General features: G+C 38.2%; 4 protein-coding genes across 7 annotated transcripts; all 4 read right to left on the bottom strand.

The window, feature by feature from the left end:
* Positions 1-12,162: 12,162 nt before the first annotated feature.
* ptx.S (pentraxin S homeolog) lies at positions 12,163-50,576 on the bottom strand. Of its 4 annotated transcripts, none has more exons than XM_041591230.1 (24): positions 50,414-50,576; positions 50,159-50,200; positions 47,004-47,292; positions 45,998-46,152; positions 45,857-45,904; positions 43,277-43,562; positions 42,995-43,149; positions 40,457-40,486; positions 39,764-39,787; positions 38,279-38,329; positions 38,016-38,045; positions 35,742-36,027; positions 34,064-34,221; positions 31,542-31,586; positions 31,302-31,343; positions 28,995-29,274; positions 27,806-27,960; positions 26,773-26,820; positions 23,746-24,031; positions 21,375-21,523; positions 19,882-19,914; positions 18,900-18,935; positions 16,168-16,203; positions 12,163-13,193 (listed from the first exon to the last, which is right to left on the bottom strand). In XM_041591230.1, exons 1-24 carry the CDS (start codon positions 50,568-50,570, stop codon positions 12,595-12,597), a joined length of 3,420 nt encoding a protein of 1,139 aa, XP_041447164.1. In that variant the 5' UTR covers positions 50,571-50,576; the 3' UTR covers positions 12,163-12,594.
* Positions 50,577-56,229: 5,653 nt separating this feature from the next.
* wbp11.S (WW domain binding protein 11 S homeolog) lies at positions 56,230-69,934 on the bottom strand (the record flags this gene model as incomplete). Its single annotated transcript, NM_001091041.1, is given in 11 exon segments — positions 56,230-56,966; positions 57,969-58,142; positions 58,332-58,628; positions 59,147-59,251; positions 59,585-59,770; positions 60,421-60,617; positions 61,782-61,915; positions 62,785-62,981; positions 65,517-65,610; positions 67,104-67,135; positions 69,820-69,934. Coding segments are annotated over 11 exon segments (1,908 nt in total). The 3' UTR covers positions 56,230-56,538.
* Positions 69,935-77,701: 7,767 nt separating this feature from the next.
* Positions 77,702-82,642, bottom strand: bglap2.S (bone gamma-carboxyglutamate (gla) protein (osteocalcin) 2 S homeolog). The gene is made up of 4 exons (XM_018261331.2): positions 82,559-82,642; positions 81,024-81,065; positions 78,945-79,017; positions 77,702-77,831 (listed from the first exon to the last, which is right to left on the bottom strand). Exons 1-4 carry the CDS (start codon positions 82,617-82,619, stop codon positions 77,702-77,704), a joined length of 306 nt encoding a protein of 101 aa, XP_018116820.1. The 5' UTR covers positions 82,620-82,642.
* A 1,794-nt stretch (positions 82,643-84,436) lies between these two features.
* mgp.S (matrix Gla protein S homeolog) lies at positions 84,437-92,826 on the bottom strand. Its single transcript, XM_018259940.2, has 5 exons — positions 92,739-92,826; positions 88,796-88,917; positions 87,924-87,959; positions 86,049-86,121; positions 84,437-84,840 (listed from the first exon to the last, which is right to left on the bottom strand). The coding sequence occupies exons 2-5, from the start codon at positions 88,854-88,856 to the stop codon at positions 84,696-84,698; spliced, it is 315 nt and encodes a 104-aa protein (XP_018115429.1). The 5' UTR covers positions 88,857-88,917; positions 92,739-92,826; the 3' UTR covers positions 84,437-84,695.
* Positions 92,827-110,138: the final 17,312 nt, after the last annotated feature.

Raw genomic sequence — 110,138 nt, forward strand, 5'->3', positions numbered from 1 at the left:
CCCATAGGGATTTTCATTAAAGCAAAACTATACCCCCCAAACAATGTAGGTCTCTAGAAAAATATATTGCATTAAACAGCTCATATGTAAAACCCTGCTTCATGTAAGTAAACCATTTTTATAAGAAAATACTTTTTTAGTAGTATGTGCCATTGGGTAATCATAAATAGAAAATTGGCATTTTAAAAAATAAGGGCCGCCCCCTTGGATCGTATTATTCACGGTGCACACAAACAAACCAAACAAAGTATACTTTTTAGGTCACATGACCCTTCGTTATATTAATGAAGCAGATAAAAGCCCTGGAGTTGATTTGAGGGGGGGGGGTGCTTATATGTGGAAGATTTTACTGTGAACAGACAACATGCGGTCAAAGGTGCTCTCCATGCAGGTGAAACAAGCCATCCTTAAGCTGCAAAAACAGAAAAAACCCATGCGAGAAATTGCTACAATATTAGGAGTGGCAAAGTCTACAGTTCGGTACATCCTGAGAAAGAAAGAAAGCACTCGTGAACTCAGCAACGCAAAAAGACCTAGATGTCCACGGAAGTAAAGGAATTTGATGAGCTGAATCTAGACAGCTTAGTTTTGCAAACAACAGAAGGCAGAAGAGGGAATTGCACAACTTCAGGAATCCAGATCTCATCATTCTGTATCTAGTAGACACTCCACAAGATTCTCCAAATCCCTACAATCGGGATCTTCCATTTTACGTCACCAGCTTATTCAGGCACACACAGACGCTGGTCACTGAAGTCCAGACAGCCTTTGTGCAAAGGAAAGCAGAAATGGAAGCAGAAGCCGCATGCAAAAAAGCAGAAATGGAAGCCTTGGAAAAGCAGTGTGAACATGCCATAGCAAGGTTGAATGTCTTCAACAAGAGGCTAGTGAGAGTAAAAGGAATCATAGCATTCCAACCGACAGAAAGGGTTAACTTGAATGCATTACCAACTATGTTCTAAATGAAAGCAGAAGACATTCAGTTGTATCTAATGCAAGAGCCCCCTTAGATGTTTCTCCAAAACTTCAGCTCCCAGTCAACATGGTTGCGTTGCTAGACCAAGGTCTGTACACTGCAGGTTCTGGTCCTAGAGACAGTTTTAACTACTTTTGCTCTAGTTCATCAAGCCACAGCATCACAGAAAGCTATGAGCACTTGTATGGAAATACCAGACAATCTCCCCTACTATGGGGATAATCACTTACCACAAATCTTCCACGCTCTCAACCAGCGTCAAAGTTGAATACTTTTGCACTAGCCTTTGTTTCCAACTCTGTTCACCTGAAGCCATAAATCCAAGGTCTGGAAATGCGGACTTGTCACAGTTTGCTAAATAAATGCTTCGCAAACAAATTACTAAGACAGGCCTCACTAAATTTGATGTCAAACCTGAAATTTACAGAGGCTGTAAGTCCACCTTTAAGACCACAATTAGTGGACTAGACATCACAGCTTCAGAAAAATTTGATTTGCTTATCAGGTGGCTAGGTCCCCAATCCACTGAACGTATCGAGACTCAAAGCAGTACATATGGACAATCCTGCTGCAGGACTTAATGCTGCTTTGAACAGACTTGAGCGTAGCTTGCCCTGAAGCAATTGAGGATGCTTTGTTCAGAAGGTTGCAAAGCTTCCCAAAGGTATCTGGCAAAGACAACCTAAGATTTCAAGAGCTCAGCGATCTTCTTTTGGAGCTCCAACTCTCCAAGGCTGATGTCCATCTCCCTGGCCTTAGTTACCTCAACACGCACGTGGAGTCAACTCTATAGTTTCCAAGCTGCCATACAGTATCCAGGAAAGGTGGGCATTGCTTGGGTCAAAGTACAAGGAAGAGAATCAAGTTGCATTTCCTCCCTTTTACCACTTCGGTGAGTTCATCAGAAGAATTGCAGACATTAGGAATGACCCAAGATTCTCATAAAGTGAATTCATCCCTCTTGGTCCAAATGTTCCAAGATCCACAAGTCTATGGCCTACACTCAGACAACGCAGAAATCCAGTGCAACAAAATTGAGAATCCAAATCGTCAATGCCCTTTACATAACAAGCCACATCCGTTCAGGAAAAAAAACCCTGAAAGAGCGCAAGGAACTTTTAAGGAAATTTGGGGAAATTTTGCCTCCACAGAACACCTTGCCAAAGATTAAGGCGACTATTAAGTGCATAGAATGCAACAGTGATGATCATGTACAAGCACTTCACAGTTCCTCCGTGTTGTCAGATAACTCTCCTGTGGCAAAGCAAGACGGGGAGAGCACAGATCAGACAGCACCTCCCACCTCAGTATCCTCTACGTGTACTAAACTCTGTGGAGACGGACTGCTTGACAAGTCTTGTTCAAAAATATGATTGGTTTGAGTATACCCCAATGGACAACCTGAAAGGGCTGTGAGAGTGTATACTCCAGTGTATACATCCTAGATGATCAGAGTAACGGTCTCTTGCAAGATCAACGTTATTTGACCTGTTTAACATAAAGCGAAATGCCCTTCCCTACACCCTGGGCACCTGTGCTGGCACTATGGAAGTTTCAGTAAGATAAGATAAGTGGTCTTGTAGTAGCTCCTCTGAATGACGGTATAGAAATACCATTGCCCACTCTCATTGAGTGCAACCAGATTCCAACTGACAGAGAAGAGATCCCTACTCTTGCAGCTGCCTCTCACACCCTCACTTGAAAGTTATAGCTGATCAGATACCTGATAGAATAAAATACAGAGCTGTAAAAGCAGTGTCTCTGGGTTGTAAGTCCTACAGTTTTTTTATGGCCACACAGTGTGCTCGAGAGTTCCACAGCCTTCTTTCTATGACACTGTTTTAATATGTTCTGACCCTAGAACATGTGGCATGACCGATAATTGGCCCACTACATTTTAGAGTTTTTGTAAATTGAATAGGGACATATAATAACAGATGTCCCACACCCCCCTTCAGCACTCGCAACACTGGGGACCTGAGCATTTTCAATCTCGAGGTCGCTGCACACCAGATAGAATTTTTTGAGAAAATGCATAAAATAGTAATTTTTTGGACACACTCATGCATCAGCTTTTTAAAATTGTGCACGAAAGATGGAAACCTAATGGAAACTATAGAAATGCCAACCCTGGTGCATCTCCCCCAGCACTGTCCCAGTCCCTGGAAGATTATAAAGATTTAATAAACATGTATGCAATACACAGTATAGAGATAAAAGGCAAGGAAATATTGGGTAGGAGAAAGAGGGCTGTAAGATGTAGCTAGAAAGTGGTAAATTGGGCTGGTGGGATCCATCCCTCAATAGAAAGCATGAATGGGAATATGGGATGGAAAAAGATATAAGGAGGATATAAAAGGAGGAGAAAGAGAGAACATTTTATCATATTTTATTAGTTTTATTACGAGTGCTGCTTTGTAGCAACTAAAATTGTTCCTTTCCCATAGCCCTTGAAAAACGAATGCTGACCATTTAAGGCCAGTTACCCATGCTCAGCTCTGAAACCAAATGAGTGGATCCTTTAGCCAAACGTGTGAATGGGGAATAAGTATACAGTAAATCACTAAAACTATATCGGGAATGATCACAAAGCTTCTAGCATAAAAAATGGGTCGGTCAGTACAAGGGCAGATTTCAGAGCTTTCTTCACCAGAATAATCCTTTCATTCTGATCAGTCTATTTGCCCCAGGCATTTTAATTCAATCTGGTATAAAACTCTCAGGCTGGCAGAACAGTTTGACCCCTTACACTCCAATTGTTCTTATATTGTTTTTATATTATAGGCTTTTTATTCCCAGGAAATCTATTCATAGCAATATTTGTATTGTGTGGGTAAGTATACGTGATCTGTTGGCCATCTACTTAGGACTTTTGCCCATGTATCAACGTAACAGCAATTGAGAAACCACAAACTTGACATCTTAAAAGAAATATACAGTACAATTGGAATTTACTTTGCTATGTTGATGCAACAGACACTAATTAATCATTGCTTTGAGGTTTGGCAACAAACACGTTCCTGCCATGTGTTCTGGGATGTGTGAAATTAACTTACTAGTGATAAAAAGAAGATGAACCGGCACTGCGGACTCCATGCAAGCGGGACAAGCCCTGTGTGTTTATTCAAAGTAACGTTTCCAAAATGTTACTTTGAATAAACACGCAGGGCTTGTCCCGCTTGCATGGAGTCCGCAGTGCCGGTTCATCTTCTTTTTATCAGTAATAATTGAGGGTGCCGATCCCTGAGACTGTGCACCGGACCAACTTGAGTTTGAGAGACCAGGGTGTGCTGGTGGGATTTTGTGTTTTAAATTAGCCCTTACACCTTGTAATGTGTTCTGCAGTTATTACAGATGAATCGGGCACTACATTTGTCCTGTTCTAGGAGGTATTTCGTACATGCGTTTATCCTGTCATGAAATTGGCCCTGGGATACATAAGGAATCTGTGCCCATGCCTACTGCCTTTACTGCAGAACTGGAATGTTTCATAGAATGACACACACATACTGTACCTACATAATATCAAACTCAGCACAAGTTTTTCTTCTGCCTCAGGCTGCGATTCGCATAGCAGGTGACTGGGGCGGTCCTGTTATGGTGATCCCACCCTGCCTGCTCCACCCATGCCAAGAATGAGGTTTAAATAGATTGTGAGTGAGTGCAGGCAATGACCTGTGACTAGAGAACAGAATGAAGATTGCTGCCTGTCTTTTTGCAGCCCTTCTGGTGAAGCTGACATGTTCCCAGGAATCAACAAACACAACAGTCACCCAAGGAGGTAAGAGGCACAGGCATCTGTGTAGGACGGAAGGCTCTTGAACTGTTTAATTGTGCTAAGTTGGCATATACTGTACATTAGAAGAGGCTGAGTGGGTTTGGTACATGGGGGGCTGGTTACACAGATTGAAATAAAGCCTCGTGAGCCATAATATCAGGAAGCAATAAGAATATGTCCAGCTTCTAGAAGGTTCAGGAGGTGTAGAACACTATATTTTCCCTTTGTGGCTGGTAATGATTTAAAAGGAAAACAAGAAGAACAAGAAACACTTTCAAAATCCTGTTTTATTCCATGTGCCTTTCACTCTTGTAGATATTTCTCTGGTAGTTTCTTAAGAGGTTCTAGGGAACTTGAGAGCATTGACTCACCCAACAGTATCTTCCAGACTCTCACAAAGGCTTCTTTGTAAGGAAATCTGGTTCTGTCTATACAATACAATTGCTGCTGACTAAATATTACCCTATAGAGTGCATAGTCTGAAGAACGAAAATTCCTTTTTTACTATATTATACAAACGGGACTTGTACTCTCTGTCACTTTTATGTAAGGAAATATAAAGTATAACCCTCACGGCTCTTAGTATCCAGAAACCTGGAGCTAAAAACACATCTTGTAACATTACTTATTTTATTTCTAATTCTGTGCTCCTTCTGATATTCAGACTGCCAAGCAGATACTAAATCACTTTCCTTAGGGCTAAACTCTACAAACTCTTCTGTCGGATCGGCAGGTGATCGTATCCTACAAGTCGGATATAGTTTCATGGTCCGAAATATAATGGGACTGAAACACAAATCTGATGTGGAATCTACAGTATATGGACACAACTGTCAGATGCAAATGCAGCATGTTGTGTCATCATCTGACAATATAAAATCTGATGGTGTCCCATCAACTTTTTTTTCCATTGAAATACATTGAATATCAGATGTAGATGCATAAATAAAGTATAGCATCTAACTTCATCTGATCTGACTTTACATTCTAGCTATAGGGCGTGGGCATTATAAGTAGCACTTACATTATACTTAAATATACTTTGATTTAGCCTTAAGAGTGCTTCCACAACCCCCCATGAATTTTATAGGGCGTGGGTCCCCAACCTTTATTTACCCGTGAGCCACAATCAAATTTACAAAGAGCCGAGGAGCAACACAAGCAAAAATATAATTCCTAGGGGTGCCAAATAAGGGCTGTGATTGGCTATTTTGTTGCAACATTCAAGGGGTTGGTGAGCAACATGTTACTCTCGAGCCACTGGTTGGGGAACACTGCAATAGGGGGATTAAATTTTGTAGAATCCTACAATTCTTGTGCTGTTGGTGTTGCATGGAGTCGCATGGCAAGATCAGATAAAATCTGAGCCACAAAATCTCTTATGAAGTTTAGCCCTTATACAGAACAGGACTCATCTAGGATAATTTCACCCCTTTTAGAGGAAGGTTTTTAAAAAAAATGCTACAAGATCATGTTATGATCTCTCATTCCCTACAGCAGTGATCCCCAACCAGTGGCTCATGAGCAACATGTTGCTTTCTGCCCCCTTGGATGTTGCTCAGAGTGACCTCAAAGCAGGTGATCATTTTTGAATTCCAGGATTGGAGGCAAGTTTTGTTGCATAAAAACTGTGTGTTCTGCCAACCAGAGCCTCCTGTAGGCTGCCAGTCCACATTGGGGCTACCAAATAGCCAATCACAGCCCTTATTTGGCACCACCCAGGAACTTGTTTCATGCTTGTGTTGCTCTCCAACTCTTTTTACATCTGAATGTTGCTCACGGGTGAAAAAGGTCGGGGACCCCTGCCTTAAGCAGACAATTACTTTCACTTTCCATTCAGCACTTCCTAGATGTCACTGCTCTCCCCAATATTTCCCAATTCTCTTAACCATTTAATTGTGTAGTCAGGACATGGGGATGGACATCAGGTCCCCCATTCTGGTGCACAAACAAGATTCTGAGATGATACAAGGCTTGTCTTAATAACACTGTCCACAAAATGGCTCCTGCCTGCTTGTTATAATTATGAATTCCCAGACTGAAGGAAGCAAGATTCAAATAATTTATATAGTGTAATTAAAGTTCATTTTGCTTGACTAATGTGATAAAATAGGATTTTGAATAATTTTTTTGGGTGATGTGTCCCCTTTAAGGTAACACTTTCAGCTACACTGAACTTGATGCTTTACAACACTAATATAAATAAACATAATTAAAGGAACAGTTCAGTGTAAAAATAAAAACTGGGTAAATAGATGTCTGTGCAAAATAAATACATGTTTCTAATATAAAAAATGTTTCTGATATATTTAGTACGCCAAAAATGTAATGTATAAAGGCTGGAGTGATTGGATGTGTAACATAATAACCAGAACACTACTTCCTGCTTTGCAGCTCTCAAGCTCTGAGTTAATAAGTGACTATAAGGGGGGCCACTTGGGACATAACTGTTCAGCAAGTTTGCAATTGATCCTCAGCATTCAGCTCAAAAGCAACAGATATGACCCATGTGCCCCCCCCCCTTAAGTCAGTGATTGGTTACTGTCTGGTAATCAGTGGAAACCAAGAGAGCTGAAAAGCAGGAAGTAGTGTTCTGGCCATTATGTTACACATCCAGTCACTCCAGCCTTTATACATTACATTTTTGCCTAACTAACTATATTGAAAACGTTTTTTATTTTGCACAACCTATATATTTACCCAGTTTTTATTTTTACACTGAACTATTCCTTTAAGAGCTGAATTGTCATATATGCAGGTAAAATCAAAATAATTCTTTAGCTCTATCTGATGATTCAGCACTAACAATGTCTGGGATCATTCAGAGATGTCTGATCAAAATTTTCAGTCCTGCCTTATCAACAAGACTACCAATATCCAAGGCTTTATCCTAATATCGGTTGCCTTGTCTCCTACCAGACACGCACCGGTTATCGCGCTTGTGAACTCCGATGCCATGAATCTGCACGAGGGGTAGGTAAAAAGTTAGGGGCATTTGCCTGGGGTAGCAGCTAGGCTTGGGGGGAGGAGGGTTTTTTTTTAATAAGGGGTTTACTTCTCCTATAAGGCACTGGGAGTTATAACTCATCCCCTTTATTATTTATGCCATATTTATAGTGCCAAACATACTTTGAAGCAATGTACAGTAGATAGGGGTATACATCAAACACACAGTTCAAATTCACTGTTCCCTCTAAGATAAATTGGGAGAAGAGCGCACATAATAAATTGTGGTGTGCACAAAAAAATTTGTGTGAAAATACATAATTTTAAAGAGCGCACACAATTCTAAAAAGTATGTACAAAATTAACTCACGCAGGCAAGAAGAAATTAGAGGGGACATTGCTCAAATCAAATGCAATAAGTGAACGTGGTAAAGCGCAGCCTCTTCTATAGAGTTACAAGGTCTCTGGGGCCTCATGTTGCCTGTGACCTACAGACATATACTCAATGCCATAACAACATACAATACAGCACAAGCTCCTGTACTAGACTAGTGGTTAAACCCCTTCTGAAATGACTTATAACCAGTTAACATGAACATGACCCCAACTCTTCTCATTCACCATAACAACAGTGAATCCCCCCCGGCCAGAATAGTAGTATGATCCTTTATTTACATATCTCCCATACATCTCAGCAGCACCCATTTGTCTCTCACCCCCGGCAGATCTCCTCAGCCCGCTGGTGGCTGAACTCCGGCTTCTGCAGAAGGTTATTGAGAGCGTGTACCGTGCGGTGCGCATCTAGCGTCACGGGGTTGACGGTAAAAGGGGCGGTGCGTATCGGCTTGAGTGACAGAATATGTAGTCATAGCTTGTAGACAAGTGTGGTAGAGGAAGGAAAGTAGCAATAACAATACATTTCTCTTTAGGGCTAGTCCACAAAAGGAGATTCGGGGAGATTTTGTCGCCTGTCGACTAATATCCTCGTCTTTTGAGCGACTATCTCCCCAAACTGCCTAAGTGTTTTTCCCCATAGGCTACAATAAAAAGTCACCTGCGCTAATGCACACGCGGCGATACGTTTTCAATAGTCACCCAAAGTTGCCTGAGGCAAAATACGAGGTGAATAGTCGCCAGGCGACAAAATCTCCCCGAATCTCTACGTGTGGACTAGCCCTTAGTTGTGGGGGACAAAGGACCAGTGGAGTAAAGGGCCCCTCCCACCAGGACACTGCAGTGATGTCAGAGTTGTAGCCCCTCCCTCTAGCCTTTTACCCCCTTGTATAGCCAGCAGTGCCAGGTTTCCAGCCTAATTGGGCTACTAATTTAAAGCACAACTAACTGAGGTATGGATTTAGTCTACTTTTTGGGCCTGGTTTGTACTTTGGAAACCAGACAAAGTTTTGTCTTGCCTTATTGTGCCAAACGTGTGTCTCCCAATGCATGCTGGGTAATGTAGTTTTTGTTTAACAATTTGCCAACTGCCAAGTTTATTGTAAGACTACAGTACCCAGCATGCAATGGGACTCTCAGGTGTTACCAGATTTTAGGCTCTGTTCTGTACCAAAAGCATTCTCGCATTTTCCGGTGACTTTCCTCAATTTCAGACAATTTTGGGGCAAAAATCTGCTGGCCACCAAAATGTCTAGAGGTTGACATTTTTTACCAATATTTATTGAAATTGTATATGAATTAGAGCCTTATGAGGCCCCTATACCACCTGTCTCTAGTTACGCCCCTGGTGACAGGCAAATCTGCCTGACTTTTTTTTCACTGCACATGTGCTATTTTTGGGCTACTTTTGAAGTGCCTCTTGGCTAGTTTTGGGCTGGTTTTGTAGCTGACTTTGGCTAGTTTTGAAAATTAGACCTGGAAACCCTGAACAGTATTTAGTTTTTTGAGTGTCCTCATCAGACAAGCTTAGTACTGGTCTCTAGAGAGGCCCGGCACAAAGACTACATTGTCACCCTTCTGAGCATAACAAGATGTGGTTTGGGGGTTGGCGAGTTTTCTCCTAATATATCTTGTTTTGTACATAAAGGGGATATTCACTTTTTTGCCTGGAATATATAAATTTCCACATTCAGCCAGGCCTGGATTTGTGGAGAGGCCACAAAGGCCCAGGCCTAGGGCAGCTGCAGGCCTGGATTGAGAATCAAAATAGGCCCTGGACTTTCAGTTACACAGAGGCCCAAACAGCTCCCCGCCAGCCCAATAAATAGTGATTGTCAATGGCAACTTACAGCAGCCCCTCTGGCATTTGCCAGAACCCACAGATTGCCAGTCCCGGCTTGGGCAGCAGGATTTTAGGGGGCGGCATGCTGTCCAACCACACCCACATTGGTTCAGAAACACTGGAGAGGCACAGGAGATATGATAGGTTTTTACATTTCCTGTGAGCCAATCCCCATTGCTCCCTTTGACAAAGCTCGCTGAGCGAGCGAAACGCCCGTCAGGCGCTTGATTTCTTTTAGCTCAATTAGGCAGGGTTTCCTCTCTCAGGCGATACTGATGAAATGCGGGGTTAACTTGCGGTTGGTTGGGCTGGCACGGGGTAGCAAGCACGGCATAACCGGCCTTTAGGGAGACATCACGGAACGCCTCCCTTTTAGGCACATTGGTCAGTGCAGCTGCACTTTCGTTTCTCCCAATTTTGAAGTAATTCAGCAAACCCGAATGCAGGCTCCTGGGGCTGGAGATGGTTTATTATGCTGGTCTGCACGGGCTACTCCGTTTTTTGGATAGGGCTGAAGTTGGTCCCGGTGAGGGTATTTTTCATGCAGTTTGCTAATACCTTTTAGGTTAACCCTTTAGTTCCGGGCTGAAGTGCGATACTGAGCCCATATTACCCTATGTCCTAATTGTAATTGTAAACTTCACTATTACTCTGGACGTAAATTTTTATAATGCTTGTTATGTTTTGCTTTGGTTTTGTTCAAGGGAATCATTGAACATTGAATGGGGTGGTGCAGTTTTAAATGTCAACTTTTCTTTAGAAACTTTACTTTACATTAATTTATTTGACCTTGCACACCATTGGGCGTTTCTCTATGGTGGAAGGTGCTCCCAATTCAACTTATTCGCATCATTTCCCCATTGCTCCGGTCCTGATGATGATGAAAATCTGTACAAATAAAGGGGAAGGGACACGGGCGATGAACGGCAGCGGGCCTAGGGGTGCCCTCTATGTAAATCTGGCCCTGCATTCAGCAAAAACAGCAGTATATAGAGAACCGGTAATGGTCTAATTCTGCCAATTAAATATTACATTCTCTAGAAAACTTACTTGGGCTCATAAAGACAGGTTTCATAACAAATACATTGACTCAATCTATGAAGGCAAATAGTTCTTGTACTGAAAAGTCCAAACAATTTTGAAAAACCTATTGACAGGGACAGGGTTGGGGTATCAATAATGTATATGTGAACTAGGGGTGTGCATCACACAAACTATCAACCTATATATGCATTTGTTAAAGTATAAGGCTGATCTCTCATGGCTGTAATAAATTTCAGACTTAATCCAATAGAAGAGATGAATACTGTACAAGGGGCCATAACTATCTATTGTTCTGTTCCTTCAGGCCACCAGCCCAAACAATTGAAACAGGAAGTGAAACAGAATCGAAGCAGGAAGTAAAGTTATGACTCTGCTCCTCCATGCACTGGCGACACTGGCCAATACATTTTTTTTTAAACTGATCAGCAAAACAACAATATGCATGGAACTTACAGTAGTTATTGGTTGGGATCACCTATCCAACATACATGTACTGAGAATTCATTTTTTACAAAATAGCAAAAAACATTCCTACTCATTTAAAATGTATACATTATGGGACCTGGGGTTTTCCAGGCAATGGATCATTATGTAATTTGGATCTTCATACCTTAAGTCTACTAGAAAATCATGTAAACATTAAATAAACCCAATAGGCTGGTTTTGCTTACAATAAGGATTAATTATATCTTAGTTTGGATCAAGTATAAGCTACTGTTTTATTATTGCAGAGAAAAAGGAAATAATTTTGAACATTTTGGATTATTTGGATAAAATACAGTCCATGGGATACGACCATTCCGTAATTCGGAGCTTTCTAGATAAGGGGTTTACAGATAACGGATCTAATACCTGTAGAAAATAGTGTACCGAACTATGGCATTATTTTTCCATTCCGAGATGGATCAACCAAATGTTTTTTGATGATTCATTTATAGATATTTCTGTTTCGTCTCAAAATGATGTTTGGAGAAACTGAATCCAGTTGGAATTTAATGGTTTGTAAACAGCCCTAAATAAGTAATTGATTAATCAGATTTATGAGTGAAAGTAGTATCAGATGTTTAATTGAATGGGAATGGGTTTGGGGTGAAGATGACAAATTAATTAGGTTACAATGGGCTATATCAAACTGGTCACATTTCAGGTTTGGTTTTTAACAAAATCAGAACATATGAGAGCGAAATCACTGTATTATCTTTATTTTTTAATACATTGTAGTTTGACATTTAACTTTCATTTTTACAATCAGAATGGATATGTTATAAAGTAAAATCAGTTTAAACAGAGTCCAGAATCCTAAACCATTTTCAAGCACAGGATCTGACCAGACAACTGACCATGTTCTCTATTTTCCTAAATTAGATACAAGCATCTTTTTAACTTTAACTAATATATCCCAAGATGCAGCGTGATAACATATCAACCACAATATAAAGCTATATATGGCCACTCAAAGCCGTACAAGAGTACCATGGATTTTATTTTAATTGTCAGCTCTACAGAATAGATGCAGAGTAAGCTTCTGGACTGTGATAGTTTGACTGTTAGTTACTAATCAAGAACTGCACAGAGAAAGAGCCCATTGTGTTACTAACTTGAGCTGATTTCATTTTAGACTTCTGCAACATTTCCTATCATTGAGTAAGATAATGAACTCCAATCAAAAATATTGCCATTTCCAATTTCTCTACCCTTGAACAAAGATTTGAGAGACCTCAGGGGCAGGACTTTGTTCCACATCTTAAGATCTTTGATTTGTCCCACAAAGCTTTGGGTCTTATCAAAATCTCCCCCATAAGAATCTTGATCTTGACCCAACAAGACGATTCCACCTGAACGCACAGTGTTCTTTTGGTGATACACTTTTGTAGCTGATCGTCTGCCATTCAACCAGAATTCTGTGCGACCGTACTTAGACTCCCAAGTCAAACAGAGATGGTTCCATTCACTTTTAAATTTCATTCGCGGGAATATAATGCCATCTCCACTCATGTATAGGCCTATTCTACCATCACGCTCAATCCAAAGGTTTAGCTCATCGTAAAACATTGTACGGTATGAAAATAAAATGGTTTCTCGATTTTCAGGGACATTCAAGAGCACCTTCATGCAGAGTGTAAAGGCTTTGAGGCTCATTGCTTTTTCAGGTAATAGCTTTACATGGTTGATGTCACTTTCTTTTGGGAACATGAAAGATTTGTTTGTTAAATCTAAAAAAAAGAAAAAAGATAGTAAATGTGTGCCTTGTTAATATAGAGTATGATTGCACACAAATGTGTTCAAAGGAGAAGGAAAGGCTTGCAGCACTTTGGGGTGCCAAATGTTAGGCACCCCCAAGTGATTGTAGTTACTTACCTGAAACCACGGGGCGTTGCTCCTATCAGCAGAAAACTGCACTGCACCATGGAGTGATCTTCTTCCGTCTTATTCCTTCTTCGTGCGGCTGCGCATGCGCAGTAGAACGAAAATCCGAACTTTAACTAAAAAGTCGGCTATTTCGTTCAACTGTGCATGTGTTTGCCCCGGGAAATTTGAAGACAGAAGTGGATCTCTCTGTGGTGCTCACTGGAATAACCCCGAGTCAGTGCAGTTCTCTGCTGATAGGAGCACCGCCCCGGGATTTCAGGTAAGTAACTACAATGACCTGGGGGTGCCTAACATTTGGCATCCCCAAGTGCTGCAAGCCTTTCCTTCTCCTTTAAGCAATGCAGTGCAATACTATATCATACTAATTCATTGCATCAACTGTGCTTTGTTTTGGCAATGGGAACAAAAGTGTCTGACCCTAACCCGCCCTCACCCAACCCAACCCGCTGTTCTGCTATTTCATATAAACTCCCGCACAACCCACTCATCTCTCATGTCACCAGATGGGACTTGGCAGGTGATAGTATTTAAATGAATGACAGCAAATAACAGGAGGCATAATGAAACTGCTCTAATATCCCAGGCAGGGAAAAAAATTCACCAACCCAAAGGAATACCCTATCCACCCATCTCTCACAGGGACAGGGTGGGGCAGGTGTAAGTATATAGATGAGCAACTGCAAATGGCCAAAGGAGGAGTGGTGGCATTCTGACATGATCGAATGGGCCATGAGTGTTTTAGATCAAGTATAGGATCTGTTCTTATCAGGAGGGGTGTAAAAATATCTTTTGGTGGAATGGAGAAACACTTGATCCTCTGGCCAGGGGCCTAAGCTTGGTGGAAGCCGAGGTGTAGTGCCCCCTATGGAGGGTGCCCAACTCACAATGGTGAAACGTCACTATGCACTTGCTCTTTGCTCCGACCTTTTGGCCAGTGATAAAATGTTTATATTCGGCTGCAGGCTGGAGCCTTGCAGCAACTTTTAGCACTTATTTTATAGCACTTACCTTTTATAGCACTTTTTTTATTTGTTTTTTATATATATTTGGCAATTCTGTACACTGCACGGGTGCAGCTGACCCTTTCGGGCTCTGCCCAAGGCTTTTGGTACATTGGGGGGAAGCTTTGGTGGAACCCGGGGGAAAGGAACTCTCCCTAGCTGTGAGGAGAAGAAGAGTCTGAAGACCCTTGCCCCCTGACTATGCCTTTTGGCTTGGGGGTTGGGGATGATGGGGCTCATCCTAGCCTTGGAGAAGGTGAGCCCAAGGACTCGTGATGCTCTAAGCTCCTTTTGGCCTGGGGCTGATGAGTATGGAGCCCATGCTTTTAGGTAGGACTCAGGGCAACCTTCACTTTAGCCCTGTGTACTTAAGGGTGATGAAAGCACGACCTCTGCTTTAAAAAAAAATTAGTGTTTTGCTGGCCCAAAATCGCTCAAACAATGAGTTTCATGCTGGCACACACAACACTACAGCAGTTTTCAACAAGCTGCATACTAGGTTTTATTTATCAAAAATCAAGTTGCAGCAGAGTATTTTCTGAAACCTAAGATGATCACCATTTATTTCCTTAGTTTATTAAAACACTCAAGTTTTTCAGCCTCATTGAAAATAAATGATTGGACCAATGTGATTCTTGTTTTTCAGAGAAAAACTGAACTGCAAATATTTTGTCACGGCAACCTTGTAAAAAAAAAAAGTATTATGTATTGTTGTATTTTTATAACGCAATCCTGGTTTTTCCTTACACACTATTGTCAAGCACTATCATGACAATTTAGCTTTTTTTGATGCATTGGTAAAATGGCACCCTCTCAGTTTAGTGAGTTTGTTGTCTACCAGACTCATTCCAAACAATACAGAGGAATGTTTTTTTAAAGACCAAAGTCAGTTTTTGAGGGTCAGTAGAATAGTTTTTAATGATCTCGTATAAATAAAGGATAGTGGAAATGTTTGATACATTTATAAGTGTATGATCACAATGCCTTGTTGGGTAAACAAGATCCTCTTTTGTAATATTATCTAATACGCATTCCAACAAAGGCAGCTCCATTGGCATTGGTAGGTCTTACAAAAAAGTATGTTGATTTGTTTACAGAAAAAAACCCTGATACAATACCGTATATACACTGGGTGAAGAATACTCATGGTTCAGAACCAAGAGGACAATCGGGGTTATTTATCAAAATCCGCTTTTTTTAAATAAAAAAAGTCAGACCAAACTAGAATCCATTATGTGACCTTATTTGTTAAGATTGGATCAAGGACAACAAACTCAATAAAATCTAGTGAAAATCCGAATCGTACAATGTTTTTTGGTTTTGTTTTAGAGTTTTTTCTGAATTGTACGATCTTTTCTGGGGTTTTTCGGATTCAGACTTTTTCTATCCACGGGGAATAATAAATCTAAAAAAATGCTTGACAAAGAAGCGGGAGCCTCGAAACGTTGCAGCAATTTTTTCATATAAAGGACTTTTTTTACTTGCAATTGGAAGTCTGGACTTTTTTGTTTTGATTAAAAAAAAAAGTGGAGTTTTTTCCACTAAACATTTGCATTTTATACTATAAAATCGAATTTTTCATGTTTTTGGCATTCGGACTTTAATAAATTACCCCCTCAGTGTCTCCATACTTGAACACAAAAGACCAACCAATAATTATGCTTTGGAGAAAGCTACATAAACCCTTTAAAAAGCACTTAAGCCTCAGAATAGTTATTAATAACATTATTTTGGTTGTTAAAATTTGAGTAGCAGTGCTTTTGGTTTATCCAAAACACACAAGATATTCAATCAGACATGTTCTTTTCCTACTTACCCACATTCATACCAGAAGCAATTGGTAGTTCCACATCTGAAACCAAAATATGGCATTAGCTGATACAATACTGGCTTAGTAATAGATTTACAGTATATCAGGTATACATATGCTCTCAGTCCACTCACAAACGGAGGTGGACTGGGGTCTGGTGGGGAAAAATCAGGTATGGGACTTATGCAGAATGCTCGGGACCTGGGGCTTTCCGGATAATGGGTCTTTCTATAATTTAGAACTTCATACCTTAAGTCTACTAGAAAATCATATAAACATTAAGTAAACCCAATAGGCTGGTTTTGCTTCAAATAAGGATTAATTATATCTTAGCTGGGATCAAGTACAAAGTACTGTTTTATTATTACAGAGAAAAAGGAAATCGTTTTTAAAAATTTGTATTATTTGATTATAATGGAGTCTATGGGAGACGGCCTTTCCGTAATACGGAACTTTCTGGATAACGGGATTCCGGATAACGGATCCTATAACTGTACAAAAATGCCTTGGAGGTACAGCCCTGCTTCTCCATCATGTACCCAGATTTTTACTTCTAGGTAAAATACAGACTATGCAAAATCGATGTTACTGTGGATGAAATCTGGCTTCAGCAAGAAAGCCTTGGGTTATAAATATATATATATGTAGCTCCCACCCTTCCCAGCTACAGTCAGGTGATCCCACTGGTGTCTAATAAAAGGGCAGCCAAGTTTGGGAGTTTTACTTTGAAAGCAGCAAGTAAGTTGCAGGTAAAACTTAGTCCCTTTTGTAAAATGTATAATTAAGCAATTGAATTCTTAATGAATCAGAGGAAAATTGAGTGTAGGACTGGCCAGATATGGGATGACTTTGACGTAGTTGGCCAGTTTAAATATATTGCAATATATGGACAAACAATCCCTGTTTTGTTTTGTTTAAAGGGTAAGGCATTTTTCAGTAGCAGTATGCACAAAATGTCTCTGTCTTAAATATATTCATAATGGGTTGAGTGCAGAGGACTCTTGTATTTGTCTATATATATATATATATATATATATATATATATATATATATATATATATATATATATATATATATATATATATATATATATATATATATATATATATATATATAAGGTAAGGTGCACAATGGGATTAAAATGGGTCAACGTTTCGGTCTGTTCCTGAGACCTTCATCAAGACCATTGCGCATATATATATATATATATATATATATATATATATATATATATATATATATATATATATATATAATATACTCACAATTGAACTGGGAGGTTATTTAAGAAAAATTTTGAATGGCTAATATTCGTTCGAATAGCTCCGACCCCAAAATTCTAATCGTATTCGAAGCATATTTCTCCAAAAAAAACAAAAAAACCTTGAATGTCAGGATTGCTGCTGTTGACTTGTACATGAACTCAGCAGGTTTTAGGTGGCAAATATTTGAGTGGCAAATATTTGAATTAGGAGTGTTTCCATGGTTGAGTTGTGATAAATCTCACATTCAAATTTACATTTGAATACGGGAATTAAAATTTTAATCTGTGAATTTTGACACCAAAAAAAAAAAAAATTTGAAAATTCTAATTTAGTACTCTACCCCTTACTAAATCTGCCCATTAGTGAATTATAGTTTTTTCTCGCCATTCTTGTATAAATGATATAATAAAACATATTACCGTTGCCATTCAATTATATTAATATTGAGTATAACCCTTTTTTTTATATATTTTACCATTTTAAATGCTGCCACGATTATAGTATTGCATTAGTTAATACAGTACCGGCTTAATAAAAAGACATGTATATGCATACAAATACATATTAGTAGATTTGAAAGGGATGGGAGAGGCACCCATGTGCCTCTCCCCTCATTAATTCATTACTTGTCAAAGTCAGCTGGTAAGGAGTCAAGAGATCACTGCTATTCTTATCTGTTCTATTTATACCCTGATGAATGTCCACTGCAGCACTTCTCTGTGAAGGCTATCAGAGCCACAGGAAATACATCACCAGTGATAGGAATGACCTCATCACTTGCAGGAAGTCATCACTGCTTACCCAGGAGAGGTACCTATGGACAGCAAAGTACACTTTTCCTAGGGAAGCAGTAAAATCCACCTACATTAACTAGACATTAAAGAGTCTATTTATTAAAGGTGGAATTTCTCTGATAGAGTTTTTTTAGTGAAAAAAAACTTGAATTTTTAGAGGAAACCCCCCCCCACCACAGCAGCAAAAAAATAGAATCTGCAAAAACTCCAGCTAAAACCTGTCAAATTCATGTAAAAATCAATGGCAGAGGTCTCTTTAACCATTTAAAGATGTTTTCGGCTTACAATTTTTGGGTGTTTTTGGGGTAGACAATTCGAACATCAAATAACAAAAGTTGCACAATTCGAGTTGTTGGACGACTTTGTGACAATTTTTTGTTGCACCGCTTTTATTCGAGAATAATTATTGGTAAATTAAAGAGATTGCGTTAGTGAGATCGGGCAATTTTTTTTTAATAAAGTGAGAAAATGTTGAGTTATTGTAAAAAAAAAACCCCCCTCAATTCTGTGTAAAGATGACTGATAAAATTTACAATGCCAAGGTAGTATATATAAGATATGTAGAATATGTAAAACATTATCGAATGTGTAGCATGAATTACTTTTCTCTAACTGCTCAAGATCACATTTTTATTCTGTATAAAATCATATTTATAATGCATGTGAATTGCTGTCTTACCAGACTCTGGAGAAGCTGGTGCTTCTGTTCCATCTACTGCAAACAACAAAAGGGAAGTATATTTTAGTTTCGCAAAACCTGATTGGCTTAGGCAAACATCACATTGAGCGGCAGGGCTAGCACAAAAGACCCTGGTCATTGAGTAAGAAAAAGAGTATTACGACCATAGAATTTGAAGGCCAATTTAAAGTGAACAAAACGATCATGACAACCAGTTGGATCAATTGGCAACAGATGAGGCAATGCAATAGAACAGGCCTAGGGTGCCCCCGGAAGAGCCATTAAAATTACGGTATGTTTGGCATGGACAGTCAGATGTGTCCTTCATACGGAACTGTAACATGTAGTTACTTACAGTAATTGATTAAACCTTACGTTTGATGAAATATTGGAATTTATTTTTGCATCCATCAGAACTGATTGGATGATAAAACGTATTACATTTCCCAATGTATGATATCAATATAGAGTATAAACATTTCTTATATATTACAATTTTAAATGATGCTACAAGTATCCCAATTTGGTAATATCTTAAGGGCTATAACCCTATGTTGTCGAAGCAGCTGTTCTTCAAGCACTTCACAAATTTTGCCCCTTGTTCAAGTTTATCATGGAACAATTTGAAAAAGTTGCATAATCCAAAATCAAATAGAAAAAGTTGCACAATTGGAATTGTCGCATGATTTTGTCACGACTTTTTGTTGCACCGATTTTCTTTTAAGAATAATTATTGATAAATTAATGGGATCCAGGTTTGGGAGTTTGGCAAATGTATTATTTTTTTAATTAAGTGAGAAAAAGTCGAGTTTTAGTAAATAACCCCCTCAATTCTGTATAAAGACAACTCATAAAATATACAATTCCAAGATAGTATATAAGATTTTTAGAATATGTAAAACATTGTCAAATGTGTAGCATGAGATCACATTTGTATTCTGTATAAAATCACATTTGAAATGCATTTGAATTGCTGTCTTACCAGACTCTGAAGAATCCGATGCTTCCGTTCCATCTACTGAAAACAACAAAGGGGAAGTATATTTCAGTTTTGCAAATCTGATTGGCTCTGGCAAACATCACACTGAGCGGCAGGGCTAGCAAAAAAGGCCCTGGTCATTGAGTAAGAAAATGAGTAATACGACCATAGAATTTGAAGGCCAATTTAAAGTGAACAAAAGGATCATGCCAACTAGTTGGGTCTATGACAGTCAATCGGCCAAAGTTGAGGCAATAGCATTCCAAATATTCATTTGTTTAATGCAATAGAACAGGCCTAGGTGCCCTCAGAAGAGCCATTAACATTATGTTTGGTGCAGACAGTCAGATTAAAAATGTATTCTTCATACGGTACTGTGACATGTACTTACTTAATTGATCTGTACTTTATGTTTGATGAATTATTGGATTTTTTTTTGCATTAATCAGAATGGATTGGATGATAAATAAAATGTATTACATTTCCCAATGTATGATGTCAATATCGAGTATAAACATTTCTTATATCTTAAAATGAATATGGCACTCTAGGCCTGTTCTATTGCATTAAACAAATATTTTATATGATGGTTAGGGATTGGCGAATTTGACCCATTTAGTTTCGCCAAAAATTAGCTGCTGGCGAAATGTCGCCGACACCCATTATGGGCGTCAAAAAAATGTTGTTGCGAGGCAAAAAATATTTTTGACGCGCGTCTTTTTTTTTGACGCACGCCATACAAGGTTATGGGCGTCATTTATGCGGCAAAACAAGGCGAAAAAGTTTGCTCATCCCTAATAATGGCCTTATTGCACCAGCCTAAAGTTTCAGCTTGCCATTAGCAGCAATGATCCAGGACTTCAAACTTGTCACAGGGTGTCACCATCTTGGAAAGTGTCTGTGACACTCACATGCTCAGTGGGCTCTGAGCAGCTGTTGAGAAGCTAAGCTTAGGGGTCGTCACAAATTATCAAGCAGAAAATGAGGTTGGTCTGTAATATAAGCTGATGCTACAGGGCTGATTATTAAATTCTTATGCTAATTGCACTGATTTATGTGCTGTCATGTGGTGTTAATTACCAATCAGCCTTACATTTCTATTCTGTATATTGTGAGTGGGTCCCTAAGCTCAGTAAGTGACAGCAGCACAGAGCATGTGCAGTGAATCAGCAGAAAAGAAGATGGGGAGCTACTGGGGCATCTATGGAGACAGATCTTTACTGCTAAAGGGTTGTGGTTGCCTTGGGCAGGTACAGAAGCACGAAACATAATGTACAACATTTCTAGCTACTTCTGTAGTTAAGCTTTAGTTCTCCTTTAAGGGCTATAACTATGTTGTAGAAGCAACTGTTCCTCAAGCAGTTTTGCCCCTGGTTGATATAAACTGACTGGCAAAATACAGACAAAAGAAAAAGGAAATATAGAACTGGGAAACAAAGCAGATGTTTACTTGTTCAGGTATGTCCAGCATTACTTTCTCTTATTCAATACTGTACCTTCGAGTGGATCAGCAAAAACCTGAACTTCACACAGTGTTAGGTACTCGATTCTGTCTGGTATTGTTACAGTGACATATCGGCCCTCAAGCTCTTTGCAGTTAAAGGATAACGTCTCCTCATAATTCATCTTGAATACAACGCCACACCTGAAAACACAGATTATAGGAGTGAAACAGGAAGGTAGGTATTACTATGATGAGAAAAGGGGAAGGAGGAGTCAACAGCTGCCCTCAAGAATGTGCAAAGTTGAAAGGGTTAATTAACATGCCATCAGTAGAAATAGTAACATAGTAAGTCAGGTTGAAAAAGACACACAACCATCAAGTTCAACCTTTTAACTCAATTTTAACCTGCCTAACTGCCAGTTGATCCAGAGGAAGGCAAAAAAAACCCATCTGAAGCCTCTCCGATTTGCCTCAGAGGTGGAAAAAATTCCTTCCTGACTCCAAAATGGCAATTGGACCAGTCCCTGGATCAACTTGTACTATGAGCTATCTCCCATAACCCTGTATTCCCTCACTTGTTAAACACCATCCAACCCCTTCTTAAAGCTATCTAATTTATCAGCCTGTACCACTGATTCAGGGAGAGAATTCCACATCTTTACAACTCTCACTGTAAAAAAACCCTTAGGTGAAACTCTTTTCTTCTAATCAGAATGGGTGATCTTGTGTCAGCTGGAAAGACCTACTGGTAAATAAATCATTAGAGAGATTATTATATGATCCCTTTATATATTTACACATAGTTATCATATCACTCCTTAAGCGCCTCTTCTCCAGCGTGAACATCCCCAATTTGGCCAGTCTTTCCTCATAGCTAAGATTTCCAATTCCTTTTACCAGCTTAGTTGCCCTTCTCTGCACCCTCTCTAATCAGGGGCGTAAATATAGAGGAAGCAGACCCTGCGGCTGCAGGGGGGCCCAGGAGGTATAGGGGCCCCACGAGGCCATAATTCATATACAATTTCAATAAATATTGGAGAAACAAGTCAACCTCTAAACAGGGGGCCTGAAAAATAATTTGCTGTGGGGCCCAGTAATATCTAGTAACGCCACTGTCTCTAATACAATAATGTCCTGTTTGAGTGATGGAGACCAAAACTGTACGGCATATTCTAGATGGGGCCTTACCAGTGCTCTATAAAGTGGAAGAATGACCCCCTCATGCCTTGAATCAATGCCCCTTTTAATACAGCTCAAGACCTTATTTGCCCTTGATGCTGCTGACTGGCATTGCTGGCTACAGCCAAGTTTATCATCTACAAGGACTCCAAGGTCCTTTTCCATAATGGATTTGCCTAGTGCAGTCCCATTAAGGGTATAAGTGGATATTTTTACATCCCAGGTGCATGACTTTACATTTATCAACATTGAATCTCATGTGCCACTTAGCTGCCCAGATTGCCAGTTTGTCAAGATCATGTTGCAAGGATGCCACATCCTGGATGGAATTAATTGGGCTGGATAGTTTTGTGTCATCTGCAAACACTGATACATTACTTACAACACCCTCCCCTAAGTCATTAATAAACAAGTTAAATAAAAGTGGACCCAATATTGAGCCCTGAGGGACCTCACTAAGAACCTTACTTCAGGTATTCAGTCACAGGTACCTGACGAGATTCAGGACTCTAATGGAAGAAGCCCATGTTACCTCTGAGTGAGCACCATGGAGCAATCTTCTTTTTCCACCTCTTCATTCTTCAATGGCCCTGGACTAAAGTTCAGCTTTTAACTGTAATTTGTGTGCGCACCCAATGTTTAGAAGGAAGACGCAAGAACGCAATTGCTCTACAGTGCTAGCTCAGAAGTACCCAGGGCCTGTGCAGTTTTCTGCTAAAAGGAACACCGTTATAGTTATTATTTTCAGGATCCTTCACCGGATTTTGGTAAAAATGCCTACTAGATTTCTTCCTCCTATCCCCAAAGTGTGCGCAGTTATAGTTATTATTATCAGGATCCTTCACCAGATTTTGGTAAAAATGCCTACTTACAAGTAGGCATCTTTACCAAAATCCGGTGAAGGATCCTGAAAATAATAAATATAACTGAGCACACTTTGGGGATAGGAGGAAGAAGTCACTTTTAAAGGGGAACCTACACCACCAAATACTTACCTTTTTTCCTTCTTCAGCACAAGGGTGTTACAAGAATAACCAGAAATACTACACCATATTTTGTTTCTGTTTTTGCTTTCTCCGTTTGCTTTAGGCACTGTTCCATAAGAAAATATTGATATTTTTTAGTAGCAATATTTTTTCTTCTTTTTCGTTACAATATTATGAGATACTTGTACAGCATTGTATAATATACTATATATATATATATATATATATATATATATATATATATATATATATATATACCTGGTACTGTTAAGTCCCCCTTCTTTTTTAGAATTCCCAATGCGGATTTCAGCCCCATTGATTCTTTCCCGGCAGCAGTCTCCTCGGTTGGTGATGGCCACGGAATGTACACGCATTTTGGATTTCATGTCTAGTTGCCACCAAGGATGCATCTGTTTCTCAGTGTGGCAGCAGTCTCCTTCCATGTAGTTGCTTGCTAGAGATCCATCAATAACGCGTTTGGCTTGTTCCTTTTGGCCGTAATAGCTTGACTGATAAGGAATACCTTGGGGAGCTACATTCTTTGCTGAAAAATCAATGGTGTATATTTTAGTTAACTTCTTTTGCTAACATGTGGAGGCTTATTTATGAGAACTCGCATTTTAGTGGTTTAGAGGTTACAACTAAACTCACAAACCACAAATGTCATTACATTTATTTAAAGATTCAAGTACAAATCAAAAAAAGCACTGATCGATGAACGATGAAAACCTCTACAAATTTGAGTTTTTCAGACAATTCATAAAAATGTAGGGACCCATAGGAACATGGCCCCTATGTCTTCATTCCCTACTAGTACCTCATTTTCTTGTTGCTGGGTTACCCATTCTACTTATTTTGCATACCCAGTTCATTGGCTCTTAGGTTGATGACCATATCCTGCCTCACTGTAACATAGTGTTTGGCAGGGGGAGGTCCTTCCTCTTTGGCCTGCAGCAGTTGATTAGGGTGGATGTTCCATTGAGCCTGGAGTCAACAAGGCCCCAGAAGTGTTAGGACCTAAAGGGACAACCCCTTTAGAGAAGTTGGGAAACAGGGACCCCACAAACGATGTTAGTAAGCACAGGATAGAAACTGTTATAGCACTCTCTAGGAAGAGCGAGACAGATTAGTTAGCAACACCAGTTTTGCGCTCCAACCAGGAAGATAGAAGGGAGTATCTCTCCCTCAGGCTCTGCCTCTAGTGAAGGGACTGCAGTACTGACAAGGGAATCAGGTTATTGTTCTATCTCAAATCCACGTCTGTTGTAGGGGATCGGGACTACATAAGGTACTGAAACCCTGGAGGGTTTACTTTCAACTCCCCCTGCTATTCCTTCATTGGTGCCATTCTGTGCTGCATATACTACCAGGGCAGCCATCAGGGGGGGACAGGGGGGAGAGTTGTAGGGGCCCCGAGGATAAGGGGGCTCGGTCACTCCACACTTACTTGATTATCCGGGCCCCCATCTTTCTGAGAGCTGCTGACTTCGGGAAGGCATGGACATTTAAGGGGCCCTGGCCACCAATTTTCTTATAATGTGGGGGGGGCCTGGCCACCATTTTTTTTCTCATGTGGGGTCCTAGCCACCAATATTTATTAATGGGGGGCCCTGACCACCAATATCTTTTTATTTTTTATTAACATGTGGGAACCCTAGCCACCAATATTTTTTTTTGTTTTTTTTACTGTGTGGTGGGGAGGGAGGACCTATAGGTGGGGCTTGCGGTGGGCACAGCCCAGGGGGCCCAGGAAATTTTGTCGTACTGGGCCCTGTGATTTCTGATGTCGGTCCTGTATACTACCCCTGTGATGATACCTGCTCTTTATGCTGCTACCTCTTTGCTGTAAGTATTACCATCCCTGCTGTTGAATAAGCTACTTGTTAGTATAGAGAGAGAGAGAGGTGTACAACACCCTCACATACTCTTTCCACTTAGCGAAAACCCATCCTGTGGAAAGAGGGTCCAGTGTAGCCCATGCTCTACCCCTCTAGTTGGTATTTGCCTTTTTAAGCCATATTAGGTTTACAAAAATATGAAAACCTCTAAAAGTCTGCATTGATGTAAAACTGACTGTGGAACTAGCACAACCCCAGGCTTGTGTGTTTTTTTAGGGATGCAGCGAATCCAGGATTCGGTTCGGGATTCAGCAGGGATTCAGCAAGGATTCAGCCTTTTTCAGCTGGATTCGGATTCGACCGAATCCTTCTGCCCGGCCGAACGAATCCTAATTTGCATATGCAAATTAGGGGCGGGGAGGGAAAGTGCGTGACTTTTTGTCACAAAACAAGGAAGTAAAAAATGTTTTCCCCTTCCCACCCCTAATTTGCATATTCAAATTCGGATTCGGTATTTGGGCGAATCTCTCGCGAAGGATTCAGGGGTTCAAAATAGTGGATTTGGTGCATCCCAAGTTTTTTTAAACCTAAAGAGTGCTAGCTAATGGTCCCATGCTTATGATCAGAATCACTAGGCAGTGCCCAACATCCTGGCATCCCCTAATGATATTGGTTTTTATTTCCTTTCATATATATTAGAAGGATATTTTGATACCTGTGGTGTAAGGTTAGGGGTTTGGGGTTGAAGAGAGACTTGTAGTCGCCTTTTGCCAAAAGAAATTGGTATCAATATTAAAGAGCCATTATAGAATGGCCCATTCTAATCACCATTTCAGTTGGTCTTCATGATTTATTTTCTATATTTTTTTAATTATTTGTTTTATTCTTTTCAGCTTTCAAATGGGAACCGACCCCATCTAAAAACAAATGCTAAGTAAAGCTCCAAATTGTATTGTTATTGCTACTTGTTATTACTCATCTTTCTATTCAAATCCCTATCCTATTTATATTCCAGTCCCTTATTCAAATCAATGCATGATTGATGAAACTGCAAACCGGAGAGCTCCTGAGTAAAAAGCGAAATAACTTTAGTTGTATAAACACATTTGCTTTACAGCGCTGCACAATATGTTGGCGCTCTATAAATGCATGTTAATAATTATAATAATAACTCAAAAGCCACAAATAATGAAAAATTGACAAACAATTGAAAATTGTGTCAGAATACCACTCTCTACATCATACTAAAAGTTAGCTCAAAGGTGAACAACCCCTTTAAGTCTGATACAGATCCAAGGTCATAACATTCCAAGATAGTCTAAGATCTAATGTAGATAGTTATATTGAAGATATCAAACTAAATATATGTCTGTGTAGTTTCTTACCACAATTCAAATACCTACAGGGTGGTTAAGTATGATAATATAATAATACTTAGACACCTTACCTCCATGATTCTCTTTTTGTTGCTCAAAATCACCATTCCTCTCGCCATCTAAGAATAAGAATTGATAAAGTTATGCATTCAGGCACAGAACTACTACTGGTGCAGCAGGGGCAAAAACAATTATATATATAATTTTAATTAATTCTATATATATAATTTTAATTAATTATATATATATATATATATATATATATATATATATATATATATATATATATATATATATATATATATATATATATATATGTATAAATATATTAAATTAATTAATTTAAATTATATATATTAAAATTTATGTATATATATATATATATACTGTATATAATTAATTTAATTTAAATTATATATATATATATATATATAGGTATATAGGTATATATTAATGTAAACATAAAAAAACCCAATAGGCTGGTTTTGCTTCCAATAAGGATCAAGTACAAGGTACTGTTTTATTATTACAGAGAAAAGGAAAATTATTTAAAAAAATTTGGATTATTTGAATAAAATGGAGTCTATGGGAGACGGCCATTCCATAATTTGGAGCTTACTGAATAACAGGTTTCCAGATAACGGGTCCCGTTATATATTCCTTGGGGATTTTTAGAAGCATATTTATTAATGGGTGAACGTTAGAATTCACCATTTGATAAATCCACTTCTAAAAATCCCATAGGAATCAATAGAAAGTGGATGATGTTTTCTGTTGTGAGCTCTAATTTCACATTTTGAAGTCTGCCCCTAAATCTACTAAAAAATCATTTGAACATTAATTAAATCCAATAGGGTTGTTTTGCCTCCAGTAAGTAATATGTTAGTTGGGATCAAGTACAACGTACTGTTTTATTTTTACTTTTGAATCCATATTAGTGGCAAAATTATCTTATTAGGGTTTTTTATGTTTAAATGTTTTTAATAACCTTAAGCAATGGTGATCCCAATTATGAAAAAAAAATCCCTTATCCAGAAAACACCAGGTTCCAACAATTTCAAATAATAGATCCCATGCATGTAATGAAAAGTTTGGCCTACTTACTTGGTGTTTCCACTGTTAAGCCAAAGACCTGTACTTCACAAAGAGTAAGAGACTTTTCATTGCCTAGTAGAACAATGGTTACATAACGTCCTTCCATTCCATTGCACTCAAAAGAAAATGTTTCTCCAGGACCAATTTTGGATACAGTTCCACACCTGCACAAAGAAAAATCACAGATATAGGATTATTATCAGTGATAATAACTAATGCTATCTTTGTTCAAAACACAGTGAACACTTTTGTGCTTCTCATTTTTTAGTTACATTTTTACACGTAAACACATTTTTAATAAATGAACCATTTTTTAAGAAAACAAGGCTTCAAATTGATATTGACATGCTCTTTTCAATTAAAAATAATACTAATTCCCACCAAGGCAACATTTTTATTGTTACTTTTTGTTATCATTCTATTGCCACCCTCTCATATTTATATTCCACTCTCATGCATATTTTTTTAAAATGCATTTCTTGAAGTACTCTTTTTACTGATTTAGTTGCCCTTATGGTATCCATGCCATATTGTACTAAATGCATTTATCTGAACTTAACTCATTAAAATGATAGGATGATTTGTATTTATTTGTGTTACACATGTGATTTTGATTCTGTGTAAATACAACTGATAACTAGCGTGAAGCAGCCGTTGCAAATACTATATAGATAGAATATATTTCCTTTCCTGAAATCTTTAAACCATACCTCCCAACTGTCCCATTTTTAGAGGGACAGTCCCTCTTTTGACAGCTCAACCTGCAGTCCCTTATTTGTAAGGAAAGTTCCAGAAAATGAAACAAATTTTCTAACTTAATTGGCTTTTGGTAGAAAGCCCAGAACAGCCACAGGCCCATAGCTGATTATAAGATACTTTTGTAACAATTTTTTTTTAACAATTTTGTAACAATTTCAAGATAAGAAAATAAGTAATTGTAACAATATAAGATAACAGGTCCCTTGGGAAAAGTTAGACTCACAGCTTAAAGGGCAATTCACCTTCATTAGCAAAACTATAATAACTGAAAAAAAACCCCACAGAAATATGTTCAAACTTTCAGAACCTGCCAATTTTTTTTAAAATTAACATGGTAAAAATTCACTGCGATATGCACGCCAACTTATTGTCCCTCTTTTCATTTCCAAAATGTTGGTAAGTATGTTTAAACTAATACCTAGCAAAATGTAATGCTTACACAGGGTTCTTCTTCCAGCTGAAGGCTGAATCTCCTAAGTGAATCTCTGCTCCATCAAGCCCTTCACTGCAGCAGTCTCCTCTGTTTGTCACCGCAATTGAGAAGACCTTATGGATTGATGTTAAGTCAACTGTCCACCAGGGATCAGTTTCCACTGTTGTTTGAGCACATTGTTTATCTGGATTCTGATTCTGTAGCTTGCCATCTACAGCATTCTTTGCATTAGCTTCACCAGCTGTGCTGGACTGATATGCAGCCCCATGCAGAGCTACATTAGATGCTAAAAAGCAAAATATGTTGTTATGAATAGCAGCCTTTTTGTCAAGAAAATTTGTTAAGAAAATGTATTTTTGAATTTAAAAAAACATTTATAGATTACAATTTTTAGCAGATAGAGTGGCCTCAGAGTGTAAGAGTAAAATAAATGACAAAAATGGACCTGTGACAACCAAACCAGTTTGTAAATGCAATTTAAGGGGGTTATTTATTAAAGTCTGAATGCTAAAAACATTAAAAAAAAAAAAAAAGGGTTTTTTGTTTTTTTTTCTACAATAAAATCGGAATTTTTTTCCACCATCTCAGACCTGCAGAGGTTGTAAATATGTCAATACGAGAGGTCCCTATTCTATTTGGACGTTTCTGTGTTCTTGTGCTGGAATTACCCCGAAATCTGACTATTTCAGGCTTTTCAGGTAAAAATCTGAAAAATTTGGGCTTTTAGAGAATAAGCCAAAAAAATTGTACGATTCGGGAAAAACATCCGAAAAAATTATATTTTTTGGGATTTTCACTAGATTTCATCGAGTTTTCCCCCGATCCGATTAAATCGTGCTTTTTAAATAATAGTAATAATAAATAAATAAGGCCAAATCGAAGATTCTTGTTTGGTCGTACTTTTTTATTTAAAAAAATCGGAAAAATTCGAATTTTGATAAATAACTCTTTTAATGTCAAGTTGGGCACAGAGAGGACTAATAAAATAATGCTACAGAGAAAAAAAGAAGGAAATCAGTAGATCCGAGGCTTTCCGAGGGCAAGGGTAAATGTAAAATTATTTTTGAGCAACTGGGACATAACATTAAAAATTGTAAAAATGATTGCAGAAATGGGCAAATGTAAAAAAATCTAATTGATAGGAAAATTTGGTCAATTCCATGAAAGTGCTATTTAACAGTTGCTATCCTTGGAATCGAACCCTCGGGTCCCTAAAAGATTGACTTTGCTGAGGTATCAGATCCCACTATAGGCTGTAGTAGATTCTATTAATGTCAATATATTTCTTTGAATGCTGAGCCTTTCTACTAGTTAAAGAGGAAGTAAAGTCTAAAATAGAATAAGGTTAGAAATACTGTATTTTGTATACTAAACATAAACATGAACTTACTGCACCACAAGCCTAATCAAACAAATGATTTATGCTTTCAAAGTTGGCCACAGGGGGTCACCATCTTGTAACTTTGTTAAACATTTTTGCAAGACCAAGACTGTGCACATGCTCAGTGTGGTCTGGGCTGCTTAGGGATCGTCAGAAATGATCAAAACAGCACAAGTCAAATAATATCTGCCAGAAGCCAATAAAGCAAAACTGATTAATAATCAGAATATACAGACTGCACTGGGTCCTGTGTTGTCATATAATCTAATGTGGGTTTTATAGTTTTTGTATTGTTTAATACAAACTTTCTCCAACTCTGCAGAACCAGTGGCAGCAAAATAATCCTCCAAATAGAATCCCAGTTTATCTGTTTAAATCTGGCTCCATGATCTTTGTCCCTGCAGCTGGAGTTGGAAACAGTAAAGGCAAAAATAAAATCCAATACACAGTCGCCGACTGCTCTACAGGGAAAAACAAAGCTGCTTGAGTTCTGCATGGCTGGGAAGTAAAGCGGGGGCTCCCCCTGCTGTTCATATATATGATTGTTTCCCTGCAGAGCCGTTAGGGACCGTCTGACAATTCCTATCCACAGAAGTAAATGAAGGAAGACTTTCACTGCATACAGTCAGGTTTCTTATGAAAATGGCACACATTTTTTTAAATTAAAGTATATTGGAAATAGGTTTCTTTTTCATTAAATAAAGTAAAAATGGGATTTAATTTTTTTGCCTTTACATGCCCTTTAAATAAACCATTTTCAGGTGTTTCCCATGCAGTATATCAGCTATATCTCATTCAGTTAATGAGCATGTGTGGTGTGTAAAATCAATTTTTTTTATTGGAAATGTCTCCTTAGTAGAAAGTTGTCAGGGACAGATGTTGGTATAACCCTTTTGTCTTTCAGACACGTTTCAGTTTCACGTTATACTTACCGGCATCAGAGTGCTTTAAAATATTTCTGAGTTCAGTGGCAGCTGTGTAAAAAAGAAAAATCACACCGAATGTATTTATAATAGTTAAATACTAATGCAATATATTTCAGTCTTAGTCTATGCTTTCTTGGATTTTGAGCTTTTGTGAGTAGGGCCCTATGTAAACCATCTATCTAATGGAATAATAGTCCAATAATATATGATGAAATTAATGGAAACTGTGGTCACTAAAGTCCTTACCTTGCTGTTCTTCAATTTCCTCCGAATCAGGAGAACTGGGATTATCTGAAAGGCATATGAAAGTATGTGACAAACAATATTTTTAGAAAGTTCTAGCCATTCAATGGTGGGGAATAGGAAATTCCTTTATTAGCATATTTAGCAGTATTGGTATTTGATGTTTATATACCTTTTGTGACCTTAAGGCATCAAAATCCCTTCTGATGTAGAGATAGTGTGGCCCTTATTGCTTACAAAGCACTTGAGGAAAGTGTTTCCTTGCAGTCTGTGTCTTGCACCCTGCACTTTAAGTACCACTCATCCCTTTACTCTATAGCAGGAGGAAAGCACAGGGCTCAGTTAATAGTGCTACTCCAGCAGAATTCTGCACTGAAATCCATTTCTCAAAAGAGCAAACAGATTTTTTTATATTCAATTTTGAAATCTGACATGGGGCTAGACATTTTGTCAATTTCCCAGCTGCCCCTGGTCATGTGACTTGTGCCTGCACTTTAGGAGAGAAATGCTTTCTGGCAGGCTGCTGTTTTTCCCTTCTCAATGTAACTGAATGTGTCTCAGTGGGGCATGGGTTTTTACTATTGAGTGTTGTTCTTAGATCTACCAGGCAGCTGTTATCTTGTGTTAGGGAGCTGCTATCTGGTTAACTTCCCATTGTTCTTTTGTTTGACTGCTGGGGAAAAGGGAGGGGGTGATATCACTCCAACTCCAACTTGCAGTACAGTAGTAAAGAGTGATTGAAGTTTATCAGAGCACAAGTCACATGACTTGGGGCAGCTGGGAAATTGACAATATGTCTAGCCCCATGTCAGATTTTAAAATTGAATATAAAAATATCTGTTTGCTCTTTTGAGAAATGGATTTATGTGCAGAACTCTGGTGGAGCAGCATTATTAACTGATTCATTTTGAAAAAAATTTTTTTCCCATGACAGTATCCCTTTAAGGTAATGCCCACATACCTCCCCTAGCAACATTTATTATTAAAGCCCTGCTGAAGAGTCAGCCTATAGGAACTAAATATAGGCAGGATGCCAAATGCAAAAGACATGTTGGTTTGCACCAGCATCTAGTATTATACAATAGAACAGTGATCCCCAAGCAGTAGCTCGTGAGCAACATGTTGCTCTCCAACCCCTTGGATGTTGCTCCCACTGGCCTCAAAGCAGGTGGTTATTTTTGAATTCCAGGCTTGGAGGAAAGTTTTGGTTGTATAAAAACCAGGCAAACTGCCAAACAGAGCCTCAATGTAGGTTGACAATCCACATAGGGGTACCAAATGGCCAATCACAGCCCTTATTTGGCACCCCAAGAACATTTTTCATGCTAGTGTTGCTCCCCAACTCCTTTTACTTCTGAATGTTGCTCACGGGTTTAAAAGGTTGGAGATCCCTGCAATAGAAACTAGTCCTTGGATGTTTTGTCTTCCTATAGCTAAGAATATTTAGACTTTCCACACTTAAGTACTTTCACAATGAAAAAAGTTGGTTTTGATCAGGTTTTTCATACTAGTGTGGCTGTATACTGTTTGATTACGCTAATGATTGTGAGCCAATAGAACTAAAAATGGAAGATTGATAAAAAAATGCCCATGCTGTGAGTTCCAAACTGACAACAGAAGCAATTGATTCTATTAGGGTAAAATAGGTGCAGGGAGCAGGGCTGGAACTAGGGGTAGGCAGAAGAGGCAGCTGCCTAGGGCGCAATGATAGGGGGCGCTGGACAGCTACCTCTAAAATTGTCTTCTGCCTATCCCTAGTCCATATTCGCACCCCTCAGTCTTACTCCCCTTCCTTCTCTCTGTCACCCACCCCTCCATCGCTCTCCCCTCCCTCCCGTCGCTCACCCCTCCCTCCTCTCCATTGCTTTCCCCTCCGTTATCTCCCCTTTGTCGTGGTCGGGCGCATGAGCATGCACGCTCGTTGGTGCATCTTGCATCTTTAGTGAGCAGCTCTTGAAATGTGAATGTGGTGTATTGGGAAGGGTCCAACAAGAGTGATGGTTAAAAACATCAACAGCCACATGGAGGTCTATTAGAGGTTTTTAAACTAGCGACTAAATTCTATTTCTCTAACATCATGAACGGCCATGAAAGTTATTAAAAATTCTGAATTTAAAAAGTGTGAAGAAAAAAATGAAAAATTCAAGTTTTTCTGAGAAATACTAATGAAAAAAAATCAGAAAGCTTCTAAAAAATCTGAAAGGCTTAAAAAAAGTCCAATAGTATCAGCACAATTCCCATTGACTTCTATGGGACCTTGACAACTTTTACCTGGCGCAGTTTTGTATTCGAGTTTAAGTCAAATCAAATATAAGTAAATTAAATTCGAGGATGGCCATGAACTGTTTAGGCAGAGGACAGATTGTAGTTCAACAACTCACAATTGTAAACCAAGGAGGTTAAAGAGATTTCAACCTCACCTAGACCTAGGGATTAAAGGCACTCCACTAACACCTATTAAAAAAAAAAATACATACAGTATTACACTATACAATAATATTACAAATACATATAATACTACTTACTAGTGTAGTTTCCAGAAATTTCATGGCCGAAGGCCTTTACTTCACAGAGAGTGAGATAGGCAGCTCTGCCTGGTATTGTAACAGTCACATATCGCCCCACCATTCCACAGCTGAATGTTGCTGACTCTCCAAGGGCCATGGTTGCAATTTTAGCACATCTGAATTAATAATAATACAAAAAAGAAAAGTCGCTGTATCTACATAGGTATGTTTATATAAAATGATCTAAACATTAATGGATATTTGAATTATTATACCCAACAACCCATATTAATAATGCCCTTTATGTTCAAAGCGATTTATCTTTTTTTACTGTGATGGGTAAACGGCTGGTTTGAAGGTACCTTTGCATACACTTTATTATAATCCAAATTTTTCTCATTATTTTATTAAAACTCCCATCCACATTTTTACCTTATTTATCAATAAACTCTATAAGGGACATCTGCCATTGACTTCTACATGACCTTGGTAGGTTTGAGATGGAGTATATTTAGATTCTGACTTTTAGCAGCCTCGGGATAAAATAAATCTTGAAAAATACAAGTTTTTTTTCCCACAAAAAAATGGTGGACTTAAATAACCCCATAGATTTTGATGTCTGGCTGAAAATCACCCATAGGCCTAATATATGGTCCAATCACTGTGCCTTTTTGGTCCCATCTATGGGTAAACTGGGCAAAGATCTGCTCATTTGGTAACCCTGAAAAATGTGCAGATCTTTTGGGGGGTTATTTAAGTCAGAATTTATCTCAATATTTTCTGCTACAAACTCAGATCAAATCCGCTCGCGTTTTTTACGGTTATTTACTATTAGATATTCCCGCGTTTTTTTCCGTTTTTTTCATCCGATTTTCCAGATTTTTTCAGAATTTTCACCCAGCGCACATCAAAAAATCATTGGGACTTCTCCCATTGACTTATATGCAACCTCGACAGGTCTGAGATGCCGGATTTTCAGATTCTGACTTTTCCATCCTTGAGGTTTAATAAATTCTGAAAAATTCATGATTTTTTTTTTAAAAGTCTGACTTTATAAAAAAAAAAAATCACACATTTTTCGTGATTTTTGCATTTGGAGTTTAGTAAATAACCCCCTAAATGTATGACCAGGTTTAGTGCTCACAGAAAGGATTCTATCTAGGGGACACTGGACACACTGCCACGTAATACACCAAAGAAAAGACTTTTGTGGTCCAGGTCATTGTCTGTTATGGTGGCAATAGATGTTACAATTACAATCTTTCCTACTTACTGTTGGAGCTTAATTGTCAGATATACAACAGTAGAATTCTACCTGTATCTGACGATTCAGCACTGGCCGACGTTCGTGTGCCTTCAAGGGTGCCCAATCAAAATTTCCTGGCCAAACCAATCGACGAGCTGACCGATATCCAAGTTTTCTGCTGATATCGGTCGGCTCGTCTCCCGCCATAGACGCACCGTATATCTATGGAACTTTGTTTGACATCGTCACACATAATCATTAAATCTTGGGCAAAATAAAATAGCAAATAGTTTGATAAAACTATAAAGAATTAAAAATAAAGATCAGTTGCAAATTAACATACTGTAGAATATTCATTTTAAGGCAATATATATCTTTATCAGTCACATGTTCTTACAGTTTTAAGTCCAACACACAACTGCTCGTGAGCCAATGAAAATGATGTCTTACCTGGGATTTTTTGTTCCACCCTTTTCAGGAGCAGTGCCTATTCTAATTTCTGCACCATTAATACGATTGTTACAGCAGTCGCCCCTGTTAGTTATTTGTACTTCGGTGACATTATAGGTATTGATAAGGTCCACCTTCCACCATGGCTCTATGTCTAGGTCAGTGTGAGAACAGTGCGTTGACATATATTTTGTACTGGTGGAACCATCAATGGCATTTTCTGCCTTTCCAAGGTTATCATATGTGCTGGACTGGGAGCTGATTCCCCTGAAGGCAAGATTTTCATCTGGAAAATTAAATTCCATATTAAAAAATATCACTTAAAAATCTGAACTTTACTGCTGAGCTAAACATGAGGCCCAGGGCGTTGAACCCAGGTACACAAGCTTAATCATACCAACACATCCACTACTGACTACTGGTAGGAAAAAGGTGGGGTTGAGGAAGCACACTCATAAACCATTTATATTTTGAAGTCCATCAGATAAAAAATCTGTCAAAAATAATTTATTGAGCACTCATTAGAGTACAGTGAATATGTATACTGACATGACCCCTTTAAATTTTATACACAGTATTTGAGTTTGCAAGAATAAACATGTCACTTTCAGGTTCAGTCTTTTGCCCAAGTAAACAGTACCTAACTTATAGTTGATCTAGAAGAAGGCAAAAAAAACTCTCAGCATTTATCCAGCCATCCCTATCAGAATGAACTCTTGGCCACTCCCTTCCCTTGCTCAGCTGTATCCCCACCTCTCACTTCTTCCCCTAATGTGCCCATATTGAGTGAAAGATGGGGGGCATTATTTATCAAAAATTTTCAGACTATTTAAATTAAAAAGAGTCCAACTAAACTAGAACCCATTAGACATTATTTATAATTTAAAAAAAGCACAATTTAATTGGATTGGGGACAAAAAAGAAAAAAGTTAGCGAAAATCTGAATCGTACTATTTTTGCAGAGCTTTTTCCCCAAATCGCTCAATTTTTCCAGTCTTTTCCCCAAAAAGCCAGAATTTTTCGAATTTTTTGCTGGAAAAGTCCAAAATAGTTGGATTTTTGGGCTAATTCCAGCACAGACCACATAAACTTTCAAATAGGATAGGGACCTCTCACATTGACCTATATACAACCTCGTTTGGTCTGAGATGCTGAATTTTCGGATACCCAACCCTTTCTTAAAAGTATGATGCTTACAGTATCTTCTACAATTGCTTTAGGGAGAGAATTCCAAAACTATCAGCCAGGGCCGGATTTACATAGTGGGTGCCCCTAGGCCCACTGCTGTTCGTTGCCCCTGTCCCCCCCCCTTTATTCATGCAAATTTTCATCATCAATGGGGATTGGCGCATGGGAAATTTAAAAAATGATTATATCTCCAGCGCATCCCCAGTGTTTTTGAACCAATGTTGGTGTGGTTGGGCAGCATGCCGTCCCCCTAAAAACCTGCCCCCCTTGGCCCGAGCCTAGGTGGACTTTCCACAAATCCAGGCCTGCTCTCCGCTCTCACTGAAAAAAACTCTTTTCAAATTTCAAGATAAAAATGTTTTTTCTTTTAATATCAACATTCTTTGGAAGTCTCTACTGATGAAAAGGGCCTTGTAAAATTGTATGGTACCCTTATATATTTAAACATTGTGACATATCCTCCATTAAGTGCTTTACTATGTAAGCAAACCTTAATTTGCTAGCATTTCTTCACAACTTCGACCTGACATACCCCATAGTGTCTTAGACTCTCTCTTTTCAAGATATGTAACTTTAGAATCTTCAAAACTAATTCAGCTTTCAAACAGCACTGCACATTCTAAAGGGGGCCTTACCAGTGCTTTTACTTGTTTCTTCTCCCGTGAAACAATGTACCCCTGTTGTGTTATAGATAGTTGCTTTTTTCTCAGCAAAACCTGCCCATTAGGTTAAATTAATACAGGAATAAGATCCATTATCTGGAAACCCATTTCCCAGAATGCGCCAAATTATGTGAAGACCATCTCTTATAGATTCCATTTTAATCAAATAATTCAAAGTTTAAAAAACAACTTTCTTTTTTTTCTCTTATAATTAAACAGTACCTTGTACTTGGTGGTAACTAAGGTATAATTAATCCTTTCTGAAAAGAAAACAATCCTATTGGGGTTCATTCATGTTTAAATTATTTTTAATAGATGTATAGTAATCCAATTTACTGAAAGATCCCTTACAAGGACCCGAGCATTCTGGATAAAAGGTCTCATACCTGTATACTTTATAACTTTTGCTACTATCTCTACTTACCAGTTCGTGTAGCTACTGTAGGTAAATCATCTAGAAAGAATGAAAATAGATATTAGAACATATTTTATTTTATGGTCAGATTTTTTTTAACAAATTCTGTGCAAATCAGTAGTTACAAAGTATATGATATTTTAATAGAGTTTTATTTGCCCTCTTTTTTTCAAATTCATTTAAAATAACAATATAGATACCATGTAATATTTTAAATACACAGCAGTTTATGTATAACATAGTCTTAATGTACATTCCACTACAGTACTTACAATCGTATTCTTCGTCACTGCTCCATAGACCAAAAAAATTTTGAAATATGTCTGCAGTTAAAAACAAACACAAATGAGTTAGACACTCAAACGATGGAATATCCTTGAAAGTGAAACTCTAACCAACTCCAGATTTTCTTTTCTATTCAATTTCCTTTATTATGTACATAGCATATCCCTTCGCTGCAACTTAGGCTCCATGTGGGGAGTATTTGATATTTTAAAATGATTCAATAAAATGTTATTTTTTTTACCTTATAAGCATGCATGTGGGATTTTTTTGAAGCAAAATGTAAGACCTCTGTTCCTCTGTTTGGTCACTATAGGACCCCAGCATGCCATTTTTTGGTTTACATAGATCTATTTCCAAGTAACCTAGCTACAGAGTATACTAAAAAAATTCACTTTACAAAATAGAATGACCTTAACAAAGAAGCGGGGGGTTTGTATAGGGTGATACTGTTTGGAATTTCACCAAATCTCAGCATTTCTTGCAGCTTTCCTTCTCCTTTAATACTCATACTATAGTCGTTTTCTACTTTTGGTTATTCGAAACAAAACCAAACCAGATTAGGAGTCCACAGAGATACATCTGTGTAAAGAGCTGTTCTTATCTCACAGCCTAACAGGCTGCAGCTGGGGAAGGGGAGGGTTTTGTTTCCCAATTGTGCTCAGGAACTGGACATTATTTCCAGTTTTGGGTTTTGCTGCAATTACTGCAGGAGATTACAAAATCATAGGCATAATAAACACTTATGTACTCTGTTCCCTGTACCAATATTGCTACTTTAAAGTGGACCTGTCACCCAGATACAAAAATCTGTATAATAAAAGTCCTTTTCAAATGAAACATGAAATCCAATGTCTATTTTTTATTAAAGCTTTCATAGCTCATTTAAACATCTCAGCTGTCAATCAAATATTGTCTGCCCCTCCTCTATGCCTTAGGCACTTTCCATTCAGCACTTCCTAGATGTCACTGCTCTCCCCACATTTCACTTGTTCTCTTCACCATTTAATTGTGTAGCCAGGGCATGGGGATGGACATCGGGTCCCCCATTCTGGTTCACAAACAAGATTTTGAGATGATACAAGGTTTGTCTTAATAACAGTGTCCACAATATGGCTCCTGCCTGCTTGCTATAATTATGAATTCCCAGAGTGAAAGAAACAAGATTTAAGTAATTTATATAGTGTAATTAAAGCTCATTTTGCTTGACTAATGTGATAAAATAGGATTTTGAATAATTTTTTTGGGTGACAGGTCCCCTTTAAGTCTCTCCTCCTTAAAGGTAATAATAAATAAGACTCATCAGATCCCCTTCCCTCAGTGGTTTTAACACCTTGCCTATACATTTGTTTAACACCCTCAAAAGTATAGCTTGAAGGGTTGATAAGTGATCTATCACTTTTATATTATTATATATCATGTGACTGGATACCAGGAGGCATTTAAAAGAGATGTAAAAAAAACATGTCACTTACCGGCCAGGTGAAATGAGTCATCTGCTGTAAATAGTCGGAAAAATTGCATTCAGTACCAGGAATGTTTACATTACAGCTTTAAATAAATACATGCCTATATATACAGTATATATATATATATATATATATATATATATATATATATATATATTTTTTTTTTTTTAACCTTTCCAAATCCAGTGCAAGAATAACATTTTATTCTATATATCTGTTCATATGTATCACAATTCCTGTTAAAAATTATCATTTGATTTTTTACTATTCAAGTCAAAAACTTGGTATTTCAGTCACAGTACATGTATTTCAAAGCCATTTCTCAAAATACCATAATAAAAAAATCTTCAATCATTTTAAAGTTATTTGTAAATTAAAACTGCACCTGAACCAATTTCTTTCTGTCCTTTGCTATTCTTGTCTCAGTTTGCATGACAGTATTCTTAAAGAGATGGGGGAGTCTGTGCTATCAGTCCAAAAAGGCACCACATAGGGGCAGATTTAGCAAGGGTCGAGTTTCGAATTTGAAAAACTTTAAAATTCGAATTCCAAAAGACCAACCGAAATTAAATTGAAGACCAACCGAAATTAAATTAAATTGTGTAACAGGTAAGCCACTAGAATCACTTGGCAGTGCATACTTTTTAATCTTTCCTTATACAAAAGTAGTTTGATTAGAACAAATATGTATCACTTTACCTTTAGAAACCACATATATTCCAGTATAATCTTGAAAAAAAAAAATGGTAAAGAAAAAATTAGTTGGTTGACAAATAAACCACTTTACTTTCTACTTTATATACTGTTGCCCCAGTTTACTTTATAAACTGGGGCAACATGTTATTCAGTGAAGTCATTTGGGACAGGGATTTTTTAGGGATAACTGTCTCGTACCAGTCTAGACAGGAATTGTAGGCCATTCAACCTTTAAAACTGATAGAGAACCCGCACTTGTCTTTGTGCAAACAGATCAAAAGATCACAGTTCACTGCAAACAGTCAGTTCACGTGCCAAGCAGTCCTGGACAGAGATATGAAATAAAGCTGGCCATAGACGCAAAGATACAATTGTACGAATCGAGGATTTGTACGATTTTCAGACCACCGTGTGTGTGGAGTCCCGACATTTTTCGTCCTACAGAGGTCGTTCGATTGGTCGATCGGACAGGTTAACAGATTTCTGTCGGCTGCCGATAATATCTCTGCATGTATTGCCGATTGGACGATTTTCAGTGGGAGACTGTCACCAGCTTTTCTCGGACATAACTTTCGTAGGATTGCTGTAGGGGCAGAACATTGGCTGATCTGTTCTTTTACTACTTTATTTGATCTGCATGGCTAGTGGCAGGTCGGGAGAAGTCCAATCGTTCGAGGATTTGAACGATCGGATCTTTGCGTCTATGGCCAGCTTAAGCCCTGGCATTTTAATAAAAAGAGGCCAAAAACATCCCCCACCAGCCCAATACATAGCTAATCTTAAAGCCCCCTGGTATTTACCAGAACCCACAGATTGCCAGTCCGGGGCCTGAGTACATCAGTTTACATATTCTAATAGGCCAGAATCATCTCGCCTTCAGCTTAAAATAATGGTGTGCATGGGGAATCCTAGCAAACTTTAAATTGCTTATACAGAAAAAGCTTTAAATGTGTTAGTTGATCTTTCCCTATAGTGCAGAAAACTCTAATAATCTTCATGACTATCTAAATGCAGCTAATGTCATTCAGGGGTTACTAAACACTTGGTCACTTTGGTCATAATTATTAGGGGATTAACCCACTAACAATTCCTCTGGGTAGTTTGAGGCTGTTCAGCTGACTAACTCTGTCTTGTGCTTCTAAGACATCTTAAAGAAGAAGGAAAGTCGTTTACCATTTGGGGGTGCCAAATGTTAGGCACCCCCAAGTGAATGTATTTACTTACCTGAAACCCCGGGCCGGTGCTCCTATCAGCAGAAAACTGCACGGGCCTTGGGTTATTCCAGCGAGCACCACGGAACGCTTCTCCTCTGGCTTCTTCTTTCTTCAAATTTCCTGGGGGAGAAGCATGCGCAGTAGAATGAAAAAGCTGACTTTTTAGTTAAAGTTCGGCTTTTCACTCTAATGCGCATGCGCAGCCGCAGGAAAAAAGAAGAAGCCGGAAGAGGATCGCTCCATGGTGTCCAACATTTGGCAACCCCAAGTGATAAACGACTTTCCTGCTCCTTTAACTCAAGATTGATGGCACGCAGGAAGCATTCTGTACCGTAGGAAAGGTACATACGTAAATCGGAGGACAACACATACGGGAAGATGCCCAGGTACACCACCCTGAGCCGTCAGCTAAGGGAGCAGATCCAACAGTATAGCTGTAGAACAGGCACTCAAAGATTGTGTTTTAAAGGAACAGCTCAGTGTGTAAATAAAAACTGTGTAAATAGGCTGTGCAAAATAAAAAATGTTTCTAATATAGTTAGTTAGCCAAAAATGTAATGTATAAAGACTGGAGTGACTGGATGTTCAACATAGAACAGAACACTACTTCCTGCTTTTCAGCTCTCTAACTCTGAGTTAGTCAGCAACTTTAAGAGGAGCCACGTGGGACATAACTGTTCAGTGAGTTTTCAATTGATCCTCAGCATTCAGCTCAGATTCAAAAGCAACAGATATGACCCATGTGGCCACCCCTCGAGTCTCTTGGTTTTTACATTTTGGAAGACTGTTCTTTGAGTGCCTGTTCTACATATATATTGTTGGTTTTAGTCTGGATCTGAAAATGCACATTTTGGGATGAAAACTGCCTGCCATCTATGATGACACTTTTGGCAGGTGGCACAGAGAGATATGGGTGCTTCTTCACCTATGAAAAAATGCTGCTGGAGATTATACCTGTTTGCCATTTGCAAAACTGTTGCCCTGTTATCTCAGTCACAAGGTTCCTATCCTTCACTTTTTCTTGGGGCCTTAGGTCCTGGACTCATGCTGACTCTTTTCCATAAACGACACCAACTTCCATTCATTATATATTCTACTGAAGTGGTGCTGAAATCATAACATACAGGGGATACCCTAAACCGTTTAATCAAATATCCTACCTAGGAAACTAGCAATTTAGGCAGGTTCCTATTCCCCTCTCACTAGGGACATAGCACAAGGCTTCCCAAATCCCTAAAATCATATACATTTTTTCTGTGCATACAGCAGTGAAGAGCACACATAGTTTATTCATGTATTAATGAACTGATATGGAAATATAACTTACCAGGAGCTTCACTAGAGAGGCCAAACACTTGCACTTCACAGATGGTGAGTGATGTTTTATTTCCAGGGATAAAGACAGTCACATACTGACCTTGCATGCCATTGCACTCAAAGGAAAGTGTCTCCCCATTGGCCATTGACTTGATAATGCCACATCTAAAGGTAACCACAAACAAATTTCAGTATACAGGTCTGCTTGTATAGAGGCTGCTTCCAAGCCAAAAGCATGACCAACCATTGATGATGCTTTCAAAAACAAAGAATTAAACAAACTGTGACTTACACTGGATTTTGTTTTCCTCCTGCATCGTTGGAATCTCCGATTCTTATTTCAGCATTGTTAATTTTCTCAGCACAGCAGTCACCTCTGTTGGTCACAGCTACAGTGTAAACTCTGTGGCTTGCTTTGAGATCAACCATCCACCAGGGATCCTCCTGCTCACTAGTGCTGGCACACTCAAGGAAGAAATAATTACTGGCTAGAGACCCATCATTGGCGTTCTTTGGTTCTCCATACATGTTGTAGAGACTGGATTGCTGGGCTATCCCTTTCACAGCCAAGTTTGGAGCTGAAAGATATTGAAACATGAAACAGAATTGACAGATCACCACGTTAACACCATAAATTCTACACTGTGTATAAATGTTTGCTTTATAAATTAAGGGGTAGATTTATCAAAGTTCGAATAGTAAATTAGAATTCAAATTTTCGAGTTTCAAAGTTCACACATTCGAATTTGGATCCCCTATTCCAATGTGAGATTTATCACATCAGGACCATGGAAACAGTCCTAATTCGAATATTTGCCACCTAAAACCTGCCGAGTTCATGTAAAAGTCAATGGCAGAGGTCTGTTGAGCCATTTGGAGATGTTAATAGCCTTCCTGACATTCAAGTTTTTTTTTTCCATCCGAATCGAATACGATTAGAATTATCTGGTCTGAACCATTCGATTGAATATTAGACATTCAATTTTTTTCTTAAATAACCTCCCAGTCGAATTGTGAATATATCCGAATTAAAAAAAATCATACTTTGATAAATGGGCCTCTAAATGTGAAGCTGAGTGTAAAATGATGGTGTAAATCCTGTATAAAAGCTTTTGTAATAATATTTTCTCTGCCAGAAGTTGTTTTATTGACTTTAACCTGAGGTGGAGTTTTTTTATGGTGTACAGTTCAGTACAGAATTGAAATACACACCCCAATACATTTCTCCTCAGCCCTACTGACCTTAAAGGAAAACTATACCCCCAAAATGAACACTTAAGCAACAGATAGTTTATATCAAATTGAATGACATATTAAAGAATCTTACCAAACTGGAATATATATTTAAGTAAATATTGCCCTTTTACATCTCTTGCCTTGAACCACCATTTCGTGACTCTATCTGTGCTGCCTCAGAGATCACCTGACCAGAAATACTACAACACTAACTGTAACAGGAAGAAGTGAGGAAGCAAAAGGCAGAACTCTGTCTGTTAATTGGCTCATGTGACCTTACATGTGGTTTGTATGTGTGCACAGTGAATCTTACGATCTCAGGAGGCGGCCCTTATTTTTTAAAATGGCAATTTTCTATTTATGATTACCCAATGGCACATGCTACTAAAAAACTATATTATTATGATAATGGTTCATTTACATGAAGCAGGGTTTCACACATGAGCTGTTTTACTCAGTATCTTTTAATAGAGACCTACATTGTTTGGGGGTATAGTTTTCCTTTAATGGGTTACACCAGCTTGGAGGTGGCACAAAATATTGGCATATGTTTCCAGATAAAACAACAGGGGTGCTGCTGCCATGATGGGAGTTCAAAAACTTGACTCAGGCAGCAGCCGCCCGCAAGTTACCAAGCACATAGGCTTACCTATCCCACAAAGATGCACCAGTTAGGGAGCACCGTTGGGTGCAACGGAGCACTATGCACTGCCTTATGGCAGGTAGTAAGTAGAGCTGAGTTGTGCCTGCTAAGGCTGCACTTTGTACCGCGCACTGGATTTTTAATCCTGGACGAGCTGCAGAGAGCAGATATGCCACAGACACAAGTGCTTTTTGGAGGAACACTGTTTTGCACCCCTTGAACTTTTGTTTGGGGCCTACAAAGACAAGGCTGTAACCTTGTTATGAAAAAGCTAAAAGCAATTTTTTTTCTCTTTTGTGCAAAGGCATACCTCCCAACATTTTAGAAATAGAAAGAGGGACAAAACGATTGTTTGGACCATGCCCTAATTACCATGTTCATTTTACAAAATTTAGCAGGTTATGAAAGTTTGAACACATTTCTGTGGTTTCTATGTGATATAACAGTTTTGCTAATGAAGGTGAATTGCCCTTTAAGCTGCAAGTCACAGTTTCCCCAAGAGACCTGCTTATCTTAAATTGTTACAAAAGTATCTATTCTGGGCTCTCTGCCAAAAGCCAATTAAGTTAGAAACTTTGTAACTTTTTCTGTCTGTTCAGTGAAGGAGAACAAAGAGAAAGTCGGGACATAACCCAGGACTGCGGGTCAAAACCGTGAGTGTCCCGTGAAAAAGTTGGGAGATATTCAAAGGGCCCTCACTCTCTTACAGCCCAATTATAGTTGGAACTGGGTCCAAAAAGTAATTTAAAGTTAGGTACCAGTACTTTGATACCATTAGATCATTTCATTTATGTATTAATTGTCTTGGAATTAAATTCATTTTATTCTCCTGCATATTCCTAATGAAATTCACTGGTATAAAAGGTTTCAGCTTATTGTATAGATGACAGTTTTGTATATACACCTACATTTTATGTTTAGTAACATGTCGAATTGGAAATGTGATTACACATAAACAAATTTGATTTTGTCATATGTTTAATATCACTATACCTCCATTTGGTGTTGTCAGATATTTTGGTGCCGTCACTTCAACATCATCTAAACATAAGGGATAAAAAATTATTTTTTCAGCGTTCTCATTATTATTCCCCGCCTAAATCTGCTGTGTTCTTGCATAATGTGGTCTCATACCAGAACTGCTGACAGGCAGACCAAACACTTGAACTTCACACAGAATAAGATGCTCCTCCTTCCCTGGTAAAGTAATGGTCACATACTGCCCAACCATTCCTTGGCATGAGAATGAAAGGGTCTCCCCAGATTCTATAGATGAGATAACACCGCATCTAAAACAAACAGAGCAATAGTAAGTTATTGACTCAACTATTCATTCTCGAAAGAACCAGTAATTATATTTATTCAAATGCAAAGTGATATGAATATAGATAGAGGTACCCAGTTTTACCCAGCTACCTGCCTTTGGTTTCCAAAAACACAAATGCATATAAAAACTTTTGGAAAGACCAGTAGGCGTTGGATTTAGATTTAAAGGAGAAGGAAAGGCTAAAATTAAGTAAGCTTTATCAGAAAGGTCTATAAAAATACACCGGTAAAACCGCAAAGTGATGCTGCTCTTCTGTCAAAAGCATTTCTTGCCTTCTATTGTGTACACATGGGCTTCTGTATCAGACTTCCTGTTTTTAGCTGAAACATCCAGGGCTAGGGCTTGAGCATGCTCAGTTTTCTTCTCTCCCCCACTTCCCCCCTCCCTGCTGATATGAGCCCAGAGTTATGAGTGAGCAGGGAGAGACTCAGGCAGGAAGTGATGTCACACCAAGCTAATATGGCAGCTGCTATCCTAAACAAACAGAGAGAGCTTCTAGAGTTGTTTACTCAGGTATGGTAAAGCATTTTGCAGAATAAATATAGTATTATTAGTATATGTATATATTATATATATTAGTATATGGCTAATCTATTGGCAATAAACTGCTTTGGTAGCATTCCTTCTCTTTTAAGGAGCAAAGAGGAGAAAGCAGGGCCAGAACAAGACTAGACATGTAAATTGGGACATGTCTTGCTTCCAGAGTCTGCATGTAAATGGAAAAAGTATGTTACAACTTAAAAGGTATCAACTTTTTTGTAAAAGAATACACAGTAAAGAAGTTCTTTACTTATATTTTATCATGTTGGATACCTGGGATTTAATTTTCCACCTTGCTCAGGGTCATTTCCAATGTGGATTTCAGCATTAAAAAGCCTTTCTTTGCAGCATTCCAGCACTCTGTTGGTGACAGCCACAGATAAAATTTGATAAGGTTTCTGTAGGTCCACCATCCACCAAGGGTCTGCTTCTTTTTTTGTGTAGGAGCATTGAGATCTCAGATAGTTGTTGGCCAAAGAACCATCGTTGGCATGTCTTGAGTTTCCATAATAGGCAATGGTACTGGACTGTGAAGTAATTCCATCAAGTGCCACATTAGGGGCTGAAAGATAAGGATTAAATGGGCATAACAAGTATCTCCTAAAGGTTTGTGCAAATGGGTAAGCTACTGGAGCTATAGGTTCCATTGGTGGTCTTGGTGCAATGAATAAACTGTCATACTCATCATTATAATCAAATTGTATCATTTTCTAGGATTCTGTGGGTCAATTATGAATGAAATGGCAAATTATCGGCCTTAATTTCTATGGTGTCCACATACTATCATTCAAATCAGTCCATGAGCTTGAGGAGATCACAGTGTAAAGTCTCTGTCACAAACACATACACACAAAAATTGACCCCCAGCCTGTTGCAGCTCAATGGCTCCTTAATTAAGCAGAGTAATGGAGTTGACCAATAATGCTCAGCTTGGTGATATTGAAGGAATAGTGCACTCCCTTATTTATATTGACACAAGGAGGGTATCAGTATCATTTTAACCTGTCCGTATATTTTGGGAGGGTGGAAAGAGCTGAAATCACTAGGAAGAAACCCACATGGAACAACATAATCCACACAGGAACAACATAATTCTTGATTGAGCCCAATTAACTATTATTATTAATGATAATAAAGGGAAGCCAGGTGGATTGGACGCATGTATTGTGGTATACTTTCCTGCAGGTCTGACCTTTTAATTCTATTTTTCAGGTAATTAGAAATGAGGCAGCTACAGATCTTCTACCTTGATTTATGCATGGGTGTGTTACCTTTTACAGGAGATGTACAGTATATGTATAGTTTATTGGCATGTATAGTTGTAAATAGCAATGCAATTGATGCTAATGTTTATCCTGTTCATCATGTGAAGGATTACTTCACCCTGGATAGGCCTTAGTTGCAATTTCCTATCACCAGCAAGACCAGGTTCATACAGTGGCCCCCTAAAGAATGTGTTTTCTGTGGACCTGATTAATCTGGACAATTCTTTGGACATTTAAAATAATTTGCATAATGACTTTGGGCAGTAAAAGATGAACTCTAAAGACATTTTCTTCAAATTTTCCCCACTTCTGGTATGTTTTATATTTTTTTGGGTGAACTTTGATATACATTGTCACTTTAAATGTTAAAATGCTCTTCTATTGATGTACTAAATACCCACTCAAAGTGCTATTTGTTCAGTGGATCAAAGGACACATCGGGTTTTAATAGGAACACATGGCCGTGGTCTTTGTACATTTAATAAAGGTGGAAACATGTTGTGTAACCACATCCTAAAATAAATGTTTCGCAGTTAAAGGAATGCTTCACCTTGATTTGAACTTTTAGTAGGTTATAGAATGGCCAATTCTAGGCAACTTTCAATTGGTCTTCTTTTTTTTTTTATATAGTTTTTAAATCCTCTTCTTCTTCTGACCCCATCAAAAAATGCTCTGTAAGGCTGCAAATTTATTGTTATTGCTAGTTTTTATTACTCATCTTTCTATTCAGGCCTCTCCTATTCATATCAATCATAAATCTGAAGTTAGGGTCTCCAGGTAGAAAGTGAGAACTCACCACAAGAGGGAAGAGCCCCAGGTGCACTGCCCTGAACCCTCAGCACGGGGAGCGGATAATCCATAAAGTCTTTGGAGCAGGCACTCAAAGAAGGCAAACTTCCACCAGGCAATAAGTTCAAAGTGAAAACAGTTTATTGTGTTCACAGCCTTAGGCTTATGATTAAGTGTTTATGACACGAAACGCGTAAGGCTGTGGACACAATGAACTGTTTTCACTTTGAACTTATTGCCTGGTGGAAGTTTGCCTTCTTTGAGTGCCTGCTCCAAAGACTTTTCAGACTCTCCTATTCATATTCCAATCTCATATTCTAATCAATGTATGGTTGCTAGGGGAATTTGGACCATAGCAACCAAAATTGAAAACTGGAGATTTGCTGAATACACATCTGAATAACAAAAAAAAAATAAATAAAAAATGGAAAGCAATTGCAAATTGTCAGAATTTCACTCTCTACATCATACTAAAAGTTAATTCGAAGGTGAACAGCCCCTTTAACCTGCTGGAGTTCTACTTTGTACTCTTCGATTTTGAGGGTTCTGCAGGCATTACCGGTCACATCTGGCTTGCAGATCATTCCTAAGATTCAAGTCCAGGGACACACTAATAATTTTGGGCCTAATGTGGTGCACATGGCCTTTTTAATATATGTTCCAGTGTTAGTGCTAGAACAGTTATTAGGTGCTGTTATCCATACATTTTGTACCCATACTGACTGTAAATTCCTTACTTAATTACATCCCTTGCTCTTTCCCTCAGAATGTACTGGAGTTACAAGGCGAATAACATGAAACCACAAAAGATATTTTTTTACCCAGTCAATGCGAAAATTTTTACTTTTAAAAATAAAGATTTCATCAATGAAATTAAAAAGAAACTGGCATTGAATGTAAAAATTCAAAATGTTAACTTGGAAAGTGAAAGAAACAATTAGGGGTTTTTAATGGCTAATTCACAGCGTGAGGGGGAACGAGTAAGTAAAAACATTTTTTTTTTTGCACTGAAAATGTTGACCCATAGATTGAGCCTTCGGGGGTAGTAATTCACATTTAGGGAAAGTGGGTGGGGGTAGAATGCTAGGGGTGTTATAATCCATTCTTCTAAGCATTGTCTTAGGCAGAAGGTGTCAGGGAATATCCCAAATGCCTGAGTTCTGATAGTTACAGAGAGTGAAATTCAAAAAGAAAAGATAGTTCTGTGTGAGAACAAAATGAAAACTAGACCTAGGTATAAAGCTGTTCCTATGTGTTATAAGAACCATCAACAGGAGGAGAGAAGACTCACAATAGGAAACCCCACAACTTGTGCATTCACAGTTCCATTTTATATTCAGTAAAAGCCAATCTCCAGTTTGGGTCTATTCTTACCTGGCTTAACATAGGGTCCATCTTTAGGAGGACTCCAGGCATCTGAAAGAAAAGGACATCACATACAGTGTTCCTTGTAGTCATATAAATGTTACTAAATCAACAATGCTATGCAACCCAGTGCTTTTCTTCTCTAGAAGCCATTTTGGTATTCATTTCACTTTTTGGCTGAATCTATCTAGCAATACAACGTTTACCTAAGTGACAGCTCTTATCAATCCTGCCTTTATTGATTTTTGACTACCATAAACTTACCAACTCCAATGTGTTGTCCACAAATAATGCCTAAATACAAGAGTATACAAAATATGGAAGATGCCATACTGGAGAGCTCTGTTGCATAGACTGGATGTCCCAGTAGCTCTGGTGGAAGAAAGGACACCTGTGTGTTTATATATTTCATGGCCCCCATCCAGGAGCAGAAAGGGATCAAGGTACATACGAACTGGCAGCTTTCCTTTTTTGTGTGCAAACAACTCTGCTGTTAACTCAATGTTCCTGAGGCAGTGCTCTAAGGCAAATACTAAACGTTTGGGAGAAGGAGTAGTAAGTAAAATGTATTTATATGCCTTTATGTCCTCTCGTCAACCTTCTGTGTTAATTTCTATAGATTAGTAAATACAACGTGACTCCCAAACACAGCGTGCTCCCAATACAGCAATCGTCAGGCTCTCTTCCGCCTCCAAAATCATTTTGTCACCACGGACGCGTTTCGCGTTCAGACATCTCTTGGTGGAAGCCCGAACGGCGAAACGCGTCAGTGGTGACGAAACAGGGGCAGAAACGTACAGACTGTGAAGCTGGAACAGGCGCAATGAACTCAGGTGAACGCTGAACAGACACGCCGGATACGAAAGAGACACTGTAGCGCTATCAGCAGTAAACTTGGTTTTAAAGTACTTGCAGTTTGTGAGTATAATATACCACCGGAAACCATTAGGATCATAGTGTGGGAAGATCCCATCTTCCACCAATAAAGAAATACACGTTTGATGTGCTTTCTCACTGTTCACTATAGTTAACGAAACTCTTTGGAGTACACTTAATTAGAATAACATTAAAAACACTTATATGGTGTTGTACATTATGTTTTAGGCTTCTGTACCAGACCAAGGCAACCACAGCCCTTTAGCAGGATAGATATGTGTCTCCAAAGATGCCCCAGTAGCTCCCCGTCTTCTTCTTTCACTGCACATGCTCTGTGCTGCTGTCACTTACTGAGCTTACGGACCCACTCACAATATACAGTACACATAGAATAGAAATGTCAACATATAAGGTTGATTAGAAATTAATACAGATAACTACTACATGGCAGCTCAGAAACCAGTGCAACTAGCATCAAAATATAATAATCAGCCCTGTAGCATCAGCTTATATTACAGACCAACCTCATTTTCTGCTGGATAATTAGTGACAACCCCTAAGCTTAGCTTCTCAACAGCTGCTCAGAGCCCACTGAGCATGGGAGTGTCACAGACACTTTCCAAGATGGTGACCCCCTGTGACAAGTTTGAAGTCCTGGATCATTGCTGCTATTGACAAGCTGAAACTTTAGGCCTGTGCAATAAGTGCAGTATATAAAATATGGCATTTTTAACCATATCAATTTTAGGGTTTAGTTTTCCTTTAAAATGTAGATTGTAACAGTAAGACAAATAAGTTATATGTACTTCTCAAGGACATGTAGGATAGAAGTTGTTTGCAGCATTATGGACGCTCCACCTCAGTCTGAGAGAGGCATTTATGCAGATACTACTATTTCTTACATCTTACCCTGATTGCTTCTAATCAAGGCTACCCTGCATAAACTTGGTTACAGGTGTCCCACTTCATACTTCAACATGCATGTGAAGAAGCATGCATGGCATTGTGGGATATGGAATATTTGCTGGGAGTTAGTTGGTGTCTTCTACATTTCGAGAGTCATTTGACTGGTGTGTGGAGCACAGACAAAGCCACAGAAATCCTCTTTTACATTAAAGGGTTGCCAGAATCTTTAGAAGCCACCTTAGTCCTCCATCTTAATAACATCTATGTATGTATCAAAATCAAGTTCCATTATCTGTACAAAAGCGCAAAAGGTCATGGAACCCCTTGGTGACTTATGATATCATTATATTTTACAATAAGAGGTACAGTTTTATATAATACTCAAGAGCAATGGTTATGCTGTAAAACATATCCTCATAAACCATGATTAGTAATGCAATATGTGTCACCTGACTCACTAAAATCTGCTGACCACCAAGCATTCCACCAACAGGAAGTTATGTTGCTGTAAACCAGAAGTGGCATCATCAGAAGTGGACAGGGCAGAAAAACATTTACAAATTTGTTGAGTACTTGCTATGAAGAGGACTGGCCTCCGGGGGAGGAGTGGCCGTGACACAGGGGGGGTGGGACATTGATGTAGTGGGGTGTGGCATGACATTGTGGGGGCGTGACTATGACATCAGAGGTGGGGTTATGACATAGCAATCGGCTGATCGCTGTGTCAAACCCAGGAAATCCTGCCCGGTTTTCCTAATTTGTAAAATTGGGCAGCCACTTTTGACCCGAACAGCCCTTCAAAAACCAGATGGCAACCCTACGGCCAACCCACATCTATACAAGCACACAAAAGTCCTACCCACAATCCACGGGTACATGACACACTGCAGGACGCTACCTCAGCGATATATACCATATCGGGGATTGTCAGAAGATGGCATTATATCATTGCATACACAATGAGAGCAACACTATACTTTTTGTTTCTTATGTGCAGAAAATTCATTGTAAGCATTTGTTGTTCCTACCTCCTCAGCCCTTGGTATGACAAATCTCGCTGAGAGCTCCTCACACCTCCACTGACATGTATCTTCCACGTTCACTAGGCTTTTTAGGCTCTACGTTTAGATCACATCACCTGTTGACTAGTAGAATAGTTAAGAGCAATATATCATATGTCTGAATGAGGATTCACAGACCCCTTAGCATCAAACAGGTTTCTCATTCAATAACCAATGACCAGAAATAGTGAATACAGTTAAACACGGGCACAGGCAACCGAACAGGGCCATTTGAAAATTCTCTGACAGTATTAGAATATGGTTTTGGCCCTTTTGAATTCATCCCAGACTCTTATCGCAATAGGATGACATGACTTTAATTCATTTTATCAGTTCATAAAACTGAGTTTATCCACCCACTGTTCTTAAAGCATTGGCTTATTTTCCCGTTCAATGTCCAAGGGAACGTTTACGAAACACACAAAACGATTGCCCAATCTAGCTTTAAACCACTGACAACACTTGTTAGTTCTGTAAATCATTCTTTATTGGTCAATGGAAAGAATATTGACTTCCTATTAATGTGATTACATTGAAGGAAAACTATGGGAAGCTGTATCTAGTATAGGTCAATCTAAAAACAACTGGACTTGCTGAGTAATCAATGAAGACGTTTCACTACTCATCCGAGCAGCTTCTTCAGTTCAACTGACTGGTGTGGGAAGTTCTCGGCATATAAACTCTTCCACTAATCCATTTACAATGGCACATTGTAACGCTTCAAAGAGGTGACATCTGAAGAAACTCACAGAGGTGTTGATTCTGCGTAGTTGTGATAGGATTATCCAATGTGTCATGCAACTCCTAGATACAGGTGTTACTTGTGAGAGTTGCATGAATGGATGTGTGAGAGTTGCATTCATGCAACTCTCACAAGTAACACCTGTATCTAGGAGTTGCATGACACATTGGATAATCCTATCACAACTACACAGAATCAACACCTCTGTGAGTTTCTTCAAATGTCACCTCTTTGAAGAGTTACAATGTGCCATTGTAAATGGATTAGTGGAAGAGTTTATATGCCGAGAACTTCCCACAGCAGTCAGTTGAACTGAAGAAGCTGCTCGGATGAGTAGTGAAACATCTTCATTGATTACTCAGCAAGTCCAGTTGTTTTTAGATTGACCTATACTAGATATACTATGACCTGGATGAATGAAAATCTTCATAGTCATATGGGAAGCTGCTTAACTTAACAGTGTTGATGGGCAGCTTGTTTTCTTAGCTGAGAGAAGTGGGAGTGACACTGAACATTTTTTGTAATGACATCTTAAGTTCCACCTCCACAATCCAACAGAAACCATGGAAAACCCTTTGTAGGAGGTCTATAGATCAAACCAAAGGCACCATTCATTTGATGTCATTTATTAAAATGTACATTTGTCCAGACTCTCTTTGTGCTCTCCAAAACCTGAACTCTGCACCACCAGTGTATCTGTTCCACCTCCTGTTCAATTGCACAGCGAAGCTGGGGAGCTACCATCACCTACAAGGTCACAGTAATTTCAGGGATCCCATTTTGATGTGCTTCAAAGGCAGTGCAGACTTGTGCCTAAAAAACTACAAGCATGTTTGTAGCTGTAAATAACACCAGTCTAACTCAGGTTGCTTCTCCAAGAGCACAGTGCACCTTGGGCTGCTATATTACCAGCTCTTTGGCCAACGTATCAAGGTGGGCGAAAATGTGGTAAGAGAGGGTGTCTGAGTAGCCTTGTTATAAGCAACATTAGGACTTTTCTGCTGTCCTCTGTGCTCCTGGAAACAAGAGTAGGTTGAGCGTTGCACCAGTGTTCCTATATATCTGTAATAAAATCAGATTTTTTAAAAAAAAAACTCACTATCAAGGGCTCTCTGTATTGAAAAACAAAATACATATGACACGTTGATATTTACTCCAATTTAATTACTGCCTGATATAACTTGACATTATTTATGTGACATACAACAGGTAATCAGAGTCCTAGTGATGAGCTTGCCTCTTGAATAATCTAAGTATGCCCAAAAAATGAGCTAACACTTATAATACACGAAATCCAGCAGGCACAACCAGACAGTGTGCTTTGTAAACATACATGCTGTAATTAGTATATGGAGGATGGAATTCAGATATTGGTTTAAAAAAAAAAAAGAGGCTTCTTTTGGGTAAAGCAGAGAAGTCATTTGCACTGCCCTCCCATCTCATGCTTAAAACTAAAAGCACAGAGGGAATGATATTTTTAGCATATTCTTCAGGAAGGACGACCCTGCAGCCTTCTAGCAGTTACGCTGCAAATCTACCCGTTGGGTGGATGCTCCAATTCTCTTACTCTGAACCCACATGGCTCCTTTGATGATGTCACTAAATACTCATACTTGCTCTCCAACGTGCCAACTTTGCTGTGATATAGGCAAGCAGTTCCTAAAACAAGAATTTCCAAATACTTTTCAAATAGTTTAGGCTTTGGAAAAGGCCTACTAAAACTTTATTCTTAAAAAAAACAAAACCATGAAGAAATTACATACACACACAAACAAAAAGTAGATATTTGGGAAAGTCTATGTCAGGAATATCATACCATTATTGGTATGTGATAACCTTAGGATATGATATAAAATTTTGAATTTGCACAAACATTTTGACATGCTCCAAGTCATGATACTGCAGCTCTGGTTAACTAGAATGTCTCACATCCTCAGGTAAACAGCTAGAGAGCCACGAGTCTGATGTGATGGTTTTTTTTAACACAGGGAAACCAGCACAATTACAGCTTCCCTTTCAAGCAACAACTCACAATCATCATACAGAACTAGAGACCGGATATGAGGAATAAGAGAGTGCTATTGCCAATCAAAGCAGTCAAATGCCGACAAATCAAAATCCACCCCCACCAAAAAAACCTTCAAACAAACAATAAAAATACAAAACAATGTTTGGCTTCATATAGTACAAATTGGAACACAATCGTGATATACTCTAAAATTCCAGTAACTGAGAAAAAAATACAAAACAAGCATAAGGATTGCACACTCAATTACTATAAAAAGTCCAAATTTATTTTAACCAAACATACATCAATCAGCAATTGGCCCTACGCATTTCGACCACATGGGTGGTCTTCATCAGGGGAAAAATACATCAAAAGTACAAAAAGGATAAAAAGGCCTGCCTTTGTGGTCGAAATGCATAGGGCCAAATTTCTGATTGATGTTTTCATACAATAAATCTAGACTTTTTAGTAATTGAGTGTGCAATCCTTATGCTTGTTTTGTAGCAATTTGTTTAGGAGGCTTCAAATGGGCAGTCTCTTTGATATTAACACCTCAGTATTATCAAATTGGGTGTGCGCCTTCCAAATTCTAGGTTCACTGAGAAAAAAAGGTGGATTTACATGGATAAATTGGTTTTGCGGAGTCTACCTGTATTCACACAGACCACAGCAAGGGAGAGATTAATTCATGCTATTTTGTGCTCCTTGGATCTAGTCATATGTTTACGGACTGGTCTAATTTTTTTACGGTGGAACATGTAAACCAAAAACAGTGGGATGGACTGATGAAAGAAGTCTAAAGGAGACCTTCCATTTCTTTCATAAACGCTTCATACATATCGTCCTTGGTCTTCACTTGCATTTGTGATCCAGTTTTAGGACCTGCTTTAGACACAGGCCTTGCAACATCCTCTTCTGGTTTCTTCGGTGCTGAAGCTGCTACTGTGCCCTTATTCTCTCTGCGAACACGGAGGGCAGTGGGCACAAACCGCATAACCTCGGCTTTGAGATTAGTGATCTGTGGTTTTGCGCTGATGGTGGCGGTCGCTTTCTTTTCAATAGTAGCCCCACTTTCGTCTGACTTGGGTCGCTGTATTAAGCTTGGAGGGGCACTCAGCACACCTGGGTTTGCAAGAGCTGCTGGAGGGAAAAGCCCTGGGGGAGCAGTGCCTGGAGGGGGTCCCAATGGAGGACGCATCATTGGACGGGGAGGTGGCGGCATACCTACAGAAAAAAAGATAAGCGTAGACTTTAAACATCATGTTAGACACCGCACATAAAATTATTTGTATTTAAAGGAGTGCCTTGAGTATAATATTGTGAAATGCAACATTCATAATAATCCAATTTTAATATTAAAACAAACTGAATATTTGTGCACGTGTGTGTAAATAAAAACTCAGCTGGTCAGAAAACCAAAATATAAGATAAATTTCTCTGCACAACTGCTTGCTTATTAAAAGTCTGCTAAAGGAGAACTAAACTCTCCCCATACCAAAAGTCCCCCTAAACTTCCTGGCATTGCCCCCTTCCCCTGATGTGCATTAGTCAAAAAAAGCCCCCTTTAAAAAAATCTGCCCCTTAAATGCAGAGATGCACAGTGGAGCTCCCTGTCACCATCTTCTATTGCTTTATATTGTCTTCGGGTCGCTTCTGTCTGCAGGGGCATGCGCAGTTGGGCCAAGTCAGGAATCGGCTACAACTTTGCATGCGCAAGTTGGTGTTGAGACCCGAAGACAATACAAAGCAATGGAAGATGGTGACCAGGAGCTCTGATGTGCTTCTCTGCATTTAAGGGTCAGATTTTTTTTAAAGGGGTGTTTTTTGAGTAATGCACATTGCGGGGAGGGAGGGGGTGCAATGGCAGGAAGTTTAGGGGGCTTTTGGTACGGGGGCGGAGGTTAGTTCTCCTTTAAGGCTAATGCCACATCAAGTGCCTGTAAATGCGTACATGGCGGCGGACTGGCTGTAAAATTGACTGTTTTCAGGTCAAAATACAAACTACATGTGTGTATAGAGGGGTAGATATTTTTCCTGTGAATGCTGAATAACTGGCCTGGTGTGAGATGTTATCTATGTAGGTTTTCCTGCAGGAAACTCTAAACCTAGGTTTGGATTTAAATATAAGTGTGATACACTTTTTGTAGTTGAATCCTTACACTATATGCAGCAATCTAAGTGTAAAATGAAAACTGTTCAAACAAAATGCATGTGGATAGAAGTTACCTGGAGGTGCTGGTGGAGGTAGACGAGGAGGCGGGCCTCGAGGGGGTGGTCCTGGGGGCAAACCTGGTGGAGGACCTGGAGGAGGGCCAGGTGGTCGGCCAGGGGGTGGTCCAGGAGGTAGCAGACGTGGTGGTGGGCCACGGAGTCCAGGAGGCCTTAGGAACGGAGGTGCGCCTAATGGAGAGACAAAGGAAGCCAAGTTCACCAAACAGGTTTGAGAAACATTTCTTTGATATATATCACTAAGAAGTTTCTATGCTGCATTCATAATGAGCACAGTCTGACAGGTAGCTTACACAATGGTAAATACAAATATGAAGGAAATATGTACATTTTAAACTTTACAGTTCTTGGTTTTATTACCTGGAGGTGGACCTGGAGGCATTCCAGATGGTGGTCCAGGTGGCCTGAGGGGTGGAACTGGAGGAAGACCAAGTGGTGGAGGTCCTGTCATCATAGTAGGAGGCATGGACAGTGGAGGTGGTGGTACAGTAACAGGTGGGGGTACAGTCATTGGTGCTGAAGTGCTATTTTCAGTGCTTTCAGCCTTAGCATCTTCAGCATGCTGAGTCTCGTCTGAGTCTGAATCCTCTTCGGAGGATGATGAGCTTGAGTATTCTTCCGCATCATGATCTTCCTCTTCTTCTGCTAACTCCTGGCCTGCAAGAAATAAAAAAAAAAATGAATTCTTCTAAAAAATAAAATTGCACCAGCCTGTGGAGTAGTGTCATGCCCCCTTATCTTTTACATGCATTCCTCTGCAGGCTCACATGTGTGTAGACAAACACTGGGAATGTCTGGGTTACGTAAGAAAGATGTTGAAGTGGCACAATCTGTACTTTATTCCTGTACTGGCCGTGGAAAAAACTTAGTAGTCAAATTAATTTTGCCCAACGTGAGACATTGGCAATAATGGGTTAAGACCAGTGATTTAACTCTTTATAGATGATTGAAAAAAAAAAAGCCATTAGGAAAATTACACAAAAAAATTATCCATATAAACATGAGGAATGTTTGCATTTATCTCTGGTAAAAAGAATTAGAGATGGCTGCAAAATATGTCCATGAGAAAAGTATAGGCCAGGTATTTGGTTGTGAGGAGAGACAGGGTTGTAGTGCAAGTATTTATTCTTTTAAAATGTGATGTTCAAAGAAATTGCAAATAAGTGTTAACTTACCAGCCATACGCAACATCATTGCCTGCAGTGGAGTCAGATCCTTGACATTCTTCTTTCTCTTTTTGCGAGACTTTTCGGGGGCATCAGCAAACCTCACATTATGACCTGGGGAGGCAAAGTTGGTTAATGGAGAGGTGAAAAATAATCATTCAAGGGAACTGCTGTATACTGTTCAGATACTGTGCCTCAAATCAAAGAACATTTCTTCTTCTTTTTGAAATGCTGTTTTTAGCTGGAGAATGATAATGATGAGAATGAGTGTGCTATCCTGCTTTGGATTATCAGCACGGCAGTTTTACCTTGGTTTTCAATGTTTCTTAAAGAAAATCAACTTTTTTCAGCCCACTGCACTGGCCATTTCTTTTTATATAAGGTATTAATGCATTTGTGAAAATGTCAAAAACTCTAACTCTTTGCTCAACAAAACATAGAACTCACCTTTCATATCCCCACTACCCCTTCTCTCTTCCTCCGGAGCATATTGCTCTTCCTCGCTGTCTCTGCCATCTGATGGGTTACTGTCACTCTCATCATCTGTGCTGCCTTCATCTTTATCCTGCTCCATCTCAACTGGATAGCCCTCATCTTCACTTGAGCTGGATCCATCATGATGGCCTCTTTGACCTGAATTGATAAAAGAAGTAAGTAAAGATACCTGAAAAATGAGGAGCAAAAAAAAAAAAAAAAAAAAAAAAAAAAAATCTGTTTAACAATAATTAAATAAATATTTAAGGGGAATCTCCCTAAAACATACCTGCTAAATCAAATTACAAAAAAGTCAGAATTTATATCAATATTTTCTGAAAACTACTCCGACCAAATCCGCACAGGTTTTTTCTCCTTATTTATCAATACACTTTCCCAAAAATGTTGTTGAGTGGGGAAAAAGCCGTAAAAAACCCCCAAAAAAATAAAAAAATACAAATTTTTATGATTTTCCACCCCGAAAACTCAGTTTTTTTTTTTTATTATTTTTGCCCCCGAAAACCACAAAATATTTTGATTATTGGATGAAACCCAGCGCAGATCAAGATATCTTCGGGATGTCTCCCTCTGACTGATATGCAACCTCGGCAGGTCTGAGATGCCGGATTTTCGGATTCTGACTTTTTCCATCCTCGGGGTATAATAAATCTTGAAAAATTTGTGTTTTTTCTTTTCCACTAAAAATTTGGATTTTATACTTAAAAAATACTCTATTTTTCAGTTTTTGGCATTCGGAGTTTAGTAAATAACCCCCTTTGTGTAATGAATAGTAAAAAGCCAAACCTCACCTGATTCAGGGCTGTACCTTGCCTCCTCATCCCTTCTTCTAATATTTTCCAGTGCAAAGCCAACCTTTCGCCCATACATTTGTAGGACTTGCGGGGGAGGTGGTCCAGGGGGTGGCCCTGGAGGTTTTTTCCCAGGGGGTAAACGTGGAACTCCATGTCCTGGGGGAAAAGGCATGGAAACTCCTCTGCCTGGAGGACTGGTAGGAAAAAATGGAAAGCAGATTATGAATAATACATTTAAATGCATAATGACTACAAATAATAAGCAGTTAGAAATTGTACAAATGGATGTTTTGCTTAATAGTAGAGCATTTAATCAATTAGAATACTAGCTCTTATTAATTACAGCCATGAGAACAACTTAACACTCTGTATGCAGAATAACTAACAATAATGAACTCGGATTTCCTCAGCAGATAAGCACTCCATTAGTTGTCCCATGTCCCATCAAATACAGAAAGGAAGATTCCTAGAAGAATCTTTATAATACTGATGGCAAACTAAAGCTAAGCAAACAGAAGAAAGGCAGAGAGACAGAGCAAATGCAAGAAAGCACAAAGAGGAAGAAAATGCAAATGGGCCAAAAACAGGTGTTTAAAATATAGGAAACAATAAAATAAAAGCAATGAGAATCAATGAAAGAGCAGAACAATAAAGACAGAGGGGTATATAAAAAATAGTGGTGCTTTTTTAAAATGCAATCTTAGATGAATTCAGCTAAATACAGACAAAGCAAGTGGTTAGTGCAGTAGATATCAGCTTTCATCTGAGACGTGTAGTTGTACTTACATTGAAAAAAAATGACAATATTTGTATCTATGGGTTGGCTTGGTTTTCAATGAGAGAAGCACACACTTGTATTGTTGTCTTTAATAAGGACAGAGTCCAAAAGATAACAGTATAGGGGTAGGGGAAGGGAGATACCTGTGTGTGAGGTGTTAGAAATATACCGGCAATTACATTGCCTGTGAATTAGTAGTTGCAGCCCAGCCCTCTGAGTCTCGCTCATATCTACCTGGGAGCTGTTATCTGGTTACCTTCCCATTGTTCTACTTATGGGCTCGTGGGGGGGATATCACTCCAACTTGCAGTGCAGTAATAAAGAGCGACTGAAGGTTTTTAGAGCACAAGTCACATGACTGGGAGAACCTGGGAAACTGACAATATATCTAGCCCAATGTCAAATTTCGAAATAAATATAAAAATAATCTGTTTGTTCTTTTGAAAAAAATGGATTTCAGTGCAGTGCAGCACTATTAACGGATGCGTTTTGAAAAAAAAAACAAAAAAAAAAAACAAACTTTTCCTGTGACAGAAACCCTTTATTGCCATTCTATAAAGGCTCATTGAACTGTCCCTACCCATAGGCAGAGGTCTTCTTAAGAATAGAGGGCGGCTGAGCTCCTGGCAGTGGGATGTCCTGAATGAGAATATTGGAGGGAGCGTGGGGCAGATCTGGCAATGGAATACTTTCCACCTCCACGTGTTGAGCATTCTAAACGAAAGAAAGTTCAGCTTATTATAAGAGTAAATCAGTGTATGCAGCAAACATAATACACAACCAGAGTTGAAACTCTTGTTTTCAGCAATTGAGAACTGTTTCTGGGTAACACAAAAGAATACTATAAAGCTGGCCATAGATGTTGATATTTTTAAAAGATCAGATCCTCATCGTGAGACCACGATTTTCTCCGAACGATCGTACGAATTTACCATTAACGAAAAAAAGACCAATTTGCCAGGAAAATAAAGGGGAGCTGCCTGCTTGTCCCTGCAGACATAGATAGATTGCACTGTGACCGACACAGATTTTTTGACCTGGCCGATCAATTTCCTGACAGATGTCGGCCGAAAAATCGTAAGATGTACGATCGTTCGAATCCCACTAATGGCACGATAATTTCGAAGTTCGGCAAGAAAAATCGACACGTCTATGGGGAGCTTTAAAGTGAGTTCTGGCAGGCAATTTCAGAGCATTACATGGACATCTTGCAACACATTCTAAAGTTTACCAATGTTTCTTATTTACAGACACTTACACTATGTTATTGTGCTCTATAAAGAGTAAATTTTATGTAAGTTTCAAAAGTTTGGACCCAACTTATGTTTAACTGGCCTCTTACAAAAAACAGCTAGATCACATTGGGCTACATATTAAAGGGGAAGTTCACCTTACAATTTAAAATTAGCCTTTGTTTCAGAATAGTAGACGGATAGCAGATGATGATTCCCATCAGCAATTTTGACAACCAGATGGCATTTGTAGTTGAAGACTTGAAATAGGCAGTATAGGAATGCTAACATCAAATACATAATCTCTCTCTCTCTATATCTACAGAATTGTATTCTGCCTTTAACACTTACCTTGACAGCATCAAAATACTGGCTGAGTTGAGATCGCTTGTGCTCATAATCAATTTCTATTTTGCGAAGATCCTTGTATGTTTCGGGGTTCTCCTTCTCATACAGATGGAGAATTCGCTCAAAAGTCTCTTTGAGTTTCTTACGTTTATCTTTCAGGACTTTTTCATTGAGCTGGGGCTGCTGAACAGGATTGAACTCTGCAGAAAAAAAACACAATTTGATTTAAAGGGGTTGTTCATCTTCCAAACACTTTTTTTTCAGTTCAGTTGGTTTTAAATAGTTCACCAGAAATAAAGAATTTTTTCTATTACTCATGTCAGATTTCAAAATTAAATATTAAAAAAAATCTGCTCTTTTGAGAAATGTATTTCAGTGCAGAAGTCTGCTGGAGCAGCACTATTAACTGATGTGTTTTGGGAAAAAAAACTAATTCCCATGACAGGATCCCTTTAAGTATATTGAGAGACAACTTGTCACTGGTTTTCATTTTTTACAGTTTTTTTTTTTTTTTTAAATTTAGTTCAGTTTGGAATTTCATTAGCTGTCAATGACGATAAAATGGTGAGTATTTTAACAGAAGGTAACAATAGCAATACAGATGTAGTCTCACAGAGCAACAGTTCTTGGCTACTGGGATCAGGGACCCCTTTTTGAAGCTGGAAAAAAAGTTCTATGTTGAACCACCCCTTTAAGTCAGCCAGCAAAGTTATAGGATAATTGGACACCAAAAAATATTGAGCAAGAGATAAGCAGGGCATTTTTTTCCCCAATGTACAGTCATATGAAAAAGTTTGAGAAACGATTCTTTGGAGTTTTGTTTATCATTGGCTGAGCTTTCAAAGTAGCAACTTCTTTTTAATATATAAGCCTTATGGAAACAGTAGTATTTCAGCATTGACATAAAGTTTATTGAATTTACAGAAAATATGCAATATGCATCATAACAAAACTAAACAGGTGCATACATTTGGGCACCCCAACAGAGATATTATATCAATACTTAGTTGAGCCTCCTTTTGCAAATGTAACAGCCTCTAGACTCCCCCTATAGCCTTTGATGAGCGTCTGGATTCTGGATGGTGGTCTTTTTGACCATTCGTCCATACAAAATCTCTCCAGTTCAGTTAAATTTGATGGCTGCCGAGCATGGACAGCCTGCTTCAAATCATCCCATAGATTTTCCATGATTTTCAAGTCGGGGGACTGACGGCCATTCCAGAATATTGTACTTCTCCCTCTGCATAAATGCCTTTGTAGATTTCCAAGTGTGTTAAGGGTCATTGTCTTGTTGGAATATCCAAACCCTGCGTAACTTCAACTTTGTGACGGATGCTTGAACATTATCCTCAAGAATTTGTTGATATTGGATTGAATTCTTCCGAACCTCGACTTTAACAAGGGCCCAGTCCCTGAACTAGTCACACAGCCCCACAGCATGATGGAACCTCCACCAAATTTGACAGTAGGTAGCAGGTGTTTTTCTTGGAATGCAAGAAACATGAAGGAGCTGGAGCAGTTTTGCCTTGAGGAATGGGCAAAAATCTCAGTGGCAAACTCATAGAGACTTATCCAAAGTGACTTACAGCTGTAATTGCCGCAAAAGGCTCTACAAAGTACTGACTTTAGGGGGGCGAGCAGTTATGCACGCTAAAGATTTCTGTTATTTTGTCCTATTTTAATACCAGGTTGTGAGGCAACAAAACATGAAAATTGCCAAGGGGGTGAATTGTTTGCAAGGCACTGTAAGTGGGACCATGATGGGATTACCATTCTTTATCTTTTTATAGCAGGTAAATATTACTAAATTATATATATCACCTACATAAAGTAGTCACCTTACTATAGTCCCAGGAAAATCCGAAACATCAAACTGTTGTATTGCAAATTTTACCCATAGCCTGCCAACACCCCACTTTTAATCTTTTAAAGGAATAGTTCTGTATAAAAATAAAAACTGGGTTAATAGATAATCTGTGCAAAATAAAAAAATGTTTCCAATATATTTAGCCAAAAATGTAATCTACATATAAGACTGGAGTGACTGGATGTCTAACTCAACAGAACACTACTTCGTGCTTTGCAGCTCTCTTGGTTTCCACTAATTAATTACTGCCTGGTAACCAATCAGTGACTTGGGGGGGCACATGGGTCATAACTGTTGGTTTAAAATGTGAGCTGAATGCTAAGGATCAATTGCAAACTCACTAAACAATTATGTCCCCCCTTCAAATCGCGGACCAACTCAGGAAGTAGTGTTCTGTTATGTTAGATTACCTGTCACTCCTGCCTTTATAAATTACATTTTTGGCTAACTATATTAGAAATATTTTTTATTTTGCACAGCCTATTACCGCAGTTTTTATTTTTACACTGAACTGTTCCTTAAGGGGGACCAAAGGGGGTCAAACTTGTTTTCAAACATTAATAATTAAACCGAGTGTAGTTTTCATTCATTGAGTAATGAAGATCAAAATCATGATAGAATATATTCTGTTTGAAGGTTTAAAAATTTAGCAGTATAAATTATATATTAATCAGAATACAGTAAACATTTTGGGGCAATATCAGCAACATGCATTTTTCACTAACACACATGAAATTGTGCACTTATAGAGAAATTACTTTGCTGAAGAATTACGTTGGCTTTTTACTGACAATTGTATAGAGACTTGAAAAAGAAATCCAAAGTTTAGAGAACAGACTAGATCTGAGACATTCTTTTGCCTACTCACCCATCTCATCAAGTTTCTCCATATCACGGACTATCTGCTTTGGGTCTTTCATTTTTAAAACAGCAGCTCGAACCATCATCCTTTGCTTCTTGTTCTTTAGAGAAAGAGTTATTAAACAATGAACAAACTACAATGGTCAGAATTTGGTTATTTGTTCAGAATAGGTACAGAACATCACTTAACTGCAGCAATGCATTTGCCTACATCAATCAACCATATTTTTGTGTCTGAATCTCAGAATGTTGATCAATACTCACTGTTGATGTTGGCTGATATTGTTAACTGCACTGGTGCAATTTAGCACCTATATTATTCAGACCCAGTATATTTATGGAGTATGTGTGGCCCCACCAGAGAACTTTACCAGACATAGAATTTGGGGCAGATTTATCAAAGTGTGAATTTAGAGCTCACCACAATAAAATTCACTACCTTTCTATTCATTCCTGTGGGATTTTTAAAAGCACATTTATCAAATGGAAAAAATGGGTGAAATTTTCTGCAATGTGCTCTAATCTGGCATTTTGATAAATCTGCCCCTTTGAGTACAGATTGGCACTCAAGAATTCCCAGCACCTTAAAGTGATACTGACAGAAGAAAATTAACTTTTTTAATATCTATCATAACATTATCTTTGAATGATATTTATAATGTTGCCATAAAAGTATCTACCTGATGCTTTTACATTAGCTTTCTTTTTTCCCTATGAGGGGGCTGCCATATTTGTGCAGCAGTAGTTGTTTAGCATTAGAAACTCTAACTGACAAGCTAGGAACTTCAAGTAACACAATGAGAATGTCCATAGCGATTGACTTATACGGAGCTTCAGCAAACCACATGGATTGGTTTGGCAGAGCTGCTGCACCTTGCTTGGCTCTTAAAGAACGCTATGCTTACTGGACATAATTAAAACTTTGGCTGCACTTGTATTAAATTCACTGTTATACATTTAATCCATGTACAGGACTCTGCATCTAAATTACCCATCATTTCATTGGAATACAATAAAAGGTTTCTGTTCTTTAGTTTATGAAAAATGCTTGTGAACATGATAATTATAATTTAAAGGTACATACCTTAAAGGTAATATGGTCTATCCACATTTCTTACAGTGTAAAAGAATTGTAGTAGTCCTGCAGCTGCTAATTGGTGAAGGAAAAGGCACCTGCGCATTTGAGTACTTCATATCATATTTCACAGGTTAATCAGTGTTTAGCACTGATTAATACAGGGCAATGTTACACTACCAGTTTTGACCATTCAATGCTCTCAGGAAAAAGCAAAAGGTCCTAAACTGCCACTGCCAGCATGTGCCAACACAGACTATGTAGGACTCATTTGTATGAGAAGAGGTAACAGGTGGGGTATGGTCTTTTGAACACCACAGTTCTCCCTAAAAGCAACTCAGTTCTCCCTAAAAGCAAGTTTTCTGATTACCTGTCATACTACAGTATATCTCCCATCTGACAATTCTCAAAATGGAGACACAACTGCTGTTACAGTCAACCATCTGTTTTCTAGAGATACGTACAAAACTGAAATATAATATAGCGTGCATTACTTTAACTTATAGAATAGCAACGTACTTTTTTCAGCTCCCTCTTCCTTGCCTCCTTCCCTGCAAAAAAAAGGACACGAATAACATGTTTAAAACAGGTACTTGCGACATTAAGCCATTATTACAGCTCATCAGACAGGCGTGAATATGTACATAAGAATAAAACATACTGATTTTTAGTGATTTTCTTTTTGCATTTATTGTGATTCTATGCATTGAAAAAGTATATAGATCCTTGACGAATTCTTCATTTTACTGAATACCAAATCCCATAGAGGTCAGGAGCATGCACAGCTCTTGATATGGTTGACAGATACTTACATTACGCATTTTAGGCAGAAAGATAGCCATATAACTTTACACAGTAATCAGATGCAGGGTTTTCTTTTCTTTCTTTTTTACAGACATATCAGATCAATATATTAATCAAAAGAAACATGATATCCTACCAAACCATTTTGACCTCCCATTAAGGCTCAAAGTTTTATGAAAACCCCTTCCTCACCTTGTTCCATTGTGACATGATGGATTCTAGGACTTGAAGTCCCGCTGCTTTCCATAGAATCTGCGCATTACCAAATATTTGAAGCAGAGAGACTTCAAGTCATAATGCTCCATTTCACAACAGAAAATGGTGAGAAGGACTCACAGTAAACTATGAACTTACAGGGGAAGGGGGCCAGTCCAAGGGAGCAAATACAGACTCATGGTGGTCTTTAGTCTGTGGAATAGGTATGTCAAAAAACAAATCTGCAACTTCATAATGTGATGTGCCTTTCTTACATAATGAGGGTTGGGGAGTTTTTTTTTTTCCTAGCAGGCAGGAACCCCAAATATTAAAAACAATAAAGGATATAAAATCGACCATAAAAAATAAAAGCAAACATTGCTAAAAAAGTGGTTTGAAATTCATCCATCTACAACATTCTAAAAGCTAATTAGAAGGTGAACTTCCCCTTTACTGCAACCTGGCTTACCAGATATTAGGAATACACAAAATTTGCCACAAGAGGCAGGTGTAGCGGGGAAGTCCCCTGCACGTTTATTTAGTCAAGTGATGTAACGTTTCGGGGGCGTGCCCCTTCTTCTGAAGGGGCACGCCCCCAAAACGTTACATCACATGACTAAATAAACGTGCATGGGATTTCCAGGATACACCTGGGGTTCTAAGAGAGCTTAATTCAGTTTTAGACCAGCCCCTATTTCTGATTTTCTCAGATTCACTTTCATCTGGTATGGTGCCTATGGATTGGAGAAAAGCCGATGTTATTCCAATATTTAAAAAGGGATTACGATCTCAGCCTGGCAATTATAGGCCAGTAAGTTTGACATCTGTGGTGGGCAAATTATTTGAAGGCTTGTTAAGGGATCACATTCAAAATTGTGTCCTATAGAACGGTATTATGATCAGCAATCAGCATGGCTTTATGAAGGATAGTTCATGTCAGACAAATTTGATTGCTTTTTATGATTAGGTAAGTAAGGTGCTGGACAGTGTGTGGGGGGGGGGGGAGTAGATGTGATCTATTGGGATTTTGCCAAAGCATTTGATATTGTGACCCACAAAGGACTGCTTTCTATACTAAGGTCTGTTGGGCTTAATGAAGTCGTTTGCACATGGATAGGAAACTGGCTACAGGTTTGGGTACAGAGGTTGGTTGTTAATGGTACATTCTCTATTTGGAGTAAGGTTCTTAGTGGGGTCCCTCAGGGCTCGGTATTGGGTCCACTTTTATTTAACTTGTTCATTAATGACTTAGAGGAGGGTGTTGTAAGTAATGTATCAGTGTTTGCAGATGATACAAAACTATCCAGCCCAATTAATTCCATCCAGGATTTGGCATCCTTGCAACACGATCTTGACAAACTGGCAATCTGGGCAGTGTGGCTAATGAGATTCAATGTTGATAAATGTAAAGTCATGCACCTGGGATGTAAGAATATCCAAGCCACTTATACCCTTAATGGGACTGCACTAGGCAAATCCGTTGTGGAAAAGGACCTTGGAGTCCATGTAGATGATAAACTTGGCTGTAGCAAGCAATGCCAGTCAGCAGCATCAAGGGCAAATAAGAACCTGAGCTGTATAAAAAGGGGCATAGAGTCACAGGAGGAGGGGGTCATTCTTCCACTGTATAGAGCACTTGAAAGGCTTCATCTAGAATATGCTGTACAGTTTTGGTCTCCATCAACAGGACATTATTGCCATCTTGGAGTCAGGAAGGATTTTTCCCCCCTCTGAAGCAAATTGGTGAGGCTTCAGATGGTGGTTTTTTTTTTTGCCTACCTCTGAATCAACTAGTAGTTAGGCAGATTAAAAAAAAACTAAAAGGTTGAACTTGAGGGACATGTGTCTTTTTTTAACATTCCTTACTATGTTATCTGCCTCTTGTGTTTGGCAAATTTTGTGCATTCGTATCGTTGTGTGAGACGCCGACCCCTCCAGCCAACATTAGGCATTCGCAGATAGGAGAGGACTCGGGGGAAATAGGATTCCTTGGTTTACCAGATATCAGGCCCACTAAAAAAGTATCAGGATGACACATCAGGATACTGTTAAGGGTAAGTGTGTGTAGAGGTCTATCTGAAAGGCTCCATATTAACCCTTAAGCCCTTATGGACTTTCTTCTCTAAAGTAATATAAATACATTTAGATTTGTATTTCATTGGTGTGCCCTGCTCTCTGATCTTAACATGACTACTGTTAAACATTCAGACCTTTGGATGGTTGCCATTGTACTTACGGGCTTGGTCTGTGGGATTCATGAATTTCCCACTCTTGGTGGACGAAGTGGATCGCCGCCCCATTTTGAGGCAGATGTCCTCTCTCCACCAATATCAGAAAAAAATAGTAGTAACCTGAAAATACAAACAGTATATATACACTATTATTGAATATGTTACATTGAACAGACAAATAATATGCATTAACTTTAGGTTTTTCTTCAGCACAGCTCAGCAGTCAATATGGCATGCTCCTGGATTCTTTAAAGGGACAACAATCCTTTAAAAGGTTTGGGTGATCATTACTGTTAAGCACATCATCATCCCCCTTTGCTCTGTGCCAAAAATTCACACATTGAACACAAGGAGAGAAGGATGCTGTGCACTTTGCACCAACGTGGATATTTCTTTATATTATTGTAAATGCACTATAATGGTTCAAAATGTTTAAAGGAGAAGCAACGGCATTTTTACTTGAGGGTACCAAATAAAAGGCACACCAAGTGATTATATATACTTACCTGAAAGCCTGGACTGGTGCTCCTATCAGCAGAAAACTGCACCTGCCTAGGAGTTATACCAGAGATCACAACAGAGCTATTCTCTTCCGGCTGCTTTTTTCTTCAAATTTCCCAGGGCAGACGCATGTGCAGTAGAACAAAATAGCCGGCCTTTGATTTACAGTCTGGCTTTTCACTTTACTGCGCATGCGCAGCCGCGAAAAGAAAGAAGAAGCAGGAAGAGAATTGCTCCGTGGTGCTCGCTGGAATAACCCTGGATCGGTGCAGTTTTATGCCGATAGGAGCAGTGGACCTAGGTTTCAGGTAAGTAAATATAATCACTTTGGGGTGCCAAACTTTTGGCCTTTCCTTCAACTTTAATTCATTTTTACAAGGCCTTCTCAGTGCTGTGAAGGCAGAAGTGTCTAACATCTATAACAGTGATCTCCAACCAGCAACTCGTTAGCAACATTATGCTCTCCAACCCTTTGGATGTTGCTCCCAGTGGCCTCAAAGCAGGAGCTTATGTTTGAATTCTAGGCTTGGAGTCAAGTTTTGGTTGTATTAAAACCAGGTGCAATGCCAAACAAAGCCTCAATGTAGGCCGACAATCCATATAGGGGCTATCAGATGGCCAATCACAGCACTTATTTGGCACCCTAAAAAAATTTGATGCTTGTGTTGTTCCCCGACTCCTTTTTCTTCTGAATGTTGCTCACTGATTCAAAAGGTTGGGGATCCCTGATCTATAGATACATAGTGTCCCTCATCATCTGGGGCTGTACCATGCAGGGTTGCCACGTTTAAATTTCAAAACCAGCCAAAGTCAGCTACAAAACCAGCCAAGAGGCACTTCAACAGTAGCCCAAAAATAGCACAATTTGTGCAGTGAAAAAATGTCTAAAAAATAATTTATGTCAAAATACACCTTTTAAAAAATTTCAGTTTCACAAATTTTCCCATGAAGCAAAATGGGACAGATTAGCCCATCACCAGGGGGGCCCCATACGGCTAGGGTTGCCACCTTTTCTGGAAAAAAATACCGGCCTTCCTATATTCTTGGCATTTTTTCCTATTAATAACATTGGCATCAAGCGTTGTTTTTACCGGCAAGGCCGGTAAAATACCGGCCAGGTGGCAACCCTACATAAGGCCCTAATACATATAGAATTTCAATAAATATTGGTATAACAGCTCAACCTCTAGATATTTTGGCAGCCAGCAGATTTTTGTCCTAAAATTGTCTGAAATGGAGGAAAGTCACTGGAAAATGCGAGAATTCTTAAGAGGGACAGGAGACTTGGGTACAGAGCCCAAAATCTGGTAACTCTCGACTTCTACACAAGTCAGTCCCATTGCATGCTGGCACAAAGAGAAGAAAAAACACACTGGGAGCACTCACAGACATGTTAAATCCTTCTCCTGCTGTGCTGTCACATGCAGAAACGCTCCTGATACATTCAGCCTTCAAATACAATTATTTGAACACGGAGCACCAGCAGACTTTTAAATCCGTAATTTATTAAGTCTTCATTTAAAAATTAGAGCAGGACATACATTCCTGGACATGCTTGGCGCGTTTTGTTGGTTTAGCCCACGAAACATATCAAGCGTGCCCGGGAATGTATGTCCTGCTCTAATTTTTAAATTTAGACCTAATAAATTACGGATTTTAAAGTCTGCTGGTGCTCCGTGTTCAAATAGTTGCCATTGCATGCTGGGTATTGTGGTCTTACATTAAACTTGGCAGTTGGTAAATTGTTAAACAAAAACTACATTACCCAACATGCATTGGCAGACACAGGCTTGGCACATTAGGGCAAGAAAAAACTTTGGCTACAGACCAGCCAAAGGGACAAAAAGTAGCCCAAATCCGTACCTTGGATAGTTTGTACTTTCAAAACCCGCCTGGGCTTTAAATTAGTAGCCCAATTTGGCCTGGCAACCCTGGTACCATGAGTTATTTTCTAAATGGTCATTAAGGGGGCAGAGTCATCTGGGAGGGGACAGTCGTCACTGGACCGAGCCATTTTGGGGTTTTATAGGGGGGATGGCGGCTGTGTTGCACTTCCTTGCATTACAGGGTACCCTGCTGTCAGTGAGCTGCAGACTTGGGAAGAGAAGGAAGAATGTAGGGCGCCTGTATCATCTTCCCCCCTGTATAGCTTTCTACACTACTAGTTTGGTCACAGAAGTTTCAGTGCAGGTAGAGTCGCATGGGGATTGAATGGGCTGAGGAGAGGGGGACGTTCAAACATCACTTCCGAAGTCTGCAGCTCACGAACAGGCATGACGGCTGATGTTAGTAAGTGTATACTGCCCAGCAGCCCCGCTTTCGCTACTTACCCGTCCCTCAAAGCAATTAATTGCAAGCTCTTTGCCTCCAGTCTTACAGAAAATCCCCAAATCTCTCCACGCGAGACTACGTCGTCACGACTACACGTAAGCGCGGTGACGCGGCACGTCGGAGTGACGAGCGTAAAACGTCGTCACTAAACGTTTACACACAAGCGAAAGCTGCTGGTAGTGTGTGGCTGGAGCTTTACACGCCATGTGCTTTTTTTTTTTTTCTTCGGCTCGCGGTTTTTACTTTTTTTTTAGTGATTAAAAAAAGAGAACAAACTTTTTTATCTTGTGTTGGTTGTGGCCGCCACCTCTGCTCATTTTTCAGAAGTCATATATGTTGCTGGCAGCTGTGACGCACTTACAAATCGAAACTAAACAGAGAGACTTTTTGTTTCTGGTGGCAGCAGCAGCTCCCGTTGACTGAAAGGAGAGAGTTTTTGTTCATACTAGAGTTTGGTGTATTCAGTAATGTTTTTATGCTTTTTTTGTACATTGGGGCTGCACTGGGCTTACTACTACACAGAGGCCCAACCAGCCCACTTAATAGTCGCTTGCTAATATGGCATCTTACAGCAGCCGCTCTGGCATTTGCCAGAACCCACAGATTGCCAGTCTGGGCCTGCAATGGGGGCCCAAGTGTTTTACTCTAGTTTTCTAGTCTTAACTCTGATGTGTGCAGGTTCCCTGTCAGTTCCGCCCCAAAAGGGCGTCGGTGAAGACCGGTGCTGGCAGGGGTTTCCACCTGTTTCACGGAAGTGTTAAGACTTAACTGACTGTCCCCCATTGCTGGTCATGGACAGACATTAAATTATTTTGGTTCCAGTCCAGTGTATTATGTGGAGGAGGCTTGGACAATAGGTTTCACAATTTAGGGACAGCATATGTGGAATGTATGGAGGTTCTGATGGTACCAACCGTATTCTTTAGTGTGTAGGCTTTTTAGATTTTATTTTTAGTATGGTAGAATTTGAGGCTCCCAGACCGTTTTTCCTCATTGCCACAGTACCTGCCATCATCATAGTATCTTTTATCTATATGACCAAAAAAGGTCAAATAGATATAGTCAAGTAAAATTACGAATTTATAGGTAGAAAGGCTCGTTTTGGCACTTTGAGATGGAGAGTTTAGCCGTGAGACCGTTCTACTCGCCTGAATAAAATCACTTTTTTAGTATTTTTTTTTTGTACTTTGAGGATCCCAGTATTTTTGTGCAAAAGGGCATCAGTGAAGACTAGTACTGGCAGGGGTTTCAGTAGTGTTGCCACCTTTTCTGAAAAATACCGGCCTTCATATATATTTATCTTTTTTCCCTATTAATAACATTGCAATGAACCATCATTTTTAACGGCCAGGCTGGTAAAATACTGGCCAGCCCGCAACCCTAGGTTTCGGAGATTAGACCACTCTGGCTGTCACTTGCGTTTAGACTTTCAATTATGTTGAGTTCCACACAGGTGTTTTATGTAAAGCGTAGGACAATATGTTTTATAATTTAGGGACAAGATATGGGTTAATTTAGGAGAATCTAAGGGCATGTACACACATGCATAGATATGCTTAGAGGTTTAAGACTAGGTAATGGCAGAATAAAGCTAGCGTATACGCGGCGGTCAGCTTTTTTTAAAAACTGCATCGTGAACTGCACCGAAAACACGGCTAAGATCTGCATGTGTGTCCATGCCCTAATGGGTTCCAACATTAATCTTTTTATGGTGGTCGGAGGCTCACAGACATTTCCTGGTTGCCACCAGTACCGTCCACCATCAGAGCCTGTTCTTCCAATTTGACCAAAAAGGAACAAGTTTTTGCGCAAACTAGGGTCAGGAGAAATTAAGGAGTCGTAGATAGAAAGGTTCCTTTGGGCTTGTAGGGAAGGAGAGTTGGCCCTGGGTTTAGCTGCCTGTGGCTGTGACTTAATATGACAGAGATCCTTATACTCTGACCTTAAATAAAGTCACCTTTTTAGTTTTTTAGGTACTTTGAGGGTCCTAGTATTTTTGTGCAAAAGAGCATTAATGAAGACTGGTGCTGTCGGGTTTCAAAGAGTAGTTAGAACTACTCTGACTGTCACCCATGGTTACCATAAATAGACTTTACATTTTTTTGAGTTCCAGTTTGGTGTTTTATATGAAGAATAGGGCAATTTTTAAAAATATTCTGAGACAAGATATGGACTATTTTAGGAGAATCTAATGGGTTCCAACAGTAATCTTTAGTTTTTATGCTATTTAATGTGCATTGGAGGCTCCCAGACATATTTTCCTGGTTGCCAACTGTACCTTCCACCATCAGAGCCTGTTCTCCCAATTTGACCAAAAAGGAAACAGTTTTTGTGCAAACCAGAGCCAGGCTGTCGCTTAATACGATAGAGGTCCTTATACTCTGGCCTTGGGGTAAACACATCTTCCACCTTCTACAAAGAAAAAAGGGCATGATATTTTCATGGTATAGTTACAAATTGGGCATCGCTAAAATTTTCACCACCACATTACATGTGGCAGTTAAATATGTCCATCTTTAAGTTTTAAAGATGTTAGGAGATACTTAAATGCAGTGCAGCTGGGCCAGTCTTTAAGGAATGAGAGAGACGAGTCACAGCACTAACTTTAAACAGCATGTTTTTGCAACTTCTAAATTGGGCTTTTTCTAATGCAGTAATTATAATACAGCTATTAGATTTAGGTGATTTATAAGTATATTGTAAGTGACAATCAAAACCCATTTGTGACTATTCATATTTATGGATGCTGTAAGGGCCGTTGCTGTTCCAGCTAAAAAAACAACAATCTAAAAAGAAAAGAAATTCAACACTGAAATTTCCCATTTTCGTGGAAACCCCTACAGGCTAAATCTTACCAACTGGGTAGTTCTGCTTACAAGGGCCTCCTGTATGTGCTGTAATGTTAAATAGTATTAAAAGCAATGACAATGAGTAGAGTGGTGTTATGACTGCTGCTGTTCTTCGCCAGAGAATTAACCAATGTGCCATTAACATTAATGAGCAACTACTTCCTTAGCTTATTGGAACACCCTGCACAATAGGGCTGTTTGGGCTGCTCCAATACCTGTGAGACCCGCACATTCTTATGCCAAACTGTCCTCGTCCCACCCCTCCGGTGACCTTACTATGCCCCACTTTCTCCAGCACTTGTAGTTGAGCAGGTTAGCAGGTTGGGCGCCCGTCTATAAATAATGATGGCTTGTTGGGTCAGGTTGGGAGTGAGTGGGTGGATTAGGGTTGACTTTTTATTGACCCACATATCACTATTGCACAACACTGCTCAGCCTCAATAGGTGTAGCACTTGTCTGTAGCAGTCAGCATGGTATTTACTGAAAATGGAAATGTTTGGCACAAAACTTGGTTACCTTCCCAGATTTCGTCCTGCTTTTAATACAAAAGGGATACAATCTTCTCATTCAAAATTAGCTCTTCCACCAGAAAGTCAAAAAAGTCAAAAACATACCCTGCTGTAGCGTGCATCCTCAGAACACTAAAGAGAAATGGCTATATACTTGAAATCAAAATACTAGCACGGAAATATTCCCCTTTTGGTTACTTTATCACTTGACTCTGAGCTGTGTGTCATGGATTTCGAGTCAATAAAATGCATTTCCAGTTCCAGGCCATAAAACAACTTTAGTGCTTTGTGTGTAACAAGAAATTATGCCATATTAATACAGCTCATCTGCATAGCATGTATTAGTCATGGGCGGGAGCAAAAACTGTTGCAATTGTATTGTGCATGGAACCAGTGAAATTTTACATTTTTCAGGGGACTAGAAATACAATGTGTAAAATCAGGGAAATGCACTATATGTTGTCAGTGTGTAAAATGAGGGAAAACTTAACTATAGAAAGACAACCGATTACTTTGAGCAATAACTTTATTAGCAAGAAAGTTTTTGAAGCACAAATATATGGAGCAATATATTTGGTTGTTTCCATTTGCAACATATGATAATACAACATTTTTAGAAAGTTGTATAAGATACTTATACATTTTAGGCTTAAAACCTGTCATAAAGCAAACAATGTATATTTCTTCTATAAGTTATTGACCTGCCAAAAAATTGCATTGTTCTTTGCAGGTCTAACATCCCTTTATGCTTAAATGAACTCAAGGCTTTCTGAAATTCATATTGAGAGCTAGTTTTCCCTTCAAGAAATGTTATCTTTAAACTATCTCAAGGTAAAATTTAGCAAGGAAATGTTCATCTATTTGCAAAATATTATACAAATAGATCTGCAGTGAGCTGTAACACAAAAGCTGGACTGATTTCTATTTTGGTTGTGTCAGCAAATTTTAAACTTTCCAGCTAACAGTTCACGTAAGATTGTTCTTTGTGTAAAAGTTTATGTGGGGCTGATGTGTGACTGCTGCATAAGGAACTGGCAACTGCAGGCATATTTGGTGCATAATATGATAGTCATCAAAAAATTGGAAGAGAGAACTTTTTATGGAGGGCCAATTGGTTTATTCCAAATGAAACTATAATGTAAAAAAATTATAGTTATGTCCGTCTGTTTGTAGTGAAATATTCTACGGGTTCTTGAGGGGATGTGACACTGAAGGGGCAAGAGTTCCAGGTTAAGAAATTATAAGTATATAAGGGAGTACAGGTCGAAATGTTACTTTCAGCATATGGAATCAGTAGCTACTTGTTCCCTGCCTACCTGCATTATATGTCCTGTTTTTTGTTAAAAGATTTACAGTTTAAATAACTGAGGAAGAATGTTCATTTTGTCTCTTGGTACCTAATATAATGACTGCTAGACTGAAATAATGAAGTTGCGTTTACTGCATTGGTTATAAAACCCCACACTAGAAGTAGGCAATGGGTTAAGAGAAAGTGCCACAGGAAAATTATTATAATGCAGTTAGAATACCAGATATATCTGTAAATACATAACCAAGGCCCTAACATTTTTTTGTACAATAAGGGTACTACCATGGTACTGTTGTGTTTAGATAAAATGCTCCCATATTGAAGTAAGTAAGTAGAGTAAAATTGTCATCAAAGGGGGTCTTGAAATCACCCTTACACTTTAAAGCTTTAGACAGGTCCAAAGTACTTCTGGTATGCCTGGTAGAATCCAACCCATTCAGATAGTTGATCACAGGGCAAATAATTTTCACATTGCTCCTTCTTTAGCTCCAGTGGCGACTTCATTCTGGCAAAGTATCTGCCAGGTAAAATAGAACGTATTATTAAATGAGCGTGGTTAAAGGAGAACTAAACGCTAACAATTAATATGGCTAAAAATGCTATGTTTAATATACTGAACTTATTGCACCAGCCTAAAGTTTCAGCTTGTCAATAGCAGCAATGATCCAGGACTTCATACTTGTCACAGGGGGTCACCATCTTGGAAAGTGTCTGTGCACTCGCATGCTCAGTGGGGTCTGAGCAGCTGCTGAGAAGCTAAGATTAGGGGCCGACGCAAATTATCAATTACAAAATGTGGTCGGCCTGTAATATAAGCTGATGCTACAAGGCTAATTATTAAATTCTGATGCTAATTGCACTAGTTTCTGAGCTGCCAAGTAGTAATTATCTGTATTAATTACTAATCAGCAGTATATTGATATTTATATTCTATGCGTACTGTCCCAAAGCTCAGTAAGTGACAGCAGCACAAAGCATGTGCAGTGAATCAGCAGAAAAGAAGATGGGGAGCTACTGGGGCATCTTTGGAGACACAGATCTTTACTGCTAAAGGGCTGTGGTACAACATTTCTAGCCTATTCTTAGGAAAAGCTTTAGTTCTCCTTTAAAGTCAATAGGAATAAAAGGCTAGTATGGTCTCCGGTTAGTCTCTACTACAAATTGTGGTTAAACATTTCTGATTCCAGGAAGAACATCCTAGTGCCTTTGAGATCACAGCCACTACTGTACCATTTGTCTCCCACAGCTGGTGCTTTTATGTGTTCACTTTTTTTCACTCAATAGGTCATTTCTTCTTAAGTTACATATAATAATTAAAGCTCAAATTATAAGCAATGCTAGGAATCCATTCATGAGGAAAATTCCGGCTTCTGAATTTCAGGACAACACAGTAGTTTTGTTTTTGCTACTGCTCATCTGTTACTGTTTCAGGGCCCATCCTGCATTTATTTTACTATTTAATAAGATATTAAGAATATATTCTGTATATAGAAATCTTTAGAGTTGTTTCTGATATTTCACAGTGGTTAGACATAACCATATCAATTAACACATTCATGTTGTCTTATATAAAGCTTTGACTTTTTAAATCTATGTTGTTTTTGACTCATTTTCTGTCGTACTGCATTACCTTTCGTAATAATTATATCCACGACGGACCCTTTTAATTACTGCATGTGCTGCTTGCCGTGTGACCTTCACATCTGATAGAGAAGGGTTAGAAAGATATAAGTTAAAGCTTCTTGCTGATGGAGGGATATTATGATATTACTACAAAGTTCTCAACCATGTGTATGATATCTTTTGGCATTTTATATATGTTTATTAGTAACATAGTGAGTTACGTTGCAAAAAGTCACATGTCCATCAAGTTCAACCTTTAACCTGCCTAACTGCCAGTTGTTCCAGAGGAAGGCAAAAAACTCCATCTGAAGCCTCTCCAATTTGCCTCAGAGGGGGAGAAAAATTCCTTCCTGACTCCAAGATACCAATCGGACCAGTCCCTGGATCAACTTGTACTGTGAGCTATCTCCCATAACCCTGTATTCCCTCACTTGCTAAAAAGCCATCCAACCCCTTAAAGCTATCTAATGTATCAGCCTGTACAACTGATTCAGGGAGAGAATTCCACATCTTCACAGCTCTCACTGTAAAAACCCCTTCCGAATATTTAGGCGGAACCTCTTTTCTTCTAATCGGAATGGGTGACCTTGTGTCAGCTGGAAAGACCTACTGGTAAATAAAGCATTAGAGAGATTATTATATGATCCCCTTATATATTTATACTGGCACTAGAGCATTCCCATGCTAAAAAGTGATGGTACAGGTATGGGACCTGTTATCCAAAATACTCAGGACCTGTGGTTTTCTAAATAAAGGATCTTTCTGTAATTTGGATCTCCATATATTGTTACTAAAAAAACATTTAAATGTGAAATGAAAGCAACAGACTTGTTTCGCCTCCAGTAAGTATTAATTATTTCTTAGTTAGGATCAAGTGCAAGGTCCTGTTAATTATTATAGATGAAATAGGAAATCATTTAAAAAAAAAATCTGAATTATTTGATTAAAATTGAGTCAATGGGAAATGGCCTAACAGGTCTGGTGCTGGTGGACTGTACTGATTGTATTAGTGATGGGCGAATTTGACCCGTTTTCACGAAATGTGGAAATTTGCCGAAATGCATTGAGAGTTAGAACGATAATGTATATAGAAGCCAGTTTGAAAGCATAATGATTGTATATTAGCAATAATTTTAACAAACATGGGGGCGGATTCCCTAAAGGGCAACGTGACTAACACTAGCAAAATTCGCCAGCATGATGTTATTTTGTAACTATGCCGATTCCCTAACGGGCGCAGGCGTCACTTTATTAGCGAAGGACATAGACACTAGCCTTGCTTCGCACTCTAATGCCAGACGAATTTTCGCTTTGGCGAACGGACGTAACTCCGCAAATTCAGTAAGATACGGATTTTACTGAACGTTACCTCTTGCACTAGACTTGCCTTCGCCACCTCAGACCAGGCGAAGTGCAGTAGAGTGCATAGGACTTAATCAATATTCTGTTGGAAATTTTTCCCAAAAAACGCTGGCGTCTTTTCCTTTTTTCAGAGTGAAAAAGACCGTAAAGTTTTTTTTTAAGGTACCTGGGTTCCCCCCTACATTTCCTAACATATGGCACATAAACTATACACTGGGCTCATGTGTAGGGCATTATAACAACGTTATTTTATTAAGGTTCCCTGGCCTTGTGTAATGTATTTGCTGCAACATATACGTCCATTCAACTTAAACTTCCCGCCGTATGCAAGTTAGCCAACGGTAGCGCTACTTCGCTTTGCTTGGCGAAGTAACGCCAGCGTTCGGCACCCTGGATGCAACTTTGCATTTTAGGGAGTTAGTGTTGTCCTGGAGAATTTACACCTGGCGAAGTGTCGCAAAGTGGGCGAATCGGTCGTTAGCGAATCGCGACGCTTAGGGAATTTGCCCCATGGTGTCAGTTCCCCTGCTGTTAATACATCACTGGTTATTTGTGAATAACACTGCAAGAAAACTTGATGAAAAGTACCACAAAGGGCATTCTTTTGCAAAATGTTTTTTTTAACAATACATTGATCGACATCTGCACAATTAGATTTTCATATCAATTAGTGGCAAAAGACAGCCTATTTCTCTATGGTTGTCTATCAACATTAAAAGCTTACCTTCTGGAAATTCCTTTTTTGTAGAATCCATTGGTTTGACATCTATGAATGGAAATGAGAACAGTTTGTGAGCACTGTTTTTCAAATGTTTTTTGAAAACAGGAAATGCTATAAGTAAAATTAGACATCACTATTGATGGGCGAATGGCCGAAATTTGTGAAACGGTGAAATAATTTTTTTTTGCAGTGCTTCAAATTGCACAAAGGGCAAAGTGACTAAAGCCTGGTAAATTAAGCCATATCGTGGTTGGAAGTTAGTTTTTTATTTTTAAAATAGTGAGAAAAAATTGAGTTTTAAAAAATACCCCCCTAGTTCTTATTCAGTTGCACCATACTGAGTTTGTAGGGTTTTTAAGAATGAATTTTACTGAATTGACAAGTTTTTAGGATGCTTCTTCCATAGACGTGTTTTTGCAAAGACTAGTTAACTTTCATATTTATAAATAAGGCAAAATCATTTAATTGGGATTTTTGAAACATTCAGCTTTCATCACTTTGGCATAGTTTACGTGAGTTTACCAGTTTACCAAATGTTTACAGCCAGCTCTGTGTTCAGGGGCGAAGTACAGCACTTTGTGACTCATAGATACCAAATCATTTTTTTCATAGAACAATATGGAACCAATTTAAGTGATTAGCTTTTGACACTAAGGGGCACATTTACTAAGGGCCGAATATCGAGGGTTAATTAACCCTCGATATTCGACCCTCGAAGTAAAATCCTTCGACTTCGAATATCGAAGCCGAAGGATTTACTGCAAATACTTTGATCGATCGAAGGAATAATCGTTCGATCGAACAATTAAATCCTTCGAATCGAATGATTTTAATCCATCAAAAAAACCTTAGAAAAGTAATAGGGAAGGTCCCCATAGGCTAACATTGTAGCTCGGTAAGTTTAAAGTTGCTAAGTATGTAGTCGAAGTTTTTTTTAAAGAGACAGTACTTCGACTATCGAACGATTTTTAGTTCGAATCATTCTAATCAAAATCGTAGTCGAAGGTCGAAGTAGCCTATTCGATGGTTGAAGTACCCAAAAAAAACCTTCGAAATTCGAAGTTTTTTTTACTTCGAATCCTTCACTCGAGCTTAGTAAATGTGCCCCATATTGTTCTATATAATATTTTCATGTGTGACTGCTAACGCTCCACATCAGATACCTTCATTTCTTTCCCAGGTGCAAGTCCCTCTGTGTTCACATCATAGCAATTATTTTTATACGGGGTTTTCCTGATAACGGATCTTTCCGTAATTTAGATCTTCATGCCTTAAGTCCACTAGAAAATCATTTAAACATTAATTCAACCCAATAGGCTGGCTTTGCTTACAATAAGAATTAATTATATCTTAGTTTGAATCAAGTACATGGTACTGTTTTATTTTTACAGAGAAAAAGATAATCATTTTTAAAAGTTTGGATTATTTGGATAAAATGGAGTCTATGGGAGACAGCCTTTCTGTAATTTGGGAATTTCTGGATAATGGGTTTCTGGATAATGGGTCCCAAACCTGTACTAAAAACATCAGAAACTTACCTTTATGAAGCAGAGAATACACAGAGAGCACAAGCAGTGATAAAATGACCAATTCCTTCATTTCAAAGTTCTCTTTTGCAGTGCTGATTATTATATAATTTTGGTTGTGGTGTTCCTGCTAAGCTTGCTTATCTTGCGAGGGTCTCAATCCTTTTATCACACTCACAGTTTCTTATGTAACTTTTATTGCATACGCGGAAACCACATTCCTATCATGTCAGCTCATTTTGCCATGTGTATCCCATCCTTTCACACCCCTTTGCAATGTCAAGAGAGCGCTGCCTTCCCATTATTGGCTTTTATACTGATTTTATTTTCAGAAGAATCACAGTACATTGCAGTTCACATAATGCACAAAGCAATAGAGTCAGCAGCTTTCATTGGATGAAATGCAGTGTTTATTTGCCAAGGAATTTGGAAACCCATTTGTACTAATAACTGAGCATGGACCCTTGTGATTTTAGATTATCCTAAAGTGAAGGAAACATTGTTCTTAGAACTTGTCCGACACAGATGTAACAGAGGACCATTGTTATGTAATCAGTATTACAAAGATACATCTGGGATCCAAAAAGTTTTTTTACACCCTACATGATCAACCCTACAATTCATAGGGTTAGTGGAGTTTTCTAGTTGCTATTTAGGCTAATAGCTAACAGAAATACTGTTGTAAGTGTTGAACGTTAGACCACACAAAACATTTTTACACTCAAGCATACATATAGATAATTAGAAAAGGTGATGGAATAATTTACTAATATAGGTACAGTTAAAGGAACAGTAACACCAAAAAATATAAGTGTTTTAAAGTAATGAAAATATCATGTATTGTTGCCCTGCACTGGTAAAACTGCTGTGTCTGCTTCAGAAACACTACTATAGTTCATATAAACAAGCTACTGTGGAGCAATGGCGGAAATTGAAAAACGGCTATATGGCACAGGTTAACTAATGGATAACAGATAACACCATTAGACAGACAGAGCTTATTTGCTATCTGCTGTGCAACCTGAGCCTTTTCTCCTTTGACCCGTACCCGCAACCCGGACCCGCAACCGGCATTCTTACCCGCTTGGACCCGCTACCTGACCCTACCCTCAAGTACCTTATCCGCAGCCCGGACCCTCGACCCGCTGACCATCAAGAATCAGGAAGTGCTGTCATTGTAAACCGGAAGTGACATCATCGGAAGTAGACGTGATCAGAAAAAAAGGGAGTAAAACAGGAAGTGCTGTCATTGTAAACGGGAAGTGACATCATCGGAAGTAGACGTGACCAGAAGAAAGGAGTGAACATCGATATTGAGAAGACCCGCGGCCCAACCTGCAACCTGCAAACCCGCAGAACCGCCGACCCACGGGTATACCCGCACCTGGAACTTCTAAACGCAACCCGCAGGGTACCGCAGGTTTTTGCGGGTAACCCGCGGGTACCCGACCCGCTGCAGGACTCTAGGCTGCCCCCATTGCTAAACAGTAGCTTATTTATGTAAACAATAGTAGTGTTTCTTAAGCAAACACAGCAGTTTTACCAGTGCAGGGCAACACTGCATTATATTTTAATTGCTTTAAAACACTTTTATTTTTTACGTTACTGTTCCTTTAACGATAACAACCACGCAGTCATTTCTATACAGAAGTCTACATGTCTGCTCCCTGTTTAAGTGTGCACTAAATGGCATATTATAAGCACACAGACAGGGTTGCACGGAAATGCTAAAGTATGCATTTTAACATTGAAATCTGCTCTGTATTTGTGCTTCTGGGCTGATCCCCTGCCTTTCGGTGCACTCACTTACAGGGAGTGAAAGGAAGAAGATTGGCTTTTCTTTGTTGGTGTATTCTACTGATAATGAAAGAAAACACATTTTCCAGTACATTTTATTTATAAAAGCAGCATTTTATTTTTAAAACCATGACATTTTCTAAAAGAAAGAGGCTTTAGATTGAACACACTCAATATGTCAGGATGAATGCTATGTATTTTACACATGGGGAGTGACTGGGAAATAGACATAGGAATTCTCTGGTTGAGTAGAGCAAGGTCAGAATGCAGAAGTGTCTCACTACAAAGTAGAATGTGCAGACGCATTAATCCTTCCCTCTGTATAAATCTTGTTTTTCTTTATGGTTCTGCTTTACTTTTTCTCTCCGCGACGCTGTGCAAAGTAACGCTTGTAGGCAGCAGTGAACCCATAACGTAAAGCATATCTTTCACATGGATCATATTCTTCACAGGTTTCTCGTTGGCGCTCCCGTGGGCTCTTGTTGCGCTCACGGATTCTAAAAAACAAATTGTGTTGCTTTATTAAATTTTATTATCTTTAACATGTATCTTTTATTATGACTTTGGATATACCAGGTAAATGTAGAAGTTTGAAGGAAACAAAATTAAAATTGCTTTATATCTTTATCAGTGTGTTTAGCTGTTTTCACCCCAAATCTCACCCTTGATGAGATGGGGTTCCATGTGTATTTAGGAGAGCAAATAGCCTTTTTCCACAGTAAGGGCCTTATTTTTCAAAATCCGCAATTTTCGGTGTTATTTAGACCAAACTAGAATACATGGATGAAGCTTATTTATTATGAAAAAAAAACATAATTTAATTGGATCAGGGACAAAACTGTAAATCTGAATCATATGATTTTCTTGGAGTTTTTCCCTGAATCGCTCTTTTTTCAGAAAAGTCCAAAATAGTCAGATTTTCAGGCTAAATCCAGAGCAGACCACAGAAAAAAATTCCAAACAGGCTAGGGACCTCTCCCATTGACTTATGACAACCTCGGTAGGTCTGAGATGCTGGATTTTCTGATTCAGACTTTTTCCATCCTTGGGGTATAATAAATCTTGAAAAATTGAAGTTTTTTTCCACTTAAGGTTCAGATTTTATATTAAAAAAAACCCCGGATTCTTTTCAAGTTTTTGGCATAACCAATGCTCCAACCTTCCACTGGAGGGCTGCCACAGTTACCAATGCTCTGGACTTGTTCATAACTTCGTGTAGGCATCATTTGAGATCATTCCATCCTTGAGTGTCATTATTAACAAAAGACTAGGGTGAAGAATGCCTGCTAGTTATTAAAGCAAGTGATACTCTAGAATTTGTCATATGTTTTTGCTACGATTTTAGCTAAGCCAACCCACAGAACCCGAAAATTTATAAAATGCACCATGACCAATGTTCTGCTAGTTGGTTTTGTGTGACTATAGGCAAACCCCTGTGGCTAAATCTACTGCACTAATGATATACAAAATGTATATGCTGTTTTCATATTGGGATCCTAAATGCTAAAATTAAATTCTGCATTTTCAGCTGCAGATCTTCCATAGCTGTTCATTCATGATTATGAAAACAGAGCAGCAGTTGCAGTTGTAATGATGATAGATTCTAAATTGTTATCCATTTTCGTATATCATTTATGCAGCTGGATATTATAAGCTACTTTGAGTGTCCTTTATTCTGTTAATGTTCTAGCAAATCTGTACTTACCTCTCATTCATAAGCTGGTTTTTGGCCTGGGAATTCATAAATGAGTTGGCTTTTCTTGAGTTAAGGAAGGGATCTGAAAATGATATATTGTGATATGTATTGGCTTCTCATTTCTTTCCTTGGTATAATCTTTAATATGGTAACCTCAAACAATAATATTTTGATAACTATTGATTTAAGATGCCTGTTTCAGAGATTTGTAGAACAGGGACATCTTTAGCATTCACATATGAAAAGAAAATTAGCTGCCAACTTTTAGGGCAGTGGCAAAATTTTTAGATTGGCACGTCTCTTTCCAAATAGCCCGAAGTTGCAGTTCACTCACCATCTGCTGTTAGAATTCAAAGACATCCCAGCACATTTCTGAAGGGTAGTAACTGGGGCAAGGCAACCCACAGCAATTGAATTGCAGTGTTTTGACAATCACAAGTAATGATGCCATATATGCCACAAGAAAAAATGTTCCCCATTTATGAACAGGATTTATCATGAAGCAGTTCAGTATGATGTCATGGGTTATTTTACATCCAGAACACATATTATGTTTCTTTCACTTAAATGTATTCATATGGATAAAATAGTACACTTAAGTGCTCATTTACAAAGCTAACGCAATGTGCCAAGTGCAAAATACAGATGCAATTCAACATTTGGTGTCTCCAAATAAATGTAGTGTATTTCTTAGAATTCCAGGGTTAGTGAGGGTGCCACAGTTGGGCTAAGGGCACCCAAGGTAAGTGTGACAATCTGTGCCAATCCCCTTCCCCCACAGTCCAATAAAACCATTACCACTTGTGTGTTAGTAGTGGCCCAGAATGGTTGAGGAGAGACAAGGCTCTGGTTTGATGATTTCTTTTAAATAGCATATTATTTTTTTGGAACTGCCTCTTCCTCTCCTGAAATGGTACAGTAGGTGCTTCTATTGACTACCTCTAGTTCTAGCCCTGGTGGGTCCATGCACTGCAGCTTGTGCATGATTCACCACAGTGGAAACCAATTACCATACACTTTTGTAAATATCACAAAAATTGAAGCACATTGTGTGTATGCTATTCATTTTGTGAGTTCTCAATGATGTTATAAGTGTCTAGTTAAGTGGCTACAAGTCAGTTGCATGTGTTTGCTAAAGAAACCCTAACATTAGCTGCAGCTCAAAGCAGGTGTAAATTCCAGGGTTCCCTTACATCTGTGGGTTCTTTTGCATTTTGTGCGAACTTGTTCATAATTCATGGCTGCAGTGATAACAAATGTGTGTATTAGGTGGCTAGTGTCAAATTGTGTAAATTGCACTCTTATATTTGTAAATCTTAATGATTATGTTATTTGAATTCCCAAATAATACTAAATGGATTCCCCACTGGAATCTATAAATGTTGTATATGAAACTAATATTTTGTACAAATAGTTTATATATAAACTGCCAGTATATGCATTGGTTTTAATCAGACCGCATGAGAAAAGCAAAATTCATTACAAAGATGATTGCAATCTGTTTGATTATGGAATTAAGGGAACCCACATTCACAATACATTCTAAACAATGAGAACAGAATTATCATCTCCCATTCATCAGAACTTTACTGATCTTTGGATGTTTGAGCTCAGCAACAGCACTGGGTTCTCACATTCCTTTCAGTTGTTAACAAGGAATCCGTCTGAAAAAGCTAACCCATATTTTGGGCATTTATATTTTACAATACCCTTTAGCAGTAGATCTGTGCCCTTAAATACACCCCAAATAGTTTCTCAAATAATTGTGCTTATACAGTAGATCTCCCGTCACCAGGGAAGTTGTTTTGATGTAATTGCTGTTGGATAAAATTTCATGGACATATAACAAAATGAAATATCACCTTTGGAAACAATGTTACTTACCATATACTTCATATGACTCGTAGCTCTCATATGAGTCTGTTTAAGACACGAATGATGTAAAAAATATTATAATATTGCTTTTTTTGAACGTAGCTTAATAGGCTATCAGTACATTGCCTTTAGTATAAAATACTAAATAACACATAATTAAGTACGGGTATGGGACCTGTTATCCAGAAAGCTCGGAACTTTGGGTTTTCTGAATAACTGATCTTTCTGTAATTTGGATCTTCATACCTTAAGTCTATTAGAAAATAATGTAAACATTAAATAACCCCAGTAAGCTGTTTTTGCTTCCTACAAGGATTAATTCTATCTTAGTCTGGATCAAGTGCAAGGTACTGTTTTATCATTACAGAGAAAAAGGAAATAATTTTGAGTCTATGGGAGCTGTGCATTCCGTAATTTGGAGCTTTTTGGATAACGGGTTTCTGGATAACGGATCCCATACCTGTACATTTTAGATTATGTTTATTACAGCAGATTATTTGTGTTTAAATTTCAAACCTAAACTGTTTAACCAAGGGCTAGATTATAAACACTTCAGTGCAAATGTAGAATTAATGAAAGTTCTGTAAAAGAAAGAGTATCAATGAGGCATGAAGTATTCTCATAAATTGTGCAAAAGCCTCAGTTCTCATTCTGTGTTAAATCTGGCTGCTGCTCCTTATAAATGGTATTCAATGTAACTGAAATGAAAATAGTCTGGCCCAAACTACACAGAAAGTTAAACAGCTATATCATATTTATACAGAAAAGTTAAACATTTAATATATTTACAGCCGATACAAAAAGTAAAGATCTTTGATATCCCCATACATGGCTAAAAGAAAAATAATTATAAAGCTTTTTGTGTTCTTATGCAAACCTACCATATGCAAGAGTTGCAACGGCTGCCAGTGCCAGAAGCAGAATAACTGGAAGAGTCTTCATGGTGTCCTTTTCAATGGTAGCTTCCTCTGACTTCTTGCCTTTAGAGGCAAAACTGCTTCTTCTGTAAAAATCAGAAACAGGTATGGTATTTAACAGAGCAATGTTTATAAACCTATCATCTGGGCTGGGTGGTACCAAAACTCCAAAGGTATGTCAGTTGGCACTACTTAAAGAAAACTAAAGCTGAGGGCAAAGGTGTAGGATCTAGAAGTGGGTGGGTGGAATGCAGTCTTCAAAGAAATTAGTGAAATGCGGAACATGGAAAGTAGATGCAAATTTGTTTATGGAAAGCTGTATTTCTGTATGTGATAAGTGATGCTGCGGTATCCCAGTTATGTTTTTTTTTCTATGAAGTAGAGCACATAACTATTTTCTAGTTTATTTTGCTGACTATCAAAGAAATAATCAGGTTCTCTTTTCAAATCTATTTCTGCTGCACTCCTGCTAGCATTCACATTATCCAGCAGATCTTTGCATTTAAGTTAGTAAGGATTTCCAATCTCAACATTTTGGGTCTTATTTATCAAAATCTGAATTTTTCCCTGATTATTTTAATAAAAAAAGTCAGACGAAACTAGAATCCATGATTGGACCTTATTTATTATTAAAAAAGTACAATTTAATTGGATTGGGGACATACATGAAATAAATCAAGTGAAAATCTGAATGGTACGTTTCCGAATTGCTAGATTTTTCTTATTTTTGCCGAAAAGTCAGAAATAGTCAGACCACAGAAACTTCCAAATAGGATAGGGACCTCTACCATTGACTTATATACAACCTTGGTAGGTCTGAGATGCCTGATTTTCAGATTCAGACTTTTTCCATCGTCGTTGATATAAGGGGCAGATGTATTAAGGGTCGAATATCGAGGATTAATTAACCCTCGATATTTGATTGGCGAATTAAAATCCTTTGACTTCGAATATTGAAGTCGAAGGATTTAGCGCAATTCATTCGATCGAACGATCAAAGGAATAATCCTTCGAATTCGAAGGATTTTAATCCAACGATCGAAGGATTATCCTTCGATCAGAAAAAACTTGGAAAGCCTATGGGGACCTTCCCCATAGGCTAACATTGACTTCGGTAGCTTTTAGGTGGCGAACTAGGGGGTCAAAGTTTTTTCTTAAAGAGACAGTACTTCGACTATCGAATGGTCGAATAGTAGAACGATTTTTAGTTCGAATCATTTGATTTGAAGTCGAAGGTCGAAGTAGCCCATTCGATGGTTGAAGTAGCCAAAAAAACACTTCGAAATTCGAAGTATTTTTTATTCTATTCCTTCACTCGAACTTAGTGAATGGGCCCCTAAATCTCAAGTTTTTCACTAAAAATTCGGATTTTATACGAAAATTTTTTCGGGTTTTTGGCATTTGGACTTTAATGAATAACCCCCTTTTAGTACACTTTCTGTAATCGTAATACATGGTATTTGGCAACTGTTACAGAGGCTTTGGTCCCCAGTAATGAATGCCAGCTGTCTAGGGAAGCAACACACAGCAGGATAATACTAGAATTGAGTTCTGGATCTTGTTGTACTCCTACTACTTATATAGAAATGTCATTGTCCACCATTCTTTGTGGGTCTAGGACAATATTTTGATATATCTTACAGTAACATTCAGTAGATGTCTGCTTATATTTATGTATTGTGCCATCTTTAATTTGTTGCATAAACAGTTTCATTTTCAGGCCACTGCTGTCTGCAGTTGCAACTCATGTAGTGGACTTTATATTGTTTTAGTGCATTTGAAATTGATTGATGCCCCATTGGTACATTGAAAAAATTGAGGTTTGTTGAAGGGTGCACAATATGATGTTTTACATTGCTTTCACTGGAGTCATAGATTACAAAAATTATTAGGGCATTTACCAAAAAGACCACAAAGCAGTGTTGGATCAAGCCGGGTGAGTGACCCTAGGCAACCTGGACGGGTACATCACTCCTCCATGAGCAGACACACAAACGAGTGAGCACATGTATATGTGGAAAGAGTACACTTGCGTGCATTGCCTATGGAGACATATTAAATGATGGGGGAACTAGGTCTTGGAATAGGGGTAGGCTACAGAAAAGGTACATGCCTAGCAACTCCGCCCCCACCATTGTGCCCTAGGCACACACCTCTAATGCCTACTCCTAGTTCTGGCTCTGAGCAATTTGCTGACTATGGACTTTACATATGAAACTTTGAAATAAAAAAAATGCTCTTATCGTTCAAAGTTTCATTTAAAATATTTTCTACTTATTTCTTTAACCCATGTTTTTCTCTTATATCTATTTGCAAGTTTCAGCCAGATATTTTTATAGGTCTTTTAAACAGTTTAGACCCTGAAATGTGTTTGCAACAATGTGCTCATAGCACATGTTAGTATAGTAGACAACTACGAGGTTTTACAGCTGATCAATGTTAGAGCTTGCTTTAACTGTGTTTACAGTGTCATATCAAATTTGGAGAAGAAGTAACCTGTAAAAGTTGGAGAAAGGCAAAAACTCCCTTGGTAATTGTTTGCCCTTCTAACAAGAATTATACAGATATTCTTACATTTATGTGATTGTGTAAATATCAGAGCTGTAGGTCAGCTGTTTTCATTTAGGGAATTGCAGTTGGACAGCAACATCAGTTTTGGAATTTGAGCCTTCTAGCTACTTATTTCTCGTAGATTTATATGTACCTATTTTGGTGGCAACTTAACTGAATACTCTTTAGAAAGATGAAAGTAAATACAAACTCTCCCAAACATCTCATAAGCAATATGTACATTCTCTCTTATACAGGCAGTTCCCGGGTTACATACGAGATAGGGTCTGTAGGTTTGTTCTTAAGTTGAATTTGTATGTAAGTTGAAACATATACATTTTGCAACAAGACAGATGTTTGTCTTAACATAGTATTTATTTTTACCTTTCTGTGCTCTGCAGTAGACAATACATGCCAGAGGGGATTGGGGAAGGTTGATTATTAAAGCTAAATGCGAATAAAGGCCAATCATAACACAGTACATTACTGTAATAGCCTTTGTATGTAAGTATGAGTTGTATGTAAGTCTATAATACAATAACAGAGAATCTATTAATGCCATGTAATTCAATGACCATAGACTAATTGCACACAGAGATGCTGGGTTAGCCAAATTGCAGTGATTGACTGAAGGGTTTCCATCCCATTTGTTGCCTGGGTTAAAGCCCATGACTAATGCGTTATTAAAGAGTGTACTTCATGAATGTACTGCCCAAAGGGGCATAAATCCTCATTCTCTGCGAGCACTTGCTTCTGTGAGGCATAAGTAGCTGGGAACCTATATGGGGGTTAAGTCCGAATTTATCTCAACATTTCCAGCCACAAACTCCGATCTAATTCGCACGGGTGTTTTCGGCATATTTATTATTAGATTTTTTTTTTTTGTATTTTTCACCCAAAAACTCAGATTTCTTATGCTGTTTGCCCAAAAACTCCCAGTGCACACCAAAAAATCTTTGGGACTTCTCTCATTCACTTTTATGCAACCTCGACAGGTCTGAGATGCCGGATTTTCTGTTTCTGACTTTTCCAACCTCGGGGTATAATAAATTCTTTGGGATTTTTGCATTCGGAGTTTAATAAATAACCCCCTATGATGTGTGCTATTCCATGAAACATTAAGATACTCTGTGTAGTGTCTTCTTTAATATGAAACACTATATAACTCTTTATAAAATTTCTTATGTGCTTAGTTGCCGAAGGTTAAGGACTGTTAATATTTTTAAATCAGCATAATAAGAAAATAAAAAAGGCAAAACATTAATAAATATGAATTGTGACATATTGTCTGATGAATCTTCATACTTTAAAATAAATTTAGTGAATAGATCCCCACTTATGCCCATATAAGACTTACCTGTAGTTAGACTTTTCTCTTGAATCTCTATGACTTTGAGGTGTGTTTGCTAGTTTGACATGACTATTTATTCATACACCACACCTCCTTGTTTTCCCTCCCCTTAATGAGATCTTATCATTGGTTCAAAAACCCTTTCCTTTTGCAGGAAATGTAAAACCCACATAGATGCATGGGCAGCACATGTCTGGCTCCTAATTAGTAACAGATAGTCATTGTACCATGCATTTATATCAAAAACAGAGTGTACAAAGAACATTTGGGATTTATAGGCATGGGAAAAAAATCCCCATTACTGAGATAAAAATATTAGAGGTCTTAAGGTTTATCTAATAAAATATCTTTTTACTGCAAAATTTGAAAATATTTTTCAATCAGTCTGACCACAGAATGTTTTAGATCACTGCCATGGTCAATACATAGCTGTTCAGCTTTTTTCTAGCAAAACATAATTTATAAGCGCAAGATGATGATTTGTAAAAATGAAGTGTTGAGAGGTGTGTTTTTATAGTCAGTATCATAAAAAAATATTTCTGTAAGGTAAATCTATACTTTACTGTGAGTATCATGTCTGATTGTATGTATTTATTAGTCACTGTTTTTTTTCAGATACTGAAAGAGCAGTGTTTATCAGTAGTTCAGTAATGTCCCTGGTCTGCTCCATTATTCTTAGAATCAGTATATGAGCATGGAAGAACTAATTGGTATATCTAGCCCTCATATGAAGTTGTAGTTGTGGCTTTAGGACTGGATCTGATGTATCATCTGTAGGTATGTGTACTATGGATTCAGAAATGTAAAGCGCTGAGTCTAAAAGAAGAAAACAATCTGTGATAAAAGTTTCCTCTTTAGCTGCTTAGCTGCTCCTTGCTTCAGAGAGTGTTGGTCTACACTAGGGGGGTTATTTATCAAAATCCAAAGTCATCTCATTTTCTGAAATATACTCCAACCAAATCCGCACAGGGTATTTTCCCATATTTATCAATACATTTTCCTTAAAAATTCCAGTTCGAGAAAAAACTCAATATGAAAAAATCATGAAAATACTATGAAAATTTGGATCGTACTAATCTTTTGTATTTTCAGATTTTGTTTGGATTTTTGCCAGAAAACCACACAATCTTCAGATTATTACATGAAACCCAGCGTAGATCCGGATACCTTCGGGACTTCTCCCATTGACATATACAACCTCTGAGATACCAGATTCAGACTTTTTCCATCCTCGAGGTATAATACATCCCAAAAAATTCAGGGCTTTTTTCACAAGAAAATCCGATTTTATAGTCAAAAAACTTCGAGTTTTTGCCATTCTGACTTTAATAAAAAACGTAGACATGGAAAGAACATTAAGGGGCAGATTTATCAAGGGTTGAATTTTGAAGTTATGTTACCAGGGTCCAAGTGTGATAAATCTCACATTCAAATTCAAGTTTGGGATTTAAAATTCTAATTTGTAAGTTTTAACCCAAAAAAAAAAAATCAAAAATTCTAATTTACAATTCAAATCTGCCCCTTAGTTATATAACAAATTTTACAACACAATCTGATCTATATAAGGTATATTTTAACGTAATTGTTTATAGAAGATAATATGCAATATAATCCAATCTTCCAAAGTATGTCTGTGCTTCATTAAAGGTCAAATAAAGCATCAAGGAAACTTAATTCATAATAGGGCATAGGCTGTTTACCACTTTTCCACCCACTAACTTGTCTGTTAATTTACAGCTAGGTTGCAGCTAAGGGGGTAAATTGGGAAGAAATATCTTTTCAACTGGATGGTTAATGGCTGTGGGAAGGGGCATAAAAGCACCATACTCATATTCTAAATAAAAACATATATTTCCTGGGGCCTTTGCTGGCCATTTAATATGAAATAAGACTTAAGAAAATGTCTTATGTTTTTTTTAATTATATGGATTTACTTGATGAGATATTTCCATTCAACATTAAATGACTTTAAATAAGCCACATAATAAGTTTTTTTAAATATATATTTTACATCTTAAAGAGACTAACTGGACTCTTTAGAACTGCATGATTTATTCCACTCGCTTCTATTTGCTAATGGAATCATACCAGCATTTTTGAGATGATATTTGTTGTTGTTGTTGTTATCTTCTGGGAAGGGGTTTCTATATCTGGTACTCAGTTACTGAATCTTTCACTCTCTACTGGTACCTTTCCATCAATATACAAACAAGCACTAATCACTCCTATCCTCAAAAAACCTTCCCTTGATCCCAGCTCTCCCACTAACTATCGACCGGTCTCCCTTCTTCCATTCACATCCAAATTACTAGAAAGGCTTGTTTACAAACGCCTGATCCAGCATCTCACTCACAACTCCCTCCTCGACCCCTTGCAATCTGGCTTCCGCCCATCACACTCGACTGAAACTGCACTCACCAAAGTAACCAATGATCTTCTATTGGCAAAGTCTAAAGGTCACTATTCCATTCTAATCCTTCTAGATCTCTCTGCAGCCTTTGACACAGTTGACCACACACTCCTCCTTGAGATTCTACACTCAGCTGGCATTCGGGACACTGCTCTTTCATGGTTTACATCTTATATGTCTGATCGCTCCTTTAAAGTTTCCTTCTCTAACTCTACTTCTACTACTTTCCCACTCTCTGTTGGAGTTCCTCAAGGCTCTGTTCTTGGCCCACTGCTGTTCTCGCTCTATACAACTTCACTAGGAAAACGTATTCAGTCATTTGGACTTCAGTATCACCTTTATGCTGATGACACCCAACTCTACTTGTCTACTCCTGATCTTTCTAATTCTGTCCTTTCCCAAGTCACAGACTGTCTCTCTGCTGTCTCCTCCTGGATGTCACAGCGCCACCTGAAACTGAACCTTTCTAAAACAGAACTCATTATATTTCCTCCAAGATCTTCCCCTGTCCCTCAGATATCACTCAACACCACCTTTCATTCCACCACACAGGCACACTGCCTAGGAGTTATCTTAGACTCACATCTGTCTTTTTCACTACACATTCAAACACTTGCAAAATTTTGCCGTATTCAACTGCGCAACATTGCTCGAATACGACCATATCTCAGTTCGGAATCAACTAAAACACTGATTCAGTCTCTCATTATCTCCCGCCTTGATTACTGCAACTTACTCCTCACAGGTATTCCAACAAGTCACCTTTCACAACTCCAATCTGTTCTAAACGCGGCCGCTAGACTCATTCATCTAGCTCGCCGCTCAACATCAGCTGCTCTCATATGCATGTCCCTTCACTGGCTCCCAATCTCTTCTAGAATCAAATTCAAATTACTTACACTCACATTCAAGGCCCTTAATAATGAAACCCCTCCCTATATTTCATCTCTAATCTCCAAATACACTCCTTCACGAAACCTACGCTCTGCTTCTGATCTTCGCCTCACTTCTCCTCTAATCACTTCTGCCCATTCTCGTCTACAAGACTTCTCTCTGGCTTCTGCTTTTCTCTAGAACTCTCTGCCACAAGCTGTCAGACTTTCTCCTTCTTTCCCAACTTTCAAGTGCTCCTTAAAGACCCACCTGTTTAAAGAGGCTTATTCGATGTACCTTAATTAATCATTGCTGTATCAAAAATGACAACGTGTTTATATAATCCTAACGTCTCAATTGTACCCTAACCTTTAGTTTGTAAACTCTAATCTCTAGGTCCTTCTAACCCTATTGTACTCTGTAATCCTTGTTTGTTATCCACCATTTATTCCCTGTTTGCTATAACTGCAGTAAAGCACTGCGTATCTTGACAGCGCTATATAAATAAATGATGATGATGATGATTGAAAAAGAATTGATGAAACCTATGAGATGTTTATGTTTATCCTAGACATACAGAAGATAAAATTAGAATAACAGGATTGTGTTATGTGAAGAGGGAATACAGTAACACCATTGGCATCCCCCTAATCCTCTCTCTGAAAAACCCACCAAAACAGAGACACTAGACACTACCAGACAAAATGTTTGCCATTCAGCTTTATAGTAAACCTAACATGATAATCACTGCCACAGGGGGGTGCCAATTTGTTATGCACCTTCTAGTAACTCTAGTTGAACTGCTACCCGTGGATGGTGCTCCTCTTCTTTCAAAATGCATTTACCTATTGTGCAGTGTGTGCAGTCTTAATCCTTTTGCCAGGTTCCCCTTACACACATTAAAGTTTGATGCATGTGCAGAAATAGTTGAAGAGAAGAAGTTTAGTACTACACATGCAACTGCTTATATCAGCACATGGGATACCTGAGAACAGGCTGGAAAATAGTGGCTATGCACTCTGCATAAAGTACCCACTGCATTTTTTTTTTTGTAATCTCTTTTATTTGTCAAAAATAGATACATTGACAGAGAATAACGTAAATATCTTTTCCAGTACAGAACATTGTAATTAGTTCACAACAGTACAACTCCAAGTAGTGTAACATACTTTAAACGTATTGTTTTGCTCAAGGTTGTAGAAACATATTCCATGGGGCCCAAATTTGCATATGTCTCTCCACCTTATCTGCTAATAAAGCTGTTAAATATAACATATTCTGTGACCCACTGCATTTTTTGAAGAAGAAAAGTTCTGGCCCAGGGCTAGGGATTAGAATCACTGGAGGGTGCCACCTCCAGTAATATTTCTAATTGCAATTTTAAATTAATTATAAAATTAAATTGTACTTTATAAATGCATACTGATTGTTTTTAATTAATAACTGGAATAAACTTTCCTTTTCATTTAAAGAAAAACCAATAGCCAATTTAGATGCTATGGGAACTAACCTTTCTATTGGACATTCCACCACCTGCTTTGGGCAACACAATTACTCATGGCTGCTGACACCTTACTCTTACACTGTTGTGAGATTGCCGTTCCTGTATTGTGTGATAAAAAACACATGCAAGCCCCTCTGTATAGTGCAATAAATGAATCTGGCTCTGTGTTTGACTCTGTGTTTGTACCTGCCACCACTGCCATTCTGCTCTGTTGGCATAATAACTGATATAAGGTTGTTTATCCTGAAAGTCATTCAACTAGGAATTATTTGCACCGTTTTTACTGGGAGAGCGTTAGGAATATAAACAAGCTAACATTATAGATTGCCAATATATAACTGGTTGAGGTTGTTGTAGGTTGCCATCTAGAATTTCGTCCAAATGAAGCAGGTGCATGATGGAGCAATCGTGAAAATCCAAATCCAATCGTGAAAATCCGAAAATTGTGAAGGCAAAAAATATCTTCAAATAGTTAAAGGGTCCTCTGCTATTGACTTTCACGTGAATTCGATAGGCTTTAGCTGGAGTATTTTCAGATTTCGATTTTTTTGCTGCTTTTAAAAATAAAACTCAGCCTTTAATAAATAGCCCCCTAATACTTTTTACTGATTCTGATTATTTTTCTTACCTAGAGTAGTGTTATTAGTTTAAATTCCTTGATTTTTAAAATGAAAAATGGCATTTCTGCAAAGGCTCCAGGGTTCAGTGAACACTCTCCACTGCCTTATCCATTTAGCTAAGAAACAATACTATTTTGATTGATTCCACAGACACGGAAAGGTCTATTTACTAAAGCTATTTTTTTTATTAAAACCAATTGTACCTAACTCCCAACAATGATCTAAAAATTCAGTGACAATTGTCATGTGAAAAACCTGAAAAATTTGGATTATCAAACAAAAAACAGCATCAACCAGCCGAACAATCCCTGAACAGAGGTGGGGGTCTTCGACACTACCTGTCTGCTGCATACAATGCTGTTTTAACATCTGTACCTCGGCGGTTTAAGAACACTTCATACATCCATTCATGCAACTCTCACAAGTAACACCCGTTTCTAGGAGTTGCATGACACATTGGATAATCCTATCACAGTAACTAGACAGAATCAACACCTCTGTGAATTTCAGATGTCCCCTCTCTGAAGAGTTGCAGTTTGCTGTTGTGATTGGATTGGTGGAAGAGCCTATATGCAGAGAACTTCCCACACCAATCAGTTGAATTGAAGAAGCTGCTCGGATGAGCAGTGAAACGTCTTCAAGAATTACTCAGCAAGTCCAGCCTTTTGGCTGGTATATTAAATTCGGTATAGTGTTTTGGCAATTTTTTGTTCCTTTTTTAAGTTGTGTAAAAAACAATATTGAATGTGAAATGCTCTGCTAAGTATTATGGCATATTCCCTTAATGCCTTCAAGAAGTGCTTGGATCTGTTCTTGAACAGTAAAATATTCAGGGCTATAGCTTTTATAGTTTTGTGTAAACACTTTTATAAGAACCACAATCAGATCTTTATAATGGTTGATCTGTGTATGACTGAAATGTGCTCCAGGAGACCATTACACATTACTATCTCTATGCTCACAGGTGCCAGGTCTCTATTGTGCAGGCACGTTCCAGCTCGTGTTCTGACGGAGCACGTACATGTGCAACGACTTTGATGCCGCAAAGTTGCCATTGAAATTTAAAATAAACAGCGTTCTTGGCAGCATTTCCATGCCCAAGCTGGCTCAGTGTTATCCTGAACTTGTTCAAGTATTCCTTGTATGTATATTTTTTATTTGTATAGAGCTCATTGAGGGCAAAGCACTGTACAGCTGACAGTGGTGTTAATGTGATCAGAGAAGGAGAGAGAGGAGTCGAAGATTAACCCCAGACAGTGTACTGCGGCTGAGTTGACAGGGTTAATGAACATGCCATTAATAGAGATAGTAAAAAGGGGAATAGGGCCAGGCCTAGGTGGAAAGAGGCAGTTAGAGATTTGAGACTCTGATTCAACTGTTAATGAAGGGGTGGATAAATATATTTGGGTATCATCAGCATACAGATGATAATTAAAGGCAAATGATCGGATGAGATCTCCCAAAGACAGAGTGTACAGGGATAACAACAGGGGACCAAGTACAGAGCCTTGTGGTACCCCCACATTAAGTGGAACTGGAGATGAGGTGTTGTTAGTATAGGAGAAAGTGAATGATTGGTTAGAGAGGTAAGAAGAAGATCATATGATCGTGTTTAGTTTTCTTGACGTTAAATCCTCGCCGCCTGCTTCTGAATATTTGCCTGAATTTGACCTTTCTTCTACCTGATTTCTTTGTACTGTGTATTTGGACTAGCCTTGGCCATGTGTTGGGACACCTGTCAATCTCGCAGCAGAAAGTTCTGGGGCCCCAAAAGGGCATTGGTGAAAACCAGGGTTAACTGGGCTCTCCTGCCTCACTGAAGAGCTTAGTGCTGGCAGTCTACGGCCTTCTCTACACTACAATCCGTAACAATTATGTTAATTGACACTTAAAGGAGAAGGAAAAGTTAAAATTAAGTAAGCTTTATCAGAAAGGTCTATATAAATACACCATTAAACCCTCAAAGTAGTGCTGCTCTGAGTCCTCTGTCAAAAGAAACACAGCATTTCTTTCCTTCTATTGTGTACACATGGGCATCTGTATCAGACTTTCTGCCTTCAGCTTAAACATCCTTGCCCTGGGCGTGAGCATGCTCAATTTGCTCCTCTCCCCCCCTTCTCTGCTGTAATCTGAGCCCAGAGCTATAAGTGAGCAGGGAGAGACTCAGGCAGGAAGTGATGTCACACCAAGCTAATACTGCAGCTGCTATCCTAAAGAAACAGAGGGCTTCTAGAGATTTTTACTCAGGTATGGTAAAACATTCTACAGAATAAATATAGCATTCTAGCTTGCACTATTGCAGCTAATCTATTGGCAATAAAATGCCTCCGTAGCTATCCTTCTCCTTTAAGGAAACAATGGACTTTAACAAATATGCCTTTTGTTTTACACCATTACATGTTTTTTGTTTATGCCCATAAGTGCTGCAAATACTATTTGTTCAAAGTAGAGTTAAAAACCACTAGAAACGACTTGCCAATTGACCGAAGATTGAGGTCACTGAGCAGTGGGCATGAAGTACTTGCTAAGTATAAAGACTTTTATCCTCTTCGGTTTAGGCTACCAGGAATTAACCTTTAAAATTTTACCACACATTCACCATATCCTTAACTTATAAATAATATTAATAGACGGCTTTGCTTAATAAGACGATGTTTATTCTTTCGCTACCAACTTTCCATGTTCCTCCACAGAAAGGATAAACATGCCCACTGCTTTGTAGCTGTGATTCAAACATCCGCATCTTGTGCCTTGGAAACATTTCCCTCCCTGCCATCCAGGCCTGGCACAAATTCTGGTTTAAAAAGGTCACAGACAGTGCTGGAACAGAAAGCTGTTTATAAACCATTGAGTTTACTTTAAAAACTGTTTAGCCACCTTATTTGATTCTTGGATCAGTCTTGTGAAAGTCTCAGCTGGAATAAATTAAAGGTATAATGAAAATGTCTGTTTATCGTGCTTTAGAAACAGCTGGATTGCATACAGGTTTGCTGCCTGCTTTAATTACACTGCATTCATTTTAGTCACAGTAGCTCTTTATGCAAGGCTTATGCAACCCAGGTATTGACACATTTATATTTTAAAGAGATAAGAACCCTAAAATTTACTTCCTTATGCTGGTTTTTACATTCTGTACTGCCCCATCTATGATTAATTTAGGACAGTGCTCCATCTAAAGCATGAGAAAGGTGTCCATTCTCATTTCAGTGCACATGAAATAAGGTTTTGTTTAGGTTTTTTTGTCTGTGACATGTTCTGGGCAGCTGTTGAGAAGCTGAGAAGAACATTAGGTTTGCCTATCATATAAGATGATGCTACAGGGCTGATTATTACATTCTAATTCAAACCGCACTGGCTTCAGAGCTGCATTGTAATGAGAATTTGAATTATATTGTGAGTTGGCAAGCCAGTAAGTGACATAAGCCCAGAGCATGTATAGTGAATCAGCAGAAAAGAAGATGGGGAGCTACTGGGGCATCTTTGGAGACACAGATCTGCTAAAGGGCTGTGGTTGCCTTGGGCTGGTACAGAAGCAAAAAACACAATGTACAGGTATGGGATCCGTTATATGGAAACTCGTTATCCAGAAAGCTCTGAATTATGGAAAGACTGTCTCTCATAGACTCCATTTTATCAAAATAATTTTTAAAAACTATTTCTATTTCTCTACTAATAAATCAGTAGTGTGTACATGATCAAAACTAAGATATAATTAATCCTTATTGGTGGCATCCTATTGGGTTTATTTAATGTTTACATGATTTTCAAGTAGACTTAAGGTATGAAGATCCAAATTATAGAAAGATCGGTTATCCAGAAAACCCCAGGTCCCGAGCATTCTGGATAACAGCTCCTATACCTTTACAACATTTCTGCCCTGCTTCTTTAATTAAACGTTTATTCTTCTTTAAATTAAAACTATACGCCAGTTTTATGCATTGGATGCATTTTCCTGCAAAACTTTGTCAACCCGTGGGTTGGTCTGTCTAATAACAGACTTAAGCAACACAGTATTTAAATATGTTTTAAGAAATGTCCATATATCAGTGGAGTTTTACATTAGTATTCATACCTAATCAGCAATGTAGTATACACTTGAAAGTTTTCTGACTATAATGTTTTTCTGTGATCATATAATGTAATCATGTTTAGTAGCTTTAACACCATTCCTTGTAACACATCCTTCTAACACATAAGTATGAGAAATAAGCATCAATGAAGAAATAGAGGATGTATTATTAATTTAAGACAGTGTTTAAAGTTTGGTAGTTTTTTTTCAGGAATGCTGTGATGTCTGTTCTCATTGGGAGCTGTCGTTTGGCACTAATTGACTCACTGTTGGTAATTGATGTGTATATGACAGTTGCGCTATGGGTCTATATTTTAACATGTTACACAATGTTCGCAGGCACAAAAAAAGTGAAGGTGCAATGTGCAAAGGCACAGTTCTCTTGTGTCGTCTGTATTTGCATTAATAAGCCCAAAAATGTGAACAAATTTGAGATACTCCTAAAAACTCACATTTTTCAAGGTATTTTTAATCCAATTTTTTGAGTTTAATTATTAGTAAATTAGCCAAATTTGTGGTTGGGAGTTAGGTTGAGTTTGTTTCTAGTAAAAAGTAAATAACCATTTATAAGTGTCTAGAGCTGCTGTTCATGATGTAAATGACTTTAAAGGACAAGGAAAGGCAAAACAGTAAAATCCCATTTTTACATTCTTTAATGAAAAATAAACCTTTCTCCAATATACTTTACTTAAAAAATGTGTACAGTTTTTATAAGAAACCTGACTGTATGCAGTGAAATTCTCCCTTCATTTACTGCTGTGGATAGGAATTGTCAGATGGTCCCTAACTGCTGAGCAGGGAAACAATCATACTTATGAACAGCAGGGGGAGCCCCCGCCTTACTTACCAGCCATGCAGAACTCAAGCAGCTTTGTTTATGACGATCCCTAAGCAGCCCAGACCACACTGAGCATGTGCAGGGTCAGGGTCAGGCCAAGATGTTTAACAAAGTTACAAGATGACAGCCCCCAGTGGCCAACTATGAAAGCATAAATCAGTTGTTTGATTAGGCTTGTGGTGCAGTAAGTTCATGTTTATGTTTAGTATACAAAATACAGCATTTCTAGCCTTATTCTATTTTAGACTTTCCTTGTCCTTTAAAGGGCAGATTTCTAAAAGTGTGAATTTAGAACTCACCACAATAAAACTCACTTTCTATTCATTTCTATAGGATTTTTAAAAGCAGTAGCAAACACCCCAAAACCCCCAAGATTCATGAAGGTTAAAAACATCTTCAAATGGTTAAAGTGACAGCTGCCATTGACTTTTACATGAATTCGACAGGTTTTTAGATGAAGTATTTCCAGATTGGCAGCTTTGGGGCATAATAAATCTTGAAAAATTTGAGTTTTTTTTCTCTAAAAATTTGATTTGTTTAGTAAAAAAGCTTGAATTTTTAAAGAAAAAAAAACAAGTTTTAATAAATAACCCCTGTACTGTCAGGAATTACTAGGGAAAGGAGTGAGTCCTGATTTTGTCTCTTTTAATACAGGTTTGGGATCCATTATACGGAAACCCATTATCCAAAAAGCTCCAAATTAGAGGGACGCCATCTTCCATAGACTTTGTTTGAATAAACTCTAAATGGGGGAAATGTAATAACATTCACAAAGAGATGAAATGTGCGAATTAAAATTTGCATCTCAAAGGGGCAAATTTACTTATGGTTGAATATCGAATTAACCCTCGATATTCGACTGCCGAATGGAAATCCTTCGACATCGAAGTCGAAGGATTTACTGCAATTCGTTCGATCGAGCGATCGAACGAAAAATCATTTGACTCAAAGGATTTTTAATCCATCGATCGACCCAAAAAAGCTTAGAAAGCCTATGGGGACCTTCCCCATAGGCTAACAATGACTTCGGTAGGTTTTAGGTGGCGAACTAGGGGGTTGAAGTTTTTTTTTAAAGAGACAGTACTTCGACTATCGAATGGTCGAATAAACGAACGATATTTAGTTCGAATCGTTCGATTCAAAGTCATAGTCGAAGGTCGAAGTAGCCCATTCGATGGCCAAAAAAAACATTCGAAATGCGAAGTTTTTTTTCTTCTATTCCTTCACTCGAGCTAAGTAAATGGGCCCCATAATGTAATAATCTTAATTAGACTTATTGCACCTGCTCGAAGGCTGGCGTTAACTTTTTGAGCAAAGGTAACAACCTTTTAATTTCAAGAAGTTTTATTACATTCACTGCGCACTATAGCAAACTTTAAAATTTGCGATCACTACCCTACTGTCCCACGAAGGGCAAACAAAGTGTTCTCACAGGCGAAATTGTTCACTTTGTTGCAAACAAATTTTGAACGATTTTGCCGTTAGCAACCAATATTACATTCCCCCAAACATCTTTAAAAATAATTACCTTTTTCTCTGTATTAATAATATTTGATTCCAACTAAGTTATAATTCATTCTTGTTGGAGGCAAAATGATAATATTTAGTTTATTTTAATTATTTTTAATACAATTATGGTATGGACATACAAGTTACAGAAAAATACCTTATTTATAAATCCTAGGTCCCGAACATTCTGGATAACAGGTCCTATACCTGTACCTGGCATTATACCATGTTCATTTAGAAATGTGCCATTATATAGGCTTTGGGTTTCATTTGGGGAAGAGGCTGAACACAACATGGTTGTGTATATTTGGTCACATTGCATGCCAATTTATCATACAGACAGAAACTGAATTTATCCCAGGTCAGGTTATTAGTACATTTTTAAAGCGTTTAAATTCGGCTTACAGTATGTTCCCTGAATTCTTGGCACATTAACAAAAATGTATTGTGCAAGAGTTTTAGTATATTTCCTATGTACTCAGATTCCCTCCTACAGCAGGATGGTCAAACTAAAGGAATTTATTTGTGTTCTTTTATTGGATGTAAATAACACTCCTGACCACATGAAAGTACATCTCCTTTGGCAATTTCCATGCTTCTAGGCAAGGAAAAGAAATGACTTATTTTCCATGAGCAATCATGTGGAATAATGCCAAAGCCAAGACACGATATTTGTGCTCTCTTTTAGCAGAAGAATTTGCTCCTTATTTTGAGAGTCCTGACGTTTTATAATCAATTGTGTAATTGGGGCAGTATTGCTAGAACATTGCCTATTGATAAGAAACATATGTAGAGAGAGAGCTTAATGTTTATTTAGAGATGGAATTTGTCAATTTACAGTAATACCATGTTAACATCAAAAAACGATTGAACAAAGAAACAAAATGTATTTGATTTGCTTTTCTTGCTCTGTAGTATTAAAAAATCTGCAGTAATTCAAATAAGAGTTGAGGCGATTTGCAGTAATGTATGTGCCCCGCACATAATATTAATGTTTAAAGTAGTTTAACTGTAGTACTGTAGTAAAAAAGAATATTAAACGAAATAAGAGCTGTAGGCTAGGGATGGGTGAATTTTTTCGCCGCAGCAATGACGCCCATAGAAGTGAATGGCGGCGTGCGACAAAAAAAAAAATTGGCGTGCGTCAAATTTTTTTTGACGCCCATAGACTTTAATGGGTGTCGACAACATTTCACCGGCGGTGAATTTTTGGCGAAACGAAACGGGTCAAATTCGCCCATCCCTATTGTAGGCCCATTTATCAAAGTCCAAATTTATCTCAATATTTTCTGGAAAAAACTCACATCCGCACAGGTTTTTTTTGCCTTAATTATTAATACACTTTCCTGAAAAATTTGCTTGCGAGAAAAAAAACGTAAAAAATACGAATTTTGCGAATTTTTCCGAATTTCGACCTGAAAACTCTGATTTTTGCCCTAAAACCCCGCAGATCAAAAAAATCTTTGTGACTCCTCCCATTGACTTATATGTAACTTCTGCAGGTCTGAGGTTCCCGATTTTCGGATTCAGACATTTTTCATCCTCGGGTGTATTTTTTTCAGATTTTTTTTTTAAAAACTGATTTTATACTAAAAAAAAACAAGAATTTTCAGATTTTTTACACTTCAAATGAATCAAATACATTTTGACAAGCACATATGAAAAAGCCGAAAGGATTTGATAAAACCCCAATTCCATAAAATACATTAAGGGGGCTATTTATTAAAACTCTATTTTTTCTCTAACAATTTGAGTTTTTTTGGAGCAAAATGGGAATATTGATGCAAATTGCCAATAACAGCACCACTATAAATTAATATCCAATAACAAGGGCAATAAAAGTAAGGGGAGAAGGGGTGTAAGGGGTGCATAAACACTTAGCAACAGCCAAAATTGAGAGTTTTCACAGGTCAGTTCTTCACCTGTATGTCCTAATAACTGGTTTGAACTTTTAATCACATTTGTGGTTATTACGTTTTGGAGAAAAATTCAGAATTTTGGCTGTTGCTAAAAATTTGAGTTTTTTCATAAAAAACATAAATTTTTAGAGATTTATTATGCTCCAAAGCTGCTAAAAATCCAAATCCGAAAGTACTCCAATTTAAACCTGTCAAAGTTATGTAAAATTCAATGGCAGCTGTCCCTTTAACCATCTGAAGATGTTTTTAGCCATCACAAATTTTTGGGAGTTGTGAGGTTTTTGATGCTGGTTTTCACTTGAAAACTCGCTAACTCGAAAATTTCAATCTGATATTTGAAGTTTAATTATTAGAAAATTAGCAAAATTTGTAGATGTGGGTTAGGTCGAATTTTTGTTTCTGGTAAAATATGAGAAAAAAATCTCAAACTCAATACATGAAGTGGAGGCAAAATAAAATAATAGTATAATTTCATTTTATAAATATTTTAAAAACAATCACAGAACACCAATTGCCTACTCACAAACAGTTCAGCATCAAAAGCACATCACATTTCAAGGGAAAAGTCCGGACTCCTCAGAAGGATCTGCTTTTTGGAGATATGGTGGTAAATACAATCACAGGTGAACACCATCATAATCTCCAAACAACAGATCCGGACCTTTACCTTGGAATGTGATGTGCTCTTGAATTATACTATTATTTCCACTTTTAACTCCGCTTCATGTATTGTGTAATGAATGAACCGTGGAGCACAAAACAAATATGACATACATGCTGAGCATTGACTGTTTGCAAGTACATGCCCAAAATGGAAGCCTGATTCGTGTGTGCGCCTCGGGAGGATCCAATTAACTTTTTATCTGAACACTAGTGATGGGCGAATAAATTCGGCAGGCATGGATTGGTGGCAAATTTTCACTTTTCGCCGCCCACAAATGTTGGCGAGGCAGACAGAAACATTAGTTACACGGGGAGGCACACAGAAACATTGGTTACACAGCAATAAATGCTGCTCTTTTTCCACAGTGTGCCTGTTAAAGACCCTTTATGGGTTGAAATGCATTGGACTGCAATTTTTTTCAATTATTTTGATGTTGTTTATGATCTGGATTTTTGCCTTTCTCCCCTTTTGGGTGTGCACTTGCCAAGCACGTGATTCTAATAAGGATTAATAATGTATATTTTGTCCATGAAAAAATTGTGAAAAAAATCGAATGGTAAGATTTTTTTGGAGTTTTGCCCGAAAACCGCATTCGGATGATAAATAACTCCCTACGTTTTGTTACATAAATGTTCATAAATAAATACATGCTTATGCTACATTTTGATGTGCTGATATATCTATACTATTATACTTTGTACCTTAAGCTGGCCATAGATGCAAAGATCCGATCGTACGAATCATCGTACTATCGGACTTTCCCATCTCCCGACCCGCCACTAACCATTCAGATCAAAGTCTTACCAGTCAGATTAGTTAAAGAACAGATCAGCAATGTTCTGCCCCTGACAGCAATCGTACGATATCTATGTCCAACCAAAGCTAGTGACAGTCTCCCTCTGAAAATCATACGATCGGCAATACACGCAGAGATATTATCGGCCGCCGACAGAAATTTTCTAACCTGTCCGATCGACCGAACGACCGATCTCCGCCGGATGAAAAATGTCGGGACTCTCCACACACGGTCCGAAAATCGTACGAATCCTCGATTCGTACGATCAGATCTTTGCGTCTATGGCCAGCTTTAGGGTACCTCATTTGGGAAATCATCAACTCTACCCTTTTATATTGTCTAAGTGGCTGTTTCTATTGAAGTCTCATGGCTACCATTTCTAAGGCTAATTAACTTACTGGCTGGTTATATTTCGACGATGATTTTACTGATTTAATAAAATTGTATTAACTTTTTGTTTAAAATGTAATGTTTAATTATAAAAAAAAGTGAATTAATCTAAACAAAAGTAAAATTATATTTTTTAAGCCTAGAAAAACAGTTGTTTCTGATGTTCACTCTGAAATTAGATTATAGATGGCTTTATGTCAGGAGCTCCAGGCCTTAAGGGAAAAAAGTACGGTATTTTTAGCTTTTCCTCTTCGGCACACTCTTTTTCAGCCAAACGAATACTTGAAAAACGATTACAGATGGTGTGATAGAATATTAAATATTTTTTGAAACTTTATTAGAAATATATAATTATAATTACATAAAAAACATTTTAAAACAATACTATTTGTATTTCTTTTTCATTTTATGTTATTTTTGACTAACTTGTACTTAAAAAAACAAACTTTCTCAATAGAAAGAGAACTCAGAATATATCTTTTATGAACACATCTGCTATTTATTTGATCTAACTACAGCCAAAGCAAATACAATTAAATCTAAACCACATGGGAAATAGCTACAAAAAAATTGGTTTGACATAACGGGGTATAGTTATCAAGGAGTGAAGTTAGAGATCGCCACAGTCTGCTAGTGACTTTCTCCATTCATGTCTATGGCATTTTTTAAGATGTATTTATCATGAACTTTCACTTTTACCCATTGATAAATACCCTTTTAAAAATCCCATAGAAATGAATGGAGAGTGGCGGAATTTCACTCTAGCGGACTGTGGCGATCTCTAACTTCACTCTTTTATAAATATACCCCAATGATTCCAGAAGATTATAGAAAGATATTTACATTTTTTTCAGTACTTTACAAATTGGACTTCACTAACATTTCAACATAATACTAATCTAATAGATAGACCTTATGTGGGAGTATACCTTTCTAATAATTCCAGGTGAATTATAAACTCTCATTATTAATATGCAAATAGAAACGTGACATTTTTCACATAAATCATTTTAAATGCAAAGCAACATCGTTACATAGTTGAGTTGAAAAAAGTCCATCAAATATAATCCCTCCAAATGAAACCCAGTGCACATACACATACGCATATCAATCGATCCATAAACTATTCATAGCAATATGTATACTACTTGTAGAATTTAGTACAGATATGGGACCTGTTACCCAGAATGCACTGGAGCTGGGTTTTTTCCGAATAACGGCTCTTCCTGTTATATGGATCTTCATAACTTACGGCTACTAAAAATGTAACTAAGGCCAATACATTGGTTTTGCTTCCAATAAGGATTAATTTTATCTTAGTTAGGACCAAGTACAAGGTAGTGTTTTATTATTACAGAGAAAAAGGAAATCAATTTTAAAAGTTTGGATTATTTGGATAAAATGAAGTCTAAGGGAGACAACCATTCCCTAATATGGAGCTTTCTGGATCCCATACCTGTACTAATATACCTAAGTACCTTAGGGTACCCCATTTGGGAAATCTTCAATTCTACCCTTTTATATTGTCTTAATGGCTGTTTCTATAGAAGTCTTATGGCTACCATTTTAGGCCTAATTAAAAATAAGAATTAACTTACTGGCTGTTAGGCAATAATAGAATTTGCCATCTACGCTGCTCTGGTGCAATGATCTTTGCCATGCCCCCTTACATTCCTGAGGGAGGGGGGAGTGTGCAGTTACCTGATGCCCTGAAATCACTAATAAATAGTCAGCTCTTCTGACTAAACTTTGGATTTACTTTGGAGGACCAATTGCGATTGGAAGTTATCTCATTTGTTTCCCCTTGCCTCCAG

Source organism: Xenopus laevis, chromosome 4S, assembly GCF_017654675.1.
Source record: "Xenopus laevis strain J_2021 chromosome 4S, Xenopus_laevis_v10.1, whole genome shotgun sequence".
In the NCBI taxonomy this organism is placed as follows: Eukaryota; Metazoa; Chordata; class Amphibia; order Anura; family Pipidae; genus Xenopus; species Xenopus laevis.

Coding starts and splice junctions, on each gene's coding strand:
- mgp.S (XM_018259940.2), bottom strand. CDS start 88,856: ATGAAGACTCTTCCAGTTATTCTGCTTCTGGCACTGGCAGCCGTTGCA. Junction 87,960..88,795: donor CGTTGCAACTCTTGCATATG/GTAGGTTTGCAT, acceptor TGTCTTAAACAG/ACTCATATGAGAGCTACGAG. Junction 84,841..86,048: donor AACCAGCTTATGAATGAGAG/GTAAGTACAGAT, acceptor TTTGTTTTTTAG/AATCCGTGAGCGCAACAAGA.
- ptx.S (XM_041591229.1), bottom strand. CDS start 50,570: ATGGGGGCCATGAAATATATAAACACACAGGTGTCCTTTCTTCCACCA. Junction 43,563..45,856: donor TCTGACAACACCAAATGGAG/GTATAGTGATAT, acceptor AATATCTTTCAG/CTCCAAACTTGGCTGTGAAA. Junction 39,788..40,456: donor AATATATGTGGTTTCTAAAG/GTAAAGTGATAC, acceptor GACTATTTACAG/CAGATGACTCATTTCACCTG.
- bglap2.S (XM_018261331.2), bottom strand. CDS start 82,619: ATGAAGGAATTGGTCATTTTATCACTGCTTGTGCTCTCTGTGTATTCT. Junction 81,066..82,558: donor GTATTCTCTGCTTCATAAAG/GTAAGTTTCTGA, acceptor TTCCATTCATAG/ATGTCAAACCAATGGATTCT. Junction 79,018..81,023: donor AAAAAAGGAATTTCCAGAAG/GTAAGCTTTTAA, acceptor CTTCTCTATCAG/ATGTGAAGGTCACACGGCAA.